Below are 107865 nucleotides of genomic sequence, written 5' to 3'. Positions count from 1 at the left end.
AAGTGGATGAAGCCAGGCAGCCACAACAGGAAGTGGAGACAGAAATGTATATATCCTGTTAGAACTATCTGTTGGCTACCTGTATTTTGCAGACCGCATTCAGATAGTTCTTACTGAAGAAATAAAGCATTTGTTCTTGATCGCTGATGAAATCTTAAGTAAAAGAGATTCCCCTGGTCTCCCATGATCCTCTGTCCTTTTTTATGTCTGCCTTGTAAAGCACTTTGCAACGGCTTGTTTTAAAGAACCTTTATTGTTATCAACCACAAGATATGCTTGTTAGAAAATAAAACCTTCATTGCACAACATTAGATTATTATATCTGCAATCCTGCTTAACTAATGAGCCAATCAGAGCCTGTCATGTCATTGATCAGGTGTCAGCCAGGCATTTGAAGTCACTGGAGAGCAGCTGACGCCTGACTCTAAAAACTGCAACCATCTTGATCTTGTGAAGTTATCATTTCGTACATATGCATGACAATGATGATAATGATTCTTGCTTTCAGGTAATTATACACTAATGAGCTTAAATACTTATGAATATTCTATTCCAGTTCTGCCCATCAGTTCAGTTAGGCCTTTGTTTTCCTCTCAGAACGTAGGCCATTGATGAATAGTTTCCACCACTCTGCCAATACATCCCCATAAGTCTTACATGCTGAACCTTTAAGATTAAGAGGGACCTACAACCTTCAGTATTGCTGCACTGGGTCACATGTGAAGTGTAGCCCTCAGGATTCCTCAGAGTGAGATGGACAGTGAAGAGTTTTTCCGATAACCTCTTCTATAACCTCACAGTCAACACTCATCTTCACAGGGTTCACTGGAAAGAGCTGTCAGCTGATGATACCACACAACATCACATTACTAGGTATGTCTAGTATTTAGTTCCAGATCTGGTGCATTAGAATTGAAAGCGAGGTTTACATTCATACCAAGAACACCTTTAACATAATGCTTAATGCACAGGGTTTTCACACAAAATGTCTGAAAAGGGGCCTTAAAATGTCTCAAATATCACTTTGACAGGTCTTTAAAAATGATTGGATTATGTTGTTAAAGTTGCTTTTATAAATTAACACTGTGTGTGAATGTGTTCTTGGGAAAAAATAATGTATCTGCTGTAACAGCTACAGAGGAAAACCACCATGAAGCCATTATCCACTAACACACAGTAGGAAACCAGCTAATGTGTCGCATATCATTCATACTTTTTTGCCAGTATGAACCTGAAATAGGTCTTAAACTAAATTAAACCTGCAAAAACTCTGCTTGAAGACTTGGACAGAATTCGCAGACTGTGGAGAATATACAGAATGTTTTAAGGAAGTTACAGCCTTGTGTAATTACAAATTTAGATGACAAATCCTCTCAATTTCATATTTTAACAGTGAACAACTAGGATACAAAACAATCCCATGTGACATTATTCCAAATACTGACTTTTGAAGTTTTAACTTCAAAGCGTCTAACTTAGCTTACATTGTTTGCCACAAAATGTCACCAATTTATCAAATGTGACAGGTACTATTTAAGGAAATAGTTCACATCATGGGTTTGTCATGAACAATTGAAATAAAAGGAGTAAGGAGGTAAACACTTTTAAGTTATAGTGGTTCCAAAACCAGCCCACACACATTCTTCTGTCTTGTGTGTGGTGCAGAGGATTTAAATAAAGGAGAAGACTTGTTGACACACTCACCTTTGATACTCTGATCACTGATGAGTGTCCAGATCCCGACACCCCCCACACACAGTCCCTTGTTAGGGAACGTGGGTCCCATATTGGTGCGCATCTGTTTTGGCACTCCCCAGTCCAGATAAAGCATCAAGTGAAGGCTGCCGGTAAAGTCGTGATTATCAGCCAGTGACGCAGATACAGGAGACACAGAGGAGCAGGAAGCTCTCAGTCATCTGCTTCTATCTTGGGAAGCAGAGATACTGGAGGTGGACTGGACTGTGGGGACATCACTTGGTAAATGAACCGAGCTAATGTCCCGGGTGATGATGAAAGGATGATAGCACCTGTTATCATCAGCCCCATTCTGGTTATTCACACAAAATTAACAAACATATGAGAAGAATATTGAGTCATTTGTAGCTGCGTGGTAAATAATAATCCTGCAAAATATTGAAGTAAACAGATGGTTGGCAGCTGCAGACGCTTGGGCTTGGCTTAAAGGCCATCTGGGGACAAAGTCAGACTGAAACTGTATTTTTTTTTTTCTGACTTCTGAATCCAAATGATTACTCTAAATCTCCCTTAAACTGTGGGCACAGTTGTAATGACAAAGAAGGATATCTGGCAGTGACTCAGTGATCGGATGCCTAAAACAGCATTTGGACTGTTTCTGTTGTTTCTAAAGTGACTTAATGCATGTTCTGATTTCTGTGTTTGAGTTGGCTGATCAACATTTAGTCAGGTGGATGCCAAATGGTTAAGAGCATGTGAAAGTAGACCTTTTTCTTTTCAGTGTGTCAGAATTCTGATTTAAATGTCATCTGTTGCGCATCATTACCTTCATTCTCAAAGTGTTTGTTTCTGTCTCAGCTCCTACAGTCCTGCACCAGACTGGCACCAAAAATTATGCTTAACAAAGTGTGAAGCAATTTTGTTTGCTCTCATGGACAACGAAAGTTATGTCTCATGCACAAAATTATGGAAGCATATTGCTGCCACGTCAGAAGAACAGATCAATTTTCTCTTGTAATATGAAAAGCTTATTGTTATTTTCACATTATGACAGCGTACAAAATTATCACTTTATAACAAGAAATTTTTCTTATAATAGTATACTATTTATCTTGTTATAATGTTAATAGTTCCATGCTATAACACAATAACTCGTGTTGTTATAGTATGTTATTACCATGTTATAAGAATATTATTTAGTTAGTTATAACATTATAACATGAAATGGTTTATGTTATAACAACCACATCATAACAATACCATGTTATAACATGGTTCTAAAATGTAAAGGATAATGTACAGTGAGCAGGTCATTATTGGAAAATAAATCCTGACAGGGTGTTGCAGGATCCTGACATGAAGCATAGGGGTCTTGAACCACCCTGAAGGGGTTTATTTAACAATAATAACCCACTCCTTATATATTATAACACTAATTAAATGGCTGCAAACTAATAAGAATGTTAAAATGTGACACAAAATATTAATTTAAGAATGATTTAATTGCTCCTCGGGAGTCCATGATCAGAACTGCATGTGCTTGGTGGCAGCAATACACTGCTGTAAAAAAATGAACTTAAGCAAAGGAAGCCAAGTTAACCTGAATGAGTAAATTACAGTTCATTACTGAATCATGTTAAGAATTGATTTCCCTCAGCATTTAATGTGATTTGATGTATTTTTTTTGGGGGGGGGGGGGTTAATTTATAATCCAGCTGAAGATGTGACAAGAAAGGGGGAGAGGGATCCAGCAAAGGGCTGTAGACAGGAGTTAAACCACTGCAGAGGACTCACAGCCTCAGTACATCGGGCAAATGCTCTACCAACTGAGCCACCAGGCCACCAATGATGGATTCATTTTAATCACCAAAATAAAGATAACCAGCCCCATAAATTCTGAAATGCAAAAAGGGCAAATGAATTCAAAGTGTGATGTACAGTGTAGATGTCAGATATGGTGAAAATAACACTTTGTTTATATTTTATAGATCCATACCAGTATTTTTTAGACATAATAGATTTATATGTGATGACTACTTTTATTCCAACAAATGAATAAATCAATATTCCACCTGCTAGGGTTGTATTCCTGTCAGTGTTAAGAAAGGTTTAAAACAGAATTTAGAGTAAATAAAACTGACACAAAATATATTGTATAAACAGCTAAATCAATTAACAAAATATGAAAATTTAAAGAGACTTTATCATCTTACATTTGTCCTATGGTTGGGACTCACACCCTCAGAGTTTCTGGTTATTGTTCTGTTATTATTAATCATCTTTCACAAATGAGGCCCACTTGACACTCAGCAGAGAGAGTTCTCCATGAACCCTTTTACCTTTTATTCCAAATGGATTAGAGCAGCAGCCAAAGATGAGGTGAGATCAGCATGAGGTGGCATGAAATTTAGACATCTAATCCAAAACACCTCATTTAATAGAGCCTGGTGCTTTATGCATCATTAATTTACATGAATAATCACGGCAGCTGTGTCATAAGGAGGTGCATATGATTGATGCGGATTATCAGGAGTCATGTTGGCCTCACTTATTTGTACAAAACTCATACTCAGTTTCAGTTCCAGATTATTATTTTTTGTGATGGTGGAAAAATATTCCCAACTGATAGGGACACAATTCTCTTGAATCTTTCACTGCATTTGCAAATTTTCCCTGAGCAAACAACTGGAAATTTGTAACATGCCTTGTTCAACTGTATGCTGTAAGATACAGTAACTCATACCTTAAGTATGCTTTTTACATCATTATCCATAAGGCTCCAACAGAAGAGAGCAGCACATTATTCTAATTTCCTCGTCTCTTTGCTCCCTTTGATCAGGCAGGAGAGTTTCTTGTAGCCATTTTGAGGACTTCAAAGGCAATCAGGCTAATAAAGTCTCTACCATCTCCTGCTGAGTGGACCAGAAGTGTCCAAGCAGACCTGGAACCTTTAAATGATCAGTGGAGCCTGTTTGAATCACTACACTGACTGCTGTTGGAGGCAATGCAAGATGAATAAAAGAAAACTGTAGAAAAAGATGGCTGGATAGTGAGAACGTGAGAGGAATAATGAGAGGGAGACAGAATCAGAGGAAGGAAAAAACACGGATTATTATACCACTGTGTATCTCAATGATCAGCTTCCCAATGACCCCATATTTATTTTACTCCTCGGTTATTTATTTATTTAAAAGCTTGTGGCGTCTGAGTTTACTGATACCTGGAGGGCAACTTCTCTGTTGTGGCTGCTTGTGGTTCCCAAACTCCTCTTTAGACATGGAGGATTACAAAGGCCACAGTATGATAGATTGAAACTGCCTGACATCACATTCATACTGTAAAGTCTTTGTTCTGTCTTCACTTCCTCATTAGGAATGTAGAACCTTTGTTTGCAGCTTCTGAGGGAACAAATGACAAGGATAACACTGCCAGCTGAAAGACACCAATATCCTCACATGCACTCTTAGAAAAAAAGATGTTAACTAGAACCATAAAGGGTTCTTGTGCCCATAGGAGAACCCTTGTTGGTTTGTGGTAGAACCTTTAATAAAAGTTTCATCTGGAACTCTTCAGAAGGCTCCACCTAAACCCAATATAAAAGGTTATACCTAGAACCATCTGTGAAGGTTTCACGCAGAACCCCTGATGAGAGGTTCTACAGGATAACCATTCTATGGTGTAATGGTTCCACGCAGAACCCTCTCTGGGCGTTCTATCTAGAGTCTTTCCACCTTCTAATGGTTTTAAGAAGAACACACTGTAGGATTGTACCAAGAATCCCGTTATATTCCAAAGAATTTATCTGGTGCCCACCCAGGGGGTTCTACAGAGAATCTTTTCATATTCCAAGGGTTTTATCTAACACCCACTCAGAGGTTCTAGTAAGAACCCTTTTATATTATGGTTTAAAAAAAAATTATTTCCTCAAAACGAGTTCTTTGGATGAAAAAAGGTTCTTCTTAGTCTTGTAAAGAATCCTTGATGAACCCTTTCCTCAAAAAGAAAGCAAATGGTTCAGGGTAGAACCTCAGCCCTTCAGCAAGAACCCTTATTTTGAAGAGTGTAGACTCAGTCTGGGTCAGCAGGCCTGCTGACAGTGTGTGTGAATGACTTTATAATGGACACTGGATAGTTTAGCTTATCTGGTCTCATTCTGAGACTCGGGCCTTCTAGGTCTCTCTAACTCCTTCCACATGTAATCTTTTACCAGATATTTTATGGTAACAAGAGAAAATTTTAAAACTTGGTCCTGGCAGACAGCTCCCCGTGGCCACAGAAACTGGGGCACTGCATGTCTCCTTTGAAGGTGGCATTCGCAGTTTGTTCAGAGGACATCTCACTCCATGCTCATTAGCCCGAGGCAGGAGTTGTCTCTGTGTAACAAGGCAGTTCCACAAAGCCGGAGAGCCCAAGGCCTGTGCCAGCAGGGATTTGTCAGTGGTAGAAATAGATATAAAGTAATGGTGATCTGAATTAATGATGAAGCTAAGTAAAAATGTAGACACTTTGAAATCTGACTTCATATCTAAGCAAATGAGACAATGAGGGGTCAGAGCTATATATTCATGATGTGGCGATTTGTGTCCATATTTTTTGTTAAAAGTGGTCAGCCTGTCTGCGGAGCACCAGTGCACAAAGGATCATGATGCATTTATGGGGAAACACTTCCAAACCCTGTCTAAAATTAAAACTGCTTTATTGTGTGAGTCAGATTTAAATCTTAACATGCTAATTTCCTAGCATGTAGGGCAGCCTATATGGCACTGCATTATTTTTACTCCACTGGATGGGCACTCTAGGGGATGCTTAATTATGTTATCTACCACAGGAAGTCATTTTTATTCATTTATTTATTTTTCAAACTTGGCATGCAGTTAATAATGCAGCAGAAGAGATATGGGTGATAGATAGAGCAATTGAGAGAAAGACCTGTGAATAATATGAACTTGAATGTGTATGAGAGTGTGTAAATGAGTATTTATTACTTCATCTTTAATTATTTTCTGAATGATACTTGCAAACCCTTCAGCGTTTGCTCGTGAGTGGTTGTTTTATGTTTGTTCCCCCTTTATTTATGTATTTTTATGTGTTTAATTGATTTGTGTTCTATTAAACTATTCACTATTTACCTCGTATGTCAGTATGGAGCTTCACATTTTGAAAATTAACTAATAAAAATGAAACGGCATCAATCACAATCACAAAATAGCAATAACACAGCTGTTATGTTCTAAACATACATTCAATTTTTAAAAATGTATTTGATTATCTAATTCTGACAGGCTTGCACATGTGCAACAAGTTCAGTTCTGCATCATCACTATCGATCATCCATATCTCTTCCACTGGTGTTACAACTGACCTATCTTGCAATGTTGATGAAAATGAAAAATAATTTGTGTACCCACCCTGTGATTTGGATCTGCCCCAACATTCACTGCGTTCCTCCTCGGCCGATGCTACACCCTTCTACCAAGTGTCATTAAAAGCAGGCCTGTAGTTCAGTAATGTAATGCTATTATACATGCTGACTCATTTGCATGACACCTGGAACAGAATCATGAATTTTATACATTATTGTAATAATGTTATGTTCTTTTTCTACTTATTTATAATGTGAGTGTGGAAATGAGAACTGAACTCTCTGAGGCCTTTTTTACCAAATGATTTTGGCTTTCTTGTTAATATTTGATGATGAGGATCAAGTTGTACTTACTCTATTGATTCAGTCTTGATGATTTGTAATATAATTTATTTTTGTTTTTTGTCATATAATATTCCTTTCTTTTTATCTGACCCAATTTGTTTGCTGTTTGTGTATTCTTTTTCTTTTTATGTTGTAGCTCTCTATAATTTTTGTCTAAGTTATTGTTATGTATTGAGAAAAAAATGACCATCAATAAGATGTAGAACACAAGATGGGTTTCTCACATTCTTCTCACCACAGCCTCCAGTACAGACATGAAGAATTTAGAAAGTCACATAGTTGCACTTCTGAGATTCTCTGGGGGGAAAAAAAGCATAATGACAGGAAAAGATGATCTGACATGTTTCTGACGTAAGTACTCACTCATTGCCATTAAAGGCACATTGGGTTTATGCAGGTTCTTCACTTGTCTGTGAGAACAGTTGTCATTTACAGTTAGCTGTTTGATAAACACAGCGTCACTTGGCACGTAAATTCATGTTAAAGTGTGGGAAATGTTGATTTAGTCATTGTATTATCTTCCAATCAGCTGATGATGCGTATACGGTTGTGCAATGAAGGTGCATTCAAAAACCGGTTTTGGCCTCTGTATTATACCTCCTCTTATACAAACATGCAAAATGGGTCAAATATTTAAATTTCAGTGAAAGTGCACTTACTCAACCCACTTTATGAGCGAAAATAAGAGAAAAATAACAAAATTAACTGAAGTTCTACACAGTTGGTTGATCGCTAACTACGGCTAATGTCTGTACAGTCATTTCTGGGGAACAAAACAGACGTCATGTTTCTGCTGATTAAACACAGACTACAAAAACACTCCAGTGGTAACATTTAGGGAATGATTGATGTAAGGATTCTACATTTCAGCATCCACGTGTTAGTCTGCAGTCAGAAGTGTCCCTGGCTACCAGAGTTTTAAGTTCCTCTATCACTTCCAGGAAGACCCATGTCTGTTTCCACTTGGGCAGCTCCAACGGCCACCCGAGTCCAGCAGGCAGGTTTCCAGACATGAGCTGGGTCGTCCACTCCTCTACTTCATCTCTCAGAGCTGCCATAGGAACAGTGCAGTTGATGGAACAACACACATACTGTAACAGCCTGCGCTTATACAGCTGAGTGAAGCCTGCTGATGAAGAACAGTGATATCAGACGTCAGCAGTGACCATGTTGAAATCCAGCCCTCAAACACTGCATGCACACATACGGAGGTATGTCATCATCACAAGCCTCCAGACTCCATTTCCACACGCACACGCACAATCAATTGTTCTGTGAATGACGTGTAATGACCCCTCTCTCTCTCCTGCTGAGTTTCTCCTCTAGATTACTTTATGGAGCTTTCAGTCCAGACTTCATCTCTGGGAAACTAACAAGCCCATCCCACCAAATCAGTGCCTTCTCAATCTACATGCACAAATACACACAAGTATTTGTATAATACATTATATTGTCAATGCTATTTAAAGATACATAATGTAAAACCTAAATAAAAACTACCTAGAACAGTGGAAAAATAGGATTTTAGCCCCTCCTCACTTTTCAACACTACACTTCACCATGAAATATGATGATGAGAGTCCTTTAGAAATTTCCTTCTTGTGTTATTGTGTTACTCCATTTCCACTTAGACATTTAATTACATTTTTTCATTGTAAATTCGTGATAATGTTGGTTAAAATATACATTTTAGTCCAGGTTTTCACTCATCTCTGTTACCCTGAAAAATTTTGGAACATTCCACAAGTCACATGATCAAAAACAGGTTGTATCATTTGAGTTGCTCGAAGGCCAAGGAAAGACCAAAAGTTAATTCTCTTCCTCTGTTTTCTGTATTTTGTTTAGATGTTATGCAACTTTTAAAAGATTGTTCTCATGCTATAACTATTACAAAAAGGCACTATCCTCCATTTGGAAACATGGTAAAACTAAATAAACAAAATGACCTGAGACTGACTACTACTCATTTTGAATAGGGAAACAAGTGTGTTATTTGATGCAGTGCTGAAAATAAGAAAAATAATGAATTTTCTATTTGAAATGGTACAACATATACATGCACACCTGAATCTAACAGATTAATCATGCAGCACCTATTAGCAGGATGAAATCATACTGTATGCTCCGTCAGATATTAATAGGGAGTGGCTTGTTTTGAAAAGAAAAGGCTCATTCAAGGAGATGTGAGTCTGCCAAATATTAGAGGGCCAAGCACCAGTGGAGTCATGAGCACACCAGCCTTGTTTCGTCCAGTTGAACTAAACCCTGGAGCTTTTAACTCCTTGATGCCATTTGTTTGAGTTGGTGTGAACAACACCAGACTCAAACTTTGGTGCAGCTCAAACAACCACCCATTGGTTTATGACGTGAACAACATTCAAACTAATCACATAAGTGTGACATTGTATGCGTCATTTCAGTGGCTGATTTAATACTGGCTGCCTTTTGAGATGTTCTTGTGTGTGGTCAAAGTCTGCTGATACGCCCAACAGATTAACACCAACAAGACCAGAACCTGATGTTGCTCCATGATGTACAATATGCAGCTAGAAATTGAGCCGCTCGTTACATACAAGCAACCAAAAATGATTTGGCTGGTTTCAGCCTCAGGGTGAGGAGCTCACACATCACACTAGGGCTGCACGATATTGGAAAAAACTGACATTACAATTTTTTTTTAACTCTGCGATATATATTGCGATATGAAAAAATACAGGAATTTTCACTAGATGACTTGAATAGCACTTTATGTTATGCTGCACTGCTGCCATCTTGTGGACAATTAACCTGCACTGATCTTGCAACTCACTCCACATGCAGGGGCGTGGTCTGCTTTGGCAAACTGATTAAGAACAATTGTGATTGGTGGATCACTGTGCGCAGTGTGTGTCAGGTACCCTTGAAATTAGATGAGAACACGTTTAGTTCATTTGCGTCCTACGTCGCAGGACCTGCAATGTGACTATTGCGCACACGTACATTGCGATGACGATGCTCAAACGATATATTGTGCAGCTCTACATCACACACGCTGCTCCCCGCAACAAAAGAAGTATGCTGAGATGGTTCAGGCTTCTGAATGGGATGCCTCCTGGACACCTCCCTCAGGAGGTTCTCTAGGCCCGTCCCACTGGGAGGAGATGTCAGGGTAGACCCAGAATTTACTGGAGGGTTTGCATATCTCATCTGACCTGGGAACGCCTCGGGATCCCCAGGAGGAGCTGGAAAGCGCTGCTGGGGAGAGAGACATCTGCTTGGCCTGCTGCCACCGCAACCTGATCCTGGACCAGTGGAAGAAAGTTAATGGATGAGTTTTACCTTTGTGAATGCACACCGGACTGGAAATAATCCTTGCATTGGTTCAATTCAGGAACCAGACTTTTAGCTGTGAACCAGTCTTAAAACATCCCGTGGTTTATGGCTGTCAACACATCTGATTAGTATTGCATTTTCCTCTGGTAGATAAGTCTAAACACTGTGTAACACTGAGTTGCATTCCAGGCCTGTGTCATGTGGAAAATAATTCATAATTTAATAATCATCACTTATAAGATTCTTAATAAATCATGGTCCATGCATTTCAGAAGTCCTCTAACCACCATTACAGGTATTCTGTGACAGTCGGTGAATTTTGGAAAATAAAGTTTGCACACTCCAATGTGGAAAGCAGTTCAGTAACATGTTGGCTACAGTACAGTTAGCTTTTTCCTTGTCTCTCAAGACAACTCTGTAAACATCTTTGATTTATCATGACTCTCCCACAACTCAGTTCATTAGTCTATAGCCTCTCTGCAGGAGGTCTCTTTCAGTCTTCTGCTGCTTTAACTTTGAATGACTTGTAGTGTTTCCTCTTTTTTACTGGTCTCCATAAATGCAGAGGCAGTACAGTACTGTAGTTGGTTGTGTATACCCGTAGTTGTAGTCAACACCAGACCCGTCCTGGCACAATAACATGTATGACAGCAGTGCTACACTCACACACAGCTGTGGTGTGGAACATCTGGCCAATGTAAACATGCCAACTGGCTCTGAATCATTCGTTTGAGAATTCTGTCAGTTGTCAATCTTAGAGTCACACACCTCAAATTGAGATATCATGATAATAATAATCAGTTGTATCAGAGAATGCACACAATGTCTGCAGGGATTTAGAGCAGAAATATCTTCATAAGACAGACAAAAACCGTAACACAAAAGAAATGTTTCTAATTAGCCTACAAATGTACCATTTGTTTATAATCACTGGCCCACCACATTTTGGCGCAATTGTTCGATTTAAAGTAAATGGTGGAGACAGCAGCAATGCAGCAAATCAGTGACGTTGTACGAAACCACAAACAGAACGTTTTCGCACTCCGCTGACCACAAGATTTGGTGCTGTGCAATCAAAATAACACTCCTCTCTGTTGAGTAACAACTGTCATGCTTTACTGAGGCTTCTTGTTCTCTGGAGAAGAATTATGAAAAAGGTTTGAATAACACATAGTGGGTGGGGCCATCTTCATAATCAATCAGTTTGTTTACTGTATAACGTGGTTGGTGCAATCAGCTTGTTCATATATGAGCCAATGAGTCAGATTGCTCCACTTTAGGGAAAAACTATCATCAGAATGCCTCCTTGTATCAGCTGCACTGGTACAAGTTATGAAAGATATATGATGGGAACACAAACATATAAATCATGTTTCCACTGCAGGAACTTTTCCCAGGAACTAGGAACCTTTGGAGGACTGCAGGGATCAGGGTCAAAATTAAACTCCAGGGATATTATTTTACCCAACCCAAATAAATCCATATCCCATAAGTACAGTAGGTTCAGGGGTGCAGCTTACAGTGCTAAACCTTTTTTTTCGTTATTCTTCAACACATCGACATGGAGTAACAGAAGAAAGCATAATGGCCAGTGAGGACCACACTGACTCTGTGAGCAGTGTGTGTGTGTTTTTTTTTATCTCTGCGCACATAATACAGTCACGCTTCATGTAGAGATTTGGGGGGTTTTCCGTGATTTTTTTTCCATGTGATGGTCACAGTTCTCCCAATGAAAATGACTTGCTGATATCAACATCATATCATCAGCGCAGCACTGTAGCAGACACGCAGCCTGTGTGAACACCACAGAAACTAGAACTAGAACACGTAGACATAGACAAAACATAGACAACATGGGGCTGAAGGGACCTTTTAGTTCCTTGAAAAGTAGTTCCTAGAACTAAAGGTTTCCTGCACTTTGGTTGGAAACATGATTTACATGACATGGTTTAAAAGGACCAGTATGAGTCTTCTACAAACACTGAAGGACTATAGCCACCCTCCACCTTCCTGCTCTTACTGAAGGTGATGATGGCGAGATTATGAAGTCACAGTCTCTCTTGTTCCATCAATCAATGATAACTTCATCATCAAAGAATTTGTGCATGTTTCACTGTTGTGGCTGAAGTCTGAAGTGGGTTACGATGTCACCTTTTTCCGTCTCTCTCATTACCTAAGGCAGTTGTCCTCATCAGTGCAGCTATTTTTCGGGGTGGTCATGTCTGGAAATGTCTGATGCAGTACACTGGAGCAGTGTGTGTCGTTGAGTTAAGATCAGCACAGTGAATGGATCTATATGATGAGGTTTGGGTGGAGCTTGGTGGGGGGACGCAGACAATGAGTCGACTCACTGACTCACCAGGTGCAAGTCATCGGCTGGTCCTACTCAACATGTTTTGTGAACAAAGCTCTAGGTTTGATTAATTAAAGGGACAGCTTGGTGTTTTAAATAGTTAGTCTGGATTCACCAAAGTCATACAGTAACACAAACTAACTGATCAAGACAGTGGTAGACCAGCAAATCCTGTGTTCTGTGCAAATTACTGTTTTTGCTAGTGGAGGCTCATGGCTTTAAAGAGAGTGATATTTGGCTTATACATTGGCAATTTCCCATCTGAAAAGCTTGACTGATGGTAAAGTAAAACAGTGAGAATATTCCAAATATAGCATACACTCAAACTAATATTGATTTTCAGTCCACAGCAGTACATTGCTTGGCTTCAAAAGTCTTGGTCCAGCCCCACCCATTGGTTCTAGTCTTTTCCAACTGGGGGCGTGCCGTCCACCATCTACTGTAAGTAATACACTGACTATGGATAAGTACCTCATATAACCCCACTTCAGAAAAAAAAGAAAGAAAACTGAACTACATAAACAGAGCATAAACTGTGGGAGTGTTGTGGCTGGAATACAGAGAGCACAGATCTGCTGTAACATATTGGCTGAGATTTTTATACATTAAAATATTCCAGAAAAGAAAGGCAAAGGAAACTTGGAAATTGGACTGTGGGCTCTGTATCTGGCTCATACTGTATTTCTCTCCCCATCTTTTTTAGGACTATCTTAGGACTAAAGTCAGTAACTCTTATTTCTCTTATTTAGTTCTTCCCATTTCTTATAAGAACATTTAATAATAATGTAATAATAATATAATTTTAATACTGTATATTTGATTAGTGGACCTTCAGTACTGAAGCACTATTCCATGCACACAAAGGAGTTTACAAATATCACTCACATGCTGACTACTTCATTTCCTCAAACTGTCCATTTAAACAGAACAAATTATCCACAAGATGAATCTCGACCACTTGACCTTTCAACACACGCCTGTCAGCTAAAAAGTAAACCATATTATTTCTTCTTTATTTATTTTCTTAATGTGTTACAATGCCCAATGACCTCTCTTCACTGCCCAAACAAACTCACTGACTGTTTAAGTAAAGATCAAATCAATCACATATGTGGGGGTCATTGCTCTGGCTGTTAAGTATTTGCCTTGACTCACCCTGAGCCAGAAAGTCGTTGTCCCTTTAAAATTGTGTCCAAGATTCTGATGAAGTTAACAAAATTCAAGTCCTCAGGCTTAATAGACAAGAGTTTGATCTTTTTAAATATATTTTCCCAACATATTTGAAGATTAAAAATCAAAACCCCCAAAGTTTATTATTATTCATTATTATTAAGTATTATCTGAGTAATCTAAAACACGGCAAGGGACCCCAAATAGACACTGTTGTTATTGTAATTTCATAAGGGGTAACAAACTGGTTTAATATTTAAACAAGGAGTTTTTAACTTTAAACTGTCTCAGTTTAATACTGATGTCACAAGACCAGCAAGAAGATTGACTATTTACAGTTATTCTTGACAAACATTTTACAGCATGCAGACCTGCAGTCTGGAGCCAACAATTAGTTACAGTGAGCAGTTTATTAGCCAGTTAAAAAGAAGCAGGAGGAGATTTTTCTTATAATAAACATAAACATGACATTTGGTGGTTATGGCAGGGGGACACTACCGCTTTTGTCCACAGGGGCCTCCAAAATCAACAAAATGTGATTTTAAGAAAGAAGAATGAGTAGAAACATAAATGGAAATACTCAAGTAAAGTACAAGTACTTGAGTAAATGTTCCTCCTCTAAAAAAGAGTTACTATAAGTGGACTGCAAAGGTTATTGAAGTTTTAGAGGTGTGAATAAGCCACTCGTGTTGAAATGTTAAGGTCCAATGTTGGGGATGCCTGTGATTTTTAAATCCTTGTGCAAACAAGGCAGAAAACGCTTCACAATTCTTCAGAAACACTTCCTGTGTTGTACTTCTAAGGAAACCCTAGTGAAGACTGAAATAACACTGAGCTAGAAGCTGTTATACACATTACGTAGGCAGAGGATAAACATTATTGTGACAATCTAGTGTATCCAGTGTTACAGAGAAAGCAGTTCCTCAGTTATTATCCAATACATCTTCCGTCTTCAGCGGTTTCAGTGATTAGTTCAGTTCCGCACTGTTAACGGCTTAATTTGTTTTTGTCTATTATTCCTTGTTGCTCTGTTGAATCTGCTAACCACCATTAATATTTTTTATGCCCATGGGTGTGACTGGTATGTGATGCGATGATAAAAAAGAGGTTCAGATTGCTGAGTGAGGAGGAAAATCCAATTCAAAATGATTGATCACAACAATGGGTCACAGTGGTCTTTAGGGTGTTTGTTGTTAACCTCAACATGTGGAAAACTCATATTTTTAATGTTGTTTTTTTCTTGTAATTTCCAGATATATGTCAGTTGATAGAGAACCCTTCATCGTTTAAAGCCAATACTTGTTACGTAGGAGTATCTCTCAGCTATGTCGCCATGTTCTCAAGTGAGGAGAAAATTTTTTTGCCCAGATGACACAAGTTTCTCAGATGTGGCAAATGGGAGTGCTACAAAGAGTCCTCTGTCCCCTCCTGGCCTCTCAGACATGACTCAGGCTGAGAGACGGAGATGATGTCTCGTCTTTACAGGCCTCCCTGTTCTCTGCTCTGATGCCACAACAGCAACAGCAGGGGAACAACTTTGTGACTTTACTTTAGTCATATATATTGAAAGACTAGTAACGTCTCTCATCTCTGTCAAAATAATTTCATAAGAGATTTATAAAACAACCACAGTTTGAGCTTTCTGAAAATAACTTGAGACACATGAATTCACCCCATATTGTCATTTGTTTGTCACTCTTAGAAATAAAGGTTCCAAAAGGGTTCTTCCTGAAGGGATAAGGTTCTACACAGAAACATTTACTTCTGTAGAACCATTTTTTGAAGAAAAGGTTTGTTAAAGGTTCTTTGTAAGACAAATGAGTGAATTAAGAAACATTTTAATCCATAGAATCCTTGTTGGAAAAGGGAGTTCTTCACGGATGGTTGTAATCCTCTTTTGTCAAGGGTTCTTTCTACCATAAAAGAGTTCATGGTAGAACCCCTTGGGTGGGTTCTAGATAAGAACTTATAATATAGAATATAACAAGGTTCTCAGAAGAACCTGCTGAATGTGTTTTAAGAGGAAACCCCTGGAATCTGAAAAGGTTCTTTGTAAACCTTTAGTCTGTTCTAGATGGCACCACTGGAATACAAAAGGGTTCTCCATAGAACTTCCTGACTGTGTTCTAGATAAAACCACTGGAATATAAAAAGGTTCTCGGTACAACCGGCTGTGTGGGTTCTTATTGGCTCCCTTATAAGGTGGAACAGTTCTGGATAGATCTCCCAGAGAAAGTATTGGGTGGAACCATTATACCATAAAAGGGTTCCTTGTAGAACCTTTCATAGGGGGTTCTAGGTGAAACCTACCACAGATCGTTCTAGGTATAATCTGTTATGCTGGGTTCTTTGTAGAACTTTCTGAAAGAGTTCAAACTGGAACCTTTAGAAAAGGATCCACAAGGAACCAAAAACGGTACTCCCCTGGGGACAAGCTGGAGAACCCTTTACAGTTCTAGTTAGTACTTTTATTTGTAAGAGTGTCTCTGGAGGTGTTCCTTGACAGTTTGAAACAAACAGTGCCACACATGCAGATGTATTATTCACTCTCCCACTCTTAAAACTTTGCACTCATGATAACTGGTGAAAATGATCACCTACGGTTTACAGAGAGCTCAGGAGACAGTTTGTGTTCAGCCCAAACACTTGCAGCAGGATGTTAGTTTCCTCACTAAGAAATGTTTTCCTCCTCTGTTTTGTGTCGTGAGAAAGTTTAGGTTCAGGTTCAAAAGTCTGTTCATTAGTCATTGCCATTCAAAGGGAGAGATCTTCTTCACCTCTTTGACAAACTATATGTACAACACAGTTTAAATCAAAGAATAATGTATGTCTCTTTTTTTTGTTTGAACATCAAATATAGAAGCTCTGGTCGCACACTTAAAATAAAGTTGTTAACTAGAACTTTAAAGGTTTCATTTCATTCAAGTTAGTGGTGGAAGCTTTTTTATGTTGGGTTGGAGGTAGAACTCTCTGAAAAGGTTCCAAGTGGAACCTTTATTTCACACTGTATATTCTTTGCCCAGGGTTATCCTTAGCCCTGAGCTAAGAGGTGACCTTGGGATAATTTAGCCCCTTTTCAAACACACATTGTTAACCCATGGTTGAGCTAAACTCAGGGCTATATGATGCACACTGCACCTACTGACCCTGGGTTTAATTGATTTTCAGGAGATAACCTCACAAACTCAGGTGGAGCAGAGCCAGCGAGCCCTCAGGCGTAGCCCATTTGGAATCTGTCGGTGTGAAAGCTTTCTTTGCGTGGGGCTACGTCTGGACACGTACTTGTCAGTTTACCCACATGGTTGTGTTCAGGTCACACTATCGCTGTCATGCAATCATGTGTATATGTGTGCATGAGTGAGTGAGTATATGCAACTAATCTCAAATACTACTTATTTGTGCACATGCTGCGACTGCATGCTGAGGGACCTCTGTGACTCACAACAACACAACAAAAAACTTTACAAATCTCTGCTGGTTGCATCTGGCAGTTGTCATAGCAGTGGGTGTTTCACCATCTGTTACCTGGCGGGGATCTGCACTCTACTGACTGCACTCCTCTAGTTCATAATGGACCTCTGATTTTTGAACCCTTGACAAACCTTTTCCTCAAAAAGAGTTCTTCAGAGAGGTAGAACCTCAGCCCTTCAGGAGGATTTTCAGGTATTTACCAATAGGAGGTACCAATTACAGAGGAAAATACCTAGAAATCTGACTTCAGAAAAGTGGTAATAGTTGTGCACCAGGATTACAGACATTTGTATTTGTGTCCCTCACACTAACACACACACATGCACCACCCCACGCACCCCCTCATTCTGTGACCGGAAGTGAGCATCAAGAGATGGTAACAAGGTCCATATGTGGTCAATTTCCTCCCTCTGCTGCCTAATGTGAGGGGGTAGCATTAACAGGACTACAAGATCCATTGATTTACTCTCCAGAGAAAGAAGAAAGACACACACAGAGAAAGAGAGTCTTACAAGCTTCCTTGCACAATAACTGTCTTTGGGATGTGCATGAAACAGCAGATCAAGAAGCTCTTTGCTTCCCATCATAGATCATGTAAATGTTCATTGTCACTTCATGAGGAGGATCCCAAAGTATACCCAAAAGACATTCAATTGTGATTTTAGTGGTTTTCAAGAGAAAATATTGTAACACTGTCTTTGAATACTCCACCCACAGAGAGTTTACAAAATAACTAACATTTCAACAGCTTATCAACTGAGATTCAACAATTCAGATGTTGCTTTGTCTGTAGATGTTTAACAGATTATCTATAGAGTATATTTGACAATTCATCAGCATACTTGAACTTTAAGTACTGTGTCAACCTATGCTGTGAAAATGTTTATATATAAATTTATAAATACATAATAGTAAACCATTTCATTAATCTTTGTTGAACATTCTAATGCCCAACTAATGTCAGCCCATTCTCATTTCCAACTCATTTGATACCAGCATTTTGTCACTGCCCCTTGGCGACTCACACAGACACACATGGTACCCGTTAGTGGCTGGAAGAAATGCACTGGGCTTTGAAGAGACTTGAATGCAACCCAACAACAGCTGCATAAAACCCACCAGGCATTTAAGACAAAGACAGGAGAAGTCTGCATACAGATAACGTGGGGTGAATGGCTAAAACAAACACAGGACTTTGACTCAGGAAAACCGGGATTCATGTCCCATGTGAAAATCAAACATAACCACGTGTCGGAGAGGCTTTCTGGCAGCGTCTCATAAAGCCGCTAAAGGATACCTTGTGCATCAGTATGACATAGAAGTTGGGATTAGAACGAACTGTTAATGTTCAACATTATATTCACAGATTTTCAACAATACATGGTCAGATGTTTAACAAATGTTCATCAATCAAGTTTGTATATTATAGAGCAGTGAAGTCACACCCCTTTTTACTCCAATATCACTGGTCCTTTTATCAGCTGGGTGGAGAAAGAAACAAGTAACACCAGTGTGAAAACATAAAAGCACTGTAACGTCAGCGGCTAATGTAGGATTTAGGAGGGAGAAAGACATGACGTCACTCATGCAACGTCTGGGTGTGTAGTCTTTCTAATACAGTAAGACTACACAGTCTAGTCTTATACTTCAACAGTTTTATGACAAACAATGACTTTCTTGACCTGTTTTCAAATTTACAGACATCGTATGTGTAATTTGTGGCACAGTTCAAATGGAATCAAACAATAATTTTGTCCCTTGCCATTGACTACCATTCATATTTTCTCTGAAGTTAGGTCCCACAGTGGTCCACTGGAAGGGTCCTGACTTCCCCTCTTTATGTCTTCTATTGATGTTGAACATTTCTAAGGATTCACTTACATTGTTCTTACAGTGATTAAATATTCTCTGAAGTTGTAACAGTGGAGTTGCAAGTTAATTTAAGTAGGTTTACTGCCTTGTCAGTGTAGTTCCTACACCCTATAGCTTTTACCCCAGATTCAATCACATACGTATGCATAACCAGTTAGCATCAGGAGGTTTTCATTTGAAGTACCCATGAAAAGTGAAAACTAGCTAAGAATTTACAAATTCAGCTGTATGTAAAGAGTTATAGAAGTCACTTTTCACTTGCATCACCTATAAGCATCGGTGTTTTCATTTGGTCTACCCGTATAAAGAGAAAAAACTACCTCTATCAGCAAGCTAGCTCTAACGCTAAAACTTTTCTGATTAACTACACTGCAGGTATGTTCATGAGTTGTCACAAAATCTACAGATAAATAAAGCGCTTCCAAGACAACTACACAATGTGATAACAGGAAGAATTGCCAAAGAGAGGCACATTGCTGTATGAAGTCATGACCTTTTCAAGGTGTTGATTTTTCAGTAATTTGCATATTTGTGGATCAGCTTTTTCATGGCAGTACAGTGCCTAACCCTCCTTGTTGCAGAATCATATATGAGGGTTGTCAAGCTTCCACAAGTCAGCGTTTGGCTGGAGGCAGCATTTCAAAGGACTACATGCTCTTTACAAAGGAAACAAAGGCTCAGGTAGTGTAGTCACTGCGCAATGTGGGCCAAGTGTTGCAAAAGTAATTTGTCACAGAGATGAATGTACTTTTGAAGTTCAAGGGAAATACGGTTTCCCAAATATCAGTTAGAATATTATTCATAGTTAATTTAATACTGCACATGTTCACACATGATGCTGGAACACAGGAACAACAACATTTACTTACAAAGTTTAGGCAAAAGAAAATGGGTTACACTTTACTTCACAGTACACTTAGAAACATAACAAGCTGTACTTTGTATTAAATTAGACAAATACTAGAAATGGTTGGCATATTGTTTTCAAAAGGTAAAGTTGCATATATGTGATATAACTTTAGTTTGCAGTACAGCTCTGTTGTTTAGTGCCCCTAATTACCTCTAATAAAGTATAATAAAGGTCTAATAAAGGGTCTAATACTGTTTAATAGTTTTGCTATGAAGTACAGCTTGTTACGTCATATACTGTAAATAAAGTGCGACCATAAAGTATAATAACAATAAACCCTATAAAGACAAAACACAGTCGCTATGTGTTTACAGACACTTCTCCAACAGCCTTGGTTACAGTCTTGGCTTTGTGTTGTTTAGAGTTGTTGGTAAATAATACAGTAAGTACAATGAAAGATCCTTGGATGCCAAGTTAGTATAACAAACTGCAGATTGTCCATGTGACTCGCAAACATCTGCCAGCTAAATGAATGTATTGTTTGTTTCTTACAGCGCTGATAAATAATTGTGCACACCCACAATCCATTTGTTGATATGTTTCCCAGCCAGGCCATTTGGATCTAATTAAAGGCAACATGTAAACAGTTCTTGTAATCCGGGAGACTTCGACGCAACAAGACATGATTTATTGTTAATAATAAAATCACAGCAGAGCATTAAACTGGAGGGGATAAGCCATGAGCAACTTGCATCAACTGTCCCCTCATACAGGACATTAATTACGCTTCAAACTGATAGCAATGCTCAGTTTCCCATGAATGCATAAAAAGGCTGGCGTGAGTTATTGACATATGTTAGAGGATTAATGACACTTCAAAACAACTGTTTTGTTTGTTTATGACTGTCTGAAAAGAGTTCCGGTCATTCATTGTATGCAGCAGACAAAACACTTTTACACAATACCCAAACGTGCCATATTTTGTGGTCTTTGATGCGTCAATGTGGGAAATATGTCACATGACAACAACACCACCAACAACAACACCCATATGCTGTGCCAGGGGTAGATGGCAAAATGGGATTCCCTAAGTAAGCTAACACAGCACTTCTTGAAACATTAAATAACTTTCTGGATAGGAAGACATTTCACAATATTTCATAACCCTTAAACCAGTAATTATCAGCTGGGAAAGTCATACAGTTTCCCACATTGGACTCTGCAGACTCTTCTATCTGTCTTCTGTTTATTAAAACACGCCATGATGTCTCTATTAATGCACAGGGTGATTTGAGGACAAAACATGCACAGAATGATTACAAAATGCTTTTTCAAAATGTGAGCCTTCAAACCAGCTTTTGGATCTTCATTTACGGAAAGCAGCACCATCTGAATCAAACAGAGGTGTGTTAACAGTGATAATGAATTCAGTTATTAATGCATACACTTACGGATTCATGAAAGATGGTGACAGAGAGCAGTTCAAGATGCAGAAGCATGCAGAAACTGGCTCTCATAATGAACACAGGATAGTGATAGCCCATCTAAAAAGATCAACATGAGTTTAAAGCTATAATATGTAACATTTCCACAATAAAATGTCTAAAAACAGAAGTGTACTTAAGTTATCCTATATGTTTCCAGCAATATACAAATGCGGAAAAATATATATTTTAGTTAATGGTGCATTACTGCTGCTAGCTAGTTAGAGGTTGGTAGCTATAACTTCCAGAAAATTATGGGATACATCAGATATGTCAACAACTCCCATGATCCCACACTAGTTCATAGTGTCATCAAACTACATCTTTTGTTATTGTTTTAATGTCAGAGAATATTTTCACCGCTCCAAACCAACCAGACTCTGGTCAGCAAAGTCAGTCATTTTATTTCGTGGAACACAGGAGTTGCTCGTCGACCACAGCCTTGATCTGTTTGTGTAATTGTGTGACTTCTGTGTTTTAAATGGTTAGTTGGGATTCACTGAAATCACACAAACTAACCGATCAAGGCAGCGATAAAGTGGCATCTCCTGCGTTCTGTGAAGTAAAATTACTGTTTTTGCCAGAAGAGTCTGGTTGAGCACAAGAGAGCGATAGGCTGGCTGATAGCAAGTTAAAGTGGTGAAAATATTCTAAATATAGCGTACACTTAGGTGTAAAGTGGGCACTTTTTTATGTGACTAAAATACATTTTGCTGCAGAGTCTGTCTATAGCAGTGGATTGCTTAGCTTCCTTCACCAGTACTCCTCTCTGCTTCTCTAACTGGGACTGTGCCAACTGCCATCTACTGTAGGTAATACACTGACTATGGATAAGTAAATCATACAGCCTCCTTTCAAATAATCCAGACTATCCCTTTAACTTTGTTATCTCGTGTACTTACATCCTCATCTACCATACCGCACCTGTCTCTGAATCTGAGCTTTTTAATTGGGGAAAAATGTCTTAAAACGGCAGCTAACATGAAACCTAAAAATAAGGATGGTTTAAAAAGAAAGAATTTTATGTGATTAATTAGAATACATCATATATTGAACCTTAAACCAGGAGCAGCAGAAGCCTTGAGACTGGGCCAACACAAGTGCCAACACAAGGTCTCACTGACTTGGTGTGTTAGTCCTGGTCAGTGAGACCTTAGCTGCGCTAGCAGGCGTAATGAGGAACACATGTTGTAACAACCAGAAGCCAAGTCACATCTCAGGTTGAGAGGCAGGGACATGGAGATATACTATAATCAAGACTTTTTTTTTAATCCTCATAAGCATAAAACATGATGTTCAGTGCAACAAAGAAGCTTTCCTCTTCCCTCTGTATTCTGCCCTCTACCTCCATCTAGTGGTTAAAAGTTAAAAAAAAAAGTTCTGAGGGTAATGTTTTGCTCTTCATGACCTGTTGCCTAACACAAATGATGTCTTCATCTCTAACAAAGGACATTGATATAATTTGGGTCTTTGCTTTTGGTATTGCAACACTGTAGATGCCCAGGTAAAAAATAAGTATACTAATGTACACTTAATTTAAGTATATTAAGCATACTTCCATGTGCACATGATCAGAATAGTTAAAGTGTGCTATTTTGATGTACTTAGAATGTACTTCATATTCTAATAATATACCATTTGTGCTACTGATGATATACTGAACTACTAACAAACGCAGAGTGTACTTGACACCAATAAGATGTTTAACTAATGCTGTACTATTTTCTACTTAATGTTTACTTTAATCCACTTTTAAGATAACTCTTACATACACTTATCATAACCCACATATATATTTATATATTTATAATTCAATACTATTTGGTAGATAATTCATTGTAAATATAATGTATTTGAATTTGGAATGACAAATGCATTTAAAGTCAAAATCGAATGCCATTTGAGTTGAAATAACATTACAACAAAGTACTTTTTTAAGTGCAACATTGATATAAAAGCATGGTCTTCAGTATATTGAAGTGCATCTTACTGTTGTCTCAAAATAGTAGTCAAATACTGTTAGTAGACAATTAGATTTTAGTATATCTTTATCAGCAATGATGATGTCTAATCAGCTTATTAAGAGTTAGTACATCAAAAATAGTACACTTCAGTCATAAATATACTAAAATTAAGTGTACTTCATTTTACTTTTTTGACCCGGGCCAATACTTTAAAAAAATAAATAAATAAATAAATAAAAACTGAGTAAGTCTACCTCTGTGTACTTCTGTTTTGTGTTTTTTGTTTTTGTTTTTGTTTTTTTTTACCTGGATGGCAGGTAAACAAGGTGGTGACTTTTCAACAAATACAGAGAACTGTTAAATCTTTTAAATCTCTAATTTGTTGTCTCTTAACATTTAATAAATATTCCTTGCCATTATGGTTTCCATTTTAAGTAGTACAAGTAATTAATTAATTAATTAATAGTGATTTCGTAGAGAATCCGACCCAGTGGCGGGCATTAAGAGCAACTATAGGAAATTTCTCACTGATGGTCTTGTTGGCTTATGAAGGTCAAGCATAATTCACTGAGTGGGTCTTTGACATAATATCCAGACCTTTTCCTTTTTTGTGTCTAATAAGGCGAGCAAACTGGCCAATGAAAATCATGACAGAAGAAGAAAGAAAGGCTGCAGCAGTCACAGGCTTGAAGGGGTGACCGTCACCACAGAGCACAACAGAGCAGGAGTAATTTAGACTGAAGATCTGGAGAAACAGAAACCCTTTTGTTTGAATGCCTGCTATTGACAATGGATTAGATATCCACAGTTCAGTAGTAAGTAATATTCTGAATTGTTCTTCAGTAGAATACTTATTCAAGCATCTGTACTTTATTTTTATGATAACTTTTTACTTTTACTCCCTACATTTTAGCACAAATATCTGCACTCTCTACTCCATACATTTTCAAAACAGGCTTGTCACTTTATTTTTGAGGCATTTGAGGGGATGTATCAATTCTTTTCATGTCGTATCATGGTGCGCTGCCTTCTCAGCATTCATCAGCATTGATTACAACCTTAATGGATGGGACGATAACACAGAAAAGAAGATTCCTTGGTGTATCCATCAGTGCTTATATGTAACAAGAGAATACAGCATAAGGTGGGCTTCAGTTAGGTTTGCACAGAAACATGTCCTGAGGCTGACTTTTTATTTTTATACCTTGAGTACATTTCAGAGTCTGTACTTTTTTACATTTACTTGAGTAAAGATATTGAATCAAAACTTGTACTTTTACTTTTCTGCTTACAAACATCCGCACTTCTACTTGACTAAAGCATGTGTATACTTTTAAGTACAGATTTTCAGTACATTTTCCACCATTGTCGTTAAATATACCAGAATATCAGACTTATACTCAGTAAAATATATATCATGAAACACAGAGGACATCTTCACTCAGAATTTGCCAAAGTGCTGATTACTTCTCTGCAACCACCACAAGAGGGCGGTGTGTCACTGTTGGCTAAAGGGAGGGGGCAACCAGGTGAGTGTTTTTCAAGGTCAGTATTACACATCACTTTGATTTTTAGGGCAGGTAATAGAGTTCTTTAAATGCGCAGCGAGACAGGGTGCACAGTTTCCTGAGAGCTGGTTTATAAAGATAGCACTCAAAGCTCAGTCTGACCAGTAGTACGAGGGATGATGATCTCTTGTCTTTAAATGAGTTTGAGTTACTAAAAAAAATCCACCGTGCTGCTTATTATGAGCTTTTACATCAGCTAAGACTATGATGCTACTGGCAGTGGAAGAAGACATCACTATTAATAAGCCTCTCACCGACACACTCACACACACACACAGCCTACACTGTGTCAGGGAATGACAGAGAGAAGGGTTGGTCTGTCTTTAGCAGGGGCTGCAGTGGTTGCACCATTTGCTCACATGCTGGCAGATGCACACACACACCCTCGCACACACACAGGAACCATCTCTGAACTCATCCATGAGAAAAGGATCTGAGTTGTGGAGGAGCTGAGTTAGCCGCACAGACACACACACACACACACACACAGCACACAGAAACACACATACACACTGAACGGCTGAGCCCCCATTGGTCGGCGTCTCTCCACCCCACCGCGGGAGTCTCTGAGGGGTCTGCTGCAGTACTCTGCTCCAGGGGCCTGGAAACGCTGGAGTGAGCCATTTTTTTCCCTTACTTCTATTTTTGGGCTGGATATCGGAGGTCCACAGCCTCCCTCATTTTCCACTCTTTTCCAGCATACTGGTTCCCAGTGAGCACTGCATGTTACGGCACAGCTTCAGAGCCTTCTCTGCAGATACAAACAGCAATAAAGCCTGTAGCTCAGAGAGGCAATATGATACCACTGAGACAACAAGAATCTGTGCAATAAGCTAGTGAGGAAGGACGCATAAATTGTGCCTCGGCTGCAGGGCCCAGGGGCAGCAACCTAGTGCTCAGCCAGCCATGTAGACTCAGGCCACAGCTAAAAGAATTTGGAAAGGACCCTTCCTGCAGCCCATCCCCCCATACCAGAAGACATGACTTAACTAGTCTCCTCCCAAGCGAGCAAAACGTCCACGACCAGAGTTTTGTTTTTAAGTCAAGCCCAAAGGTCTTGTTTAAACATTTTCTGCTGTAATGAAACATGCTGCTTATGCATGGTTAATAACACTGTATCAATCAATAGACAAAGTATAGTACACTGTAATAAATTTGAAATTTGCAAACATTGCAGTGGTAGGGAAACATCTAAAACATCCTGGATCAGACAATCCACTGACATCACCTATCATCAGAGTATATTTAGAGCTCCCTCTACTTATCACAGGGGTGTTACACCTGAGGGAGATCACTGCAAAACAAAGGAAGGCAATAATAGCTGCCTTGTTTATTAATTAATAAACACAGGTATGACTACAGGTCATATGCAGAACCAGAGCTGCGTGATATGATCAAATAAACTGGTAACACTTTATAGTGAGGGGACAGGCAAGAAAAACTGAACTGAATTCATTCATGTAGCAAAACATGAACAATCAGGAATGTACAATAATGAACAGTATCTCATGCATGACTTAATGCAAGAAAACAAATGGTAACTAAAGCTACTACAAGGATTTTTTTTAAACTGGTTATGAAACAGTGTCAATTTAATACTGATGCTTCCTTATGACCTACATAAATGAACAAGACCATCAGTGAGAAAATCTATCATTAGTTATTCTTAACACCTGACAGCAGGTTGGACTCTGAAACCAGATGAACATGATGAATCTTGGTTTACAGTTTTACCAGGCAAAGTTACACTGAGTAACAACTTAGTCAGTTTATAAGAATCAGGAGGCGTTTTTATTGAAATGGTTTTAAAAAATTGTGGTCATGACAGTGGAAACAATACTGCTTTTGTCCCCAGGAGCCTCCGAAATCAACGAAATGTGAACGTTCTACGTTTTAGCTTTAATACACCAACAAAGATATTTAAATCGCTGTGATTTCTGGGTAATTAATCAGTGCTCATGTATACTGTTGGATTCCATGTGTTGTATCTGGATTGTCATGATTGACAGTAAGCATTACTTCATCATGTTTCTGGATGGTTCTGTATATTTAGGCATTATGTATTTGGAGAAAAATCAATCATGCAAGTTTAGATCGTTTGACTCTATTTCAAGTATCAGTTGTTTAGTTAGGAAAAGAAAATTTGAATATGTAACTATAAACGACAAATGTTATTACATGTGATTTCAGTATTAAGTATTATTTTTTATTCATCAGTGTTAAAGATGGACAAGTTACCACTTTCAGTTAGTCATAATTAAACACGTGAAATTCAACAGATTATAAGTACACTGCTGTAACTGCTCAGGTTTTTTGACTGTCCCTTTAACTGCAGATCTAACTATGATTAAGTCATGAACATCATTCAAAAGTAAAATCACGAAGATTGAAACAACTTAGTTGTTGTATTAATTCATGTATTATTCTTACATTACATCATTCATGAGATGTTATTGATTCTTCCTGATAGTTGTTGATGTATGACATGAATGAAGTCACGTGTGAATTCATGATCATTCATCTACCACTGACATAAAGTCTTACCAATAAATCCTATTGTGATGATTTTGACAGATATTGTGGTGGCATTATGATTCACGATTTATGGGATCATATCATTTTTTCATCTTCATTGTAAAAACTATTAAAATCATGATGATGTGACATTTGTTGGGGTCTCTAAACAGATTACATCTGTCTTACATCTGGAGAACAGGATTTATTGGCCAGCTTATGGACAGAGCTTCATAATGCTGTTTTGTCACACATTTTTCCTTTATAAAAAAATAGCAGCCTCTGTGATTTGGATATTCAGGGTTCCTACAACTCTATCTGAGTCTAATTAAAGAACTTTTGTGGTAAATGACATATATACATATTTATGCTGAAAATGATTAGGCCCTATTTCATTTCTCCATCACATTAAATGAGATGTTATTGTGCTATAAAGCAAATTATGTTTTATGACAGAATTCTACAGTGGAGCAACAAATTAAAGGAAAATGCAACAAACTGTGACGTTTCAAAATGGGTCATCTGGCTGTAAGTAGACTTGGCATCCTATATAAACTGACTGAGCCAATACAAAACAATCGGTTAAACAATTACTAGAGAAATAACTTCAGTTTCAATAAAAATCCTTTTCCTTTTTTAAAATGTTTTGGCTTCCAGGCCTACCCTTGAAACCCATGATGTTGGCACCGTCTTTACACTTTCATTGTTTTTTATAGCTGTAGCTGCAGATTCACAGAAGTCACACAATAACAGAAACAAACTAACAGATTGAGGCACATGCGTGGTAAAATGACTGATTTTGCCTGTGAAGTTTGCAATATTTGGCTTATATAATGGTGGTTTCCTATCAGAAGAGGGTGTCTGACAGGAAAATAAAAAAATGAAAATATTCTAAACATGGCCTATATTTAAACTAACATTGATTTATTTATTTTTTTTTTAAGGTAGACCTTTTATTACCTTTTTTTTTAAACCTATCAATGCTTTTCCAAACTGGGGTTGTTCTTTTACTGTAGGTAATACACTGACTATTGATAAGTACCTCATATGACCCCACGTCAAATAATCCAAAATATCCCTTTAATATGTAATGTCCCTGGTAAATAAATAATAATAATAATAATTAAATAACCCTTTAACATAGTAAACACCTGCATATTGAGGCATCTGCAGGTACAACCAGCTGAAGATCAATCAGTCTCATCAGGGGGAAACTTCTTCACCCTGAGTCCTGGAATAAAACACAAGAGTATCTGCCCACATTCAGAAAATAGAGGGAGGTCCCTAATTCCACAATAGCCTATAGGGCTTCAGATTCATGTAGGAACCTGTCAGAGGAAAGAAGCATGTTTATGAATGAACAAGCTGCTCCTCTGCTCTGAGTTCAGTGTGTAGTCTGTAGAATAAGGACTGCTGTGTGATGTGGGAACACACATCAGTGCATTTTAATCACGTCATGTGGTGTTTTACGCATTTCCCTATAAATAAAAGCTTTAATAAACTTAAAAACAGCTGAGGGTTTGGGCATTTTACAGTTTGTGAGGTGTGTGCAGTGGCTGTTAGAAAGTTTTCACCCCCCAGCTGTGAGGTGAGACAGCTGATTGACAGTGCACGGTTGTGATGTTTGGATTTTACGCAGTGGTTTCTGTATCTCCGCGGCCTCAGAGATGGGTATCCGGCTTATTGATAGTGCTGAATGCCAGCGGGCATTAGAACAGCGAGCGGCCATCTGCCAGCCTAGCGAACTAGCAACCCCACCAGCTGCAGTCGCAAAACGCCCTACAAAGCAGGACATGCATGCAGCTTCTGACGTCTGCGGCCACACTGCGCTACAAAGCCCAGAAAAACCCAGGAGCGGAAACAATGAGAATCCAGCTTATAGACGCCGCATAGCGAAGCGACCAGCAAGTTTTTTGACAAGAGGCTGCCGTTAAGTGCACATCAGTTCGTTTCGGATGAGAGGTTTGTGCGATTATTCTCCCACGTTGAGAAAATCTATATAAAAAAGACTCATGCAGGGGCACTTTAATACCCCGACATGGCGACGGCAAGAAAAGGGAGAGAGCTTTTTACTATTTTGGAAACTAGCGCGGACGCAGAAAGTAGCACCGTGTGCGACAGTCAAGAAGAGTCTCCGCTTAATCTTTCAGCCGATGTGAAGTGGTTTGAGATTCCGTACAGAAAGCCGGACTCGGACGAGGAGGAAGACGAGGAGGAGGTGGAGGAGGACGGCGGCGGCGGCGGCGGCGAGGGGGAGAATGGATTCACGGGCGCAGCAGCAGCAGCAGCCGCCGCGGAGGAGACTGCAGACGCGGCCAGCAGCTTCATCGCGGGAGCAGGCTGCAACATAATTCTGGTCACAGGCAGCACTACTAATGGGATCAAGCACGACGAGGAGGAGTACGCAGAGGACTGTTATTATTCTACCTCCACTAACTGCTCCGACACCACCTCGAACGATTCGGATATTGATTTCTCCGATCTGGAGGAGGAGGAGGAGCGCAGGAGTTTTTTCAGCTTTGAAGAAGACCTGGACGAGGACTGCACGGCTCCAGACTTCTGGGGCGAACCTGACCAGGTAATTCAGATCGAGCCTTTTTCTGCCGTCAGCGGCCCACAGCACTCGCTGGGGGACGATGCTGACACCCGTGACTATTTCCGGATACTCTTCCCAGATTCTCTTTTTGAACACATGGTAGAACAAACAAACAAATACGCCCTCTATCGGCAAAGGAGGAGCGGGAAGTCAGACCCCCACTGGCACCCCACTGATGTGAGGGAGATGAAAGCTTATGTGGGTCTGAATATTCTGATGGGCATAAACCAGCTTCCAGACACCGGCATGTACTGGGCCAGTGACATTTTCATAGGCAATGCAGGCTTTAAAAAGACCATGACAGCCAGGCGCTTTGAGAAGCTCACGCAGTATCTGCAGCTGTGTGACCGAGAGTCTGAGCCCGTGCGAGGGGAGAGAGGGTATGATGGACTCTTCAAAGTCAGACCTCTCCTTGATGTGGTGGAGAACACCATGTGGGACGCGTACACGCCCAACCGCTGTTTGACCGTAGACAAGTGTGCCATTGTCATGAAGGGACGCTTCTCCCCCACCCAGTACATGCCCTCCAAGCCCCTGAGGAAGGGGCTGACGGTGTGGATGCTGTGTGACTCACGCTCAGGCTACTGCCACCGGGCCAAGATCTATGTAGGCAAGCCCGTTGAGGACGAGGCGGCGGCCTCCCTGGGCTACAGGGTGGTGACCTCCCTGGTGCGCGGCCTGGAAGGTCAGTACCACCACCTCTTCATGGACAGCTTCTTCACCTCAGTGCCCCTCCTCCAGCGGCTGCTGAGGGACGGACTCTACGCCTGCGGGCCCACCCAGCCGGGCCGCAAAGGTTACCCCGAGGTCCTCCGCCCCCGTAATGTGGGGAAGCTCTCCCAGGGGGAGTTCTACCAGTGCCAACGAGGCAACCTGGTCGCTACGGTGACACGGGATGCCAAGGTGGTCAGCTGCCTCTCCACCAACTCAGCTCCAGGGATTGTGGGTATCAGTCCGGGCCGGCAGTTGCGCGAGGCAGATGGGGAGGGCGAGAGTGACAGCATGGAGAGCTCAGGTTTGTCCTTCGGCGTCCCTCGTCCTCTGCCGCTGCTGCTGTACCAGGAGAACATGAGGGGCGTCGACCTGTGCGACCAGCTGAGGGAGTGCTACCAGGTTGGCCGGCCGTGTAAGAAGTGGTGGCGCTACTTCCTATGGTTCTACGTCAATCTGTGCATCGTCAACGCCTACATCATCCTGAGGGAGAGCCGAGGCGGAGCGCCACCGGCGGGCTTCAACGGCAAGCAGTTCACCCAGCGCCACTTCCGGGTCCGCCTGGCGCAGCAACTGATTGGAGACTACCAGGGGGCAAGGGGCATGGAGCGAGCAGCACGCAAGAGACACGCAGACTCACCCATAGAGTACGGACACCGCCTAGAGCGCATGTCAGAGCGCTCCCGCCGCTGCAGGAACTGCACCAACAAGGGACTGCGACATGAAAGTGTCTTCGGCTGCAAGATATGCAACGTCCACCTATGCAGGGGAGGATGCTTCTCTGAGTTTCATAAATAAAACTGAACTGATTTTTGTTTTTATATCCTTTGTGTAATCAAACTTGTGTCAAGGGATTTTTTAAAACAGTAAAACTATTTGTAATTCCAAAGGTTACCACTACAAGTGCACAATATAGTCACACACTTTATGTAGAGCTAGTTTTAGGATAGAAGTATTATTATTGCACGTATAATAAACGGAGAAACAGTAGATTATTTGAATTAGTATAGAATGTTTTGGCAACTTGCCTTCTGTAACACTGACAGAATTGCCTTGTGTCACTTTTTTATACGTTTAAAATAATAAGAAGGATTTTATATGAAAAAGAAGAAAACAAAATTCTGCACTTACAATAGATCAGAAAATGTTTACTATGGGAAGTTTATCTCTCTGCTTTTCCAAAATAAAAACTTCATTATGATATGACTTAACTGAATCACCTGTTTCTTTATGTGGTATTAAACCAAAGAGGGAAAATGTTAATGAAATCTGAGCTTGAAATGAATCTGTGCTGGTTTGAAATGGGTTCAGTTCTGGATGTTCTTGTTCCTTCACACACATGAAAATCTGTGTGTCTCTGGGCATTCAAGGGGACACAGCTTGGAGCAATTAGAGAGTAGAAAAAGCCCCTCAGTACTCTCCAGCCAACGGACCTAGTGATGCCATTTCTTTCTCCAAACCGCACTACAGACACAGAGCCATCTGTGGCTGTATTACACTGGGTCCAAACCCAAAAAGTGGTACTTGTTACTGACATGATTGGAAAACGGAGGAAAGATGGCAGAAAGACACTTTTTGGGAGAAGAATTTTGAAATGATTTGTTAGACTGAGACAAAAGAGTGAAGACATTTATTTGAATCATGTAAATCAGCATGTACTCAGTTAGTTAAATGAGAAATCTGTGATATATTTACTTTAGTAAATCAAAATGACCATGATATGTCATCAGAGATAAACATCCAAGTTGAAAGACTGACTACTGACAACTAATAATAATGCTACAGCCAGGATTTTTCCCTTTGAATTGTCTATTCAAGGCCGTAACTTGTGTTACTGTTTGCCTGTTTCACATTAATTAGAGTTCAACTTCATGGGGAATGTTCGCAGAATGAGTTACTGTCTGTTGTTTTAGTTGTAAGAAACCATTGATAATCTTTTAGTTAAATTTAGCAACATGTTAATGGAGTCTGGCACGCAATCAGTCAAATCAAACTCCAGAGTGTTTATTTTCAGTGCAGCGAGCTTTTGTTTGCAGGATAACAGGCTTAGCTTTACATTGACAAACAATTGACAGATATAAACAGCTGATTTCACTTGTTTTGCACTCTTGCAATGTTCATGTAAGCTGTTTAATATACAGTCTATGGCTCCAACTCACTATCTGGACTCATTTGAGGATGTGCAATTGCTACGTATTGCTACTTTAAATGATCAAAGCTGTTCCTGCAATCCCAAAAGAGGAAGACAATTAAATTAAAGGAACAATATGTAACAATTGGATGTTCAAAAAGTATTGCAGTCCAAATAGGAAGTCGGAGCAATAGGTGGTACATTAAACAGGCTGAAATCCTATTTAATATACAGTCTATGGCCGAAGCGTGTTGTTGCCTCTTGCCCCCTCCTTCTCAGACTTGAGGAAGCTCAGGCAGGCTGCAGGAACACTGCAGGACCACGAGACGAGCACAACATTGTAATTTGATGATAAAAAGTGAGGATGAGTCCTACACTGTAAGCTGATCAGCTGTTTATAACTGCCAGTTGTCTCTCAGTGTAAAGTCAAGCCCCAAAAGGCCACTGCTCTGAAAATACACACTGGAGTTTGAGTTTAGTCACTGCCTTGTAGGAAATATTAATGTAATAACTGCTGAGAATGTAATAATTTTTAAGTTCTATATTTCTATAATACCATTTTTGAACCAATAACATAATAACATTTTGCATGTAATGTAATAAGTTACTGAAATATTGGCTGGGTTAAACAAAATCAGTAAAAATGTAATAATTGGAGCCGATAATGTAATAATATTCTAATATAACTATGTTTCAGTTTAATTTAAATGTCAGACTTCTATAGCACTTACCCATACTGTTGCTTCTTTCAAATAGCTGCTCAAAAACCTGAGGAACTTGACAGTGTCCAAACTAACTCAGGTTTTTGAGCAGCACTTAGTCTTATGCAGCAGCAAGCACCATGAGGGTCAGTGTTATAGAGGTGTGACCCTTTATAGCCAATAAATAAAATAAAAAAGATAAAAAAAAACAAAAAACAGTATGTTATTACATGATCAGCTCCAATTATTATATTTTTTGTAATCCAGCTATTAAAGAAATAACATTATTTAACATTACATTATGGGCAAAAAGTTAGTATATTCTTGGTTGCTCAGTTTAACCGTTATAAATATCTACTCCTTCTAAAAGATTATTATAATAAACAGATAAACAGACACTTACTCATTCAGCGAACATTCTGTATTAATTTGAACTAAATAGTGTGAAATGGTGCACAATAACACAAGTTACAGACACCGCTCCTTTATCGCTGATGACATATTGTGGTCATCTTATTATTTGTTACAGTAAATATTTTACAGATTTCTCCTTCAAGGAATATTTGTGACCAGTGTTAAACATAATGTGTACTTTCATTAAAGCTTCTCTGTCCACACTGTCATGAGGCTAGTGAGCTAAATGCTGTATGTAGGCAGAGACAGGCTGCTTCAGCAGGTCAGACTGGCCGTCTCCTGTGTCTCCTTCTGAGGTCTCTCTCTCCTTCCTCTCTCTCCCTCCTCAGGCTCTTCTGTGCCATCCTACACATTCACACACACACACACACACACACACACACACACACACACACACCCTCCCTTCCCCTCCACTCCGCTCTCTCTTGCTCTCCCTCAGCCGTTCCCCAGCTGGGAGAGGGTTAGTCAACTGGACGGCCATCCCGCTGATCTGCGGGAGCCCCTTTGGGGAGTTACCATGGCAACCGTGGCCGATGAAGACAGGGAGTCGCCAGCAGGCCCGCATGGTTGTCATGGTACTCGCTCTGGCTACGGAGGTGGGAGGTGCCAGAGGCCACACCTCCCTACCCCCTCTCCAAAACCAGGCAAGGCTGTGGTGTGTGTGTGTGTGTGTGTGTGTGTGTGTGTGTGTGTGTGTGTGTGTGTGTGTGTGTGTGTGTGTGTGTGTGTGTGTGTGTGTGTGTGGAGCTGGCTGGTTGACAGCCTGCACACTGTACACGAAGCCAGGCTGGTTACCAGGCAGGCTTTGCTACAGCGCAGCCAAAGACTACGACTGCTGCTGCCAAAAATGAAGTGAATGACATGAAACTGCTGCTCCGGAGACGTCTTTATGCAGGTGTAGGATTCAAGGATTAGAGGAATCTGTCACACCGTGTCCTGCATCGCACCAAACCTACTGAAAGTTTCTATTTTAAGTGTACTGAAGAACATGAAACACACTGCTGCTTTGCAGATATCTTCATGCAGGTGTAGGAGGCACAATTAGCTAAACCCACTCTGTGTGCTACATAAAACCACACTGCAAATTTCTATTAATCACACAGCATTTAGAGCCTGTATTTTCCATTTTCTTAACATTTGCAGAGTTATGTCAATGGCTGTCAGTCCACCTCTACCCACATAGTCATTATTCTATCAAAGTTATTAGTGACTTAGAATAATTGATACATTAAAAGCTGTTTTCAGACATATCATTTGGATCATATTTTATGTGTTTCCGCTCAAATATTAATACATTCTCCAACTGGCTCAAGTGACACACGATGACAAGTCATTGCAGCAGATGTGAGCTGACTTATGACTTTCATTTTCCAATTCCCACAAAAGCATTGCACAGCATCAAAGAAAATAAAAAACAGAAGGAAGGGTTGGTCAATTATGGCGTTCTAAGGTCTGTTATTTCGGTTCATACAAGACTTGGTTCCCACAAGTAATTTGACAAGACGAGAGACATTCAGTGAGTGCTGATATAGAGTACAACAGCACCGTTAGCCTAAATTAATGTCACAAAGACTAACAGATAGAGACTATAGAGACAGGAGGAGACAGGAGGCGTCCTGTGCATGATTCAGGGCTTATTATTGTGGGATCACTGTCACACACTTTTTAATCAAGCACAGCAGTTTTAATAGCTTTTGATCTGTTCATCAGGAGAATTACCTGCACTTACATGCATGCATGTGTTATCATTGTTGATTTACATAAATATGTACATGGCATATCAGCAGATGGATTTATCAATAGTTCAGCCTTTGAAATAATACTCAAGTCTGCTATCATAAAATCCTGTGGTTGGTTTGTTTGCTTTCAGACCACAAACAAACTACACAAGAGTCCGCTTGGAAGGGTGAACTGAGTACAGTCTTGAGGCAGATTTATGGATCTTAAGGAGAGTTCTACTGTGGTAAAGTGTGGACTAGCAAGCTAACATTCGTGCACAGGTACATGTTTGTGTTGCCTGCCAACAGTCCGGTTTCAAACCAGTTATAGAACTATTTGTTTTGGTGGAGCCAAGAAATGTGTAAATAAACAATGAAATCATAATCTCTTGTCAGTTTTTACTGTTAACTAATAAATGGTGCTTGTAGAACTGCTGTATAAAAGCAACATGACACTTGAGGTTGTGCACGTCTTTTTGTGTGATATTTCTTTAACAGCAGATAATTGCTATAAATAATAGACTGTTGCTATGGACATAGAGAGGAGCAATAAAAGTATTTTAAAATTGTAAAAATCATTTTAAAATTAATATTTTGTGTCAAATTAATGATTTTTTAAAGTACACAGCTGTATAATAAGTGGGATAATATACAGTGAGAGGCTCATTAAGTGTCATTAATTCAGAAACTTTTTAACTTGTAAACCATATCCTAACTGTTTTGTAACTATGGTAAATATGGTTAAGACATAATTTAGGAAAAAAACACAAATGGTTCCTAAACTAGTAATCCAAAATCTTTACGATAACTGTGCTAGTTTTAACTTTTCCATCTGTAGAAGTTACTAACTAGCTAACCGTGGTGCTCAGTAACAGTAGTGTTAGGTAACACCAACTAGTGTTAGCTATCTAATTAATCTATATAGCTGCTCTTTAATTGCTTTTACACAGTGGAAGCCAGATATGAGTCTTAACTGTTATCTTTCCCCACTCTCTTATATCTCCTGAGAAAGCACTGTTGTAAATTTCCCAAAAAGAACATTTTTGGATTTTTCTACAGATGTTACCAAAACCTTTAATAATCAGTCTTGAAGTTAAGTATCAATAGTTGGTTTTGCTCCATTGTTTGTGTTTCAATGTGTGTTTCAGCATGTTTTAATGAGAAAAAACAAAGGTTACAAAGTTGTTGGGCGTAACAGAATGAGAAAAGTGGCTTCAGATGGGAGACAACAGTCATAAAAGCTGATAAATAATGTTAGAATGAGTATTTAGGATTTTGACAGGATGAAGTAAGATAAGATACAATAGAATTCCTAAAGTTAGTTCTTCCCATTTAAAGAGTTAAAGCAGAAAGTTTATGTGATGAGGCCCGTGCTCGGTGTACATTATATCTTACGTAGATACATACATTCTAGACTCCAGATTTTGGTATCAGTTATATTAAACCTAATAGGAGATGAAGGGTCAATCATGCTATTTGGAGACCAACAGCAGATACATGAACGCTTACATCTGAAAAATTCAGTTAGTACTCTATTCTCTTCAGTGTATTTTCTCTTTTTTTTCCATTTTGTTCATGCAGTATAGATCTGTTCTTCAATCATCTCCCATAGGTTTCAGTAGAACTAGTGCTTAAGTCTTGCACCAGGCAGAGCTTATAATGTTCTGTAGTGATGTAATGTGCTGGAGGACATGTACAGTAGAATAGTGGAATGAATGTACAGCCTGTGCCGGTCACTCTTGTGCTTTTGCATTTTTCATGTTGAGAGTCAAACATTGTCGATTTTCTTCTCTCTTTTGTGGGCTGAACGTGAAATCGTGAGGCAGCCCTATTTGTGCGTCAGAACCAAACACTGCTTTCTCTCCCTCTGGGTAGGTGGGTGTGCTGTATGTGGTGTCACAATAGCCAGATCTAATGTTTCCAGGATGGATCCCGACCATAAAATGCTCAGCTCTCAACATGTTTCCCCTCCTGGGCAGGGAGAAATCTCTGAGTCTCGCATCAAGAACACGGGCCTGGTTTCACTTAAGAACCGATGGTTGGGCAACACATGTACTGTTAGAATCATGAATGTGCCTTTGTTCAGTTTTTTCCTCTGTTGCAAAATGAGTCCACGGACAAGGATGAGCGTGAGAATCCCCTAACATCTAATTCTCGTCTCTTACTGAGTCATTGTTTGTCCTTCTGCTGCGCTGTAGTGTTCGAATGTTCACTCCCGACAGTCAGAACTGAGAAAGAGGTGGTGAAAGACTTCTTACGTGTAGATTGTTGGTATATGTTAATCAGTGCCTCATAGAAGAAGAATTCTCTCTTTACCTTAACAAGTTTATCTTATTAAAGGACAAGATCACCCTAAGATCAAAATTCAGATTTTTACAGTACATCCTCCTGCACTTAAGTACAATTTTTAGGCAATACTTTTCCATTGTATGCTACATTATACTTATAAGATCATACTTGAGTAAAAGTAAAGATATCAGGCTATAATATTACTCCAGTTAAAGAAGAAATGTAGTGCAGTACAAGTATAAAGATGCATAAAACAGATATACTCAAGTAAAGTACAAGTACCACAAATTTGTGCTTAAGTTTGCTTGGTTACATTCCACCCCTGCTTTAAAGTGTAATCTTGTGCTTCTTATATAAAAATACACAAAGTAAACTTGTGTAAGACAACGCTTGGTTGAGGATTAAACCAATGTTTCCCAACTGTTTTGGCTTGTGACCCTTTACAGAAAAGCTGGGTCTAGTTGGAGCCTCTTGTTTCATTTCAGATGTCCAAGAGTTGTTAGCAGCTCCACTAAAGAGACATTTCCCTTATAAACGTCTCACGTGGTTTCATTTAAATAATTGTTTGAGGCTCAAAGATCTAAAATGCAATCCAGTATTCAAAATGAAAACAGATTTGTGTAGCAGATCTGTTTTTCTTTTCTTTTCTACCCCATTAAACTAAACTACCAAAACTGTGTATAAAGTGGTTAAAACTAGCTTAACCTCAAGTTACAACAGTAATATACAAAATGCACTGACGCATCAGTATTAACAATCTAATAATGTAACAGGCGGAATGAGTACTTTTACTTTAGGCATTTGAACTATATTTACTTCATAGTTCCTCCACTTATAATTTAAAGTCAGGACTTTTACTGGCTTTACAATAACGCATCGGTGCTTTTATTCAAAGCCAAACTGTGCAGGAAAAACAATGCATAGACTCACAAAAGCAGTCATCACCCACAACACACCAGAAGTGTGTGACGGTGCCTGCATCTGCAGAGACCCTGCCCTCTGCTCACACCATCATATCACACATCAGACTTAACAATCTTTCTGGTGTGTTTACAGACAGCACTAATCCTAATTATTCTACTTTTAATCATTCAACTATATGTTTTTATGCAAAATGTATGTCTGAAATGGAAAAGTATTGTAGAAAATTAATTAATGTACGTGCAGTAAGTACTCTCTGCATTGAGTATGTAAAAAAGTAAAAAAAAAGTAAAAATCTGATATTGGGCTGAACTTTAATAAAACTTGTTAAGTCAACTAGCTACAACAGTAAATTACTGTGTGAACTGATGCATCAGTATCAACAATGTAATAGATTATACTATGTCAGTCACAGGGGCCATTTTTCAAGAATGAGTACTTTTACTTTTGACATTTAAAGTACATTTAGTTGATAATGCTTCCACACTTTTACTTAATTAATTAAATGCAAGACTTTTACTTGAAATAGAATATTTTTACATTAGTATATTGGTACTTATACTTAAGTAAGGGATCTGATTACTTGGATTTAAGTACAATCATTCAAATTACAGAAGGCGTTTCAAAGTCTGAGGCTGTGGATCTTCCCAAAGATAAAACTTAAAAAGGTGCCACTCTTAGTTTACTTGATTAGTTTTGCTCAATACCTGGACATCTAGTGGATCATGATTATGATATTTGACCCCAACAATTGAACAAAGCTAACCCGATATTTCTGTTTGACATAACTTAAGACATAAAATGGTCAGGTCTGTGAAAATTGTGGTGAAAATGAAAAAAAACAAAGAAACAAAAAAACAACTACTTTAACTTTTAAACCAAATCACACACATTCAGGCTATCTTATATTTGAACAAATGTAATAATAAGTTATCTGATTTTTTTCACTTCCATTCACTGAGCCTCCGGTGAAACTCCCTCCTGGAGAGAAATGCCTTCCACTTTGAAAACTTGTAAATGACAGCAAATCATGGACATTACTGTCATTGGTGGACTACTCGGTGACACACATCTCCATCTAGTGGATGAGACAACACACATTTAAAGGATCTTGAAACACTGAACTGTAGCATCCCCTCAACCAGGAAGTTTTCTGAACCAGATGGATCTCTTTGGTTTCTGCTGATGTGGTTTTGGCGAACCCAGCAGAATGACCAGAGGAAGTCTGATCTCTGGGTCTCTCGCCAGAGGGACATCAAGAGTGACCTGGAACCAAAGAAACGCAACTTTTAATCCTGTCTTTATTTCATGCATATGAAAGACTATATACTATATATAAATTTAATGTATATAAATTAATCAATAGTTATATAATAAAAGAATATATTATGTTCTAAAAATGACAGCTCGCTCGCCGTACAGTGTACAGTATGATTTCTTCGTTCTGGCTCTCTGTCACGACACCAGTGTTTACTGAAAACACCGACCTAACCCTCTCCGAGCTGATGGCAGGACAGAACAGGTTGGCCTGTAATATGACACCTTCTCCTACATGTATCCTCACTAGTGTGTAGACAAACCATGAGGCCTGTCCCCTTTAACCCCTCCTCCCGCTCTCTCTCTCTAGCTCTCCCCACCATACAGCCACTGCGTGGTGCTGTTGTCATCAAGCATACTTTCCCAGCTTGACAAAAAGAGAACAGATGTGTTTTTGAAACCACCCTATAATCAGTCTTTTTCCCAAACAACAATCCATCAATGGCACCATAAAATGACTAAATAAAATGACTCACCAATTTATGAAAAGCAGTGTATTAATACTGATTTAATCCCATGAAGGTAAACATTTAATATACCGAATGCAGACTTTTTCAAATATCTGCAAGTTTGCAGTTTTGTAAAAGAAAATATTTCAGTCCTTTCCCAATAAGCTTTGGAAGTGCCCAAGTATAGTCAGTTATTGGACTAGAACACAAACCCCAGTTCCCAAAAAGTTGGGACGTTGAGCGAAACATGAATAAAAACAGAAAGCAATGATATGCAAATACTTGTCAACGTGTATTCAACTGAATACAAAGACAAGATATTTAATGTTCAAACTGATAAACTTTATTTTTTGTAAATGTACACTCATTCTGAAATTGATGCTGATAATATGTTTTTAAAAAAAGTTGGGACAGGAGCAGCAGCATTAGTACATGGGCTCCGGACCACAGCTAATGTGTTTCAACATAAATATCTTGTCTTTGTACTGTATTCAATTGAATACAGGTCAAAAATGATTTGTAAATCATTGCATTTTTTTATGTTTTACACAATGTCATAAATTTTCTGGAACCAGGGTTTGTATTCCAAACTCTGTCTGAGGTTTTACAGAGACAACTCAAACCAGACGCAATTCTGGCAGTGTTTGAGTGAAAGCAGCTATGATAGAGCTGTCAAACAACCAATATCATATGATATATTTGTAACAATGTTAGTGGGAAGGCTGATATCATTAAATTGGAAACAGAAAAACCCATCAGCCCACTCACACTCCCACTTACAGAAACAATCACATTTCAACTGAGAAGGAAGGTGAATAATTATTTATTTGATACGTTAACCAATGGTGATATCTGTGGCATCCCATTTTTGTTAGTGTTTGTTGTTCTTTTACTGTGTATTTGATTGTTTTTTCTTGCTTCTTTGCATGAATAAATGTACAAAATACAAGCATATAAGGTATGTAACTGTATTTAAAACACTCCAATAAACAGAGTTTAAAAAATAATGAATTCATGCTATGTTTGTGAACACAATATACTGAAAATACCTTGAGTCTGTACTCGAGCTTCATCATGCAACAGTTGAAGAAGGTTGGGGGCAGCTGAGGAGGGATACTCAGGACTTTGGTCATAGTCCGGCTGCTCTCAGCTGGGACAGAGTCTCCCGTTGCGAACATGGTCTCACTTGTGTGGACGATCCTCTTTGACTGAGCAGCAAAAGTCTGCTTCTCACACAGGTAGAATTTTGGTGTTACTGAGCGTGCTGATTCATTGAGTACTTCTACAGAGACTCCCATTGCTTCACCTATTTATATTTAGAACAAAAAAGCATCATTACTGTCTGTGCCAAGGACATTCAAAAAAATGTCCTCAACAAAATCTGTTTACCTTGCTTTAGCCCCATTTTTTCTGAGGTAACATTCATTGTGACCTTTGCAGCGCCAAAAAATGAGATCCTGGTTGCCTGTTGTTGCTCCTACCAAATAAAAACACATAAGCTGTCAGGGAGTCAGATCTCTAAATACCGGTTTTGAGCAGAATTAGCTGGATATTATAATGCTGAAGCAAGGAAAATCAGTTCCACACCTTCAGTCCGATGATTATCATCTCTGATTTGGAGGCGAAGGGGAACTCAGACTTGGTCAGAAAAGGGAACTCGGTCTTGGTTTTGTGGACAAGCCAGATTGACTGAGTCAGCTGTGCTCGCAAACTGTATGCAATTTTGCCCCACTTCCCTTCATAAGATGAAGGCATGTCTCTGTGGGGAAATAAACAAGGGCAATTATTTGATTTCACCAGCTCGTAAGGAAGTGTTTATGATGAACATGAATTCCATAGAGAGGGTAAGTTGGATTAGCACACGCACGTGTTTGGAATCACAAAGGTGAATGGATACACGTTTCTCCCGGGGCCGATGATTTCAGAACCTTATAAAAAGAAACATTTTTTTGTCAAATGTACATCAGTTTTAAAGGGAAAATTTAATGTGGATGTCCAGTCAGTGCTGGTGGTAAATGTGGTTAAATGAGGCAATAAATTCCTTAGTTTGTGCTACACTGACCCAGAAAACCGAGTTCTCCTGCTTGTGAAGCTGTGCTGGCAGTGCATGCATGGTCATGTTACCATGTTGTCACCACCCAAGCCGATATCTAGTACTTTGTTGCCCAAAACATAGCTTCTCATCTACCACACACCCTGGCTACCAAGTCTACCCAATGAGTATTTTTTTTGTTGAAAAGTAAAAGTTTTTTCCACCAGGTATTTGAAGACACTGATTCACATTTAAACCAAGTTTCAACAGGGATTTGCAACAGTGACATTTTTTATCTTTATATTCCATCCTGCTGTAATATTTGTGCATGCACATTAGGCTACAGCGTAATTTCCTCATTTTACACTAAGAAGTAATTGCATAAGAACTCTCACATTCTGTCTAACTGGTAATATAATGTTTATGTCCAACATTTGGCACTAGACCTTCATCAGGCAAACAGTTTGGGTCAAGGTGAACTCATCTTAAATCAGGCATGGTTGTTAGTCTACAGCTGACTACAATCCTCATGTGCAAAAAAGTCTTTTTGTGCAAATAAATGTTATCTAAGTGAAACATTTTGAGGGAGTTTTTTTTTTTTTGCAACTTTTTGGTCCACTCGCCCTTCTCCTATGCATCTGTCTCATCAAATAGATGTGCTAAGTGTTCTTCTTTTTCATAGTAAAAACTTATTTTACAATGTCTCGGACGCTTTTTGTTGGCAGCATACAAATGTGTTGAAATTACATCTTTGTGCAGACCACATTTCAACTAGAAGGTGCTCACTGGATACAAGTCCAAGCTGAAATAGCCTGTAGTTCTTCCTTGCATCAAGTAACATCACTGGAAGAAAGATGAACAACAGATTATGCAGCAGAAGAACTCAGTTTTCTTGGTGAATATAGCACAGCCTGAGAAATACGTTTGCCTTTAAGATATTTTGTTCTTTCTTTCTTCTGTCACAAGAAAGAGTCAATACCAACCGTCTCCTTTGTTTTTATCCTGGAGAATAATATGTTCAAAATAAAAGTATTTCTTCTTGTCACTGTGAACCCCTGTGGCTTGTCCTTTTTGTTCACACCATGTCACCTTCGCTTTCCCTTTGGCTTTGACCACGAAACACTGCACTTTGGTCTCCTTGCTGGTCACCACGGTCACCTTCCCTGAGAGGACGTCCCCAGGAGAGAAGGTGCCTCGTTCATTCAGCTTGTTGTAATCCACAGAGAAATGCTTAACAGTCATGCTTCATCAAATAACCTTCCCGAGGGTTGTGGAGTGATGGCACAGAGACGATCCTCCTTTCAACCAAAATAAATCCCCTGAATTGTCTGGAAGCAGGTTTGAATTGATCCCAGATATTGAACTGGGGCCTTTTGTTGCTGAACAAGGATCTGGCAAGGCTGGCATGTGCACTGTAGCAGCAGACTCCTCCTGGACCTGCATCTGTGTCACACATGGTCACATGATCAAGAGCTGCAGGTGTCACTTTCACAAAGGTAACTCTAGCCAGCAGCCTTGCAGGCAAAAATAGGCCAAATAAATTGAGATTTACATTACGGATGCCCTAATATGAAATGTCATAACTGCTATATGTGTGTGAATTCAATGGTATTCTTCAGTGAATAATATTAAAAGGTATAAATATATTTTTTCACTGAAGTGATAGTAAAGTGGTACCTTTTCTAGATACTGAAGTAATGTATACCTTGTGATGTATATCTCTAAACTACCCATTAATTGAAAAATGTCTCCCTGGGGAGATAATGCATGATAAGAGGCTTTGAATATTTAAATTTATTTATCATTATACAATACAATAAAATGAAAATTGTATTGCCTTTGTGCTACATACACATAGAACGTATATACAGATAATTACATCCAGAATACAATTAAATATATAGCAAATAAAACAATAGTTATTTATATACATATACACACATAGACCCAGGAAATAATTCTCTAGTGCATTTTTTAAATGTAAACAACAGCAACAAGACTTATAAAAAGACTGATAAAGTAATCGCCATTATCACATAAAAGGTTAAATATCTGGGAAATTTTGCAACATTCCTATATGTTTAGTCACCAGTAATTCTGTTCAGTTTTGGCCTTGAGGTGATATTACAGGAGATTAGTCTCACATGTGAAAAATGTATTTGAGTTCTCACTTTGAACTAAAAATTCTGACTTTATTCTCAGAATATAACCCTTTTCTCAGAATTAAAGATTTTGTTTCCCTCAGAATTCTCCTTTTTTCCTCATAATTCCAACTTTATTCTCAGAATTCTGACTTTTTTTTTTCTCTAAATTCCGATTAATCTAAATTTAAACTCAGAGCTGAAAGAAAATTTTCACGTGTCCCTAATCCTTTTCCATATGATTCTGGCTCTAGCAGGCAAGTGAAAAATGATTCAGTACATACATACAACAATGAGATTACAACATATGGACGGGCTGGACGACTATAGGAAGTCTGATCTCTGGGTCTGAAGCACATTTGACATCCAGATGAATCTGTGTAAAACACTGATGATGTTTTCTTCTTAACATCACCAGAATCACTGTAAAGTTTTATATACAATCACAATTATTTACAACATTTGTGCATAACCTGACCCCTGTAGAAAACACCATGAACAATGGAAGACGGATGTCTCCAGATAAATGTTATTTATAACTGGAAATGGGATGTCCAGATCCCAACAAACCAAATGTGGCACAGAAAGTGTATTTGTGTGGGACAATGTGGCACACATTGCCAATGCTGAGAGGTAGCCTAAAATCTGTAATTAAAAAAATACATTTTATTCTGCCCCTCAGCTTGTGACATCTCTATACTTAACAATCCAATTTGAGCTAGTAGCACACAGTAAATGAATAGTTTCCCAGACTATATTGTAGCTGCATTTCCTTTTCTTTGCGGTCACTTCCATCATATTCTGCATAAATCTAACTAGTCTGTAACTTGCAATTTCGCAATTTTTCCTGTTTGGCATAGTGCACGTAACAAAAACAGTTACAGATTAACCTGCATTTGACTCAACATGTGCACAGTGTGACATCAAATACAGCCCTGTGATAACAGCCTTCTCTTAAAAGCCAGATTTCTAGAGGTGTCTGTCATGCAGCGGTTTTGCAAAATAGAGCCAATCCAAATATGGGACAGTGCTTCAAAAAAGTGGGATGTGGGACAATGGATAAAAATGCTGTGCAGTCCCATGTGAAGTGGGACACCTGGTCACCCTAAATCAGAAACTTTTTGTATCAAGTGATCAGGGCCTTATTCCATTTCTTATTCCATAGTTTTGTCACTAGAGGTCCCTTCTGGTTTACTGTATGTTTCCCTCTCTTGACTGTGTTGAGTTCACTAGTTTCCTATTGTAATGATGTTTATGTGTGCTTGTTTTTTCATCAGTTGCTTTAGTCACTCCAGCACTTGCTTAGTCATTTTATAGTGAGGAAAATGCTCCTTTTGCCCTTTTGTATATTTTATATCACAACAAAGAAATGCTAAGCCTTTCCCTTGGAAATATTTATTATAATTTCAGTATTTGATTTTTATGTCCTCAGTAACTGAACAATGAAACCTCCTCAACCTCATCAGTACAAACGAGAACACAGAAAAGCCCCATAAACTTTCCATCAGACAGTAATCAGGCATATGAACAAGAGAATATCTAGTTTATGCAGGATTACCTTGCACAAACTATCTTTTGACCATATTATAGTGTTTATCTCTGTGCTCCAGTTTGATGATGGAGCAGTTCAGGATGGAGGGAGGTTGTTCCTTGGGGATGGTGATCACCTTGGTCACGGTCTCTGCGCTCGAGGATGCAACAGCGTCACTCTTCTCTACAGGGTACAGGGAGGTCCTTCTGCGCCGACTCTTCTTCGTCCCTGGGCGAAGTAACTCTTCTTCTCATACAGAATGAATTTGAGCTTCACAACATGGGTTGAGTGGTTTCTAATTTCAGTTGACAGCGTCACCTGTAAGACAGAAAAAAGAAAAAAGTTTACAGTAGTTACTTCAAGTTTAATATTGACTTGCATTAAATTTTATATTAGTCTTTTCCTTACCAGTAAAAACAACAAAAAAAAAAGAGTCATCGATGACTTGTGTATTTCAAGTAGTCTGTGGGTTATGAAGGAAAATGTTTCAATTGCCTCTGGTCTCCCCTAATTGAATTACTTTACTTTAATATTGTGATACTTGGATTAGGACAGTGACTACATTTGTTTTGGGTTTTTTCATAGGTAACTGGTGTTATACATGGCGTTCAGTAATTTAGTTACACACCATTTTCAAAACGGTTAAGTGGCAGTGACAGGTTAAGGGAGGAGTAAAGTGTCACCAAACAAAGACAATGAAACAAAACCCCTCAGGTGCAGAATTCTCTCAGCCACACTAGATTACTACCTTGCTTGTATCCCATCCGCTCGGTGTGAACGTCCACTGAAATGTTTCCAGAGCCAAAAACTTTGACAGATTTATCCTGGCAGCCGTACTGAGGTTCCTACAAGAACAGACCCACACTTTAGATTACCAGAGTTTGATAATAGTCTGTTCTGTTCAGTTAACTTGCATTCTTAATAGATTTATTTCTTACCATAAGTCCAGGAATATCCATGTCTGATTTGGACACAAATATGAAAAGGGTTGTGGCTTTTTTTGTGTCCCTCACTGATTGTTTCAGCTTTGCCTTCAACTTATGAACAACTTTGCCTGCACAAGATTTGAAAGATGCTGGCATTGTTCTGTGGATTAAAAGAACAGAAAATTATAACACATATACATATTGTCCATAATGTTCACTCCAGCAGACTTGAGCATATCCTTTTGCCACGAAAATTAGTGACAGGATTCTAGTTTCCTTAGAGACCTCCACGATGATTCTTCCATTGACAGTATCTCCACCTGTGAAGGTGTTTTCGCTGTTGATGGCATCATATTCAATTGAGACATTTTTGATGGTCATTTTCAACTGAGAAATACACCGTGGAAAATCTAAATATAAACTCAAATTACACTGAATGGCTACTTCAATCCACACAAATGCAGAAATGTAGCAGATTTCAAAAATAAAACAAGTGCAGTTTAAATTGCAACTGAAGGGTCAAAGAAATTTATCACACTGCACACATGGTTACCAGCTCAGTGGGTTGAGTAATACCTGTATCTCTAATCTTGATTTATGACTGTCATGTGCTACACTTGCCCTGTGATAAACTGGCGACTCCAGAGTGCATCCTGTGGTTTGCCCTATTTCAGCTGGGATAGACTCAAGCCCCCTGTGACCCTTCAAGGATAAGCAATTGCGGACAATGAATGAATGAATGAATGTGCTACACTTACTCACTGTGTCACATGAAATATTTTCCTATCATGTCAAACAAATTTCCATTCACTGTATATTATATGTGTTTGACATGATGGGATTTTAGTCCAAAGGAAGTTAAGAGGTGAATGAATCCAGTCAAGGACTTCCAATCACTTTCATTGTATTTGTGTGGCAGCAGAAGTTCTACTGGCAGATATATCCTGAGTATATCTACAAGTTGGGACGTTGTGTAAAATGTAAATAAAAACAGAATGCAACGATTTGCAAATCATTTTCAAATTGTGTTAAATTTAATGTAGCACAAAGGCAAGACATTTAATGTTCAAACTGCTAAACTTTTCAAAACATGTTTCAAAAAAGTTGAATGCTTAAAATAACACCTGTTTGCAACATTCAACAGGTAAATTGTTAACAGGAGATAGTCTCATGAAAAGGGTGAGAAAAAGGCATCCTCAAAAGGTTCAGTTGTTCAAAAGCAATGTTTCTCAGCACACAGTTGGAAGGAATTTAGAGACTTTACCTTCTACAGTCCATAATACCATTTAAGAAAATTAGAGAATCCAGAGAAATGTCTACACATGAGCAGCAAGGCTGAAAACCACCACTGAATGCCCGTGACTTTTGACCCCTCAGGTGGCACTGCATTAAAAACTCACATAGTTGTATAAAGGATAAAGAAAACTGTTGTCAGTAAACACAGTTTGTTACTACATCTACAAATGCAAGTTAAGACTCTACCATGCAAATCAAAAGCCATATATCAACATCCAGAAACAACGCCAACTTCTCTGGGCCCAAGCTCATCTGTGACAGGAAAAGTTGAAAAGTGAACAAAGTGGAAAAGTGTGCTGTGGCTTGACAAGCACACATTTGTGAAATCATGACGTTGTGACCTCCAGGCTAAAGAGTTAAAGGAGCATCTGTATTGTTACCACAGATAACATAAAAACCCAGCATCTGTGATGGTATGGTGGTGTGTTGGTGCCCATGACATCATGGCTAACTGTCACATGTGTCACCTGCTGTCCAGACCTGTCTGAAAATATGTGGCGCATTATGAAGCACAAAATACAACAATAGAGACCCCGGACTGTTGAACACCTGAAGTTGTATATCAAGCAAGAATGGGGAAGACTTTCACTTTCAAAACTTCAACAATTATTGTCCTCAGTTCCCAAACACTTACTGAGTGGGTGAGGTAGTCATGTGAACCAAACTGGTTTATACTCAGGTGCTGTTTGTTCAGCTCACTCAGCTGTTAGCAAAAAGCAGTGATATAGGTTAGAGTGCAGATGCCCTTCCCTCCCTCAGCTTTTGGGGTTTATACACACACACATATATACACAGATGCAACATTAACCACTTAGTCCTACTGATGTGATGCATCAGCGGTGCTGCCACATTGGACTGGGAAAGACTGGCCTGTGAACAAATATAGTCATGTCTGGAAGTTTTTGTGTATAAATATTCCTAAAACATTAACCTACTCTTCAGTCATGTTTAATGTGGAATAAACACCAAAGTAGTGGAAGAGGAGAAAGCTGCCTGAAGTAAGTAGCCAATGGCAGACTTATATCCACAGTCTACCAGGGCTGCAAACTAAAGATTATTCCCATGATCACTTAATCTGTTGTTAGTTAGTTACTTGGCCCAAATGCTGAAAAATGTTGATCACTGTTTTATCCTCAACTGAAAGATCCTCAGTTTAATGTCTCAGGGGACTAAAGAAAACAGAAAACATTCACTTTTTTTTTTCTTGACTAAAATGACTAAAAACGATAATATATACATATATATATATAATGAGTATAAAAATATTTGGTGAATATTTTTTAAATCATTTAAGCGACTAATCATTGCAGCTGTACAGTCTACATGAGGTGAGTCTGACTACACAATACATATCACTCCCCTCTATATAGGACAAAAGATATACAGACCATAATAAAGGGCCACTGTGGCAGTTTCTACCAAACAGATTCACTCTGACCAGAGTTCTGTAACAACAATCTCACTTTAAGAAAAATAAATCCCTCTAGTACCAGCATATAAAAGCACAAATAAAAAGAAAAACGTCAGTCACAGCATTTTGATTGATAGTATCTTCACAGTCCCATTACTGATATTTATTACCAAAATCATTCAAAGGGGGGTACATTCCATATGATCCATAGGGAGGTGGGGGATCCAAAGGGTTGGCTGCGGCTGCGGCTGCGGCTGCTGCTGCTGGTGGTGGCGGCTGTGGTGGTACCGGTCCCCACGCTGGTGGGTTTGTGTTCCCAAATGGTTGAAATCCAAAGCCAGCAGCAGCCGGTGGTGGTGCCAAAGTAGCAGGAACCTCAGAGGCCGGCAGGATGACGATGGGAAGTTTGATCTCTGGGTCTGAAGCATATTTGACATCGAGGTAGACCTGCGAAAACATTGTTAATGTTACATTGTTGGATTCAAGTTGCTCACCTTTACAATCACAACTGTTAGAGGGATAGTTTGGATAGTTTGAATTGGAGTTTGGTGTAAATAATGGTGGTTTTCTGTCAGAAAAGGCTGTCTTACAGCAAGGTAAAGCTGTGAAAATATTCTAAATATACCATACACTTTACCTTGTATAGATCATTTTTAGGTGGGCCTTTTTTGGAGGCTATAAAATGTTTTCCTGCCGACTCTGTCCACATCAGTACACAGCTTAGATTCCTACACAGGCACCCCTGCTGCCGTCCACCATCTACAGCAGGTAATACACTGACTTTGGATAAGTACCTCAGATGACCACACTTCAAATAATCCAAACTATTTCTTTAATACCTTGTGTGCATAACTCCCTTTGCAAACACCAAGAACAATGAGAGCAGGATGGGTTCTGAAGCCTTCTGGTTCAGCAAACTGCAGCCACAAGATATTACACAGAAGTGATGTGTGCGAAAGGCACAACAATTTTATAAATACTGTGCTGCTTGTTCAGGAAGCAGAGAGAGAACAACGTCAAAAGTTTTGCTGCTACATGATTCAGAGATTAAATGTTTAAAACACAGTCAGCATTAGTTATTAAGAGGTTACTTTTCTTTGCTGCTTACATTTTCTGATGCCATTTGAGTATAATTTTCATTAAGGTGATGACTTCAGATTACATATCACCTCAACAGCGTTGAAGTTTGTGGAGTTTTGTTTTTTCTTTTTTCAAATTGAGTGTAAGAAGGGTGTGTTGAAGGAGCTGTGTGCTACACAGACTGTAAAGCACTTTGATTGACTGATTGATTGATTAGGTTGTAAAGAGTTTAAAAATCATTATTCAAACAAACATAAACAAGTTACAACACAGTTTTCATATATCAATGTGGGCTCACTTTTTTTTTAGCAAGATCCAGTTACTACAAATTAATCTTACTAATGATTACTAACATTTATAATTAGCAAAAGGAGCCTTACTGTAAAGTGTAAGCATCACAACATTAATATCCACTGTGCATAACAGCTTGATGGCATATGTCATGTCATCATCTGTGATAATAATGAGGTAGCCTGCTGATAGCATGCTGAAAATGTCAAGGTAAACAAAACTGCCAAAGCTGTCATGTATGAATCTGCTGATTTGATAAATTAATTTGATGCCAAATGAAACGTTTTGATTAATAAGATATGCTGATAATGCAAACAAAAGACAAACTAAGCAAAGCAATTAATGAGATCTGAGGTTGAACAGTACAGATAAATGTTGGCTCACTATCTGGCAAGCAACAGGGCACTGTTGCCTTTTTTATGTTATGTGTTGAAACAATTTATTAATGATTTATAAAGTGTTTTCAACCTTATGAATAACCTAATTACAAACCACTAAAAATGGTTCCCTACAACTGTCGATTAATGATTTGTGCACGTGTCCTGGTAATATAGATGTTTACCCGGAGTCTGTATTCAACTTTGATGTTACTGCAGTTGAAGATGGAGGGCTCCGCGTCGTGGGGGATGGTGATGACTCTCATGACCTTTTCATTAGTAGAAGGAGGGATGGGCTCTCCCACTTCTTTTAAGAGGTCTTTAGTACTGAGTCTCCTCTTCCCTTGTGCAAAGAAGCTGTGCTTTCTGTACACACAGTACTTGGGTTTGATCTCACGAGACGAGTTGTTCTCAATGCAGGCGAGAACCTTCATTCCTTCTCCTGCAAAACAGACCAGAAGCGTCAAAACAACCCATCACTAAGAGTCTAATCAGTGTCAGTATCATGTTGAGGGCTCTCACCTTGGAAGAAACCAGTTTTTTCAAGATTGACATCCATGGCTACTGTTCCTGAGGTGAAGAGTTTCATTTTCTTATCCTTGGATTCGTGCTGTGGTGTCTGAAATAAGACCAGATTAAGTAATGCAACACAATTAAAGGGAATTTTTGCCACTTTTCGTGTGGATGTCCTTAATCCAAATTAATTTCCATTTCAATATTACACTATGGCCTAAAAATGTTGTTTCACCAGCAACACAAAGCATTGCACATGTTTAAAGATATGTCTATACAGAGTGCATTTGCTGAATGCAAATACTCAGTCAAATACATCCACTCTTAGAGGCAGCTGGAGTTTAAGCTCCTGCTTGCAGATACTACAGAAGGCAGATACCTTCCCTGCTGGAATGACAGGAATGAAGATCTCAGCACATACCATTAGTTCTGGGTTTCTGGTCATATCTGGTTTTGACACAAAGTTGATCTTAGTTGAGTCTTTCGTGTCCATCCTCATTGATCTGCTCAGCTTGGCTTCCAGAGAGTACACAATTTTACCAACAGAGCCCTTGAAGGAGGAGGGCAAATCCCTAAAGCACAGGAGCAGAAGGCCAGAGGAACATGAGAAATTAAATGGCAATCGACCATTCGCTCAGCCCCGCCCCAAACCTGTCCAATCATAGGTTAGCAACTGTAACTGGTGCTGTCAAGCTTTCCATTTCTCTACATGTTGAAGGAGTGCAGAAGGCTCTGAGAAGAACAACACTTGGCTTTTCATGAGTCTGAACGGCGACGTCTTTTTTGTCGTCTCTCAAAAATATGAAACTCAAGAGCACATGTGGTGAATGAATTAAACTCTGTCATCTGCTCAAACATAAGATGCAAATGTTAGCATGTCCGGCTAACTAATGCTAGCTCACTAGTACAGTAACTCGCAGCCAAACAGCCAAATGCATCTGCATTTGTTATATGGGGACTTGAGGAGGAGGATTTGGGCTGATGCAGAATCAAGGTGGGTTGACGACAATGCATCTCTTTCTGGCTCACTGTCTAAGGTCTAAGCCGGGTTAGCTTAGCTCTTATGCTGGTTCTCTTCCACAAGTGCGGTCCAGCTGGTCTGGCAGGGTGACCTGTCCCAAGGTCCACTGCACTGATCAAGTCCCTGTGCTTCATTTTCCCAGTAATGAGTGCATGTATGTCATCTATCATGAAGATATACCTGCCGCATTTCACCACCTGACCAATGTTTGCTGAGATGTAAGCTCGCTTTAGCCTCATTTAGCATTAGCAGCTGCTAAAGTTACATAGCAGCTGCATCATGTATGCAGCTGCTATGTAACTTTACATAAACACTTTCATAGGGTACTTGTTTTAAAATGTGTGAGATGGAAAAATCAAAACGTCAGCTGTCTACACTGTTTGGGAAATTCTACTGTTTTCCTGAGAAACTCCAGCAGTGTTTTGTGCTGTGTCATGTTAAGTTTTGTTTTAATATGTTTGCATTACTTACATTGCTTATTGTGTCATTAGTATTTGTTTTGATGTATTTTTATACATATTTTCACAATGAACTGTTTAAATATAGACCTTGTAAGTGAAAGATGTCAACCTATGTGTAGATATTTTTGTTGTAAAAGGGGATCTAAGAGATAAACATTTTTTTTCTTAAAAAAAAGAATGATTACTTACTGGAGAGGGATCTGAAAGGTGAACGGGTAAACATGGCATCCTGGGGCAACAACATTGCTGTCTGAAAAGCAACAATTAATTTTAAAAAGCTATAGAGATTTTCATGGCAGACATTTTGACTGCATAGCAAAGAAAGCACCAGTGAAAGATTTTTAAAGATCAGCTCAGTTCCAACATTAAATGCAGCTGTTTTTTTTTATTTTTATTTTCATCTATACCTGAGCTTTTCCTGTTATGACAAGTCAAAAGGTCGGCTGTAAAAAACGTTTCAAGTTTGAACAAGTACTAAATGCACCGTCCACACTGCAGGCTGAGACAGAATTGTGACGTACTCACATGTATCCCCATTCTGGCCTGTCAGTAGTGTTTGGTTGTCATCTGCTGAATAAGAAACAAATCAGCACACTGAATTAACAGCTACTAACATTTATTACTTGAGACATCAAACAAAATGTCTGAAAATAGTCAATTTTCCCATGTTGTCATGACAATTACCATAACCCCCAAACTTCAGCTCAGTATAACATTAGACAAATAAATTAATCAAATACTGAAAACTGAGGTTTTTGTGGCGCTTTTGCATGATTAAAGACTTAAACAAATAATCAAATATCAAAACACTTCCTGTTGACGCACTAATCATTTATTAACACTGTTTCATTTTAATTTTGATGCCTCCATTTGACCTACATAACCAAACGAGCCCATGAGTGAGAAGCCTGCTTCATTTTTACTGCCTGTCACTGAGCCCCTTTCTCTTAAACCAGGCGGAGTGATTTGTGGCTCACAGACCGGAAGAGCCTGAGTTTATTCTCTCAAGCAAAGTTAGAGCTGAAAGTATGCAAAGAGTAGGAAAAAAAGGAGAAGTACTGATACAACTTATTTACTCGAGTAAAAGTGCAAGCTCTGAAATGTACTCCAAGTATAAAACTAAAAAGTAGCCGTCTTTTACGTTTTTAGTCTTGTTCCGTCATTATTGGATCGGCTTTAGTATTATTGCATCATTAATTATAGTAGAATAATTGTAGTATATGATTCAGAGATGGGACATTCTGCACAATGAGTACAATGACTCTTTTAGGTTGATGCTAATACTTTTGGACTTTTAGGATATCAGAGATGCCAGCTCGCTGAACATTTCTGTAAGTTGCACCTACATTACGTTGATTTCAAAGTTTTGAAACTCTGCAGCACTCCTTATTAAATAATACCCTAACTTACCTTTGTGGTCTTTGTCCTGGATAAAGTAGTGTTTGATGCTGAAGTACTTGTCCTTGGAGTGGTACACGACAGTGACTTGGCCGTGTCTCTCGGTCCACAGGACCTCGGATTTCCCCTTGAATTTAATGGACAGGGACTCTATCTGACAGTCTTTGGCCACTTCCAGAGCGACCTGGCCGGACACGGTGTCACCATTTGTGAAGGTGTTTCTGTCGTTGACCGGGTTGTAAGTGACTGTGAAGCTCTTCACGGTGCTCGACATGATGCCTGCTTTTTACACGGAAAACTCCAAAGATAAAGATGCAACAAAATCCGTCTTCATCCCCCTTTTCTTCCCCCGGGTGTTTTCTTGTTTTTCTCGTAACTCAAGACCACGGTCTGACTTCCGCGGGTGGGTGTGTCCCACTCCAAAGGAGAACCCGCGATGTTTCCTCCGCCCCTGTATTTGTTGAATGAAAATTTGTTTTGGCGGTAAGAAAGTACTTCTTTATGAGCGATATGACTGTCACACTGTCCTGATCTTTTAAATAAACATAAAATGACAGACATAATGCAAAGGAATTCAAACAATCCATCTGAAGTTTTGTTAAAATGAAAAAAAGGTTTTCATATGGGACAATATTGGACAACATATATACCAATACAAATATACAGCTGTAAGAAGCTAATATTTGCCTGATAATTTCTGTCATGTCCATGCCTTGTTTTTTTGGGGTAAATCCTGCACAGTTTGTCTTTAAACATCTACAGCAGTCAAATTCAACATTAATTAATGCAGCAGCAACATCAGTCAAAAACATCATATATAATCATATATTATAGTAAACAGAGGGATCATTTTACTGCACAATGAGTACTCACATTTTGTGCTTTGACATGGACATTATTACTGTTTTTATTATTTATTGTTGCCATCAAACATCACTTTTTTCTGTATCATTCTGTATTTTGCAACTTTCTGATTACATTTTTATTTAGTTGGTGCCTTCAAATAAGCCCTCTGGGTGTTGTGCCTCTCCCTGCACTTATATTGTATTTGTCATCTTTGCCATTTTTTGAATATTTTTTTTAAATGGTGCAAAATAAAACTGAACTAAACTAAATTATTATCAGTGAATTTTGTCACTCGAGCCCGGTGGAGCAGCACAGCGGAGGATTGTACACATGCTGGTGTCACATTCTGCCTCTCTGTCCCTCCCTTCCTGCAGCCACATTCTCACTTCCTCACACTCATTCCTTGTCATTCTCTTCCTGTCCACCAGATGCCCTCCTGTCCCTGTTGCCTCATTCCCCCATCCGGCCACTCCCTCCTGCCCAGCAGTAACCAGCCTTTTCCATCACCTCCAGTCACCCGATCTGCTCCACCCACATAGTCACCTGTTTCCACTTCACTCTTAACCAGCTGCTTTTCTACTCACGTCTTCTCCAGATTGTCAAGTAGTCCTTGTGTCTGTGCTCTCTAGCCTCTGTAATCTGTTATCTACGTTCTGACATGATCCTGTCTGCGTCTGCGTCCTGTCCCTGTCACTTCTTTTCACTAGCTGTGACAGATCAACATTTGATGTCTGAATGGAAGGATTACTGAAGCATGTCTCTGTTTCTGGCTGCATAACTCAAATAGTCTTATTACTGTGCCTTGTCATACAGTGTTCGACAGTCACTTCTTAGAAGGCCCAGATTTTAACAAAAAAGTAAAGTGCCAAGAGGCCAGATGTTCATGTTTCCTGTGTCTGACCTATAAAGTTTTAAATGTGTAAAACAATGCATCTTTTTTGTCCACTTTATGCATTTTCACACTTGGAAAAGGAACAAAAAGTTTTGTAGATTGTAATTGTAGATTAAGAAATAGCTTGTTGTTTTTATAAACACAAAGTTGAGTTCAAACCTTTCAATAAAGTGTCTATGTCCTTAACAACTGACAACAGTCAGTGGCTGGGCTAATTGACCTCTCTTTCACATAAAGAAATTATTTATTTCTACTTTTTTCATATGTTTAAATGATAAAAGGGCCAGACTGAGGTCGTTAAAAGGGCCAGAGTCAGCCACCAGGCCACCAACTGAATAAAAAATATTTCTGATAATATTTTTAGAAAAGTGTCTGTCATGCAGTAGTTTGACTTTTGCAAAATAGAGCCAATCAATATATGGGACATTGTCTCAATAAGTGGGATGTGGTACAAGGGGTAAGGCTGTGCAGTCCCACATAAAGTGGGACACTTGGTCACCCTAAATTGGAAACTTTCTGTATCAAGTCATCTGGGCTTTATTGCATTTCTTATTCCTTAGTTTTGTCACTAGAGGTCCCTTCTGGTTTACTGTATGTTTCTTTCTCTTGACTTTGTTGAGGTCATTATTTTCCTGTTGTTATTATGTTTGCGTGCTCGGCTTCCTAACCCCACCCAATAAGGTTTAGTGTCTAAACCTACCTGTTTCAGTAGGTGTACTGTGAATTCACAGATACAGTACCTTGTGAATTTCCATTCTTCACTGTAGGGGAGACTAGGGACTGTTGGGTTAGTTGTAACACTGTCACTTTTAGTAATTAGAAAAGTGCCGCAGTGGTAATGTTATTAATATGGTACTCACTGTTTTTCTTTCATGACCAATGGCAAAGGAGATTTTTTTTTTTTTTTTTTTTTTAATAGTTTGGTGAAACTGGAGGGAAAAGAGACAAAAGAGAAAAAACTAAACCTATAAAAACTACAGGTAGCCTTATATTTCTACTTTATGTGAAACAGACATTTTCATTTATTGAGAGAAGCAGGTGACAAGGTTGGCTTACTTTTCCCATGTCTTATATTAGTTCTATATTAGTAAGCTAAAGACAAGAAATATACAACTGTTAAATAATTAAAATTATTTCATAATCATTAAATATTTAACACTCTGGAGCTCTATAAGAAGTGTATCCAATTATTTACAATGGAATGCCGCTCAGGTGTAAAAAAGTATCCCTCGGTGCTAAATCAGTGGCATAATTACAGTGCACTGTAGTATTTGTTATAATCTGGAAAGGTGGGGTACATTGCATGTGCTCCATAGGCAGGTGGGCGATCCTCAGGTTGGGGTGCTGCTTGTAGTTGTGGTGGCGTGCTCCAGGGTGTTTGGACTGGCCTCCTGAATGCTTCAAATCCAAAGTTAGCAGAAGCAGGAGGCTGTTTCTCAGCGGGTTCCTCAGAGGCAGGCAGGATGACTATCGGGAGTCTGATCTCTGGATCTGAAGCACATTTGACATCCAGATGGATCTGTGGAAAACATTGTTGATGTTATGTTCTTGGATTTTCTTCTTTACATCATTATAATTACTGTACAGTTTTATATACAGTCACTGTTATTTACATTGTTTGTGCATAACGTGATTGCTTTGGCAAACACCACGAACAAGGGAAGAGGGATGTCTCGAGAAAAATGCTGATGTTCATTATGGAAAGTTTTTGTATCAATTTAATTCAACTGATCAGAGCATTATTGCATTTCTTATTCCTTAATTTTGTCACTAAAGGTCCCATCAGTCCTTTTATAAGTAAGTTTATAACTTGCTTGGTAATTTTACTAACATTCAATGAAGACAATGCTCCTTTTCCCCTTTTGTAAAGAAAAAAAGTTTGGACATTGTGTGAAACACAAATACAAAGCAACAACGCAATGATTTGCAAATTCTTTTCGACCTATATTCAGATAAAAACAATACAAAGACAATATATTTAATATTCAAACTGATAATTAATTCTGTATTGTAAATATACACTCCTTCTAAATTTAATGTCTGTAACATCTTCCCAAAAAAGTTGGGAGAGGGGAAAATAAAATGCTCAAAAACACCTTTGACCCCTCAGACAGCACTGCATTAAAAACTGACATGACTGTATAAAGGATATTATTACATGGGCTCAGAAACTTCTGAAAACTGTTGTCAGTAAACACAGCTTGCACCTAGAAATGCAAGTTAAGACTCTACAATGCCAAGAGAAAGCCATATATCAACAACGTCCAGAGATGATGCCTACTTCTCTGGGCCCGCACTCATCTGTGGAAAAGTGTGCCATGGATATTTCAGATTTTATTTGGAAATCATAGACATTGTGTCTTCCAGACTAAAGAGGAAAAGGACCATTCAGACTGTAACAAGTGCAAAGTTAAAAAGCCAGCAACTGTGATGGTATGGGGCTGGGTTAGTGCCCATGGCATCATAGGTAACAGTTACATACCGGTTTTGGAGCAACATATGCTGCCATCCATGTCTTTTTCAGAGACATCTCTGTTTATTTCAGCCAGACTACTCTTCATAGAAAAAGAGTTCAGGTATCAGACTGACACGCCTGAAGTCCAGACTTGTCTCATTGTATATTTTACAAAAAACAAATTTCCCAAGTTTGTACATTAAGTATCTTATTTCAGTACCATATACAATAGTATATAGGTCGAAAAGTATTTGCAAATAATTGTATTCTGTCTTTATTTACGTTTTGCATGCAGTCACAGCTTTTTTGGAATTGGGTTGTATTTTATATCATGACATGGCAGAAATGCTAAGCCTTTCCCTTGGAAGAAGTTGTTCATAATATCAGTATTTGATTATTATGTCGCCAGTAACTGAAGATCGAAACCTCATTCATTAAGTCAGTACAACTGAGACATTTTAAACAGTGGAAACAGAAACACAGAAAAGCCACATAAGCTTCCCATGTAACAGACAGTGATCGAGCATATGAACAGAAAAAATCAGGATAACCTCCCACAGACTCTCTGCTGACCATAATGTAGTGTTTACCTTCACTCTGTACTCCAGTTTGATGATGGAGCAGTTCAGGATTGAGGGAGGTAGTTCCTTGGGGATGGCGATCACCTTGGTCACCGTCTCTCTGCTACAGGATGCAACAGCTTCACCCTTCTCCTGATGGAGCTCTTTTGTGCGGAGTTTCCTGTGACCCTGGGCAATGTAGCTCTTCTTCTCATACAGTATGAATCTGGGCTTCACTGAACGGGTCGAGCGGTTGATGATTTCAGCTGTGATTTTGAGAGCCTCACCTGTAAAACAGAGAAAATGAACCTCAGTTTCTCAACCCAGTCAGTAGTTGATAGTGATTTCTATTCTCTAATAGGATCACGTGTGTGCATTTTCTGTAATGAAACACCGTAGGTTGACCAGTGTGCCAAAACAGAGTTACGGCATATTTTTACTAGAAGACATAAATATTAAGGCATAACTTAAATCTAACACAATCTTATAAAAGCTGCTAAAACCTGTTAGAATACTTTAACACCTTATTATGACCATAAATATATAGTCTCACATGATGCCAACCTGTCATTTCCTATTTTACACATGTTTTGCCCTATGTGAAAATATACCATGCACCTGTGTCATACAGAGTAGTCCCTTAAGCTTCATCAGCTTCACGTGGATGGACAGGTGGACTGGGGCAAAAAATGTGCATTTCTGCATGTCACTCAGTGGTTTAGTTACACAGGTTCCCTATTGTCAGACATGTTGAATAACAGTGACTGGCTAGGGAGAATTCCTTGTACCTGCACTGTGCACTGCCTCAGAGTTTGACCCAACATTTCACTATGTGCATTTGTATGTAAACTATGTGACAAATGTGTCTCTTGAGTCATTATGTAAGAGGGGTGTGTCCAGATAAAGGATCAAAGAAAGGCGATGATTAAATAAACATCATGTGCAGAATTCTCTCAGCCACACTAGATTACTACCTTGCTTGTATCCCATCCGCTCGGTGTGAACGTCCACTGAAATGTTTCCAGAGCCAAAAACTTTGACAGATTTATCCTGGCAGCCGTACTGAGGTTCCTACAAGAACAGACCCACACTTTAGATTACCAGAGTTTGATAATTGCCTCCTCTGCTTTGAAAACATTTGTTATTAAAAGGTTACATTGTTTAAAGATGAATGATTTGTTACCATAAGTCCAGGAATATCCATGTCCGGTTTGGACACGAACGTGAAGTGAGTTTTGGCCTTTTGCGTCAACTTCATTGATTGTTTCAGCTCTGCCCTCAACTTATGAACAACTTTGCCTGTGCAGGATTTGAAAGTTGATGGGATTTTTCTGTGAATTACAAGAATAAAAAATGAATACAGTTGAAACCAAACAGAAATCTAAAATACAGATTAAGTAATAGGCACCTGTCAGGAATCGTGAAGGAAAAAGGAAATACATGTCTTCCTGTACTGACGACTTCAGTGCCTGAAACAGAATTAATTATAATTAAACTTTATACAGTAAATGATTAGTGGCTCATTGTATAAAAGTCAGTGCTTTAGCTTCAATGTATCGAATATGAGTGACTGCATTAATTTAATACGTTACCATCTTGTCTGGCTTCTCTCAAGATATCATGTTTGACATTATAATATTTCTCATCAGCTTTGTACACAACATGTACATATTGTCCATAATGTTCACTCCAGCAGACTTGAGCATATCCTTTTGCCACGAAAATTAGCGACAGGATTCTAGTTTCCTTAGAGACCTCCACGATGATTCTTCCATTGACAGTATCTCCGCCTGTGAAGGTGTTTTTGCTGTTGATGGCATCATATTCAATTGAGAAATTTTTGATGGTCATTTTCAACGGAGAAATACACCGTGGAAAATCTAAATGTTCAGTGAAGAAGAAGAAGAAACTCGAGTCTTTTAAACACTGAACAGCTGCTTCAATCCACATCAGTGCGGAAGTAGTTAAACCTGTTTTTCCAGTCTACAGTGAGACACACATGCACACACGGCACAACACGGCACAGTTTACCTAATGGTCGAGTCATCAGTGTTCCTAAATGCATCAAGATAGGAAATATCAGTGTTTTGGGTTAGTGAAATGTCCTGACCACAACAAAACAATGAGAAATACAGAAACCACCACCATCTCTACAAGATCACAAGTGAAAGGGATTATTTAATACCAGTCTTTGCAAGTTTCCCCACTGTTGGACTAATAAAGGAATATTTTATCTTATCTACAAATAGTTTTTTTTAGAGAAATATAGCAGATTATACCTTCGAAAATAAAACAAGTATAGTTTAAATTTCAACTGAAGGGTCAAAGAAATTTATCACACTGCACACATGGTTACCAGCTCAGTGGGTTGAGTAATACCTGTATCTCTAATCTTGATTTATGACTGTCATGTGCTACACTTGCCCTGTGATAAACTGGCGACTCCAGAGTGCATCCTGTGGTTTGCCCTATTTCAGCTGGGATAGACTCAAGCCCCCTGTGACCCTTCAAGGATAAGCAATCGCGGACAATGAATGAATGAATGAATGTGCTACACTTACTCACTGTGTCACATGAAATATTTTCCTATCATGTCAAACAAATTTCCATTCACTGTATATTATATGTGTTTGACATGATGGGATTTTAGTCCAAAGGAAGTTAAGAGGTGAATGAATCCAGTCAAGGACTTCCAATCACTTTCATTGTATTTGTGTGGCAGCAGAAGTTCTACTGGCAGATATATCATGAGTATATCTACAAGTTGGGACGTTGTGTAAAATGTAAATAAAAACAGAATGCAACGATTTGCAAATCATTTTCAAATTGTGTTAAATTTTATGTAGTACAAAGGCAAGACATTTAATGTTCAAACTGCTAAACTTTTCAAAACATGTTTCAAAAAAGTTGAATGCTTAAAATAACACCTGTTTGCAACATTCAACAGGTAAATTGTTAACAGGAGATAGTCTCATAAAAAGGGTGAGAAAAAGGCATCTTCAAAAGGTTCAGTTGTTCAAAAGCAATGTTTCTCAGCACACAGTTGGAAGGAATTTAGAGACTTTACCTTCTACAGTCCATAATACCATTTAAGAAAATTAGAGAATCCAGAGAAATGTCTACACATGAGCATCAAGGCTGAAAAACACCACTGAATGCCCGTGACTTTTGACCCCTCAGGTGGCACTGCATTAAAAACTCACATAGTTGTATAAAGGATAAAGAAAACTGTTGTCAGTAAACACAGTTTGTTACTACGTCTACAAATGCAAGTTAAGACTCTACCTTGCAAATCAAAAGCCATATATCAACATCCAGAAACAACGCCAACTTCTCTGGGCCCAAGCTCATCTGTGACAGTAAAAGTTGAAAAGTGAACAAAGTGGAAAAGTGTGTTGTGGCTTGACAAGCACACGTTTGTGAAATCATGACGTTGTGACCTCCAGGCTAAAGAGTTAAAGGACCATCTGTATTGTTATCACAGATAACATAAAAACCCAGCATCTGTGATGGTATGGTGGTGTGTTGGTGCCCATGACATCATGGCTAACTGTCACATGTGTCACCTGCTGTCCAGACCTGTCTGAAAATATGTGGCGCATTATGAAGCACAAAATACAACAATAGAGACCCCGGACTGTTGAACACCTGAAGTTGTATATCAAGCAAGAATGGGGAAGACTTTCACTTTCAAAACTTCAACAATTAGTGTCCTCAGTTCCCAAACACTTACTGAGTGTTGTTAAAAGAAAAGGTGGTGTAGTCATGTGAACCAAACTGGTTTATACTCAGGTGCTGTTTGTTCAGCTCACTCAGCTGTTAGCAAAAAGCAGTGATGTAGGCTTTGGGTGTTTATACACACACATATATACACAGATGCAACATTAACCACTTTGTCCTACTGATGTGATGTGTCAGCGGTGCTGCCACATTGGACTGGGAAAGACTGGCCTGTGAACAATGACCACAGGCCAACACACATGACCCCAAAGTCCAGTTCATTTGCTAAGTGTGAACACTCCTATGCTGTTATTATTGTTTTTATCATTTATTGTTGCTATCATACATACTTTTTATTGATAGTTTGCCAACACTTTTTTCTGTAGCTACATTCTCACTTCCTCACAGGTCATTCTCTTCCTGTCCACCAGATGCCCTCCTGTCCCCCCATCCAGCCACTCCCTCCTGCCCAGCAGTAACCACCCTTTTCCATCACCTCCAGTCACCTGACCTGCTCCACCCACATAGTCACCTGTTTCCACTTCACTCTTAACCAGCTGCTTTTCCACTCACTTCTTGTTAGATCATTAAGCAGCTCTCGTGTCTGTGCTGTTTCTTTCAAGGATAAATAAGCACTGCAGTCTAAATAATCAGCTGTAGCCAGATAGGTTGAGATCCTATTAAATACACAATTTATGGTTGAACCACATTTCTTCTCCCCAGACAACAGGAAGCTGAGGCAGGTTGCAGGAACACACAAATAAAATATCAGTTGAGGAGGGGTACATCGCATGGAGGTGGAGCAGATGGGCCTGAGGCTGTTGGATTTTGTAGGAGGCTGGTCTCTCCTGGCATGTCTGAGCTATCATCAGATTCTTCAAATTCAGAGGTAGGATAGAAAGGCAGATACTCCCCATTAGGCCCCTGTAAAACAGGCAGGATGGCTATGGGGAACTTGATTTTGGGGTCTAAATCATACTTGACATCCAGATATACCTGCGATGGAGACATAGACAGCACTTATCATAGCAATCATGCAGCCATGTTGACACAAAGACATACTGTTTTGTGAAGAGAGATACACACCTTGAGTCTGTACTCTACTTTGATGATGTTGCAGTTTAGGATGCACACACACATGTCAGGAGGCATGGTGTTGACCCTGGTTACAGTCTGACTTTTGTCTTGTTTTTGTACAAATTCAATAAATACACATGGTAATAAATGCTAGAATTAATCAAAACCTATTTTAAATCTGCAGTTCTTCACCAAGGTGTTAAAAGGCCACTGAGAATACAGCAAAACTGGACATGCAGTTTAAAGATATGAACAGGACACACAGTTGTTAAAAGCAGTAGTGACACATGCAAACAAGCAGGATATATACAATGCATACAATACAAAACAATACAATCACAAAACTGTACATGCACGCACATACAAAGCAGTAGTGACATACACTGATCAGGCTTAACATTATGACCAGTGACAGGTGACGTGAATAACACTGATTATCTCTTCATCATGGCACCTGTCAGTGGGTGGGATATATTAAGCAGCAAGTGGACATTTTGTCCTCAAAGTTGATGTGTTAGAAGCAGGAAAAATAGACAAGTGTAAGGATTTGAGCAAGTTTGACAAGGGCCAAATTGTGATGGCTAGATGACTGCAGCTCTTGTGGGGTGTTCCGGGTCTGCAGTGGTCAGTATGGATCAAAAGTGGTCCAAGGAAGGAACCGTGGTGAACCAGTGTCAGGGTCATGGGTGGCCAAGGCTCACTGATGCATGTGGGGAGCAAAGGCTGGTCCGTGTGGTCCGATCTGAATTGCTGCTGCTGAAAATCCCTGATGGCTGTGGCCTCTTTCAGCAGGATAATGCACCGTGCAACAAAGCAGAACTGGTTCAGGAATGGTTTGAGGAGCACAACAACGAGTTTGAGGTGTTGACTTGGCCTCCAAATTCCCCACATCTCAATCAAATTGAGCATCTGTGGGATGTGCTGGGCAAACAAGTCCGATCCATGGAGGCCCCACCTCGCAACTTACAGGACTTAAAGGATCTGCTGCTAACATCTTGGTGCAAGATACCACAGCACACCTTCAGGGGTCTAGTGGAGTCCATGCCTCGACAGGTCAGTGTTGTTTTAGCAGCAAGAGGGAGACCAACACAATATTAGGCAGGTGGTCAAACCAATCCAAACCTCATCTCTATTGTCTCACAATGTCATCTCACTTCTCTCTTTGTTATCTCTTACCACTGGACCACGTGTCATTTGTTGTTGTCTTATCTTTAGACCGTAAAACATTTGCATAAGCAAAGGGACTTTGAGCTGCACATGCTTTTACTGTGTTTATCTTTTACAAACTGCAACCCACTGTTAAGATAATATGTGAAGTGAATGTATAATTCAATAATTTCAGACCACACATGATCTAAAATTACCTTGGCGAAAGCCTTTGCACTTTACATCCATGCCTACTGATCCTGATGTAAAGAGATTTATTTTCTTCTTCCTGAAATCCCACTGTGAACTCTGGCAGGAAAATTATGCCTTAGGTAGAGATTGTGTTACTTTTCATTATTGTAGCAGTGTTTTTGGTCGTGCCTTTGGGAGTGTGCGCATGTGTGATAAGGTTGGGGTACCATCAACGTTCGATCAGGCTCTTCAATCCCATTATGGATGAGGGTGAACTTGGCCTTAGCCATGTCACCTAGATTGTTTGAGGTTGATACACACAAAATTGTTTATATTGTGACAAATGCTTGTTAATGATATTAAGAAATAAATAACAAACTTAAATGGATTCATGTTTAAAGACACTGCTGGAAGTATTATAATAGTTTATTAGGCTTGAGAAAACTCCCTCTTCAGGGATCTGAAAGGAAAATGGGTAAACAGCCCTGGGTGACAATTTTATTGCCTGAAAAACAATAAAGTTACTTAATGTGTCTTCCATCACTCTTCATAACAAAGTTTGTTAAGTGGACCATAAATTAATGCATTTCCAGCTTAGACTCCTCCAGTCACCATGCTTGGATTTATTTAACCTCCTCTATAGGCTTAAATCTTACTATTAACAATTGGAAAATTGGCTTATACCAAAGGATACAATAATTCATGTTGTATGTGCAAATACACACAGATTGGGTGGCACCACCACATATTTTAATATGAGATTAGTTTTAAAATAAAAGTAAATCCAAATTTAAAGTTAAGCACAATCACAACACGCCACAATCAAATGAATGAGTGACTGAAAACTGATTACAGCAACTTGTTTCTAAATTCAGTGACATATAGGAAGTAGCTTGATTACCCTGGCCCTCCTTAATGAGAAACTGCTCGATATTGAAGTACTTCTCTTTGGCATTTCGCACTTTGTATGTCCGTCCTTGACCTTCAGTCCATTCAACTTCTGCTTTTCCCTTCAGCTTTACAGAGACTGAATGTATTTTGCATTCTTTTAGCAGTTCTAGTGTAACTTGTCCTGTGAATTAAAGAGCCACACAGTAAACACAAACACTGGCAATGATTAGAGAAAACAAAAGAAACATATATATCTACGAAATAGCAGTAAAATCTGGGTCCTCATTTAGGCATGGGTGTTTAGTAACCTGTAGTTTATAAAACCAAAAGGCTTCCCATTGGCTTCCTTTGTCCTTCAGCTTTTCTTATGGAGGAAGGGACGTGGTCAGTGCAAAGTGCCTGTGATGTGGATGGTTCCTGTTATGGAAGTCCAGATAATGTCTTGCTATAAGGCAGTTTACATTCTTTGTGTGAATGACATACTTACATTCATGTGAGGAAGAATCCTGATTCATCTTTAAATGTTATTCTGGTAATAAGTAACTCCTTGTTGCTTCACAGTAACAAAAAATTAATAATTATATTCAACATGTTTTATTTCCCTATTGCATCAGTGCCCTATGCACTAAATAATGACTCATTTTATTATATTACAGTTACATAATTTAATTAAATGAAAGTCCGTAGCCTGGTGATATCAGACTGACCCCAAAGCTATCAAGAAGATGACCATGGTAAAGCAGCTGTCAAGGTACTGTCACTTGGAGTCTCCCTGATTTATGCTTTTTTCTACTTTCTTCACCTTTGACAGTGACACTATTTGCAGAGGTCAAGGTCATCCTAGTTTTAAGCTCTAATTTGACAGGTTTATGACATTTTGTCAAAAAAAAGAAAAACTAAGACATGATACAGAGGAGACAAGCATAATGAGCAAAGCCAAGACAGTTGTCAAAAGGCTAAATCAGTATATATATTTTTTAATTATATAAAGAAAACATTTTGATGAAAACCATCAAAATTTGATGTTTCAAAAGGTGCCAAGGTGTTCACTCACTCTGGATAACAGTTAAATTTTAATCCTGTAAATTTATTCCATATATTAAACAAACACATTAAAAATGTGTAAAATAGTAATAATATGTAAAAATTGTTAAATGTGCAGAGCCAAGTTTATCATGTACCAAAACTGGTTGTAGGATGTTGCAGTTTATTATCTTTCAATCAAAATATTTTCACAATACACTTTACTTAAACCATTTGTTTTCTGCTAACTTAGAAAGAGTTAGTGTCCAGGTTGCTTTAAAATTTTAGGTTGGCTGCATTTGAAAAGACAGTCTGAGGTAATTTCACAATGATTCAAAACAAATAAAACATTTCTACTAAAATAAACTGATGTTAAGTTGAACCAACAGTCACTGAGTCCCACGGACGACACATTACAAACAGATCTGATGCCCTTTCACATTTTTCTCAGTTTCAGTTCTTCTTTTCATACAAACAACTTACAGCTGCACTGTGTTCTATATTTGTGCTTCTAGGACTTTTGATTGAAATCAGTCAAGGGGGGGTACATCTGATACGTTCCATACAAAGGAGGTGGAGCAGACGTATCAAGACCTGTGGGGTTTTGTAGGAAGCTGGTTCCTCCTGTCATGTCTGAACTGGCAAATGCATCATATCCATAGGCAGGATAAGCAGGCTGATATTCCCCATCAGGCCGCTGTAAAGCAGGCAGGATGACTATGGGGAACTTGATCTTGGGGTCTAAAGCGTACTTGACATCCAGATAGACCTGTGGAGGAGACATCGCCAGCATTTATCATAGCGAGCACGCAGCCATGTTGACATAAAAATACTGTTTTGTGAAGAGAGGTACACACCCTGAGTCTGTACTCCACTTTGATGATCTCACAGTTAAGGATGGACGCACACGTGTCAGGAGGGATGGTGATGACCCTGGTCACAGTCTGATTTGCAGAAGGTGGGATGACGTCACCCACCTCTTTCAGAGTGTCTTTGGTTTCAACTCTCCTCTTCCCCTTTGCAAAGTAACTGATTTTCTTATACAGACAGTACTTGGGCTTAATGTCACGAGATGATTTGTTCTGAATGAAGGCCACAACCTTCATGCCTTCTCCTGCAAAACAGAACAGCGTTTAATACACAACGGTCACATTTTGGCTCTTTGAAACCTGAGACCGGAAATGTTGAAGTAAACATTCTTTATTTCATTGAATTTTGAAGAATGTGTCTTCCTTTTTTGATTCATTTTGCGATCACTGAGCTACAACATTGTGTTGATTGCAGTGATGTTGTCTGACTGTCAGTGTGTCTGAGAGGGGACAGTTAGTCTCAGCATTGTAGGGGACTCTTTTCTGGGTACAGCTCTTGGGTTTGGGGGGATTTGGAAAGGAGGGCGTTGAGGGGACTGGATTTAAGAGGGTTAATTATTATAATGTTAATTATTAGGATTCTTTCTCTATTGTCTCTCATATTGTAAAATCATACAACTCATATATTTTATTCCATTATTGTATGTGTCTCTGGAATTTAATCCAAAATTAGAAATCTGAATTCAGAAAGATATTTCAATTATATACAAAATTTCAGTGAGGCAATTTGTAAAGAAATTGCAGTGTGAATGCTGGATGCTGAAAAGCTGTTGCTAAACTTTATTACTGGATTTAAAGTTTAAATAATACAATAATCTATGAAATACTTGGAATAGTTTAAGATTTGTTGAAAAACTGATGCTACACTGCATTTCATTTGTATGAAGAAGCAATTTAAGAAATATGAATACTGGAAAAGTGGTAAAGGGTGGGCTTATCATGAACTGGGATTTAAAATTTGAGGTATGAAAGCTGTGGAACATCTTAAGGATTGAATGATCAGCTAAAAGTATAAATAAGTACACAGGATTTGTAGAAAGGAGTATGATTGATTGAAAAAGTGGGAAAAAAGATGAAGGATGGAAAATATATTATAAGCTGGAATCTGAAGTGCTGAACTGATTTATATCTGGGAGCTAACCTGCACAGCTCTTAACTTTACATTTATGAATAATAGCTGGGAGCTAAACTGAGTTGTTGTCTATAATGATTGAATAATTTTAGTTTGTTTTTTATTTTAGTTGTTGCTTGGAAGCTCACTGAGCCAGAAGAGTAAGTCTGCAGTTAATTGTGTTTTCGTGTCTGCCACCTGCACAAACTTTCCTACATTTTGATGTAATAATTAGGTATGTGGAGTGAAAGAGTGTGGGAGTGTTGAAATCTAAGTTTAAGAGAGGTCTATTAGACCATTTTACAGATTGTCTGCACTCAAACTGTTATGAACACCACTCTAGCTCTTGACACAAAATCTCAAGCCTGACGTCTGCATGAAACTTAAAACTGCAATTGTGCAATAAGTGTGTAAGTGATCAATCAGTGTGAGAAAGTGCCAAATGACAGCAATGTTTTTAAAGTTTTAAGGAGTTTCTAGCTGAATAAGTGAATGAATGGGAAAAGCTGAAATGAAGGTTAAAGGGTTTTCTCATTGACTTACATTGTAACTAAGCTTCACAGAAAGCTGAATAATCCCCAAAATGAATGAAAGATGTGGAATATTTTTAAATTTTAATTGCGAGTAGGAATGAGTAGATATTAAATAAGAGTTGAAAAGCTTTTAAAGGTGTGGAAATATGCCAGTTTTGTACATTCTGTCCATTCATTTTCATGAGAAAACACTGAATATTACCAAAGGTATGGAAATGATCAAAAATCGAAGTTATAGCAATGATGTAAATGCTAAAATAAGGCCATCATTGTGTGAGGAAGAATGCTGTTTCATCTTTCAAATTTTAGTCACATTGCTTGTATTTTGGATGAGGAACCCCTACAACCTAGAGACACATTTGGTTCATCTTTCTGCCATCATTACTGCCTCCTCAACACGTCTCATTTGTTGCTGTCTTATCTTCAGACGTTTCCATGGCAAAGGGACTTTGAGCTATATGGTTCAACTGTGAAAGTTTATCTTTTACTGCAACCTGAGATAATCTGTGAAGTAAATGTATTATTCAATCATTTCAGATCACACATGACCTAAAATTACCTGGGTGGAAGCCTGTTTGCTCCATATGTACATCCATGCCTACAGTTCCTGATGCAAAGAGGTTCATTTTTTTCTCAATGTTGCTGGACTGTGGAGTCTGACAGGAAAATGACAAATTAGTTAGAGATAGTGTAACTCATTACTCCAGCAGTGTCAAAGTCAAATAGCAAACAGCACTGGATGTGAATTTGTGGGTGTTGTAAGGTACCATCAGTAATAAATCACTGTTAAGGTTCATGTTGTGGATGAGGGTGAACTTGGTCTTAGCTTTGCTGTCTACTCTCATCGACCTGCTCAGATTGGCCTCCAGTGAATACACAATCTTTCCATATGAGCCTTTGAAGGAGGATGGCAGCTCTCTGCAAGAGGTGACAACACAATGTACAAAACACACTGAATGAGTGACAATAAAATTCTTTCAGGAGCGTTAGAAATGATCTCAGATTGATAAGTGGAACTACATTATATAGCTACTCATGCCAGGCTGTCTGTATTATAACACGTCTGTTATTCATATTAAAAATGAAGAGCAAACTTAAATGTCTTCATGTTTAAAATCATTGATAAAAGTATTATAATTGTTCATTAGACTATTTTGAGAGAAAACTCACTGTGCAGGGATCTGAAAGGTGAATGGGTAGACATGGCAGCCCTGGGGAACATTATTATTCCCTGAAAGACAATAAAGTTTCTTAATGCGTCTACCTGAATCACTGATTATAGGCAGGTTTGTTAAGTAGAGCATAAATGAATAGACTTCCAGCTCATAGACTCATTTTGTCAGCATGGTTGGACTCATTTAATTTGTATATCCTTAAATCTCATCAGTGAAAACTAAAAAATGACCACTGAAAGATTTCATTTTATTATTCTTAACATAGAGTAGATTTGTTTTTTTATCTACATGTTCAAAATAAAATATATCAATCAAACAAAAAGACAAAGAATTAAAATACTTTTCATGGCATATGAAAATTCTTTTTAAAAACTGCATTGATACTGTAATATACTCTGAAAAAACATAAGTAGCTCACTTACCCCGCTCCTCCTGAATGATAAATTGTTTAATTGTGAAGTACTTCTTCTTGTTGTGGTACGTGACGGTTGTTTTTCCATAATGCTCAGTCCATTTAACTTCTGCTTTTCCCTTCAGCTTCACATAGAGTGAATTTATTTTGCACTCATTTAACAGCTCAAGTTTAATTTGTCCTGTAACACGATCACCGCTGGTGAAAATATTGCTTTTGTTTATAGGATCATAATCCACTGACAAGCTCTTAACATTATTTGCCATGATATAGCTGACAGTGTGACTGCAACTGTCAGAGGAGGTAGAGAGGATGGAGATTTTATATGTTGTGAGGTGTGTCTCTGTGCAGATAATGTCAATAATTAAACCACAGTACTTCAAGAAATCTTGTTTAGTCTGCTGGACAGAACTGGACTGGTAGATGATAAATGAAGATTTACTGACTCTAAGGATATAAAACATTGGTTTAGGTGTAAATATCGGTTATACTGATATACTGGTTATACCGGTTCGGCAACACCGTCCAGTGAATGTGTTCATTGCATGAGTGAGTGCTGACAGCATTACTGGGATCAGTTATGTCATAAACAGGGGTCATAAGAGCTGAGTGTGTTGCTGGAAATAATGAGAATATGGAAATCATGACAGGTGCATCTGTTCACCTGATGTCTACCATAATGTTAGTGAGTATAAGTGTGCGCAACTACGGGCATTTTTGACTCTCTAAATGTAAAAATAAAAAGTAATAATAAAATAAATTATTTTAACCATCAGTCTATAATACATATAATAACACAAAATAACTTTCATTTTATACTTTTCTTTTCCTTTCTTTAATTTCTATAAAATTTTATGGCACTTAAACATATTTTCACCATGTTTTGTGCATCATTGTAAATACTGATATTTAAAAAAAAAAAAAAAAATAGGGGATTTCATGGTTGCCTTTAGGCAATGGAAAATTTAGTCAGTAACCTTAAATGGGGGGTAATTTATCTTTGTTTTTATGACAGATGACTGATGGCTGTAGCGGTCTTGCACAATACTGGACCAGTTTTCAAAATTATTAGTAATTTCAGCAAAGCAGCATGGAAAAATATGGTCCAGTTGAAAAAGTGAAAATACCCATATACCTTTTACTGCATCTTTAAATGTTATTCTGGTAAGCAGTTCTTAGTCAGAGAGTGAGGAATGTGTTATTGCTTCACAGTACAAAAAATTACAACAAACTGAACTAAATAATGGTCCTTTTATTATATTTCATTTGAGTATATTATCTATCATAGTATAGTACATAGTTTAATGTCATAGTTCATAGCCTGGTGACATCAGACTGTCTCTAACCCTCTATGGTACAGTGTTGCCTCTAACGTACCAGTGTTTGGCCCATTACACTCACAAAGTACATCCTCAAATATGCAATAGAAAACAGTTCAAGGAAACCAGAATATCATGTGACAAACTTAAACACTTCTATTAGAGGTCATGTTGAATCCCTTTTTTGTAGCCTAGCCTCACAATGTTCAACTCCATCATCTCTCCACAAAAATGGTCTTTTTCTGTCATTTTAAAATCTGGAAAAATGGATTCACATTAATGGATGAGTAAAGTTTAACTCTTTTTTTAAAAACTCTGTTTAATGGACTTAATTAGCTAATTAAATAATGGAAAACTGTTCAAATGTAAATGCTGCCTTCAAGTAATTACATTTCCGTTATGGATCCCCACCATGACATTGTGGTATTGTGTATTTAGGCTAATATACTGTTTAAAAGCATAACATCCTAATTTTCATTTTGTCTTGCACACTTTAACACATTCATTCCTACAGACTGTCCCACACTGGTACAATGTTGTCTGAGGGTAATGTCCAGACAAACAAGAGTTCATGTTTAATGTTTTTTTTTTCCAATTTCAAATTTCATACTTGTGAGGCAATTTAATATCTTCCATTCATACTGTAATAAATTTGCTATAAAATTTAGACAATAACTCCCTTTTTTTCATTCCTTACCATTGTGAAACTCTGTTGTTTTATAGAAATATGTGTGGCAGTCCTCACTTGTCAAGTTTGTGGCACTGTCATAAAAAAGAGGATAAAAGGATAAGATAGAGACAGTGAGCATGGAGGGAACATAGACAAGCACAATGAACAAACTGAACTCCTGGCACTGTAACCCTGTGTATTGCTGCCCCCTATAGGAAACCAGATGCACTGACCACACTTTGATAGCAAGACAATTATACACATGGACATGCACTTTTTACACTAAAATATGCACTTTACAACCTGAAACATACACCTTTCAGTCTGAAACATGCACTTTTTAAATTGAAACATGCAATTCTTCAGCTGCAAAGGCACTTTTTAAACTGAAACATGCAATTTTCAGTCTGAAACCTGCACCTTTTAGTTTGAAACATGCCCTTTACAATCTGATACATGCTTTTTAAAATAAAACACACACTTCTCTTAAGCATTTTATTGACCCGTGCTGCTAATCTGTATGTATGCTTGAGCTGTGTAATGTTTTAACTGTGTTTGTTGTTTTTGTAAGGTAACAAACTAAAAAGAGCAAAATCGGGATGTTATAAAGATTTATTTAAAAAAAATGCAAAACAGCAAAATCTAATTCCACTTCATCTAAACATTACACTCCCACATCCCACTACAAAGCTCACCACCTGGCCTCTGCGGCGTTAACTTTCTCTGGGATAGAGCTAAATTCCAATACTGTAATTTGGTTTCATATATTAAACAAACACATTCAAAATTTAATTTTTCATACAGCAGCAATATGAAAAGGGCAGCCTGAGGTGATGTGAACCCGCATCAAATATCCCTAAATGATGAATTAAAAGTCTATTTAAAAAAAGAAAAAAAAACAAGGTTAAATGTGCAGAGTTGAGTTAGTTGTGTGAGTTGCTCGGAGTGAGCGCTGTCTGAATAGCAAAGAGGAGACGGCTTTCCTCCAGGAAATTAAACTGATGATGTTCACAATGATATGTAATTAGGCGAAAAAGAGTGAATTTAGTTTACATGGTCCTCGCAGCGTTCGCGCTGATGAAGGGAGCAAAAAGTAATTTAGTGCATTGTACTGAATCAGTTCAGCCGAGCATTCAGCTGTTGGCACGTCAGGCCATCATCATCATCATCATCATCATTATCAGCATCAGCATCATCGTTGAAAGCACATTTACCCTCACAGTCCCCAAACTTCTAGATTACTCAGATTATAGAACAAATCAGTATGCATATGATAAAAGATATGGTGGAAGGTGAGATGAAGAAAATGAAAAAATACTAAATATCTACTTAAAATAATATATTCCACAGTTCTAAATACAGTCTTTTTCTTTTTGGATTGACTGAGGTGTTTCACATACTGTAACATACTTTCCATTTTGGCAAGAACAGGAGAGTAAAGGGACAGTTCACCCCAAAATCTAAAACACATATTTCTCCACTGGTCTGTGGTGCTATTTATCCGTCCAGATAGTTTTGGAGATATCGACTGTGGGGATGTCTGTCTTTTCTCAAATATAATGGGACTTGGCACTTGGCTTTTGGCGCTCCAAGTGTCATAAGAAAAACTCAACAACAATGTCTCCTTCCACAAACCATGACCTGGTAACTCAAGGTAACTTTCTTTCTGGTAGAATGACAGTAGTTGTGGTAGCTTTTACTGCAGAAAGAAAATAATGAAGGTCTGTGAAAAATATGTATGTTTGCTTCTGGGGGTGAACTGTCCCTTTAATGTTAACAGTAGACAGTGGAAATACAAGTCAATAATAAAATCTTAATGGCAATAAAATTCCACATATAACATCTTTTCTCCCCATGCTTCAATTATATGTTGAAACAAACTGGATTCCCAGACATTTACAATAATTCATAATGAACAGTACACAGATAAAACACACACACACACACACACACACACACACACACACACACACACACACATAAAGGCAGTATGATGTGATAACAGTTTCATAAAGGTAAGGTTAATATCTTTGGCTTATATTTCCTATAGAGTCACTTGTTGTATAAACAAAGCACTATGGTGTACATACTTCTAAAATGATTACAGGACATTTAGACAATCAACACTGACGACAATTTTAAAATATCTCTTGTAAACATGCAGCTCTCATGAAAAACATATAATTACATTCTGCATGATTTAAATTTAAAGTTTTCACTGACGACATCACAGACAAAACCAAATGTGAAAAACAGAATGACAGTTTGTAGTTATTTTCTTTTGTAACAGTAAACATGAAATGTATTCTATTAGTGGTATAATAAAATAAAGATAAGATAATATCTGGAGTGGTAAATATTAAAACACACAGAGATATGCAAAACATTAAGTAGAAAATAAAAAACAAAGATATATTTTCACTTGGCATCTTAATAGCTCAAAAATGAGCAAAGTAGAAGAAGAGACATCTTTGAAAATGTATAAAAAAGTCACAAAAGTGATGTTTCAACTGTGCATTGAGCATTGAGCTGTAAACGTTGAACGCTCAGTGGCAACGATCACCGTCTTCAGGTGAGCCTGCTACTAAATCCCTGAGAAACAAAACTCTACCAATAACCAGTCAGACCGAGAAATTTCAACGTGTAGCCACACACAGAAGCATCTGACCATCACACATTTGGTCTGGACCAGGGAAAAAAAACACACAACTGACTTTTTACAAACAAATTAGTATTCCTATACATTTACAGTACCAGTCAAAAGTTTGGATGCACTTCTCATTTCATGTTTTTTCCTTTTTTTGAAGAAATGGACCAAATATAACAACAGTGTGCAAAGTTGTCATCATAGCAAAAGGTGGTAAAAAGGTAAAATATCAAAGAGAAAACCGTTTTGCACACTTGTGGGTCAACGGGTGTGTAGGAGAAGATCATGGGTCGACAATAAAAAGCAAAAAGATTCTTGCACGCTCTTTTAAGATTAATAACAACAACGTTATTAAATTTTTGATTGCAAGTGCAGAAGAGAGTGTGTAAGAGTATTTCTGCTTTTTAAGAGTCTAAAATATAAACATATTTTACCTTTTTTTCACATTTTTTGCTTACTACATAATTCCATATTTCATAGTTTTGATGTTTCCAGTATCAATCTATAATGTAGAAACATAATACAAATAAAGAAAAAAAAACAATGAGAAGATTAATAAGTGGAGCCATGTCAGTACTCCAGCACGTAGGTCGGCCCTTAGTAACAACCTAGCAACAAAGACGATTTCTAGTCCCAAACTCAGTCCAAAATTAAAAATGCATTTAAAAAAGATAGATTTTCAAAATTCTAATATTCCGTATTTGTTGCCATTTACATTCTCAGAAACAAGTTTCACTGCAGTCACAAAAAATATTTGCTCTCTGACTTCTCATGAACTTGGGAAGCAGCACCTGTATGCAAGCTGCAGCAATCTAACATCACTATGAATTATATTCATTAAAGAAAACATATTTAATTATTCTAGAAACAGTCAAACAGGAGGTCATAGTCTAATTACAGGCCTATAGTGGTTTGTAATTTATTTTCTGGAATAAGATCTAAATGTCTAAAGGTCTAAATATCGAGTTGACCAATCAAATTGCTTGGTTGGAACTACCTGTTGTATAACAGGTATTACAATACAGGTGAAAACTTGTATTGTAATACGTGTTATACAACAGGTATTACAATTCAGGTGAAAGCATGTAGAAATCCCAGTAAACCTCCTCACACTTACTGTGTTGACAAATTTGACAAAGACTAAAGCAAAAGATGATTTTGTTAGTTTTATGACTTTACAATATCATATCTGTTAGTTTTTAGTTTTTTAGTTTTTATTTTTATTTGAATGAACTAAAATGTTTATTTCACATCTAGTTTTAGTTTTTAGTTTAGTTTTAGTTAACTATAATAAGCTTGGTACAGTAATGATCAACTGACATCTTTCACACAGGCCAAAATTCACTCTGCCACTGACCTGATTTTGTTTCATCCAAAACAAACAGGTGAAAGCACCCTTAGATGCACTTGAAACAATTCAATATATTCACACATTTACTCACAAATTGTGGGGGGGATAAGCGTTTGATGGGGGGTCATACAGGATGATGGGAAACAGCACTGTGAGGTCAGGGGAGCCGACTATGCACAGGCTCATCTGTGGGAGACACAAGAAAACAAGATACACAAACATCATGAGGCTCAAAATCCAAACATACAGTCTGTAACAACTAAGATCAGATTTAGGTGTAGTTAAAGTAGTAAATTAAATCTCTCTGAACCAGTGAATGCATTTCCTCCATCAGACCACCTGTCTGTCACTGGTACTAACCTCAATGAGGTAATGCACATCGATGATGCTGCAGTTGGAGATGCTTAAAAGTGCAGTCGAGGGTATAGCGATCATGATCTCAGTTTGCATGTAAGAGGTCTCAGCGCAGACGGGCTCTCCAGTCACAGCCGCCAAGGTTTTGTGAACCTCTTTCTTGTTGACCTTGTTATGGGTGTAAAAAACCTGTTTCTGAAGCAGCTTCACCTTCGGAGTGGCTGTCCGAGTCGAACCGTTAATGAACTCGCAGATGAGTTTCACAGTTTCACCTGGAGGAAGAACGGGCACAGTGTTTGGATGTGGTTATTTAACATCACAGTTATTTCATTTGATGGAAGGACGGATGGATGCAGTACCAGGGACAAAGGCTTTCTTCTCTGTTCTGGCTGTTACTGTGACTGGACCCGAGGCACACCAGAGGCAGCAAACCGTCATGGTGTTGGAGCCTGAGAGAGGAGCCTGCAGAAAGCAAACAACCAGACAGTGATCCAGTAGAACAAATGAGCAATGGACATAAACACACATGATCAATCTTTAGATATACTCTGTATTTTTTTACTTATCTAGCAATGCAGGTAACAGTTTCCTGTAGGAATTACTTACTTTCTAGTAGAAATAAAGTAGTTCCTGTTGACTGTAAGTAGTTCCAGTAGATTTTAATGCAGAAATAAAGTAGCCGCTGCATGAAACAGCTAACAACAAGGTCTGTGGATTATTTTGAACAACCGGGTCATGATTTTTGGAAAGAGACACTGGTTTATAATTTTTCCAAAACTCTGCAACTCACACCAAAACAATATAGATGGCCTGAGGTAAAATATGTATTTGATTCTGTGGTGAACTGTCCCTTTTATATACTTTACCCACTATATTGACAGGATATTATATAATACATGCATCAAAAAAAATCACAAAACAACTCCAAGGTACTCTCTTTAAAACAATTATAGTCTATGTAAAGCAATCATAAATATGTGTTCTTGTGTGAGTTCATCACACCACAGAAATATGTTATTAACCACTGAGCCAAATTTGAATAGTTAAAAAAAATCAGCAAGCATGAAAAATTAGGTCTCAAAACTGTGAAAAAATGACCTAGTTCTGGGTATCAGTATTCAGTACCTTCAAAGTATTATTTATAATAAGCCAGTACAAAGTACTATCAAAACTTCAACAGCCAAACAGTACCTGCATTTAACCTTTTTGGTAGCCAGATCTAGAAAAAAATACTATTTATATGGTTTTGCTCACAGCCAGTCCTCATCCATCCTGTTCTTCATGAAGAGGAACCTTCGAAAAAAGGTATTGAATGAAGTACTCCATTGGTATCAGTATCACTTTAAGGGTAATGGTATTGGTTTCATAATTTTTTAACAATACCCAGCCCTGCTACCACCAAAACATGGACGCTCTGTCTAGGTCCTTTATTGGACTTATACAGACATGTTTGAGCCTGCATTAACATACACTGTATATCGTGTTTAGAAGAAAAACTGAATTTCCTTCCCACAGACTTTAAAGGGAGTATTTGATGTTGTGAGGTGGAATTACTGATTTCACCCATGGAGTTTGGTTGGTTTGGAGAGAGTGATATTTAGCTTATACAAGGGCTAAAATACTTTTTGTTGCTGACCCTCTCCACAGCAGTACATTGCTGAACTTTTGTGTTGTTACCACTGCCTGCTTTTCCGGCCCAGGGGCCCGCTGACCGCCATCTACTGCATCTTCTACACTGATGTCATACAACCCCACTTCAAATAGTCCGAGCTATCTCTTTAAAATGCCTTTATTGTCACGACATGGTCATGTCAGATGTTTGGCAGCAAGACTTCGACAGGAAGTCGAACAGATCAAATGGAACAAAAGGCTCTTTCACAGTGGTGTTCCACCAGTAGGAATCGTCCACTTGGACATGGAGATGTGGCCTCTCTAGGCATTTTAATTGTTTTAGAACAGAGCGCCTAGGAGTGTCCACCGAACTCAATGAGGCCTTGTCTCTAAAATCTAGTTTTCAGACCTTTATTGTTTCAGTTTTGTGCTTACATGCTGCATGTTCTCAATGACTGTGTTCAATTTAAAGTACTACACAGCAAACTTGGGACCAAGTAGTGTTCCTGCATAGAGCCTGGACACACCACACACAGAGTGAGGAGAAGACAGTGGTTAATGAGGGACCAGCAGGTCTTTTTTTCACCCTGGCCCCCCTGGCAGGTTAACATGGTCATGGATGACTTACCCACAGCTCAGGCTGGTTGGTATTAATTTGGTTCACAAACTTCAACTCTGTCACAAAGTCCTTGGACATATGCCAGGGTCTGTTGATGCCCACGGTCAAGGTGTACTTTATTTGTCCATGAATGCCTTGGAAGGTGGATGGGAAGTCTCTGCATGGTTGCAAAATAATAATTAAAAAAAAAAAGTGGAAATAAGAAGTGGGTCCACCCTGGAAAAAAGACACACAACTTCTACACACTTAATTTGAAGGGGTGTGCATGAGACTGTCATTTTCTTTGACAACAGGGAATATAATACCAAGGTGGTTTCCTAGCTGGATTTGGTTTGTGACACCTCAGACCTGAGTCAGCTAATTAGGCGGCTAGCTCCACAGTTAACCAAGGTAACGCCAGCTAAAGATAACAGCAGACAATGGTTAGCCTAATTCAGCAACAAGTAAATTAGCTAACCACTATTTGTCCAACAGATAACTCTGCAAGCTAGTCAAAAACATTCAGTTTGATGGGGAATATAGTACCAAGGTGGGTTTTTGTTTTGTTGTATGGCTCCTGGTACCCCGGGGATGAGTCAGCTCAGCTCAATGACCGTATGACACTTAATGACAACAGTCATAAACAATCATAAAGACTCCTTCATGTTCATGACGTGGTAGTGACAGTATAATGGCAGTCTTATGCACACCCATTCAAATAAAATGTTACCAACAAGCTCAGATGTTAGAAAATCTACTTAAAATGATTCACAATCACATGGTAGAAAGAATAATATTGATCTACACTCAGTTTAGTTATCAGTCCAGCTTCAAAATAAAGATTTGTTTCAGTCCACATCAATATCGAGTATCTAGTACCATGTGATCCCTGGAAGTGTGTGCGACAGAAACAAGAACGCCTGAGCAGAGGTGGCAAGTAGAAATATAGATAACTGTTGGGGGAAAAAACTCTGGTAAAAGTATAAGTATAAATTCAAAAATGAACTCTAAAATGTACTCAAAGTATAAAAGTAAAAAGCAGACATCCTTAAGATCCTTAATGTTTTTGTTATGTTGTGTCTTTAACAGATTTTATATTTCTTTATTGTTTTTGAACATAGTACATCACATTGTCATAATTAGTTTGTTACACTATTTAGTTCCAAAGGATCCAAAGGTTTACAGATGGACAGTGAGCACTCTTCCAATGCCTAGCAAGAAGACACTTTGCATGTTTAAGACATGGGTAATTTAACTTAGTTTCATGACTTGTTGTTATGTCTTTTACATTGCTTTTTGCCTTGCTAATCTTTTATTTTGTTTATAGCCTTGTTAAGTTTTTTGTCTTGTCTTTTATGTTGTTTTTGTAGTGTTACATTTTTTCATTGTTTTTTTTTTTGTTTGTTTTGTTTGTTTGTGTGTTTTTTGTCTTGTTATGTGTTTTTCATCTTGTTGCGTAATTTACATCTTGTTACGTCTGTCATGTGTGATATGCACTTATTGTTCCAGTCTTGATGTTGGGAAGTAATGCAAAATAAAAATTATCAATAATTCTCCTCAAATGCATTAAAACAAAACTAACAAGCCTTTTTTTTTTTTTTTTTGAAAAAGAAAGAACAGGTATTTTTAGTTCATGTGTAGGGGGTAAAAGTAAAATGGTGAATTCAAAAAGAAAGAATATTAAATTCTAAAGTAAAGCACAGATACCCTGAAAATGTTCAGTGACAAGGTATTTGTATGTATGTTTGGTATGTTGCTTTCCACCCGGAATAGAAACAGTTCGTACTCACCCTTGTGGGATCTGACATGAAAACGGATACACATGAGTGCCAGGCTGAAGTGTTGAGGTCCTGGACTCTGGTACTGAGCTTGATGTCGCTGCAGGGGGGAAACACACACACACACACACACACACACAAACAACTGAGTGACTTTACTCAACAATGACTGACTGTTTGCATCGCTGTCTTGCATACCTCTGTTTTCTGGCAGGATGACGCCGTTTAAGTTGAAGTACTCCACTTTTGCTGAAAAATTCCTCCGGCTTCTTCCTCTCCGCCCTCCGCCTCCACCTTGGCTCCAGTGGACACTCGCCTTGCCCTTCAGTGCCATGGTTATGGAGGTGATCTTCGTCTCCTTCGTGAGCTCGAACATGATCTGTCCTGTCAGCAGCTCGCCGCCGGAGACGATGCCCCTCTCGTTTGAAGAGTTAAAATTGATGTTGAAGTTCTTTATCGTCTGCTGGAACATCCTGGAGTCGAGTTCGATTAAAAAATCTATCAGAAATCAGCAAAACTATTCTAGTTTTAGAAACGCAAGAACTCCTGCGCAATGAAAAAGTCAATTTGGTCAATGCAAAGGGATAAGTAATCAACCCATTTAAGTATTAAGTGGCAAAAACACAGCGATCCAGTTTGTTTGCGCCAACAGTCTGCGCATGCGCCGGAGGACCAGCCCTGATTTAAGGCGGAGTCAGGGACCTATCGGCCATATATGAGAGACAGATGTCCTAACATGAGTGATATGTGAAATATATTCAGTACTTTACCACTGAACTCATAAAATATTTACCCTTTTAGTTTGTCACTCTCTCCGCCTTATCCACACAGCTGGAAGTAACTAATTACAAAATACTCATATTCCTGTAATTTTATTGGTCTTTTGGGGTACTTGTACTTGTATGAATAGATTTTCAAGTCTGTACTTTTACTTGTACTTAGGTATGCATGTTACTTTAAAAATCAGAATTGAGTACAGAGCACAATCTGAATTAATATGAAAACCTCTCATCTGCATTTGTGTTGTCAGTAAGGTTATCTGATCGCAAACAATGACCTATGAACAAAAAACAAAACAGTGCAGAAGCACAGTTTTGGAGTAGGATGTTTATGATTAATCATTAATGAATGAATCACCTTCGAGAATGTAACAAATTATAAATGTATTAATCTTTAATTAATATTTAATCAATAGTCTAGAAATGGCAGTAATAGCTCCTCATTTAGCATTTTGTCTGGTGTGGCCATTTGTTGAATAAAAAAGAAAAAGAAAAAAACAGAAAAAAAGGAAAATGAGAAAAAGGAAAAAAAAAGTGTTTTGTATCTAAAATATTTTAATAATTAATCAACTGTGAGCTTGTTCATTGGTTAAGCACAAAATTTGCAACCTTGTGCAGCCTAGAAGAGGTGAGGGTGACAGCTAAGCAGCACAACAGAGCAGGAGTTGGGAGTAATTTAGACAGAGGTTTTGGACAAACAGAAACCCATTTGACTGAATGTCTGACAGTGATAATGCATTAAACATCACTGGTTAAAAAGTAACTAATACTCTGAGTAGCTTTTAAAAGAATACTTTTTACTTTATGGGCGTTTTTGTCTTTATTTAGATAAGACAGCTGAAGACATGGCAGGAAAGGGAGAGAGAGAGAGAGAGAGAGAGAGAGAGAGAGAGAGAGAGAGAGGGTATGACACGCAGCAAATGTCCTGCGGGTGGGAATTGAACCTGCAGCCGCTGCAGAGGACTGGTAGCCTCAACACACGGTGCACACGCCCTATCAACTGATAGCAGTGTTTTATTTGGTCACACAACTCTGGAGGTCATGTTTAATCCCATTTTTTGGCCTTCCTTATGTGGTTCAGCTCGATCGTTGTCACAAAAATGATCTGAAAATTAAATTTTCTGTCATTTTACAATCTGAAAAAATAGATTCACATTAATAGATGAGTATAGTTTTTTTTATTATTATTATTGTTTAATGCTTTTTATTTGATAATTGAGAATGTTGCCTTGACGTAACACTGGACCACTGCAGATTCCCACCATGACATTTTTTGGTATTGTGTATTCATATTTATATACTCCTCAACCAATATGAAACAGGGTGTAAATGCACTGACAACTATTTTATTTTATCTTACCTCAGTGAGCCAAATATGGCAACAACACAACAGCACACTGAAATGTGAATAACTGTTTTGCTGTGATAATAGTTTTGTTTGATTGTTGATGTAAAGTTTTCTGAAATATTTAACACATTCATTCCTACACACAGTTTTACAATGTTACTGCCTGAAGGTAACATCCAGACAAACAAACTTAGGAAAGAAAAGAGTTCAGTTTTAATCTTTTTTCATTCCTCACCATTATGGTACAGAGTTGCCCTCTGGGAACACACTCTGAAGTGTACCCTGAAAAATAATTCTTTGAAAATTTCTTCAATTTATGTTTACTTATCTATTTTATGACAAAAAGTCCTTACATTTTTTCACCAACTGGCATCATACTGCATACCATAGAAGGTCATATAAACATATATATCTCCAAATATATTTCATATATAAATACAGTTAATCCTCCTTATCACTATGTGCACTTATCCTGTGCAATATATATATACTCTACTATCACCCTGTGCAATAATATCTTTTTCATACTGTGAAACCATCCTGTGATTTTTTTTGTACCTGTATTCTGTGCAACCAAATCTCTGTGCAATTATGCATTTTGCAAGGCAATATTATTTATATTTTCTCTCTTAACAAAATGCTACACGCCATTTGTGCACTATAATATGTGTGCGATTATACTGCACAATTACCCACATATCTGTAAGTAAATGGTGTATATAGTCTGTGCATATAATTAGTTAGTTAGTTAGTTAGTTGAACCTTTTTTTATTTTTATTTTGTTTGTATTTCTTTTTATCAGTCACTTTCTTTCTACTTGTACATTTGATCCTTGAGCAGTCATAACAAGTGAATTTGTCCGGTGTGAAATTTGATTGTTTATTGTCTTACAAGACACCAAACAACAACTAATATTGTTATGTAACAGTTAATGATCTAATTCACTCTATCCTAAAATCAAGGTTACTGGGTCTTAACAATATACTCTTCATTGAAACCCTCCTTTTAGCTGGATTGTTGCCCTGTTTTTTAGGCAATCAATCTGTTATCAGTTGTATGTGTATCATTTGTATATCAGCAGTTGCAGCTTGCATTTATGTGTATATTCCCTTGTCAGACGGTCAATACACTTGTCAAAGTTTGAGATAAATTGTGATGTAAATTTGCTCACTGAAAAACCTGACAAATTGATTTTACTTCAAGAATCTGATCAAAGCCTACCTCAAGATGTATCAGTGCAAGGTAACTTTGGTTTTATTTGCAGATCTGGAGATATTGGTGTCTGATATATGTCCCACCATGCATGGAGGTGAATGAAATTTCATTTGTGGTGCTCAGAGAATTGGAAAGTACATTTAAAAACAACAATAGCTTTTTTTTCCCAAAAAAATAATGTCCCTGTTACTGCGAATAATTTACTCTGTCTACCATGTCTATAGGGACTATTTCTTTGGTAGAAAGTAGTTTTTGAATTGCATCCAGTGAGGCTTGACAATTATCCAGAGGAATGGAGACACTGTTTTATTTTTAAAGCTATGAGCACCACCAACAATTTCAATTTATTTACATTTCATTGGCATCTCAGGGATGAAAAAATGTGAAAATAAAGAGAAGCTGTTGCCATGCCTTGGCTGTGAGAAAATATCTTTTATCTGGGTGAACGCACCCTGCAATCATTTAACCACTAGATGGCCCTAAATACTTTATTGTGATGATCTCAATACATCAAACAGTATCAACCACGACCGAACAGAAATTACTGAAAATATAACTTGTCATTTTTGTCATATTTTCTTCCAGATGCAGCTCAGTTCTTCCATAACTGCTCCTGTAATAAGCTTCATAGTGGCATTATAAATAAAATGTTTAGTAATTCTTTAATAACAGGAAGTTAAAGTGCTCTTTGATAGGTTTATGGTACACAATACAGCCATAAAGTGCTGATAACGACCCATTAAAACTGACAGCACAAGGCAAATAAAAACTGCTGGCACAAGTTAACTCGAAGGCGCATCTTTTCATACCTGCTGTCTTGCTCTATTTGAGAGGGAACAGACCTGCCAGCAGTTTCCTCGAAACTATGAGAGTTTCTTTGGAGTGTAGTGAGGCTCGACATATTGTATAAATGACTTGTCAGAGATTGTGTTTGGGTTCTTACAGATGTGTGGAAGCATGAATTATTTATGTATCAGATTCACCCTTTGGTGATTTGTGTTTGACTCACACACAGCTGTGACTACACTGGATTTTTGCAGCAGTGGAATGTAACTAAGTACATTTACTCAGGCATTGTACTTAAGTACAATTTTGAGGTACTCTGAGATACCATCTTCTGCCACTTTCTACTTCTACTCCATCTCTGACTGAAATATTGTATGTTTTACTTCACTACATTAGTTATTAGTTACTTTACAAATTATTCTACTAATTATTCTTCTATATTGTAGTATATTATTATTCTAAGTATTTTATTTAAGTTGCTTGTCATGTAAAAAAAAAAATCACTTTCCCTTTTAATGATTTCAACAGTTTTAATGTATTTGTAATAATCTTGACGTTTGGACTTTTACAAACCAAACAACCAATCAGTTAATGGAGAAAATAATCAGCAAATTGATCCATAGTGAAAAAAATCACGTTACAGTACTTAACAAAATAGTTCAAAATGAGCCCCACCTCAGCTTACAATAAAGTTCTGATTTTACATTAATGATAATGTAATGATAATGAGTAACGATAATGTAATGATATGATAGCCTAGTCACAGGCAATATACTACATAGAGTGCTTTTAATACTTACATACTTTTACTTAAAGCTACTACAAGGAACTTTCATATTGTGTTGATTTTGGATGCTCCTGTGGCCAAAAACATTTGCACCACCATAACCACAAAATATGATGTCAAAAACAAAATTATCTAAATAAAAAAAACTCCTCTTGCTTCTTTTTAACTGGTTAAACTGACTAATTCCCTCTAGCATGCATTATTAATAACTACACAGTAAAAAACAAAACATATAGGAATTTAGAGTCAACTAATTTTTTCTCATTAACACAAACATACAAGTTTTATTATTCTAACTTAAAATTTTCCAGTATTTAATTTCAGAACATGAGTTGTTTTGACTTGATATAATGAGCTGAATGAATGTACTGAACAGAGTTCAACTCACTCATTAATTTAAGTCTCTAAAACAAAAACATCTGCATATAAGCAGACTTCCCAGCATGCATTCTTTTATATAGTTTGAAGAAAACATATTTGCTGAAAACTTGTTGTGTGTCTCTAAAACATTCTTTAAACATGTTTTTTTCAAGTACAACTGAATTAACATTAACATTAACATTTAAATTAACAAGTTTATTTGACAAGAAATGTTTATTTGTTTTGAATCCTTACAAATTACCTTAAAATTTTACAGCCACCCAGACACTAACTTTTTAAAGTTAAGACAAGCAAATTTTACAGTGGATATGGAAGCAGCCAGTCGTCTCACAGATGGTCTCATTTTCTTATGTAGGTCATTCAGAGCCATCAGTATTACATTTGATCATCAGTTAAAAACTCATAGTAGGTTTAAATAACATTTTCATGAATTTTACTTGAGTTTTTTCTTCATCCAACACTAGATTTTAAACACTGAACCACATGGACAATTGTTTACAACAGACCAACAGCACTGCCAGTTGTACACGTTTTTAGCAGGAATTAAGCTTAAGAATTTTAGGAAGTTGTTTAGGAACAATTCCCACTAAACCAAACTTCTAGAGCAAAGTTTGTAAAGCTTCTATCCCTTGTTTAATGGTTCAATTTACATTTGCTAAGTGTGTGAGACTTCATCGAGTTCAGTGTTTGACAAGACAGTCAGATCAGAATCTTGATGTAGTGTTTCAAACACATTTTGAAACAGGAAGAGCTCAAAAGCAGTCAACAAACTTTTATCATCATCTGTTAATCAATCTGACCGTCCATTAGCTTCTCAAAGAAGTTTAACATTCAGACTTATAAACAGTAGAAAGAATGAACACCCACAAAGGAGGAGACTCAGATAGTGACTCAACATTTCTGGAGGGTTTAGCTCATTGATAAGCTGTCATATAAAACACAGGAACCCCTTAATACTTGCAATTTTCTTCACCTTTATTCATCAAAAAGAGAAGAGTAGGAAAGGAGCAATAAATCAATTCAAATAATGCACTTGATAATAATCCCGCTTTTATGCCTCCATAGCTGATTTGAGAGACCTTTGGCTCAAATTTGGGACCATAAAGGGATAGTTCGGATTATTTTAATTGAGTTACTTATTGATAGTCAGTGTTGTAACTACAGTAGATGTCCCCACTTTGAAGAAACAACGTATATTTGATGTACTGCTGTGGAAAGAATCTGCACCAAAACATATTTTAAAAAGCTGCACTAAAACTATATTTAGAATATTTACCCTGCTTTACTTTGCAGTCAGGCAGCCGCAACTCCTCAAGGAATAACGGCATTTTTACCCAGCAGAACACGGGAGTTGCTGGTCTACTGCTGCCTTGATTTGTTAGTCTGTTTGTGTTATTTTTGTGACATCAGTGAATCAGAATTTACCTGTTAAAACACAGATAGCACACAATAGCACAAAGAGAGTGATATTTGTCTTTCTGATTGGAAAAGAAGCTAAAATACATTTTACTGCTAACACTCATCTCTGCTGCTCCAGAAGGGGAACGTGCTTGCCTCCCATCTACTACAGTTAATACTTCCAATAATCCAAACTATCCCTTTAATGTTTAATAGTGCAACCTAATTTCAACAAGTCTTGCAGAGGATCTTTTGTGTGCTGTGAGAACATCGGCGTCAGAGAGGTAACCTGTCATGTTTGGTCTTGTGAAAAGCAGCTGGTTGTTGAAAATGCGGAGGTCTGATGTAGATGAGCGGTTGGAACATTCTGCTATCGAGTAAAAGAGCCTCAGCAACATGATCTTCTGATGCGGATCTACATGTTGGACATTAATGGACGTGTGTGTGTGTCTTTGCTCGAGTGCTCTCACACACACACGACCATTTATAATAGGCTTTGGCTGTCGCTGATAAGGGGACCTATCAGGTTTAGTTGAGCTCAGGGTGACTTGACTTTGCCTGCCAACTTGGTAAACCAACCACACACAGTATGACGGCTGCACCCACACACACACACACACACACACACACACACACAAATAAACACACAGTACACACATCTATCTCTCTGTCTATCTCTTTATCTCATAGATATCACATTGTTAACTGGATCATCCAGACGGCAGCAGTTGGTATTTTGATATCGGTGTGTCCAGTGCTGGTGGACATGCATCCAGATGACAAATTTATTTGTGTTTGTCTTGGTTCATTTCTTTTTCCAGCTTATGTTGTTTGCCTTCATTCCAAATTCAACCAAACATGGGGGAGACTGGGGACGAAAGTAACATTTTTGTTTGAGCATCAATAACATCATGGTTGCTCATGCTAGATCTCTCAAACTTGCACAGTACCCACACTGTAAAAAATGTATTTCAGTAGTAGTTGAAGTAATGTCGTGTTTTAAATGAGTCCCATTTAGCTCTCTGCTTTAATGATTACAGTTTATTTTGTGGATTATAACTCATTGAAATGACATCCCTGCTCTTCTTAATTCATTAAATGTGTGTCAGATATTTCCCCTGCAGTTGAGCTGCCATTTTACATAATAATGTATTATGTTAGATATGAAATGGTCCATCTGCATTGGTTATACAGTGTTGTTTATGTTTTCATAAACTCGGTGAATGTAACCAGCCATCATTAAGTCAGGCCAATTAATTCTCTAACTCTAACTCATTAACTCTATTTATTACATTTAACAAATCAAAATAAAATCTTAGGTTACTATGTAAAGCACTTTTCCTGAAATCATACTATTAGGTTGTTAAAGAACATTTTTTTTTTTTTAGGTAAAGTAAAATTGAGTCAGAAAATGGGAAATTTTTAAGCTTCCCTGCCTTTAATTTAGGTCACATTCTTGCAAATTGTTGAATTGAAAGTAATCAGACTTAAAGCCATGGTGTTCTCCTGACCTCTTAACTTGAGTTGAAAATACTTAATTCATTTTTGTGTTACCAATTATAAGTATTTTTTTTTTTTAAGTTGGTTCGACAATTTTCTTCTTTCAGTGCGGATTTGTTGAATAAAGCCTGGACATACACAATCACAGACTATGTGAGTCAATGTAAAATACAAAGAGCTGTGTTGTTACAACCTACCCAACTACTAGGGTGAGCTGTAACACTAGCTAGGAATAATGAGAGTTAACTTGTTGATTTAACAACCATACATTTAGAAGTTTATTGAAGAATAAAGAATAAACAGTTTTGAATAAAGTGAACAATTTAAAGTGACAAAAAATACTCAGTGTAAGTGTGTGGACTGTGTTCCTGTATTCCACACTTCTCTTGGCCATGAGTTTGCAAAGTGTTCTGTGCGCAGAACACATTTTAATGATCTCTTACAACATAGTAGCATGTCAACCACCATGTACAGAATATGATAATGTGAAAACTATGAATTCCTCTCATGTAGCAGTTATATCAGTTTTGCATATTTGGCCTCCATAGAATGCAACTTGGGTATCTATGCCAGTGTTGCAATATTGATTCAACAGCATTTACATTTACATGCACTATCGATTTATTCTGACAAAATCAGACATAAATTGTTTCTGAAACTGTAGGGTTTTAAGTACCTCTGAATTTATTATTTTAAGTAGTGCTCACATAATCTGCAAAAAGTTCATATTACTCAAAAATAATAACTTTAATCAACTCAAATAGAGAAAATTATATTGGCAGTCAACATTTTCAAGTTTGTATAACTTCTGAAAAATTATACGTTTTCACTACTTATTACAATTAATTAAACAGAGCATTCAGTTTTACAGAGTATCCCTTCCCCAAGCTGCTGTTATATAACTAACTGTTTGACCATGTGGAGATGAAAGGCAGCATTAATGCAAGGCATCAAATTAAGCTGAAACTGTTACTTCAGGCTATGTAAGTTAAACCATTGTATGTACAATACAATGCAGTTTTTTTGGTCATAAATTTGTGATGTGCCACTTGTCCTGTGAGTGTACCATATCAATGATATCACCGTAGCACTTTTCTAATTGGTAAACTATTAGTGTTACAACTGACCCAGGGTTACCACACTCCCTTGTCTCCCCTACACAATGTTTCCCTTTGACATAGTCAATTCTGACGCTTTATAACAGTCTTAATCAGTTCCCATAATGAGGCAGCTGGTGCGTGCAACATGTTTGCCTCATCGTCAGAGTTTCTGTCTATTTCTCACATGAGCTCAAACAGAGTTATTACTTGAAATCAGTCTCTTTTTATATAATTATTGCACCTCCTAATCACCCCTCAATCTTTGCCACACAGTTTCTATTTTCATGATGTCACCTGGTTATAACCCTATTGTTTGTTGTTCAGGAATAGAGTAGACATTTCAGCTTATCAGATCTAAATCCAAAGTGAAGTAAAAGAACCCAGAGGATAAGCCGTGTTATTGATCTGTAGTTTCTACACACCGCCTCTCTCCTCTAGTTAATCCACAGGGTCAGCTCTAATGACATTGAGGAGCTCCTCTGGCAGTCGGCACTGCTGCCATTTGCAATTTAGATAGAAGGAAAGGAGAGGAGGAGGAGGAGGTGTACGAGGGTGAAAACGAGGAGGGAAAGTGAAGGAGAAAGGAGATGGGAGAGAAACGGGGGGACTGAAATAAGTGCCAGGGAAAAAACGGTAAAAGAAATGATGGATAAACAGAAAAGACAGGGAAGAGGGACAGCATGAGGGTGGGTGTACAGGATGTAATTTTAGTGAGACTGCTGATTTGGTTATGGCTCACACAATGAATACATTTGGCAACTTTAGCTCAATACGTAATAGGATTAGTTTGACATTTTGGGAAAAGACACTTATTTGCTTTAGTACCAAGTGATTGATGAGAACAATATAATTGTGAGAGTCAATCTCCAGGTCTGAAAAATACCCGACTGAGAAGTGCTAAAAACTGCACTTCTCTGATTGGCCACTTGAGGCTCCACCAGCAAGACCCCCATATTAAAATGTTCAACTTTACAGCAGAAATAAACATGTTTACAGCCTAGTACAAAAAACACTTTTGGTCTCTAAAGCTAATTTCCCTTCCCTTCCCTTTAAAACTCACCTGTTTAAATTATACAAAGGTATACCCACTCGGGTGGGTTCCGTCCCAGATGGTTAGCCACTAGGTCATCACTTCATTTGGATGCCTCAGCTCCACTCATGTTCCACCTCTTTGCCCATTTTTGAATTAGCCAGGAGTTAGCCAGGTCAGGTGCTGCCACGATGGAGAGCCCCCACACTGTGGCCTACAGGATGGGTCTTCAGAAACCTATGGTTGATGTCATAGACATGCTCTTCACTATTTATTATTATTTAGGCTAGGTACAATTCTCATTTTGCCATTGAATGTGAAGTTACCACCAACAGCCCATTAGCTTAGCTTAGTATAACAACAGGAAACAACGGGAAAAGCCTTGCTCTGTCCAAAGTGAAAAAAAATCTGCCTTTCAGCTAGGGCTGGGCGGTATACCGGTTCGTACCGAAAACTGGTCTTTATTTTCGTTATGATATGAATTTTTCATATACCGCCATACCGGTGAATAGCCCAAACAACGTCCAGAACGTGCGCGACGGCAAAGTGTTTCAGCGGGGACCCATTTCACTGCTGCACACCAACACCACAGGTATGTTTGCTTGAGCGTGTGTACTAGGGATGTTCCTGACAACTAATTTCTCTGTTGATTAGATGCCAAATTTAATTTAGAATAGTCACTAAGAAAACACAAGGCAAAATCTATTAATTTATAATGTTAAAGACGTTAATCACAGTCTACAATCGCCAAATCGTACTTTAAATGCCGCTGAAATGCTCGCTACTTCGCGCTGTGCAATACAAACCTTACATGCTTATGCTTCACCTTTTTAGACCGAAGAGGGTCACAGTGTCTGCAGGTAAAGGACCCAGAGCTAACGTTAGCTTCCAGCCTGAAACACAGTGTGGCTAACGTTAGCTTCCAGCCTGAAACACAGTGTGGCTAACATTAGCAGCTAGTAGTAGCAGCAGCAGCAGCAGCTCCGCCTGCAGGTTTATGTCTGTGTCTGTGCTTAATGCGGTCACATTTCTCCAGTCGAATGAATATATATCAGCTTATTCTGTCACAGTCTACAATCATCTGTCCGACCTCGCTGATTCAAACATCCGGTGTTGCCACGGCGATCGGTTCATACGCGCTGGGTGAGAGGGGCTTCCGTCTGACAGAGACGCAGCCCCGACTAGTGGCGTGCGGCAACAGATAACTGGCATCATGCATGAATGAAATATTGACAAATATTTCATTTTTAAATAATTAAAATTTTTTAAATGACTAGTATTTCTGGTGCCGACTAGCGTGGGTGGGGACGTTTAATTGTATAATCGTCCATGTGATGGTAACCATACTTTGAAGGGGTCATGCTTTTACCTGTCTGGACATACAAAAAAACATGATACAGTCCTTGTGACAGTAAAATGGGCTATTTGAAGACAATCAACTGCAGTAATTCTGTTCTCAGTAGAAGAAAATGTGGGTAAGAACACTGTTGCATGAAAAATACCGTCAAATACCGTGAAACCGATATGATTTTTAAAAAAACCGACTCATTTATACTAAACATTAGGATTGGATGAAGTCCTCTGTGTGTATTCTGCGTTTATACTGTCTGTATTTGTGCACATCTTCTGAAAGCTTACGGATACAGATGAAACTGAGGAGTGCCACCAGTAGTCAGGGGCAGTGTAGCCGTGTGGCCAATAGTTCAAGCAAAACATGACCACAGGACACGACGAATACATTTTAAACATCCTAAATGACTGAAAATTACATATATCATCATTTAGTAAGAGAAAAGAATTCCCTACATGTTGCAATACATTTATTGGCCACACAGAACACCGCCACTAACAACGCTGCCTTTGCTTTTGCTTCAAGAGGTACATAACTACAACAGTGTCGCCAGGTTTCTTCTTGTCAGAAACTTTTGACTCTGTTTCTTCGTTAGGGGAACATTTGACTCTGAGTAGCACCCTCCAGGGGATGTCTTGCTTAACATCCATACAGGACGCATGAAAGGATACATACAGTGATGGTTACATCATTTGAAACCATCTATTTTTGTACATAAATGTGGTATAAATAATCTTTTAAGCTCACCAATAACATTTTATATCTTGTTTGTTCTGTACAAAAACTGAAGTGTAAAAACAACAGCTGACCGTTTTCCAGGGGTCATACATGCCAGATTATTTTTTTGTCTGGGAGCAGTGACTTCCTGGAGTTTCCTGAAGTTTGCTCTGGTTGCCTTGCAACTTCATGATGACAACGAGAATTCAGGATATAATCCTGAACATAACCCCTGCAAAATGGCAAACTTGTTCATACACTTCTGATTTTTCATAAAATAAGGGAAAAAACATGGTCATTAGTGAGGTGGATTTTGTTAACTTCAGACAGAACCAGGCTAACTGTCCCCTCTTCTAGTCCTTATACTAAGATAATCTAACTGGCAGCTGGTGACAGCCTCATATTTATTGTATACACTTATCAATCCCCTCAACTCATCTCTGAGAAAGTGCATTTCCCAAAATGTTGAATTATTCCTTTAACCAAGATATGCAGGAACCTTAATGCCTCACCAATGTGCAGTAAAGTTTTGGAATGAAGCATCTCTCGAATGCTACCAACACTAAAATAAACCTTGTGTTTAATATTTGAGTCCTCCAGTAGGGAGCACATTGAAAGGAAAGGGTTAATGATGTCAGATTTGTGCAGTTATGTGCTCTTTTTTTTTTTTTTTTTTTTTGCACCCGCCAAAAGAATTCCTGCGGCAAAACAGGAAGGCGCAGAGGGAACAGTTGGCAGCCCTAATCTTGTGCAGATCCTCTGATAGCTTTCTTCTCCACAAACAATGCTGGTCAGGGCTGAGGAGGCTCTGGAGGGGTGTCGAAAGACCCGACAACCGAGCAGAGCCGAGCCCATTGTTACCCTCTGAATGATCAACACTCACACATGTTCATGCAGAACCAGAAAAAGATCATCATGACCCAGACTTACACGTTCTCAGGCATTTCTTTACTTTCTCTTTTGCTTATTATCTGGTTTGGTGGGTTATAGATTACATGTAATGTGTAAGTAATTAGGACACCAAAAAGGCAACTGTATTCCATTACAGTTACATATTTTAAAAAAAAAAAACAGTAAGATTACAGATACATTTAATAAAAATGATTATTAGCAGGATTACAATTTCAAAATGCATTTTAAAATAATGAATGATATGTGTGGCCTTATGCCTTAAGCTCTGAAAATGTCATCATCCAGGGACTTGACATTGAATTTAAAGAAATATTTACAGCTAATGCTAACTACACATATCAGTTGCTTACGTTTGCTACACAGAACAACAGCAAACATTAGCTACAGACAAGCGCAGACTGTCCAGTGTTTTATAATCCTCTGTCTGCTTGTCCTTTGTTGTGTGCGTCTCTCTAAGTCTCAGTTTGTCTGTGTGTTAATTCACTGGCAGTCTGTCCGTCCAATTACTGTTATTTACGAGTCAAACAATGGGAGAAGACCTGTTTGGGGTTTCCTGAAAAGTTTACCACACGATGAAGTCAGAGTGTAAGAATCCATTTTTAAAAGAGCATCACAGTTTGCTCACTCTACTGCGGTCAGACTTTAAAAGCTAATACTGCCACCATGATGTCATTACCACAGGGCCAACACTGCAGCTAATGAGCCAGGAACAATATGGAGTCTCATAACGAAGTCTACATGTACAAATCAGCCTCTGTCTGTCTCTCTGTCTGTGGTTAACACACAAACACCCTGACACACTAACACGAAATGGAACCGCCAGCCCAGATGTTATATTCGTGTCTAAAGTTCATGTCTAAAGTAGTGCTCCATCTCAGAGTATAAGAGTTACCTCGGTAAAACAAAAGAGGTGCTTTGTTCCGTCGTCAGGCTAAATCCTCCCTCAGCAATTACCGTTCACCTTCCAAAGACCTCGGCGAGGAACAGAGCAACACTCTTTCTTTTAAAGCAGCCAGTGGAGCATGAAGACACAGGCGCTCCACAGGCAGAGCCCGATCACTCTTCCCTTTCAGCTGTACTATAAGCTTTGAGCTAAATGTTATGATTCTGCGCCTTTGTTGGTGACTGCAGCAAGTATTTTGTCCATGTAGAGTGTGAAAAATAATTTATGTTATGAGACAATCTCTACTTGACTGACTGCTCAGCTAAAGGTAACGAATGGCCTGACACGAAAGCAGCGAGAGAGAGATGCTGATGCGCAGAGGGACATACTGGAGCAATCTGAGGCGTTTATGAGAAGATTTTGTACTTTCATTAATTCTTTACTGGGTTTACTCTCACTTTAAATAGCACATTCTCTCCCACTTTAGCCCATTCAACCTGGCCTTTAGTATAGTGTGTGATTCTGTCCATGGTACCCAATGATTCATCCATCAGTGATGGGCCTTCAAGGAAATGGCATGTGAGCTGTTAGAAAATTTATGAAATAAAGATTTCTTTTTCCTCATGAATTTGTTGATCTCACGGACGAAGACCTAATTATGTTATAATTTTTTGTTTTTTTCCCCATTACTTTTCTACAGCCATTCTAGCGTCTTTGTAAGGCTGCGCTTTACATGGTGAAACTTTCATGCAACTAGTTGTAGGATGCAAATTCCATGAAACATAACTTCCACACAATTTGACACTTACATGAAGCAATTCAGAAATAATCATGTCATGAGATGAGATGAGTCATGAGACTTTCGCAGTTTATTTCTCTAAAACTGGCTGGATAGATTGATAATTTTTCATCAGTTGTATTGTTTTCTTTCTAAATTATATCGAGTGGGAGAAGTCATTATAACTACGTTTTGATCTTTGTATCTTATTTCGTAATTCTTTCTCAATTTGAAAATTTTCTTCTGGCACTGGCCGGCTACTTTGTTTCATATTGCCTGAGAATAGAGCTATTCGTGCATTAATGCTTACTGATATGCTAGAGGAAAAAACATGATCTATTGGCTACTCAAAAGACCAATGGATCATTTCACTCTCTGTTCAAGCAGCTTGATCCAGTGATCCTCTAGTGAGTTAATTCACTATTTTATTCAAGGAAAATAAATAAATAACTCTAATAATAGCATGATATATGATTATAGTTTAAACTGCTAAAGGCAACATAAACAAACTAAACCAAGGTAGTTTTTGTTTGTCGACAGCATTACCAACCTTGCATGAGGTCTGTGAGTGTATTTTCCTTCTGAAGCATCAAAGAGACCATCCTCTGTTATTTGTTCATTTCGGTGATAGGCCATTGTCAGTTAAAATCAGTGTGAATGATCAAATCAATCAATCAAATTTATATAGCCCAAAATAAAAAAAATCACAATTTGTCCCAGGGGACTTTACAATCTGTTCAATGTGTGACTCCCCCTGTCCTGCAGACCCTCTAAAGAGAAAGAAAGAAATTTCAAAAATGGAAGAAACCTCAGGGAGAGCCACAGAAGAGGGATCGCCCTCCCAGGACGGACAGACATGCAATAGATTACAAAGTATACTGTATCTGAAGACAGATTTTGTAATACATAAAATTAATTATATGATGATACCTGCACATAGTTTGAGATCATAATCTGACACATTATTACACTGGCTGTAAGAAGTTGAGAATTTTTGTATCCATAAAGCTAAGCTACATGTCTAAAATTACATTATTATAATTTCTCTCTATTTCTAGATTGCAGTGAATGACTACATGAATATCTGTGTGTGTTACATTATGTGCCCAAAAATGCAGGTGTAAAAAATATGCATATTATGCTTTATAAACTGACACCATGATCATCTCTTGAAGCACTGCTACTGCAGAATAAGAGAGTGAGTTGTCTGTCAAAGCTGGGTCAAATATTCGCCTTGAGCTGTCCGGCTGTTTCCAAACAAATCTTCCAGCCTCTGACGGAGATCCTTGAAATCAAATCCAGTTGATCTCCCTTCTAAACTCCACTTTATGACTCAGTGAAGAAAGAGACGCCATCACTCAAACCAACTCTTACTCAACTTGTTCTCATTTCCTGTTTAAGGGGAACGCTGCGTGATCGCATTATGAGGCACTAAAACACCATCAAAGACAGGTTGCAATAAAAAATGAAAATACCCTTTTTCCAGGAAACTGCCTGTGACATATATTTTGTCCATGAGATGTATGCCTGGGTCCGTCCTCCCCTCCTGTCTCTCGCCACACTGCCGCTGTTGCTGCAGTTGTTTACATCAGGGCCAATGGGAGGCTTCCAGACGCAAAGGGTCTGACAGTCTATCAGTGGAAGAGGGTAGTTAATATGGGCACACAACCTCTGTCCTGACCTTGATGCAGGACCATCCATCATCTAGGCTTAGAGAAGGGATGAGGTGGAGAGGTATATTCAGATGGAGGACACTTAACCCAGGTTAGAGCCTCTGCGTCCTAGCCAGTACACAGCTGCTGTCCTGACTTTCCTGAGAGGTGAGTGGAGCGAGAATTAAGGAGAATGACTGCCGTTGTTATCATATAACATTAAAAATATGAACATGTTAATATAAAGTACATCAGAAGTGTAATTTCAGATTTACACAGTTTTATCCTGTAAATTGCAGTTGTGATCAATTTACATGCATATGACAAAATTAAAGGTGCAGTGAGTGATTCTAGAGAATGATGTTATTGACAAGGCTTTGGATTGGTGGGTCAGAGTGGCTGACTGTTGAGCGTCAAGTGGTAGCACCCAAAGTGCTGGAGGACAGCAGTAAACACTGATGTGTCCCTCTTCCTTAGGCCACTAATCTGTCACTGAGAATAAAGGCTGAAATTAACACAGAAATGCCTCATGTTCCTACAAACATAATTGTAAAATGAGATTAATTTTAAAGATGACATGACATCAAATAAAAAATTCAACACATAGGGGCAACTGCAAGAGGTGGACGAGACAGACCTGGGCACAACCAATGCACATTGCTCGTTATAATAATACAATAATCTCGCCCATATCCATTGCAAGACAGTAAATCCAGCCAACAAACTAAGATTCAATGCTTAGGCTAGTTTGGAAACAACACTGATAAGAGCGGCGAGAGTGAACCAGAACAGGGAAGTTGTAAGGCAGAAAAACAAAACAAAGAGCTGAGAATTATGGGAAAGCTCTGCAGAGCTGATGGTGATAGATTTGGTGATTCACCACTACAAGCAACCCCTTTTAAGAACAAGTGGTCATTTGATCTTTTGTTAATATAAAATAATTGATTATAGCAGCTTTAAACTGCATTTATTATAGAATGTTAACTCTAATGTTAGGAAAAGATAGTGTCTTGCATGATAAAAATAAATCTACAGTGATGTTAAAAATGTTGAATCTGACCCTTTAAGTGCAAATGCAGGCATTAATACATGCTATAGCAAGAACATAATATTTTGATATTGATATAGACTCTTAAGTGTAAAAACACTTCACAAATTACTGATTTTGCATGGTTCATTGTATGTGTGTGTGTGTGTGTGTGTGTGTGTGTGTGTGTGTGTGTGTGTGTGTGTGTGTGTGCGTGTGTGTGTGTGTGTGTGAGAGAGAGAGAGAGAGAGAGAGAGAGAGTGTACTGTCTGTTCTTTCACTTAACTGTGTTGTACTCTTTGGAGAAGTCTGGCTCGGGGTCATCTCAGTATTGCAGATCAGAGAGTGTGCTTTTGGCTGTCGGCATAAGAAGTGTTGTTTCTTTTTCCCACATGCACACACACACACGCACACACACACACACACACACACACACATACACGCACACACACTCATCCAATCCCCGCTCTCCCATTTTGTTTTTTGGGTAGCACTCATCTGCAGCCTTATTACCCAGAGTCCTCTGCGGCAGCCCGACCGGCGCTCCGCTGCTGGAGTGTTCTGTTAGTCACATCAGCACCCAGCGCACGCTCAACCCAGCTCAGATCATCAGGAATTTCACCGATGGAAAACCTGCTCAGAATTCAGAAAAAGGCTGTGCATACATCTAATTGTGATGGAGTTTTCTACCACGGCTCAACTGCTCTTTTTCTCCGCTCGGTCCCAGGATGAAATGCTGTTTCATCTCACCAGTGTAATTAACCGAAGAAATGAAACCCACAATACATAAGAGAAGTCTATTTTGCGTGTTCAAATCAGGATGGCTGAGATTTCTGCCCCCTTAGGTGTATTTCAATCATCATGACAAATTGTGACTATTTAGTGATGATTAGCCTACAATGGCTGAAGGGTTTTTGAGTTTATATTTACATCTGCATCATAACCATTAACATCATAACTCATTTTATTTTTAGTGGCATCACTGCATATGACTCACTCATCAAAATAAAGTGATATCATCTGTATGATTTCTGAACATCTGTTGAGTAGAAATGCCAGAGGCCCTTTTAGTAATAAAACATTTAACAGCTGCCTAATTGCTGCATGAATCAGCATCATAGTCTGTAAAACGGTCTAACAAATACACGGTATGCTCCTCTCTCTTATGCACAAGTTTAATGTCTTATGTCTCTGTCTATTAGAGTGACTGAAGTCCTGCATGTGAGCAGTCTTTGTATGTCCATGAAGCTGCTTCTTTTGGCCAAATTAGAAACAATGTGATTTCATTTTAGACATTTCTGCTTCAAGCCAAACTGTCTGTCCCTTCCTACTTTGAGCTTTCAGCATCACTACAAACATTGGTACTGTGATGTTATTTGTTGGCATTATATATTTGCTGGTGGTAAAACATAAAATAAATAAAACTCTTGTAAAAGTGATCAGTAGAGTGTTGCAGGGATGACGGATTTTTGTAGGCCAAGCTAGAAGTTGGCATCACTTTGGTTCCCTCCACACAAAAAGTATTTTTCTATTAGATTTTGCATTTGTGCTGAAAAATAAGCTCTGTGGTGAACAAAGGTTTATGATACTTGCAGGTTTTGTTCAGCAAGATAATCTTTTATGATCTCCACTAGTAAAAAAGCTAAAGTTAGTTGAAAAACGAACTACTTTTGCATGACTCAACATCACCACCAGTTAAGTGTTCGGCATGAGGATGTTTAATGTCCAAAACAACCTCTGCAGTCTCATTTAGCCACTTGTTAGGAACCATTTTTTAAAGACATGTAAAAGCTTCAAAATTCAGACGTGGGGTTTTTAATTTCGTATCAGATGTCATAGAACAAAAAGTGGAAATCTCTTAATCTTGAATTAACCACTTTATTTCAGGCAAATAACAAAAAAGTTTAAAAGACGGGATGCACTAATATGCTAACTCATCTCCAGCTTTAAGGATTCATTCCTGCAGCACTCTAAAAGCAAGCATCAGATAACCTTGAAAAACACAGTACACATAATTTCATCTATCACTATAACAGCGTGCACACTACACTTTTAACATGCACAGTAAAGACAGTTTGAACTTGTTCAACTTAAAAAATATAAGGTACCTGAACTAAGCTTGAATAATTAGTTTAAAAGTCTTAAGTTAGTTGGACATGAGAAAACATGTTCAATAAGCTTAAAGTATTAAGTTAAACCAGCAAGACCGAAAAGACTGCTTTTCATTTAATAAATAAATTATAATAAAAAGAACTTACAACTGCAGCTGCTCCTGTTGGAACTACTTTGTTCCAGCATTGGCTCAAAGACAATTCTCACACAATGTATATTGGGAAGTCTGCTAATCTGCTAATCTGCTGTGTCTTGTGTGTACTAAGGTTGCAAATTTTGTGCATTTTCCTTACTAGTTGAAATGTTAACAATCAATAACTGTTTTTTTTTTTTGTTTGTTTAAGTTGTATTTAAACAATTCCAGCAGTATATTAGTTGTGTCAACCATTAATTTATGAAGCACAAACAAAGTCACAACCTCTAACCTCATATTATAGTGTGTATCACTGCTAATATATAAAGTAAATGTATAAAGCTGCTTCCTGGCACTCATTCTTTGCTGTGCGCCACATTATTTTACTTTATTTTCCACAACCATCTGCAACCCTCAGAAACAAAAAAACTGAACTACAGAGAAATGCTACACAAAACACTGATTAATAAATGTTCTAATCAGTAAAATTCTTAACAAGCAATTGATGAATTAATCATTAACATTGCTAGTGCATACGATAATAAGTTTATAAAACACAGGAAATTGTAAAATATATGCTTAGTGCATGATATATATGGTCTTGTACTAATTAAGCTACATCACCTTTATAAATTTAAGTGAAATTAACATATCAGTCTTACAAGGGATGAGTGTTTGTGTCAAGCGAACATAAAGTTTTTGTGACATTTTGAGTCAGTCCTGAATAGTTCACAGTGTATAAAAATTGCCTTCTTGAATTGCAATTCAAGTTAAACACATATTGCTTGGTTGATTCCCTGCAAAGTACTGACAGGCTATTTTGCAAACACGCATTAATCCTTTGAGTCAACTAGAATCAGGACATTAGAGTAGGCACAGCAGGGCCTACATTTTCAGGACCGCTTAACTTTAGATGTCTGTTAAATCAGCGAGACGTAGAATGTTACTAGAAATGCTTATTAGGATGTTTTCGTCTCTTGCTTTCCTGTTGCATCAGCTGTTGAAAGCAAACATTTTTTTCCTTGAATACCAAGTTTATTTCCCAGCCCGGGCTGGATGATCTTGAGGCTGCAACATTTCCATGTTGATTCCTATTAGATAAACTGTGTTACCAGTTTGTAAGTTGCCTCTGTTTACACTGCTGATCAAATTACACCCAGAGGCAAGTTGTTTGTGGAGACCATATTGGAAGCGCCATTGTTGCTTATGAAAGCAATTTCTAAGTTTTTTAGCCGGTTGTAGAGCGTGATTTGTAACTTTTTCCACCATTAACAAAACCCCTGGTTGGGACACCCTCTTCATCAGCAGAGAGGAGGGGGAGGAGGGAACAGCAAATGTTGTTTGGAGCAGGCAGTTTCAAGACGCCCCCAGACCAGAGGAGACTGGGACCAAAGAGTTTTATATCTGTTCTCCTGTGTACCATGTATGTATTTGTGTTTACATGCGTGAGCCTGCATGCACCCATTTGTAGATGTGATTCCTCCTTGACTGTGTATACGAGCAGCACGAGCAAGTGATATGTGTGTGTGTGTGTGTGTGTGTGTGTGTGTGTGTGTGTGTGTGTGTGTGTGTGTGTGTGTGTGTGTGTGTGTGTGTTGTATGTATACAGTATGTGTCTGGCGCTTGCAGGGCTGACAAGACTGTAAAGCAGCTTCTTCCAGTGTTTTTTTCAAGGGAGAGCATTTTCCGCAGGGAGAACAGACATGGTTCATTTCACCACAGGACGTGGTGGTGCGGATGGTGAGGTGATGTAAAAATCTAACAGGTGCAGAGGAGACTGTAGCTACATAGGCCTTTTTAACTACAATAACAGAAGAGTGTCTTCCATATTTTACTGTGCTCAAAGACAACGCTTGGTTCCCTCAACACATCCTCAAACCTAAACAAGACAATAGGTCAATTGGCAATTTCTCCCATAACTTACAGTATATTACTGCTTGACCTTAACTACATTACGTAAGTCATGTGGCAAAGCTTGTGACATTACACACATCATTTACATTGTAAAAAAAAAGTCACAGTTTGATTGAATATAAATACAAAAAATACTTGGTTAGGTTTCTGAAAAAAAACGTTCTTTGGGTGAAAATAACTACATTATGTATGTCACAGGACAGAAGTGACATCATCTGCACAACGACATAACTCACATGACATTATGCACATGATTTACAAACTGGTTGCAGTTTATGCACAAAGGAAAATATTGTTTTTGGGTTAAAAATGTTGGGTATGTCATGTGACGGAAGTGACATCAAGTCACTCAAACTTTTGAATAACTTTACGTCACACCGGACTCAGACCCCAGTCTTCTGGGTGAAAGTCCTGTGCTCGTTTGAGCCATCCCGTCCAACCCACCTCCTCAAAATGCAGACTCTGTCACTTACACTCTTATACTTCTACTAGTTATTCTTTTTCATCTTCTGAAGTAGGGCTTGTCAGAAAGAACTATTGTTTTAGCCGAAGAGTACGACAAAGGGCTCAGCAGCTGCAGGTGTGCTCGCCATGGTGTTACTTCTGTCTACAATCATCTGTGGCCATGTGAACACATGCATGAGGTTACACGTGTCAGTCAGCTCCTCATACATTTTCTTAATGGTAATGCACCTTAAACATTAAATAAAGATTGTCCCAAATCTCAAGTCTGAGTCACCTCTTCAAGTCTTTTGAAGACAAGTCTCAAGTCAAGACACTTCCCATATTGACAGCTCCCAGTGAACAAGGCCAGACTGAGACCAAAATAACCTCAGAGGGAATATGACACAGTACCAAGGTGTTTTGCTAACAGCAGCCTAGGGCTGAGTCACAGCTAAGCAAACTAACAGCAGTTAGCAGTAAGTTAAGCTAACAACAAGTAAAGCTATCTTTTCATAAAGAAACTGTAAAAAAAAAACAAAAAAAAAAACAAAAAAAAAAACTGTATTCTCTGTAGGCTGTGTTCATCCTGGTGACAGGTAGTGTTCACTGGCAGGTTGCTGAGCTGCTTCTGTTGTCCCATAACAACAGTTAATAGTTACAATTAGCTACTTTAGCAACAAGTAAGCTAAAGCCACCTGTCCATCAGGAAACTCTGTAATTAAATAACTACTTTAAGAGCTGAAGCTGTGCAGCTGGAGGACATCAGATGGGAAACCAAGAAAATGATGAGAAAAAGATTAAGTTTAACCAGTTTAACCAAAATCAGTGGATAAAGTAATAAACTTGTGCTTTTGTACAGTGAGACCCCCAGAAACACTCCAGTCCACTCTGGTGAAGGGATGTATTCTCCTCCCATTCTCCACTGCGTCATAAGCAAGAAAATGTTTCATTTGAGACACATTTAGTGTCTGTCCCTGAGTGCAGGATGAGTCATAAAACGTTTTTAATCATTTTCCAGGAAAAGGCAAACTCTGAAATACCTTTTAAAATACCAGAGAGTATCCAAAAAAAAAAAACTTTTTTGTCATTACTGGGCCAGATGCTGTTGTATAGGTGACGTAATGCAGTATGTGATCTAAACACACAGACATTGATTTTGACTTCATGGGAACTTTAAGAGCCACTCAAGTCCAAGTTGCAAACTTCGGTCCCGATCTCTGACCCGTGCTGCCTGTATTTAGAGAGACAGACATTGCCACAATGCTGTCATTGTGTATGGCGCTCTCCTCTGTCCATTTAGAGAGTCATTGTTGAGGGGTGATATATCCTCAGTGCTGACACCAACAATTACTCATCTGAAAACAAAAACACAGTGTGACAAGGTGTACTATTGTTCATGCTAAATTATTTACTGAGCCACAAGCTTTTGTAAACTTCAGCGCCAATTAATCTCAAGAACCTCTTTTGTGTGAGAGCTTAATCGTTCGCTAATTAGCGTCCTTGCTAACAGACACTCTCAGTGGAAATATACGATTACATAGCCCATCGACAGGCTCAGTAAACAAAGGCTGTTTGCCAAAATGCCAAAGCAGTTGTTGTAAAGCTGCAGAGGGGCAAATCTATCATTCGTTTGTTTGTGTGTGTGTGTGTGCAGCCTACTGTGTGCGAGTGTGTGTGCATCCATGTGTGAACAGTGGCAGAAGAAAACAGAGAAAGTGAGACACAGGAGAGAAGGGGAGGGAGGAAACAGAAAGAGTGTGATTGTTGGGTGCATTTTGATTTCACTCTGCAGCTCACAGTATTTGCATGTTAACCAGATTTAAGTGAACATGTTGGCTTGTTTGTAAGTGACAGTGCTGAGAGTCTACGGTCTAGACAGCCTGGAATAGATGACCTCAGACAGATGGCTTGGTGCTGCAAAACAGAGAGAAAAGGACCTGGTGGGAGGACGGAGAGACAGAAAATGAGAAAAAGGAGAGAGGAAGAAAAGGAGATGGAGGAGAGAAGAGGAACAGGCAACAGGGGTGATGTTAGGAGAGGTGTATATGTTGTTTTTACCTCCAGTGGTGAAATGTAATTAAGTACATTTACTCAGGTATAGTCAAGTACAAGTTTGAGTTGCTTGTACTTTACTTGAGTATTTCTATATATTGCCACTTTATTTTACCCAGTTACATTTCAGTTGAACATACTTTTAAGTTATTAAATAAAAAGACATGATTAGCTGTTAAAATACATTGCATTTTAAAAGGTTAAACCAGTGGTTAACAATCCCTTTTGGTGTGTGACAGAGCATCTAGCTGAGGCCCCGAACATTTCAGATGTCAGTGACTTGTTCACAGGTCCACCAAAGAGACATGTCCCCTCTAAACTTCCAGGATGGTTTGATTCACTGCTCAAAGCCAAAAGAGGTTTAATGGTTGAAATATTTTTACAGAAAAAGCTGACATTAGTGAATATTCCCAAAAAATGAACAAAAAAATTATCAAGCACAATTTAGTTTTGTTCTTTTCTGTCCTATTAATCGTCTCTCAAACTCTCGGATCTACCTTGTGACCTTTGGGAGAGGGGTCGAACCCTAGGTTGGAAACCATTCTTCTAAATTACCTCATTAAAACAAGCTCCATCATGACCAGTTACAACAGTAAAATGTTGTTTAGGCATTAACGCAGCAACATTTAATATAATAATGTAATAGCAAAA

General features: G+C 38.4%; 5 protein-coding genes and 1 pseudogene across 5 annotated transcripts; all 6 read right to left on the bottom strand.

Moving 5' to 3' along the window:
• Nucleotides 1–40462: 40462 nt before the first annotated feature.
• On the bottom strand, nt 40463–44639 carry LOC146320673 (arrestin domain-containing protein 3-like). Its single transcript, XM_084729606.1, has 6 exons — nt 44223–44639; nt 43075–43135; nt 42795–42966; nt 42597–42684; nt 42257–42513; nt 40463–40707 (listed from the first exon to the last, which is right to left on the bottom strand). Exons 1-6 carry the CDS (start codon nt 44479–44481, stop codon nt 40579–40581), a joined length of 966 nt encoding a protein of 321 aa, XP_084585732.1. The 5' UTR covers nt 44482–44639; the 3' UTR covers nt 40463–40578.
• Nucleotides 44640–45323: 684 nt separating this feature from the next.
• LOC146320672 (arrestin domain-containing protein 3-like) lies at nt 45324–48218 on the bottom strand (annotated as a pseudogene).
• A 2409-nt stretch (nt 48219–50627) lies between these two features.
• On the bottom strand, nt 50628–55980 carry LOC146320671 (arrestin domain-containing protein 3-like). Its single transcript, XM_084729002.1, has 7 exons — nt 55698–55980; nt 54813–54857; nt 54477–54537; nt 53227–53377; nt 52815–52911; nt 52478–52734; nt 50628–50991 (listed from the first exon to the last, which is right to left on the bottom strand). The coding sequence occupies exons 1-7, from the start codon at nt 55957–55959 to the stop codon at nt 50698–50700; spliced, it is 1167 nt and encodes a 388-aa protein (XP_084585128.1). The 5' UTR covers nt 55960–55980; the 3' UTR covers nt 50628–50697.
• A 2355-nt stretch (nt 55981–58335) lies between these two features.
• LOC146320670 (arrestin domain-containing protein 3-like) lies at nt 58336–62384 on the bottom strand. Its single transcript, XM_084729605.1, has 6 exons — nt 62031–62384; nt 61847–61907; nt 61622–61769; nt 61413–61509; nt 60469–60725; nt 58336–58942 (listed from the first exon to the last, which is right to left on the bottom strand). Exons 1-6 carry the CDS (start codon nt 62287–62289, stop codon nt 58676–58678), a joined length of 1089 nt encoding a protein of 362 aa, XP_084585731.1. The 5' UTR covers nt 62290–62384; the 3' UTR covers nt 58336–58675.
• Nucleotides 62385–68982: 6598 nt separating this feature from the next.
• On the bottom strand, nt 68983–72872 carry LOC146320669 (arrestin domain-containing protein 3-like). Its single transcript, XM_084729001.1, has 6 exons — nt 72598–72872; nt 72171–72231; nt 71768–71918; nt 71560–71656; nt 69345–69601; nt 68983–69256 (listed from the first exon to the last, which is right to left on the bottom strand). Exons 1-6 carry the CDS (start codon nt 72851–72853, stop codon nt 68999–69001), a joined length of 1080 nt encoding a protein of 359 aa, XP_084585127.1. The 5' UTR covers nt 72854–72872; the 3' UTR covers nt 68983–68998.
• Nucleotides 72873–78655: 5783 nt separating this feature from the next.
• On the bottom strand, nt 78656–83388 carry LOC146320668 (arrestin domain-containing protein 3-like). Its single transcript, XM_084729604.1, has 6 exons — nt 83114–83388; nt 82928–83015; nt 81168–81315; nt 79288–79390; nt 78935–79200; nt 78656–78760 (listed from the first exon to the last, which is right to left on the bottom strand). Exons 1-6 carry the CDS (start codon nt 83385–83387, stop codon nt 78662–78664), a joined length of 978 nt encoding a protein of 325 aa, XP_084585730.1. The 5' UTR covers nt 83388; the 3' UTR covers nt 78656–78661.
• Between the last annotated feature and the right edge of the window lie 24477 nt (nt 83389–107865).

This window comes from Lutjanus erythropterus, chromosome 10 (assembly GCF_056507025.1).
Source record: "Lutjanus erythropterus isolate fLutEry1 chromosome 10, fLutEry1.hap2, whole genome shotgun sequence".
In the NCBI taxonomy this organism is placed as follows: domain Eukaryota; kingdom Metazoa; phylum Chordata; class Actinopteri; order Lutjaniformes; family Lutjanidae; genus Lutjanus; species Lutjanus erythropterus.
The sequence above is the reverse complement of the archived record's forward strand: the minus strand, read 5'-3'. Positions and strand labels throughout refer to the sequence as shown.

Excerpts from the sequence above, each read along its gene's own strand:
- LOC146320673 (XM_084729606.1), bottom strand. The coding sequence starts at position 44,481 with ATGACTGTTAAGCATTTCTCTGTGGATTACAACAAGCTGAATGAACGA. Across the intron at positions 43,136-44,222 it reads GGATAAAAACAAAGGAGACG|GTTCTGAAATCATCGGCCCC; the intron begins GTTGGTATTGAC and ends TCTTTTTATAAG. Across the intron at positions 40,708-42,256 it reads AGCTCGAGTACAGACTCAAG|GTCACTCTTGATGTCCCTCT; the intron begins GTATTTTCAGTA and ends CTTTGGTTCCAG.
- LOC146320671 (XM_084729002.1), bottom strand. The coding sequence starts at position 55,959 with ATGTCGAGCACCGTGAAGAGCTTCACAGTCACTTACAACCCGGTCAAC. Across the intron at positions 54,858-55,697 it reads CCAGGACAAAGACCACAAAG|CAGATGACAACCAAACACTA; the intron begins GTAAGTTAGGGT and ends TTTCTTATTCAG. Across the intron at positions 52,735-52,814 it reads AAAAACTGGTTTCTTCCAAG|GAGAAGGAATGAAGGTTCTC; the intron begins GTGAGAGCCCTC and ends TCTGTTTTGCAG.
- LOC146320670 (XM_084729605.1), bottom strand. The coding sequence starts at position 62,289 with ATGACCATCAAAAATTTCTCAATTGAATATGATGCCATCAACAGCAAA. Across the intron at positions 61,908-62,030 it reads GAGAGAAGCCAGACAAGATG|GCACTGAAGTCGTCAGTACA; the intron begins GTAACGTATTAA and ends ATTCTGTTTCAG. Across the intron at positions 61,770-61,846 it reads TCCTTCACGATTCCTGACAG|AAAAATCCCATCAACTTTCA; the intron begins GTGCCTATTACT and ends TGTAATTCACAG.
- LOC146320669 (XM_084729001.1), bottom strand. The coding sequence starts at position 72,853 with ATGGCAAATAATGTTAAGAGCTTGTCAGTGGATTATGATCCTATAAAC. Across the intron at positions 72,232-72,597 it reads TATCATTCAGGAGGAGCGGG|GGAATAATAATGTTCCCCAG; the intron begins GTAAGTGAGCTA and ends ATTGTCTTTCAG. Across the intron at positions 69,257-69,344 it reads AAGTGGAGTACAGACTCAGG|GTCTATCTGGATGTCAAGTA; the intron begins GTGTGTACCTCT and ends TCTCCTCCACAG.
- LOC146320668 (XM_084729604.1), bottom strand. The coding sequence starts at position 83,387 with ATGTTCCAGCAGACGATAAAGAACTTCAACATCAATTTTAACTCTTCA. Across the intron at positions 81,316-82,927 it reads TCATGTCAGATCCCACAAGG|AGACTTCCCATCCACCTTCC; the intron begins GTGAGTACGAAC and ends GCAACCATGCAG. Across the intron at positions 79,391-81,167 it reads CCAACCAGCCTGAGCTGTGG|GCTCCTCTCTCAGGCTCCAA; the intron begins GTAAGTCATCCA and ends TGCTTTCTGCAG.